At 39.1% G+C, this 131,280-nt stretch overlaps 5 protein-coding genes across 11 annotated transcripts in view; 3 read left to right on the top strand and 2 right to left on the bottom strand.

The window, feature by feature from the left end:
• The first annotated feature begins 30,030 nt into the window (after positions 1 to 30,030).
• LOC140277111 (zinc finger and BTB domain-containing protein 7C) lies at positions 30,031 to 56,695 on the top strand. Of its 3 annotated transcripts, XM_072372015.1 has the most exons (5): positions 38,036 to 38,173; positions 47,404 to 47,535; positions 53,001 to 53,730; positions 53,822 to 54,486; positions 54,913 to 56,695. In XM_072372015.1, exons 3-5 carry the CDS (start codon positions 53,017 to 53,019, stop codon positions 55,532 to 55,534), a joined length of 2,001 nt encoding a protein of 666 aa, XP_072228116.1. In that variant the 5' UTR covers positions 38,036 to 38,173; positions 47,404 to 47,535; positions 53,001 to 53,016; the 3' UTR covers positions 55,535 to 56,695. The 3 variants fall into 3 exon arrangements, with proteins under 3 accessions (XP_072228117.1, XP_072228116.1, XP_072228115.1); XM_072372016.1 differs by lacking the exons at positions 38,036 to 38,173; positions 47,404 to 47,535 and adding an exon at positions 30,031 to 30,052; XM_072372014.1 differs by lacking the exon at positions 47,404 to 47,535.
• Positions 56,696 to 67,910: 11,215 nt separating this feature from the next.
• Positions 67,911 to 70,051, top strand: LOC140276868 (sphingosine 1-phosphate receptor 3). Its single transcript, XM_072371706.1, has one exon. It carries the CDS (start codon positions 67,968 to 67,970, stop codon positions 69,102 to 69,104), a length of 1,137 nt encoding a protein of 378 aa, XP_072227807.1. The 5' UTR covers positions 67,911 to 67,967; the 3' UTR covers positions 69,105 to 70,051.
• A 2,014-nt stretch (positions 70,052 to 72,065) lies between these two features.
• shc3 (SHC (Src homology 2 domain containing) transforming protein 3) lies at positions 72,066 to 92,273 on the bottom strand. Its single transcript, XM_072372292.1, has 12 exons — positions 89,988 to 92,273; positions 85,847 to 85,917; positions 82,186 to 82,249; positions 79,739 to 79,858; positions 78,817 to 78,870; positions 78,577 to 78,628; positions 78,364 to 78,493; positions 77,461 to 77,602; positions 76,926 to 77,016; positions 76,641 to 76,832; positions 74,687 to 75,012; positions 72,066 to 74,533 (listed from the first exon to the last, which is right to left on the bottom strand). The coding sequence occupies exons 1-12, from the start codon at positions 90,618 to 90,620 to the stop codon at positions 74,405 to 74,407; spliced, it is 2,004 nt and encodes a 667-aa protein (XP_072228393.1). The 5' UTR covers positions 90,621 to 92,273; the 3' UTR covers positions 72,066 to 74,404.
• Positions 92,274 to 98,511: 6,238 nt separating this feature from the next.
• LOC140277064 (cyclin-dependent kinases regulatory subunit 1) lies at positions 98,512 to 99,684 on the top strand. Its single transcript, XM_072371951.1, has 3 exons — positions 98,512 to 98,591; positions 99,357 to 99,484; positions 99,641 to 99,684. Exons 1-3 carry the CDS (start codon positions 98,533 to 98,535, stop codon positions 99,682 to 99,684), a joined length of 231 nt encoding a protein of 76 aa, XP_072228052.1. The 5' UTR covers positions 98,512 to 98,532.
• Positions 99,685 to 101,667: 1,983 nt separating this feature from the next.
• The window catches only part of sema4d (sema domain, immunoglobulin domain (Ig), transmembrane domain (TM) and short cytoplasmic domain, (semaphorin) 4D), a 32,774-nt gene continuing 3,161 nt past the window's right edge, over positions 101,668 to 131,280 (bottom strand). For 2 of the 5 annotated variants that reach the window (XM_072372285.1, XM_072372284.1), the window contains exons 2-16: positions 130,831 to 130,947; positions 115,113 to 115,246; positions 113,372 to 113,517; positions 113,223 to 113,285; positions 113,020 to 113,118; positions 112,809 to 112,902; positions 112,553 to 112,669; positions 111,766 to 111,917; positions 110,677 to 110,852; positions 110,389 to 110,545; positions 110,006 to 110,228; positions 109,699 to 109,811; positions 108,312 to 108,484; positions 108,028 to 108,074; positions 105,654 to 107,729 (exon numbers count right to left, since the gene is read on the bottom strand). In XM_072372285.1, the coding sequence (XP_072228386.1) occupies positions 106,771 to 107,729; positions 108,028 to 108,074; positions 108,312 to 108,484; positions 109,699 to 109,811; positions 110,006 to 110,228; positions 110,389 to 110,545; positions 110,677 to 110,852; positions 111,766 to 111,917; positions 112,553 to 112,669; positions 112,809 to 112,902; positions 113,020 to 113,118; positions 113,223 to 113,285; positions 113,372 to 113,517; positions 115,113 to 115,246; positions 130,831 to 130,868 (2,691 nt within the window). In that variant the 5' untranslated portion in view covers positions 130,869 to 130,947 and the 3' untranslated portion in view covers positions 105,654 to 106,770. Of the gene's footprint in view, positions 102,505 to 103,338; positions 103,428 to 103,621; positions 103,835 to 105,653; positions 107,730 to 108,027; positions 108,075 to 108,311; positions 108,485 to 109,698; positions 109,812 to 110,005; positions 110,229 to 110,388; positions 110,546 to 110,676; positions 110,853 to 111,765; positions 111,918 to 112,552; positions 112,670 to 112,808; positions 112,903 to 113,019; positions 113,119 to 113,222; positions 113,286 to 113,371; positions 113,518 to 115,112; positions 115,247 to 124,996; positions 125,055 to 130,830; positions 130,948 to 131,280 lie in introns of those variants that run through there. The other 3 variants (XM_072372287.1, XM_072372288.1, XM_072372286.1) reach the window with 3 other exon arrangements.

The following is a 131,280-nucleotide window of genomic DNA, read 5'->3' as shown; positions in this document are numbered from 1 at the left end:
ATGATAGCAGGGGGAGGATGGAAGATGGGAGGGGGGAGAAACATTTTTCTGACCTTCAAAAACAGTTTGAATGTTGGTTGTGGACAAAAGATGTGACAGAAGTATTCTCACCACACCGTTACATCGCTGATTCAGTGTATATAAAGAAAAAAGTAAATAATATACTGCTGGTTTATATAATGAGAAACATTATAAAAAGATGCTGCCGAAAACAGTTGTAAAAACGCTTCTGTCTTGTTTTCTTTTCTGTCAACAGGACCATCTATCATGGGTTTATGAGGGATTTCCTGTGTGTGTCTGTAGCCAATGTGAACCCCGTCATTTTCACATTCAGTCATTATCATAAGATAAATTGCTGGCCAGTAAAAGATCCCCTCCAGACATGCTGTCAAAGAAAAGTAAATTCTTAAAGAATATGAATATGACAAAAACGTTTCCATTAAACAGTTCAAAATCTTTTAATTTCATAATCTGATGTAGCATTTTAATCCTTCCCCTCTCATATACCGATATAAAATTCCATTCTTGGTTTTACACATTTGAAAGCTGAATATTAAAACATGACCAAAAAATATATGCTATTTTGTAAAAAGAATAAAGAAAAAGAAAAAAAAGAAAAACAACACCAAAAACATGCTTTTAATTACACCAGTCAGTTGCAACATTAAAGCCACCTGCCTAATATTGTATACCAAAATAGCTCTGACCCGACAAAGAACGAGCTCGGGACCTCTGGCTGTGTCCTGCTGTGTCTGGCACCAGTACACTGGCAGCAGATTGAGTATGTTCCTCAGGCCTTTCCAGAGTTTTTACAGGGTGGAGGACGATGCAATCCACCACTGAGGTATCCACTCAATGAGGCACTATTGCCATGAGGATGGATGTGTGCAAATGATCTGTAACAATGCTCAAGTTTGAGGTAACTTCCAGGTAATGTTATTTGCTCCACCTGTTATTAGTTCTAATGTGGCTGAGCTGTGTGTATACTTTAAACTAAGATTATTACAAAGAAGCAGATGAATGCAGAAACTCCACACATGCATAAGTCTGCACAGAGAAACATTGAGTAAAGTAATAATAATGATTAAAACATTTATGAGTGAGTGTGTGTGTGTCGGGGCGGGGTGGGGGGGCACTCAACAGTCAGTTTCAAGTAAGAAAAAACATCTATAAAAACATCACAGACCTGTATTCTCACATAACCACTAATAAAATACAGACACAACCCAATACAATGTCATGTGTTTGCTCAAACTTATTAAACCAACTTCTTTGTCTGGACATTCATGACAGTTGCCGACTACACATTTCCTGCGTTGCTGAAAACATTTGCGTCAGGGATTTTTTTTCAAAGTAAATCGTAGCCCCCCCCCCCCATGTCAATGTTCTGGCACTTTATTCTATTCTAGTCTCTTATTTATGGGCTATGTAGTGGCATTATAGTGTCTGGGCATGAGCAAGTGCTGGAGTTATTGAAACAATTTTGGACAACAGGAAATTTACAGCCTTGGATCTAATTTTTGAAAGCATTTTTCAACCTTCAGCTTTTCCATATTGTTTATATAGTCAAAAACAGATCAGTGAAAACGTCTTCCCCCATGTCAGGTTTTTATTTATAGCTCTCAAAGTGTTCGTTTCTGCCGAACGACTTCTGCTACATATGTCTTATGTCCTGTTAAAAAAAAGATAACTTTTTGGCAGCAGCTTATTGTTTTACAGGAACTTGCTTTCCCATGCATATTTCTTTGCATGATGAAGCTACATTGTTTTTAATATTCACCCTTTCTCCTTCGTCTGTATGTGTGTGTGAGTGCTGAGTAGGATGACTCCAACTAGGGGTGTTAAATCAGACATCTCAGCCCACTTGATGACCTTGTCTGAACTGTACAGTGTACACAGTGAATGCACGGGGTTCCTTCAGGTCAAAGACGAGTGGTAAAATGATGAAACACAACATTTGTGTGTGCGTGCCTGTTTGTGTCTTGTCTGGAAGGGGAAAAATGGAGGGAGGGTGTCTGGTTGTGCCGTGTTCATGCCCAGCAAAGCTACATCCCACACGAGGCTGAGACACTGTGGTCTTTGAACCTTATTTTTCTTTAATTAAAACTTTTTCCTTTGCTCTGTTTGTGGGTGTGGGTGCCATGGTTGCAATCATATTTCCAATATGCTGCTCTTAGTTTTTACTAATGCTAAAATGTTTTGTTTTTTTTGTAACATGAGAATGTGATCTGTATTGTGGCTGTTACTGAAATAAAATATGTTCTTTTTTTTTAGAAATATAAATGAATACAGAAAGAAAATACAGAATAATACAATGATCATTAAAGAAGGGGTTGCCAGAGACTACAACATTAAACTGAACTCCACTGCAATTAAATAAAATATTTGAAAAAAATTAAAAGCATATGATATTACTTTGTAACTTCCAATGTTTGTTGTAATCTGTCATTGAAGCTGGAGCCTTCATCACACCATCTTTTGTCTCTCATTGTGCGAGCAGGTTAGAACTGTTTTCCAACAGCTGACACTTATTTCTCCTGTTTGCAAAAGAAAATGAAAGTTGCAGATCAGGTGGTTCACATGCACACTGAGGTCACTCAGGTGAGCAGTAAAAACAGAGTTGCTATGGTATTCATTTGCAAGTCTTTACTTTCTGATCTTACCGCTATTTTTAAAGCCATCCCTGCGTCACTGTAAGACATACGAGCTTGTGTGTGTCTTTAACTGGCTGTTTAAATCGAATAGCTATCAAGCAGTTTAAAGAAATACTGATACCTGGTAAAGTCTGACCTGCATAATGCTTTGCACACATACACAGTTTATGATAAATGTACCAAGCAAGGATGCCATAATGATGCTATGTGGACTACTGTTTAAAAGCCTCAGATTTATCCTCTTGACTCTAACTTTGATATTACAAGTGAGAGGAGGATCTGAGTGAGACTTGTGGAAACTAAAGACAGTATTTATTAACTTAAGAGCAAAGTCAATAATTTACAATAGAGTCTATTTACAATAGAATAAAGATTTAAACTTTACAGACATCAATGGAGAGTTCTGATGAAACTTTTAGGTTTTAAAAGGCTTTCAGAACAAACCAAACCAAAAAAAGCCTTAGATCTGACCTTTTTAATTATTGAAAATCAAGTTCCAAGGAACTACCACTGACACCCGTGTCAGATCGAAATGAGAGCAGCACCCAGCTCAAATGTTGACTGGCTAAATTTTGTAACGGTTCTTGTGTTGCTGCTGAGAAAAAAAAGACATAAAAGATGAAAATGTCTAAAATCAAATTAAATTCATCTCATATAAACAGTTGCTTCATGACCATATTAATATACACTTAATTCATCATGATTATTAGATTATTGTTTGCTTACTAATGTATTGTTTTGAAGTTCTCTGTAAGCCAGGAGCATTTGTGTGGTTCGCTGCAGTAGTCATGGTGAGGGGTGTTTGGTGGGGTTATACTGTAGTGGTGACTAAAGATGTGATATGATCACGAATACACAGTTTTGCTGTGTGTTTGTGTCTCGCACTTGCTTCAGTGAACCACCCCCATGCAGTGAGAACTGGTGCTCTATGGGTCTTGTGCGTTGCAGGAATAGGGTGTGGGTTTGTCTTTATCCTGAACAAACAATGCAACAGGGCACACAAAATGAAAGGATGAGGCAATATGTGTCCAAGTCTCACATTGATGCTTTTGAGAGAAGGAGGTACATATACACTGACACAATGTGCAAGCAAGCTGATTGTTGCTTATTGCCAATAATCGCTGGTTCCAATAATCTGGACATGTGTGTGTATGATTGTGACTCATGCTGGAACATGCCTGCGTTTCATAATTCTAACTTTTCTAGTCAGTCACGTTCAGTGTGTTGGCACAAAGAGGCAGTTTCAACATCATCACGAATGCACGCAAAAACATACTCACAGTCATCAGGTTTAAATGAGGCCGCAGATGAACTTTTCAAAGTTCACAGCGTTTATAAGATTGCATTTTACGTTTCGCATACATTGTGATTTACTCAGTCAGTTGAGAGTATTCCACATCTTCGCCATGAAAAGTGCTTTACCGGGTGCTTATAATTGTTGTCAGAGTTAGTAATAAAAAGTCACACCATGAGTGTTGAGGAAATTGACTCAACCTGTGCACACACGATGCTTTCTGCAAAGTGCCACGGGATGACATTTGTTGTGAAATGGTGCTATATACATAAACTCAGCTACGTTTTATTTGTGTAGCATTTTCTTGTGCAGAACAAAGTGCTTCACTGAACAAAGCAAAACAACAACAATAAAAAAAAGACACAAGGGTGAAATGAATGTTTCTTGACATTTCTTGAGTTCACATAACTTTGCTTCGTAATTTCAGTAGTATCAAAGCTTTTTTCAGGATGCCCAACAGTTGGAGAGATATTTGCTTTTTCAAGCTTCTTTCTGAGCTTCTACACTTGTAAGGACACCTCACCTAATGCTGACATCTTAGTCTGGCTGTTAACTTTTGTGCATGAGTTATAGCAAAAGAAGGCACTGCTGTAATAGACATATTTTGTGTTAAATAAGCATCCTTAAGCAGAAACAGCAAGAGAATTCTTTATTAGTGTTTACATTTTGAGGTTGAAGGGGTGATGAAAGAATAAAACTGACTAACAAACTTCATACAGATAAACAGAAATAAAAAAGGCCTGGGTTTAAGTCCTGTGTAGAGATAGGGTAAGACATTTTTATTACATTCTCTGGCAATGTCGGGCTATGGCATGCATTTTTCACAACCTGGATAGGGAAAACATGACAATGACTTAGAGTCCTGTCCGTCAGTTCTGTTTAAATCCTTTGGTTTGATGAATAGCTCCAGCATAAAACATGTCGCTTGTATCACATGTTATACATGTTATGCACCTTTAATTGATTACAAATAAACTATGGAAATTTGTACTATTTCTACATTGTGGAGCTTCACTTCTGAATAAGTGAAGGGCCTGAGCCCGAGCCCTTTCACACTCCGTCACGCCCTTGACAAAGGCAACCACAACTAACCAAAACATTAAGATTACGAGAAACAGTTACTGTAACAGATACAGTTCTATTGGCAGGGCATCTCCGAAAATTTGAAAAATGCATTCAGATTGCAAGTGACGCACTGAAATATTTGTATCACTCTGGCTTTGTGGGGATTGTTTTTAATAGCAGCTAACCGTGTGGCTGCAGGCCGAGTGGCTGCAGTGGTGAAAAAGGCAGCCGTCGGGAGTCCTTTTTCATGACCTGTTTGGGTGAGGAACTCTGCTGACACACCACCGACATTTGTGTGCCGACAAATACACTTGTGCTCAGACACGCCCATGATCTGTGTGCACAGACTGCATGGAGCACATATGGACACATCCGCACACACACACATCCGCACATGCGGACAGAAACATACAGACAATTTAATGTGTGCACCAACGTACACTATGAGGATAGGCATGCTCGCCAGCACCCCAACACACACCCACACCCACACAGTAGATGCACAGTATTTATTCTGAGTGTATCCCTCCCTGATGACTGGTTAGGGTGAGGAGTGCTGCTGGCAGAGCAGACCAATCCAAGTCATTCTACAGTTGATTTACTGCCCCACCACCAGTCCACTAGTGTGTAATTACCCCAACACACACACAAACACGTGCATAGTTACAAATACAGTTATACAGCACAGCAAGTATGCACCTTCTGTACATTCATATTTACACACATTACACTGGGGTAGATAAATAAACATAAATATAAGCCGTGTGTTAGAGTTGACTGACAGACTGACTGACACACTTTTAATGATGTCATCTTGTTGTCACTCTGTCTTCTGCTGAGGACAAGGAACATTTGCCATATGCAATCTTTTGCACACAAAGCCTAAACGGCAAACAGAAACATAGTTTTATATCATAATCCAATATTCAATTGGAAGTCAATGTTTATCATTCTTAATAAGGAGTATGTGTATAATAATTGACAGTCAATTCATTGACTGCTCATATTTGTTTGATACCTTTTCTCACAGACACATATTCACTTGGAGGTTTAATATCTATCCAATTTGACCTCGCTATGTCCTCGATGCAAAAACATCCAACAATGAAGTTGCATTCTGAGAATTAAACTTTTTTATTTATTTTTTGCTTTTTTATTTATTTTTTGCTTTAAATAAGAGAAAAAATATATATGATGAGAAAACTCATGGAAAACTGAAGCAACAAAAGGCTTTTATCATCTGAAATTTGACAGCAGCTGAATATTTAATTGTACAATTCAACATTCCGATACCGCTAAGTTTAAGCAGTGAAATATTTCATTTTGAAAGTTAGGTATATAAATTTGATTCAGACATATTACAAACAGTGTCTAAGCCACTTGTAACAGGACGCCAATCTGTTTTCTTGTGGGTATACATATTTAGGATTTATCATGTATTTTTTACATCTAACCCTAAGCAACTGTGACTGTGGAAAGTGAAAAGTGGAAAAGTCAAAAGTTCTCGAACAATATTGGGTTGCACTGGGCTCAAACTAGGTTCTCTGTTGTGAGTGTCCATGGTGTGACACTACCTTCGAAACCCTCCTACCTCTTTATAAGTCTAAACATGTAATAGTTGCAAAATGCAAAAAAGAGTAGTCACATTACAAATGCAAAGGAAATGCAGGTATGTTTTCATTTGGATATATTTCTGAAGACTTTTTAGCATTTTTTTGTAAAACTGCTTCATTTTGTGCTGTGGACCACTGTATCTATTCTAAGTTTTGCCATGAGATTGGGTTGTACACCAATCTCAGTCCACTCTTCTCACATTTGTGGTTCCACGATGGTGAGGGGAGCAACAAAATGCCATCAGAGCAGGGGTGTCCCTCTGTGGCTTCTATCTCTTCTGAGAACACCTATCAGAACTATCAAAGCACCTAACTTGCACTTACTTTGTACATCTTCAGCTAAAAGACTGTTAAATTATTCAATGTAGATGTAACTTATTTTCAACATCAATTGTAAGCTCACAATTGTTTGAAATATTCATTAAAAAAAACACATAATAACAATATGACATTAACAGTATTTTTTTGTCCGACTTGCTGGGAAATCATGACCAAAAAACTTCTATTTGCACCTATTTGTCCATAAAGGAAGGACTATAAATAAGATTTTAATCTACAATCGTCTTTTTTTTAAGCTTCATGAATAATTTGAAATTAGTTTTTACTACTTGTGCTGAACATTATCTTTTAAACTGGCGCAAACAACCATTTTTCGCCAAAGGGTTTTCCTCTCCTACTCATGTAATTTTGCCCTTGTCCTCTGCTGAGTCTGCCTGCCCCAGTCTGATTTGTCACTCTCAAACCTGCAATTGTATTCAAGGCCAAATATAGGGGTGGGAATGTTAGGGTGGGCTGTCTATGTCTCACACAACAAAGCTTCACATAAGGGTGTAGCCCTCTGCCTTACATCCTCCCACCTAACCGCCCAGCATGGCCAAGTTGTTTGCATGGAAACGCATATGTGTGTGTTTGGAGTTAGGTCCAAGTTCTCCCCACCTTCCTCTCCTCTGGTGAGGCAAAGATTACTCCCTCCTCCTGCTTTGCTGCTTTATTTCTCAGAGATGTGTCTTGTGTCACTCCTTCTGTCTACAGAACTGACCTTCACAGTCTTGGGTTTCTATCTGCTTTAGTCTTCTATCCTGTTCTTCCTCTTGATACGTCTTAATTTTATTGGAACAGATTTTTTATTTCTCCAATTAACCCTCTTTGATGAAAACACATTTTAGGAAAATCTCCCAGAATTCTGTTTAGCATTGTAACCAAATGAAGTAAACACCAACGGGGAAGCACCAACTTTTTGATGGGCATGTGATTTGTAAGTTACAAGCTGTTGTAAGGCAATAATTGGAAGTTCCCTATTATTACATGGTAGAAAAAACGAGTAGCCTTTAATGTTGAGACATGGAAAGGAAGATGATTATGGTTTATGTACGAGGGCATCCCGATTATATGACCACAAAAACCCATGCTGAGTCACATAGGTCAAGATAGGATGCGACTGAATGAGAGCAATGCACATAAAGACAAACACACACAGCTGGAGGGCTGAGGAAACCACTCTCAGAGAATATTTCTCCGTGAACATGTGAAATGTAGTTTCTCATGTCATTAATGCAATTTAGATTACAAATCATCTGAAGTTTTTCCTGTTGGCTCTGTACAACGAGGACTAATCCAAGGAAAAAAATCATTTCTACATAGGTAATGATTTTATGGAGCAACTTGTTGATTCATTTTGATGATATACTGGAGTTGAGGCTCTAGTGCGGTAGCAAATTTTGTCTAATGGAGGAACAGAAAGGCACATTTTCTTAATTTTTTACAACAAACCATTTCTCCCTGTTAGAGGTGCTGGGTCTTGGAACATAACAGTAAAACAGAGCATATTTCACCCCCAACTCAGCTATGCCAAAACAGAGGAAAACCAGAAACAAAGGACAGATAAGAACCCAACGTTCCCAACATCACCATCTGTCACCAGAACCACTCGTTTCTTTTCTTTTTTATATGCATTCACATCAGTCTCCTCACAAGGTTTCTGGTAACTGCGTTATCTCCCAGTTAACATGTGCATTGTAGCTTTATTAGTTTTATGTAAGTTGCCATGTGTCTGCACCCTTGTGCAGAACGATCGCTTGTCTATTTGCTTATCCGATTTTTGATCTGTTCGCAAAGTGGAAGATGATGGATGGATGGACTGATAGATCAAAATAATCATTCATTCACTTACCACTGCAGTGTTAAAACACTATTTCCAAAACTATGGCATCAAAATTCAAGTGTGGCTTTTTAGTTGTACAGCAAAAAAAGTGATGTTCAACATTAATTTTGCACAAAACCAGAGTAATGTAATCTCAACTAGACCATCAATTTATTTCATGATATGCTGATAAAAACTGCAGTATAATATGGAAATTTTCCAACAAATATTTGACTCCTATCCACAAAAGTTTGCATTCAAATATCTGAGCACTTATTTAAAATGTACTACAGTAGGGGATTTAAATTGGACAAAGACTGGTCTGTAAAGATGGCAACAGAATGATGATGTAACATTTTGCTTTTTTTTTTGTTTTAAAAAAGGGACAAATCCAAATGTGTATTATATGTATTATAATGTGTGGTAGGAGAGGTGAAAATCTTCAGTTTTATAAAATTACAAATCAAATTTCTTAAAAGAAAGTATTTTTTGCTACACAGAACCAGCTTAAAAGCTGGATTCCACATAACTATATTCCAACTGTCCCCTTACACACAAAGCAAAGACTTTTAAATGTAAGAGAGTGGCTGTGTTAAAAAAAATGCGGAGGGAAAATATTAAGTTGATAGATAAAAAGGTTAACAGGGTAAAACATCACTGTACATTGTGCATTGTTCCAAATTTTTGCACATGCTTTCAGTGGCATCCAGGTTTAAGTGTAACAGCTTTGATAATGCTCTCCTTTTTTGTCTATCTGGTGAGGTCAAGTTCTGGAATAAATTATTGCCATTCTCATCAGCCTTTACTTTGAGTGTAATGTCAGTTAGACAACATTAGCGTGCAACCATGTGCAATTAAAATGGTGAATATGGTGAGTGTTAAATTGTTAGCATGGTAACAAGACACTGCTGTGACCAAGTACAGTGTCACAGAGCTGCAGGTCTTGTTTATACATATATACAAACCTAGTGCATCATCTACTGTATGTCATTTAAAATTAGTACAAAAGTGTCAGGTACCATCTTTCCCTCTACAGTGCTTCCTCACAACACAATGACTGGGCCTAAACACACCTCACTGGCATATTTTTCATCTGCCTGTAAATACTGTCTGGCTGCAGACTGATCCTCTTCTTTTAGAGCACATAGGCGTGAGAACTATGAGCTTCTTTTGCACACTAGCCTGTCAGCTTACCGAACAGGTCTCTCTTCTTCCAGTCTACACTCCCTGCTCTACACAAAGAGACATCAGAGTAATTTGTCTGACGAGCAGGGAGGCACATGGTGCGGCCTTCGCTCAGGTGCCCCTCCACCCCATGATTATACTCCTCAAATATGCAGTATGCCTGACAGCAGCTACAACCGTGACTCACCTGCACATTTCCACACCCTGGAGATAACCCTCACCCACCGCTCTCTCCAAAATCTGGCCTGCACTCACACATACTGTACATTTACAGGCCACCGACACCAAAGAGGGCAAGGGAGGGAGGTTCAGCGAGGACTGAGGTGCAAGACGCCGCCCGCGTGCTTTAATTTTCACCTCCCCCACCATGATCCTCTGCAACTGGTGACACAAGTGGCCTTCTGCCGCACGTCTGCTTTCTCCTCACCCGTCTGCCCCGATTGATTCCTGTCTCTTCGATTTGCTTTCATCTCTGCCATGCTTTACTTTTAACAGATTTTACCGTGTTCTAATCAAGTGTGTAAACAAAACGAGACACAACAAGTCCTCAGTCAAACTGCAATGCATGTGACAAATGAACAGCAAACATTTACAACAAGAGAAGACACAATGGAGGGATCTTCATGTCTCTCTGCCTCTCCCTTCGTCTCCTGCTGGCAAATTACTACTGTAAACATGCAGATGGTTAGCTGTTTTTTTCATTTATAAACAGTGACTCAATGTAAAGCTGTGTGCATGTTTCCATACCTCTCATTACATTTTCAATTAAATTATATACATGTACTTGCATGCATATATGTTCAAGTATGCCCTTTCCTATAAGGGTGGATATTTTTGTGTGCTTCATAATAGTCATAAGGATCTTCAGCACAATGTGTATATGTATGTGTGTGTGTCTCATCAGCTGATGAGGTGTTTACTAGGTTCTGTCTTTAGCCTGGAGGGAGCCCAAGCACACTCGTGTCCCAGCCACCACATACTAGAGTAATTGGCCTTTTCACACCGCATAAGCTTCATTACCTGCACCCTTATTTGCATTGCGGAATGTAATGTGCCACAGTGTATGGACTGAATGCATAAACAGTTTTGGTTCAATTAATTTTCGCCAAGGTTTTGGGTGTGGGGCACATTATGAACGATTTAGGGGACCCGCTAACTGGGGCAGAATTTCCTATGTGAATTTGTAATTAAGTTTGTAGGCTTTCTAATGGTTTTGTTTAAAAATATTACGTAGGTCTTTGCCATATTTTACTTTCACAGAGTTAGAGTTAGAATGTTGTACAGCCACTGATTATAGAGGTGTTTCAACCATGAACTGCTATCCAAACCCAAATACAACTGCAATGCAAGAAAAATAAAATTAAACAGTGTCTTATCTAATTAGCAGTACAGTGGTTGAATGAACGTGAATAATAAGTGAAAACAGGAATGAACAAATGCTTCTTGATAAAATTAGACCTAACATATCATGCATAGAATGATCAAAACTTAAACATTACAAAGGGCAATAGTGTATAGGGCATTGTAGTGTAAAACAGCTGCACACCCGGGGGAGACTGATTGAAATTTTAAGTTTTTTAGTTCGTCAATTAGAGGCGACGGTATCAGCCTTGGAAATGTGTTGTAAAATATTTCATATTTCATACATAAAAAACAAAGACAGATTTAAGTTCAAAATAAGTCTGCAAGATCTGAAAAGACAACACATTTCACTACATATTTTTGAAGGGTGACAAAAATGAGTATCATCTGAGGTTTTGGTAATAAATGTCAGGGCAAAATTATGTACACACTTTAGAAGGCAAAAGCAGCAGTATGTGGTTCCTGCAATTCAAAGGGAAGCAGGATCTTTCAGGATCTTCACAGCGTTTTTTCCTTTTTGAGGTATCCTCAAAAGTGGCTATGGAAAATGAATGAATGTTTTGTTTGCAGGAATACTACATGCCTCAAAATCTGAGGAGACAATTTTTTCTTTTCAGTGAAATGATCAGGTCTCATAAAACTTGTACACTGTAGTCATACCCTGACAGAGAGAAATTGATAAATCTATTTAAAACACTGGCTATAACATGTTTTTTTTCCCTGAGACTTACCTCCTTTGCCATCTCGTCCCTGTTCTTTTCCTGTGTCACTTCATGACTTCATAACATCCTCCTCCTCTGCACTTATGTCAAACAGTCCTGCAGGGACGGAACAGCTGATCTCAGATGTGATGTCATTCCACTGTGCCAGTTCTAAAGATTTGTGACATTTTTTTACACACATCAACTTTTGCACAGTTTCTCAGAAGTACATAAGTACATATTACTTGTGGCTTATTCAGCCATTTCATCAATTCCATTAACAAAATTTCACATAGGAAACACAAACAGAATTCAATGCTAGAGACATGAGGGAATGTTCATATCAATAATTATATTGATTATATCAATAATAATATAATAATAATAAATTGTATTATGTTAACTCTGAGACATGTCATGTCTTTTGGGTTCCTGTTTGTTTTCAATGTGTTTCTACTGTTAACATAGTACAACCAACCCTCCTATAAAACAATGGCAGGGACAGTGGTGAGGGCATATCTGACTGCTAATAGGCAGAGGATGTGAAGGTGAGTGGTCAGTGCTATTTTAGTCTGAGCAGGGCTAACAGGCTGGACTGTAAGACAGCTGGAAACTGCAATGGACAGAGTCTCCTGGGGTCTGGGGGTGAGGTCAACACCACAAGGCCGAGCCTCTTTCTCAGGCGGGCAGGAAAGGCTCCGGAAGGGGAGGAGAGGATGGCGAAGTAGAAGGATGAGAACATGGAAACATAGAAGCAGAATTGGTGAGAGTACTGACTGCTGCACATTCACTGCACCTGCACAAAGACACACACGAGATGCTTTCTGTGACCACTTATTTGTCACCATGGCAATAACCCCAATCAGATCAGTTCTGTGCAAAACATGGCAACCATGAGATAACCAACATTTCAGAAAATCTTTATCAATATCTCCAAACGAAGACAAAATTTGAAATCTCTCAAACTACAGATAAACTGTTTTTTGGCAGCAATTGAATGTCTCTTCATTCACATTTAAGAATCGTGGTTAATGAGCTGGATTTTAATTGTAAAATAATTCAAATGAAACTTGGACCACCCAAAATGTAAATCAGAATGCCATGAGGCAGAGAATTTTGGGAGAACTTGAATGTAGTGAACAATATCACAGTGAAAAATAAATTAGAGCTGCAAAAACAAAGACTGAAATATGAAAAATTATTTTCTAATTTCTGTTTAAGAGAGAATTCGCACAGTTAACAAATTAATGAACGAGGAAGACGCTCACTCTATCACAGATAAAATGCATATAAGACTTTTCTTATCTAATAGAGTCATCGTATACACACACTCCTCATATTTGTCTTCAGTGTGGAACTATGATACCAAGAATACAGATCCTCCTCATAATGGTGTGATACGGTCTACCCACAACACTGACCCAGAAATTTCAGCCTTTTCACTTCCATCAACAAAAACTGAACAGATAGCAAATGTCACACTGGCTGATCTACCAATCTTCTCAGAAAAAGAAAGAAGCACTATCTCAGTTTAGTAAAAAAAAACAAAAAAACATCATAATCTGCTCGTGGTTATTGGACTTCCTGAAGAAAGCTTTGTGCAGGTTGGAAACCCGTGTCTCTGTATTCACCATGTTTTCGAATATCTTGTCACGTCTAAGGTCAATTATCAGGCGACAAAATCGGCCTCTAAAGTATCTAATTGCTAAAATCTGCTGATGTTACGGAGAATAATGAATGGAGGGTTTCCATGTCCCTTAAATAAGGAAGTCAAACTAATGAGGCCGGCCTCTTCTTATGAACTAAAAAAAAAAGCCTGTTTACAAAGAAATCCAATTTTTTTTTAATGAACACATATGTTTGATATGCGTTTACTTCCAAAAACCAGCAGTCTAACATTCATGTTCACTTGACGCTGAAATAATTTGTGCCGAGGTGAAAAGTCGTTCATATCAAGTCTTTTGTTTTGTTTCTAAAACACTTTGAATTATTTTGGTCTTCTCAGAGTCCCTAAATAAATCTCACACAGCCAGAATATGCTGTTGTTTTTTTTTTTTTAGAAAAAAACAACCAATTTGAGTTGTTAAAAAGTTGGCAGATTAAATAGGTAAAATTCAAATCACGAAAAGTGATTGATGACTAATTACTGAAACTGAAAATGTTTTAATGGAGTATTGCATTCAGTGTATGCCACCCCAAAATGTGTGTGTGTGTGTCAAAAAATGTTTGTGTGTGTGCGTGTGTGTGTGTGTCGTGTTTAATAGGGTAGCGAGAATCCCAGGAAGGATTCTGGTGGTCCCTGCGAGGCCTTTTGTGCCGTCGGCCAGAGACTGATGCCCAAGGAAGTAAGCTGATTAGGACTTTTTTTCACACTGCACAATACAGCACCGATGACCAGAGACGGCACAGAGAAAATGTGTGTTTCGGTGACGTGTGTGTGGAAAAAACTGGTGCAATGTTCAAAATACAAATAGTTACTTGGTGCTAACTTCTATTCTATTTGTTCATAATCTTTACATCCCTCCAGCATGTAGTGTCTGATTTTTCTTTTTTTTTTTAGGGTAATTTATGACCAGCTGAGGAAAATTTCCTCCCCTGCCACGCATGACATGTTAGCCGAGAGGGTAACAGAAGAAGAAGAAGGAAAAAAAGAGCATACGACTGCCGGAAAAAGCAACTGAAAGTAACAAAAACTGTAAGAAACATTTGTATGGTGTGTACAATGTAAAGCCACCTAAGAGATATGTAAGAGATAATGTATAACTTATTTTCTGAGTCTGTTTTTCTCACAGATGAAAATAAGCAAATAATAAAGTAAATAAACAGACACTGGAGTAAAGTGATCCCAGCCCTTTCCCATGATGCTCCTTACTTCCTTCCTTTGACCTCACCTCATCCTGTTCTGCTTTCTTCATTCATACAAGCACCCAAATAAAAGGCACCGGTGCTGTTCTCACTTATGCCTCATTCAAAATCGCTTTTCACAACTGGAGGTCTCATTTTTCAGTGATCTTGTGTAGTAACAACAGCGTCTTATTGCTTGGTGGATTGTTGGCGGACGGCTTCTTTATTTTATTCTTCACAAATTCCTCCCCTATAATACCTCAGTCTATTTTTCCTTTTGGATTTATATATTCAAAAAAAAATGTGGATAGTTAAATATGAAATTGTTTGAAGCTTCTGTTGTCATTAGTTATAGCTTTAAAGAAATAATACATTTCAGCTTAATGCCCCTTCTCTGTCAAAGTTAAGTGCTCTTAAAAGAACACAATAAAAGACAGCATTTGGGATTTTACAGCTTTACAGCTGAGGTTGGGCTAATTTCAGGAGCAAAAATGGCCACCGTTGTTGACATGTTGGCATTAATAACCAGTTAGTGTAAAGAACAGCTGTGGTCGTATGTTGTTTTTTAAACACGGAACAGGAAACAAACAGTGATCTTGTGCATTAAGAATAAAGTTTTGCTGAACACCCATTCACCCAAATCTCATTTTCATGTGGGCTTTGTCTCTCTACAATGAGTAATAGGATATATACCCACAGCAGTGGTGATGTACTTCCTGCAAAATAAATTTAGTCAGGTAGGTCACTTCCACTCTACGACTATTGTGGTTGTGTTTGTCTCGGAGAAAAATAAATGAACTTTCAACTGAGAACATGACAGTCAAATACTGCTATGTGCCTTTATGTCAAGCCTCAAGTTTTCATACATTTGCCTCAGATACTGAAGCCAAGTAAAAATGGATTATCGCTAATTTATCATTCTATTTCAGCAGCTTGGCTTTGAGTAGATGAGTACTATTTAGAGAATGTCATATTGAATATCTCTCGAGGCCTTTATCTGTCCAAGATTTACTATATCAATTCATATTGAGTGTTGTGGATGTCTGTTGTTGACAGCTGGTTCAGATACCTTTATGTAAGCCACAACAGTAACTGCAGAACAACTTTACCATCTGCTCAAATCCCCTGGAACTTCCTCCTTATGTCCTATTACATGGCACAAATTAACTGTTAGTACCACATTGACAAGAACGTCGGTATTAAATATGAAATGACTACAGATCACCTGATTATGAACCTATTTATAATTTATCTGTCAATCTCAACTCTTACGTTAATTCGATTAACAGAAACTTGAATTGATGAGCAGGAAGCTGTTACGTGAACTAGTCTGTACTGAACATGCAGGATTATTTTTCCTTGTGCTCAAACTCTGTATTGTTTGGCTACCACCGAACTGTGGTATTTAGAACTAACAACTAATCTTTAGAAGTTTTCTTGGAGCTGAGAGTGACAAGTGATGAGATACTTTGACTGATGCGAACACGGAACACAGCATACTAACTTTGTAAATGTGGATGTGGAGTCATACTCTGAAGCCCATCTCTGCATTCATCATCAATGTATGATAAGATTCTTGACTCATGCGACTAACATTGTGAACGGTAAGTTTGGCGAAGTCCTGAAAGTTAGAGAGTGAAAATGCCATAGCCATCTTTAGACAGCAGGTAGGTCTGGAAGTGATTGAGCTGGCTGACCGGGAGTGTGGCAAAGTGTGAATACAGGCTATACTTACAGCCTCTGTAGGGCTTTGGGAGGGAAATTACATTTCACTTGTATTGTATAGCTGCTTTGATTTACAAAGTTAACTGTAAGATTTCTCAATCTTAGAGTACATATTGTAAAATCAGATTTTTGAGAAGACAATACCCTGATCTGACGACACTCACTGAAGGAACTGGGTTTAAAAGACAAGTACCAGAAAACACGTCGCTCTCTTTTCCTCTGTCCTTCGCACAGGAGTCAGAGGAAATACTCTATCAGGAAATCAAATCACATCTTATTCAACTCTCACAACATGTGCATCTACAGTTTAGCTGACAGCAAAAATGACGTTATCTCAATTGTCCAAAACCACAGTCAGAAAAGACAGCATCAGTTACTCCTCGCTTTTTCAGGTTGTTGTTCAAGATTCATCTCCTTGATATGAACAAGTCTTAACCTCGGTTTCTATGGGGGAAGTATTGATTTTACTCTGACACTGCTTCTACGAAGTGTGAAGATGTCCTCATCTGATGTTTAGATTTTTGTTTGCAACATAGAGAATGTATCATATTTTTTTGGGTCAATGCCTCTCTGAGACTGATCATTCTTTTAGTAATAATGGCCATGGATGGAACTTTTACCTCTTTATTAAAGCAGAGTAATCCAATGAGTAACCCTGATAACAGTAATTAAGGCATTTATCAGCTTTTAAAGGCTACATGAATAAGCTCCACAAGTGCCATTAGTTTTTTAGTGTCCAGGATCTAAACCTTTATTATTAAAATTAAATTACATACAATGAATTACATGTTTTTATGGCAAATCTTTTTTTTTCTTTAGAGGTGGAATGAAATCATCTTTTTGTGGAGGTGTGACAGATATTGCATCAGATCGTCATCAGACATGGGCCACATTTGTGACAATCTCTTCTCTATTTACGTAGCCATCCACCTCAGGGTGCAACATCACCAAAGGTGCAGAAATTACTATGTCTATTTGCTGTCAAAACAGATGGTAACATAGCAATAGATGATAAATTATTCAAACTCTGGCTGAATCTTTTTTTCAAACTAAGTTCCCATAGTCCAAGTGGAATAAAAAAACTACATTCAGTTGCTAAACTACACTAGTGAGGCTTGTTTAACGCGGTTGCTTTAGCTGAAGGATGATCTCTGTAAACACTGAGCCACCCTGCGGAGTGTGAGTTTTGTGATAAGCAAGAGTGAAACACCATTACCATCTGTCCAACTGCCGAGCTACCTGACTGTGAGAGCGGACGTCTTCAGGCATCTCAGCTGAACAGTTTTAATGATTAATGAACATGCTTGTTTGAGGTCTATGATGGACTTTCTGCCTAATACATGCAAGAAAATCAACCTCCTTTTGACAATGAACAGGAAAATATGGAAAGCCAGCTCCTTTAGGTTCAGCTTATTAGAGAGTTGATTTAAAGTCGATGTTTGACTTTGCTCTGCTCTGTCAGAGCAAAAGCACTACTGATATTAGATCTATTCTGTTATTTACCAAAACAACGTATACATACATACAAATGCACAGAACATTGCACATTAAAGGGATACAGTAGATATCTTGCTCATTTATGATCAGTTTTTATGTTGTACTTTTCAAATATATTTATGCAACTTAGCATACATGTGAAGACAGAGCACATTTGAGTATATGATACATGGGAATTACTCTTTGACTGCATGGATGGATTTTATAAAAGATGACATTGCATAGTTACAAACTATCATAACCTTTCTATAAAGCAGACATTGGGCTGGATAATCTGTGAATAACATATACACAAAGTAATAAGCTCTAAGTTCTTCATAAATCAAGAAAGGAAAGTATGGCATGATTTGAATGCAGGTATGTGCTTTTTAGATTGTGTCAATCGTGTTAACCAGGGAGTTAGATTTGATAAAGTATGGCAAGCTGTAAGCGCATGTTCTCTCGTAAAAGCTACCAAGTAAAACTGATAACAAGCCCAGAAGGTGAGTAAACTGTTGAGTGTTCAAGAAGCACAACAACCATCTGTGATGCAGTTTCCTCTCCACCTCCCCCAGTTCACAGACATCTTGCAACACAACTGTAAAACAGTTGGTTTTCCTTCTGTACATGTGAAAATGAGGGCAATCGATTGAGCTGGAACTGAGTGCAGGGAGATGTCGATGGTGTGCGGCTGGGCCCTGAGTGAGTTGTTGGTAGGTCGTTGGGTCACACACCCACCCGCTCTTCATTTCCCATACTGCACTGCTGACATTGCAGAGCTCAAACCAGTGGTGGGCGGTGCTTTTTAAGGTGAGGTTTGGGGTTAAGCCTTGTCTTCATTATATAAATCTTAATGGTTTCATTTATGAAGTATATATACAAAACAATAAATAAACAGAGTATATATTAGTTCTGGTTCAAGTTAGAAAAGTGAAATGTGGAGGCAAAGCTTATATGGTAGTGTGTGTGTGTTTGTGTGTGCAAATTCAACACGCTTTCATATTTTGCACAGTAATTCTTGCAGCCCCCCTAACTTTTTTTTTCCTCTTTTACTTGCTCAGTTGCAATAAGGCATGTGGTGTGGGTTACAAACCAGGTTTGAAAATTACCTAACCACTAATGCTGTGCAATACAGACAACCAGCTACAAATATGTCATCCGACTATATGCACATGAGATATTTCACTCGTCTCAGCAGGAAAGCCCCTGATGTAATTATTGAGATTAATGACCACTCAGTTCCATTATGGCCTATTTGAAAAGATTAAAAACCCCTTTCAAAACATCTGACTTTGTTTCAAGTGGGATACAATATGTGTTCATATCAAAGTCAATGAGACTGCAGTAATCACGGGTATCTACAGGCTCCACGTCTAGCATCACATGCTTCGTTTCATAAAATCATCTGGAAAGTCCCCCCACAGAAACCATTTCAAAAAGGGCAGGCACAATCATTTATTTAACAGGTTATTAGATAAAGCATCTATCTATGGTTCACAAATGGGCAAAAAAGTTGGATTTGGGTCACTTTTGCCCGGCATTTGAATGTAGCCTGTGAACAGTGGCTGCCATCTTTGACTGTAGTCAAGTCTAAAATCAGCCTGTACATACCAGTATTAGACACTGATTAATCTGAAGTTCTATATGCCCACAAATGAATATGTTGGAGCCCTGCAAGAGGGATCATCTTGTGATTTTGATCTCACAAATGTCATAAGTATCTTGTCTTGCTGCTTTACAAGGAAAACAGCCATTCAGCAATGGCAGAAACATGATATCTGAAGGGACATGCTAACTCGCAGGGACATTTTATGAGCCATTATCAAACAATAATCGTTTGTCATGTCAATCACTTCCCTGACTCTTTGTCACCTCAAACAAAAATTCAATTCTAACATCTGAGCAACGCTTACCATTTACTGGGCATCAAGTTTAAGAAAACCCAAAGTCAAAAGGCCCAAATGTTTTTGAATGATTAAATGTTCACGTGTTCAAATGAACTTCATAAGTTTGACTTTAATTGACTACAAATCAAAAACTTTTACTTTAATTATGGTTTATGCAAAAGATTGATTAGTTTAGAAAGTTCAACCCTTTCTAAAATATCACATCTTGCAAACATTTTTGAAACAGAGTTGTTGCTGTTCCACATTTAGTAATTAGCTCCCTCTCCTTCCTGCAGATCCCAACAGGTTCTTCCTCGCCTTTTGGTCCAGAGCCAATTCAGTTTTATCGGAAAGTCTTCTTCATCATCCATATTTTGTATTGAGTTCCACAACTCCCATTAATTGCCATTTATTAATGACATTTCGGGCAGTGGAAATTGTTAGCTGGATGTGCTCTGACATCATTTTAAAGCCTTCCTCTGCTTTGAAGGGTTGGCTAAATTTCCAGGTCTTCAATCAGTTGTTTAAAGGAGCTCATGGCTGTTGAGGGTTACCACAAGATTTAAAGACACTTGATGAAGCCCTGTTGTTGTCCTCTGACAATTCTTAATTCCTCTGTAGTGTGTGTGTGTGTGCATGCATGTGTGCAGGTTGAAGAGGAGCAAGGCCTATTTTTAAATGATAAAAATTGCTTGAAGGGCACACAACAAAATTGGCGCCCAACACCATCACTTCAATTGTTCTTGCCATAGCCTAAAAAAGGAGCCAATTTTGTCAATTTTATCTGGCAGTTTCCGGAGGACAGCTGCTACACAACATAGACATTTATCATGGCGCTGACAATAAGTGCTGAAGCTGCACAGGCAAAATTTGGTTAGTTTGATAAAAGTGCTTGTAACTCTAACAGAAAGTTGTTTTTGTCAATGAACGACTGATGATGATAACTGAAGATGAACAGAGGACAAACGCTGAGTTCATTTTGAGCGCGAGCTGTTGTTGTGTGAGTCAGCTCCTCTGTTCTTGTGGGTGACTTTTTCTTTTTCATCGCTGAGTCATCTTTTCATACAAACGGCTGATGGATTATTTATACAGTAATTGAATGAACGAAAAAAAGCATTCAAACGAGAATAAAAGATAAACACAATTTCATGAAGAGTTGTGGTCAAGACACTGCAACATTTGGCTCTAATTAAAGCAGTGGTCTGCCTTAAACGCCGCTTTCTGACATGTTTAAAAGGACATGAAAAAGGACATAATTCATGTGCGAGTTATTCTTTTTATATTCAGACCTTAAACAGAGTTGAACTGTGTCCTGGTTCCAAAGTTTGAAATTACATGAAAAAGACTTCCCATTCGAAGGTGACTGCATGATCACATACTTTGAATGATGTGGGTAGAGAGAAACAATTGAGAGTATCAGGAAAATTAGACGTAGAAAATGGAGAATATAGGAAGATGGATGGATGGATAGATGGATGGATGAAGGAGGGAGAGAGTGATAGAGAGAAGCACAGAGAGAAAAAGAGAAGTGTGAGTTTGGCTCAGTGAGAGCAGCTGTATAGAGGACACTGTGGGTGGAAGTGGTAGAGTCGTGGGTGAGCTCAGAGTTTAACTGCCAACCCTCCCTGGTCTCTCAAACTATCCGTCACACACTTGCGCGAGCGCACACACACAGTCGCTTGCATACATACGTGGCCCCTTGCACATACATACACACTTAACATGCAGAGTTTCAACTTGACAACCTGGAAAACTTTCTATCATTTAATATATGTCAGACACGAGAGGAATCTATCCCTGTAATGAGATGTGTGCGTTCTGTCACTTTGCTCATACCAGGTGCTACATTGTTGGAGACAAGTGCATTATGAGAGTTAAGCAGATATGGGGCATGAGAATGGGGCAAATGCAATTGTATGCATGCATTGTTTGATCTCGTGGGCACAGTGTGTAGATGGCAGAATATGAGGCGTGGGTGGGAGGGCGTGGGTGAGGTGGGGGTTGTGCCGATGCATGTAGTCAATTGCAGGCTTCCTCTTCTTGCCGAAACTTCTACTATGATAAATAATGAGCGCAGCAGATCCTGAAATAGAGTACCCCCCCTTCCTTGTTCCTGTGGTCCGCTCTTGTGAAGCTCTCGTCCAGCCGTGACTTTTCCAAGCGATCCCCTCCCTTCTGCCTCCTCCGTTATGGTTAGCATGCCGGCTAAATATGTAGCCGTGCGTCTGTAATTAGGCTTCGCCTATGCTGGATTGAGTGCTACACACTGGCAGCTGGCAAGCCACACACACACACATGCACAGTGACACACATGAACGATTGCACACACTTTATCTCATGTAAAATAAGTGGATAGAGCCAGGACAGCAGAGTCTGACAGTTACAGCACAGGGGAAAGTGTGGGCATTAATGGGCAAATGGAAACTTTGCCTTCATCATCCTTTGTATCATCTTCATTATTGTGATTCTGTAAAACTACCAATTGCCTACTCTTATGATTCTGTTCTTTTGTCAGTTTGTCATTCAACCTTTTATTAGTCCTCTTCTTCTTACCCTCAACCCTTCCTGCCTCTTACTACCCTATTCTACCTCAAACCTCGTGCTTGCCATCGTTTTCCCTCCCAAAATCCTCTTTATGATTGCCACTTCTCTTCGCTCACCTCTCCCCCTGCAAAACCCTTCTCATCCTGGTGCTGTTGAGTGTAGAGTGGGCAGGTTGACCTGGCAACACTAAAAACCACAGTAGTTATGAGAGCTTTTTACTTCCAGCTATATATATTATGAAAAAAAGTAGAAAGAAATGTGTGATGTTACCTCAGCCTTGTTACCACCCAGTGAGGGGGCTCCTGCACAAAGGCAGCATGCACATGCAAAAGCACATGCTCACATACAAAGGCACAAACACATGCAGGTTTGCAGTGTGTGATCAATAGGTTAAAGGCTACAGGTGGTAGTTAAAGTGAGGTATATGAGCGAGATTACCTCTTGATCAGGCGCGGTGACTTCCTGTAACTCTTATGCCACATCATACTTTAAACTGAATACACTTCAGAAGGAGATACGTTTTCGTCACATTCACATATGATAAAATTATGAGATGTTAGCCCTTTAAAATCAAACTCTACTGTAATTCCACTCATACATTAAATATCTAATATCTTTAAATCAATAAAAACTTAATTGGGATACTTTTGCTTTGGCACTTTAGGTATCATTATGTTTAGCACACCTACATTAGACTGAGAAGATTCTTCTCACCTAACTCAGCAAATAATAATGTCAATCCACTCCTTTCAAAACAGCTCCCCTTCATAGAAAGCCAGAGCAAAGTCTTTTCCTTTAACAAACTACCATGAAGTTACTTAAATAAAATATTTCCTGTCCTTTCACCAGTGCATGTTTTCCCCCTTTCACTGGCATGGCTTGACACCCATAACTTGTGCTTTTGTGGCCTGTAACTGCGTGCTTGTTTCTGACAAGGGCCTCTGATTCCCTGACAAGATGAAAGGTATCCAAGCCAGTCATTTGTGTCAGCATGTGGTTTTCATCCCCTGTGCCAGGACACTCTTGAGCTTTGCCGGTCCCTGTAGTCACATGCCCCAGTAGCGGCATTGCTATTTTGACCGTTCTGAACTGCAAAACCCACAATCCTCCTCTGACCAGCACCCTCTCCTCTCTGCTGGCCATAATGACGATGTGGATATTGATAGACCAGGGGGATTATTATCCTTCACTGAATATACTTTTATATTATCCCGCATGTGAAGCTGGTTCTATCTGGAAAACAGTAAACAAGTTATCATGAAAAAGTGCGGCCTTTTCAGTCTGCCAAGCTGGCGTTGCCCCGCATTTTAGTTGAAGAGCATGTGGCTATGTTAGTGGCTAATCATTATCAACAAAATGCTCAAATCAAAGGAAAATTATGTAAAAAGAATGTGAAATGCATAAAAAAAACATTAATACACAATAGTGGCACAGCAAAATCTTTTGTTGGTTCATACTTTATCTGAGTTAGTAAAACCTGACCAAATTGGGTGTTCTAAGCATCTGTGGTCAACACGATGCACTTTTGTTTGGAGGGCAATAAAATAAACTCTTTTTTTTCATAAATTTTGATTGAGTGGTTAATGAGAGAACTATGGGCGAGAAACTGACTGTGGATGAACTAACTGTGAAATAGGAAGCTATTCTGTTGTCTGTTTTAATTCAATCCTACTTCTACATTGCATGGCTAATTTTCTGTTAAGGCACGCTATCTTGTTCTTTCAATAAGTTCTCATGCCAAAATGTGAAATGATGTTGTTTTTTAATTGATTAAAAAACAATAGTGTATATGACTGCCCGCAGAAATGGCAATAATGGAGTCTGGAGCCACGAGAGGTGGGGCATTGTGTGGGTGTAGTGAAATTGATAGACTGATGATGTATTATATGGAGCAACAATGTTTAAATGAAAAAGTGGGTGTGTGGCAGAAGTATGACTCAAACTCGAGACTTTACACAGGAGACTGAGGTATGTGCCTGTATCTGACCACCAAAAAAAGTTGAGATGCAGTCGTAAATGGGGGTGGGACAGAATGCAATCATTAGTAAATCTCATAAAGCAATATTTAATTCTCATTAGAATGTAGAAATCATATAAAATGCTGAATGTGAGACATTTCGCTATTTCATGAAAAATATGAGCTCACCTTCAATTTTATGACAGCAAAATATTTCAAAAAGTTGTAACTGGACTGCAAAAGGCTAGACAAATAAGTGGTATTAAAAATTCATGGCTGAAGAAACACATTTTTAAATAACAACAACTTAGTAACATGATTGGATGTAAAAACAAAAGCACCTTAGAGAAGCACGGGCTCTCAGACATAAAATCCATAAAAACAAATATAATCTTTCTCAATGTAACGTTTCATCATCTACTTGATATATCATCATCATGATATTCTGAGAATCTGGAAACATATCTGTGTACAAGGTGCAAATACTAAAAGTCTGTATTAAAAGCCTGTAATCTTCGGGCCCTCAAGTAGGACTGTTAAATTAAAAACAGATATGATTTTGTCATGAATATCAGTGCATGGACTCAAGAACACTTCCAGAAATCATTGACTTTGAACATAGTTTACAGTGTCATCAACCAATACAGATTAAATTTCTATCATGCAAAGAAGATGATCCAGAAACGCTGATGTTTCAAGTCTCAATGGGTTGAAGTGAATTTAAACTGGACTCGGGCAAAGTGGAATACTGTTCTGTGGTCAGTTGATTGGAAATTAGAAATAGTTTTGGAAATTAAGGACAACACATCCTGTGGACTAAAGAGGGGAGGGAACATCTGGCTTTTTATCAGCGCTCAGTTCAAAAGCCTGCTTCTCTGGTATGGTGGCCGATGGAACAAGCAACCTGCACATGTGCAAAAGCACAGTCAATGAGGTATGTAGTGATGCAATGACATTTTGTGCATCATGAAATGCAGGATTGTTGGCAACAAGGTCTGCGATACAAACATTTCTGACAAGTTGAGGAAAGGTTTGTGGCTTGGCTAGTCCAACTCACAAACCTCAAAAATACTTTTTGTGGTTATGTGAGTGAAGTGCACAACTGCCTGGGGCAGGGACTTGTCGCCCTGGTAACCAAGCAAATGGATTGATGGGTTGCTGCTTTTTGTGTTGCAAACATCTAATTCAGTTGTCACTTGTCTCCATCACCTGAGGCAATCGTAAAAAAGTTCATTTGTCATAATTCTGTTTGACCTTTAAAATTTTGGTAAAAACTGTGGCCCTAATTATGACTAAACATATATAATGCAATAAACATTGTTACCAACCACAGCTTGTGTTTAGTTCTAATTAGAAAATGTTACTATTCTGCATATGGAAAACTTAAGTCATAAACATTTCATACATAACAATATACTGAAAATGTTGCCATCTTTAAGCATGATTGTTTAAAGGCACAAACTCTGCTGTGCTTGAATTTGTGTTTTAAATGTGAGCAAAGAGCTGTAAATCAACAAATTCAGTAGTTACAAGGTGACATGATTCATTTAAAGACAGTCACAGCCAACCTGATGACTGTAACTCTAGAGTTTGCTCTAATTTGTTTCTAACTTTGTTCATCAATGCCCAAAGGTTTTCACTTTTGCCCTTTTATTTGCTATATGCTCTATATGTTCACAAGGTAGTTGCTACATATGTGTTATCTGCTGCTGAGCAGGTAGTGTGTGGGTTTCTACAGTTTTTGTTGTGTTCTAGATGATGTGGGATAAGATCAGTGTTTCACATAACTCGATTAGTCTTTATGACTCAATAGGAGAAACGCATAATGGTAGCTGTCTACTTTGTCTCTCATTCTCAGGAGTTGTCACATGTACAGCAGGGGAGAGGATCTGCTGAGACCCACAGATGGATGCTGTTGCTGTTTAAGAGCCCTACAGAGAGAACCACAACAGAAGGAAGGTATCAAGACCTGCTGATTACAAACGCCCTAACCTTTAAAGCTGTCGCTCTATGTGGAAAGGAATACGCCACATCCTGCAAGCCCCGCAACGCCACGACCTCGATCAGACTACTGCACTAAGAAGCAGAGTGAAAAAATATGGGTCAGCAGAAGGATACCTGGAAAATGAAAGTTTGCCTTTTTTTTTTGCCACATGAGTGAGGACTCACTTTCACATTTTTTTTCCTTTTAGCTTTTTATTGGAACAGTCACAATGCCTGTCACTTGGTGATGGCGTTACTGCCCAACCAAAGCTCTCCCACCTCCTCTCTTGGTGGGTCAGCTGGGCCCAAGATGTGTGGGATGTTGCTGTATGTTGAGGGAGAGGGAATCTGTGTGAAAACTGTGTAGGAGAGGCTAAGAAAAACATTACGGCATGGCAGCAGTGGTGTTGGGGAGTGGAGGATGAAGAGAACAGGGGGAGCAAGGAAAGACACTTGGGGGTGCATGGGTACGGAGGGGTATGACAGAAGGGAAGGTAGGAGTTTATGTTAGTATGTGTGTGTAAGGGGTGGGGGTGGCCGCTGAGGTAATATCTCCGGGAGTGTGGTTAGATCATATTCCTCTCCCTCCCGTCTTCTCATGCTGTGGGTGGGGCTTTGTGGTGGGGCTGGCTGGAAGAGAGGGAGGGGATGGAGTGTCAAAGAAAGAAAGAAAAAGGGAGAGGTAGTAAGGGACATGGAGAGAGACGGGCGGAGGGCGTTGAGAGAAAGCAGTGCCAGCAGTTCTCACTAAAGCAGCACCAGCGTTACACCCCTGAAGTGGCAAGACTGGTTCGCATGAGATCTTCTCCTCTTTTTTCTACTTGTCTTCCTTTGTCCTGCAGTGTTTTACTTCCTCACAGCTCGTAAGCTGTTACATGCCTTTTTTCAGTTTGACACCAGTTTGATCACTTAGATCTCACAATACCACAATAAAAAATAAAAATCTAAACATATAGTGGATGGTTTGACATATTATTTAGAACAGAGCATTTTTGTTTCCTGGTAATGAAACCTAACAACTTGATTCCTTGACTTTCAGCCAAGCCACCATGAAACTCATTGGTGGCTAAACTGACACACTGTCCATATGGTTTGTGACCAGAACTCTTCAAAACTAATGGTCAAAACTAAATGTATGCCCACCAACGAATGTATAAACACTAACACACCTAAGTAACATAGTGAATCTGGTAAGAACTGCCTGCAGGGCTTTACCACTATGTCGTGTTCAGACCAAACAAGAAATTAAAGCTCGCCTCGTTTTTGCAGCAAGATAATATTTGCCTTTTTACAAGGAGGGGTAGGTGTCACCTCCACAGATTCCAGGCATTATCTTTATTTGTACCATAAAGGAGTGAGATGACTTCTGTCAGTCTCCTAAACCTGTTGTTTTTTCTAGTCCTAACTTTCAGGTTTAAGGAAACTTGGTTTATGGATCCACCATATTTGTTACTGATTCTCTCAACACAGGAAGAATCTCAGTGCTGATAGGCTGTTTCAAATTGTTACACAAATTATTTGATTTGAGATGAAAGTTTGAAAAATGTGCCCGTGCACATCCCTCCATTTTTATTTTATATGCAATCACACCACCCACACAGTTCACTTTGCGTTTGGTCTGAACACACCGTGAGTGCTTGCTATCATGCTCACAGAGACTGTTACTATTGTATACTTAAGCACAAGCTCACAGAGTTTTTTGCGTGGAGAAAAGGTCTTAGGGCTCTTATTAAGAATCAGAAGAAACATAAAGCCATCTGCATTGTCCCCTCGTGTCTCCTGCATCTAGGCAAAAAATATAGCACTTGGAAACACAGAAAAGATGATACTTATTTCCCACAAGAGAACATAACTTTGCGGTGCATACGGGAGAAACATTCTATACATTTTTCTGTTTGATAAAAAAAGACTGCATTTCACTTTAAATTAACATAATATGTTTTGTACACTTATACTGTTAGTAAGCATTTAAGCTTGAGATGACACAGTTAATGTCACATTAACAAACAGAGCACAGTCACAACACTGATGAGCCAATCAGAATGATTCCCTCACTGACTCATTTCTGCCATAATTGAGAGAACATTTTGAATTGGCTGAAAACTAAAAACTCTGATCTGAGTTTAATCATTACACAGTCGTGCCAATTTATTGTAGACTTAGTCTTTATTCATAGGTGATTTACAGTAACTGCTTTCATGCCAGGGCGTACGTCTGTCAGGAATTCTTTGTTCCTTGGCCTCAGTGACATCATTCTGCCATGTTTACATATGAAAAGATGGCAAGGTCCTTGCTGTCTCGAGAAATAGGTTTAACATCAGTTTAGGACTACTGGTTGAATGTTTTTGTCTTTTCTTTTTTTCTTCTTCTTCACTTTTTTTTCTCACTGATTACGATTATGCACCAAAACCAGGATTAGGATCATGGTTTACTTTGAAAATGCATGAACTCGCAACATTAATGTAGAAGCAACTAATGCATTATCTTACTATATTTACATGGCACAGTGAAAACTAAAGACGCCCTGTGTTCATTTGTGACACTAAGGAGTGCTTTCAATGTGGCACCATGTGATGCTATTTGAATGAGGATGAGTCACAAAGATAAAAACATTAGGAGAGCTAAACACAGTGTTTGTAAATACAGTATGAACAACATATATGGAATATATTTATGTCTCAGTCTGAAGGAAGGAGAAAGCTACTGGTTGTTGGTATTGACTCTCTTGGTGGTCTTTGTCTTGAAGGTGGGAAGTACCTGGAAAGATCAGCATGAAGATTATGTCCTTCCTGTCGTACAGGTCAAACCAGAGTTGTGTCCCAAGTTGAACCCTACTGATCATTATAATGCACTGGATTTACAACAATTTCATTTGAGAATTGAAAATATGTTCATTTATTGTCTACCTTCTTCTGCAAGCTATTCCACAATGTTTCACGACTCATCACAATGACACAAAATGACAACGATTAGTACAGTAAGTATCTAAAGGGAGTAGTGAATGAGTAACCAAGGGGGTGATTTTGGACTCAGCCCAGCGCAGACAGAAAAGCTAATCCAGTGTCATCAAAACAATGTGACTCCATGGTGAGAGCCTCCATGCAGATTCCTTCTGGCACTACTGCTGTGATCCCTCCGGCTTCTTGGAAATGCATGTTGCACGCAGTGTACACTATTTGCTGAACATCACAATGCGACTGAGAACTCATTCCTTTGTACCTGTTATTTCATACATGTGTTGCCAAGTCTATTCTTTTATTCATCAATGGCTCTTAAACCATGACAATCTCAACCGAGCTTTTCCCTTTTTCCATCTTCACCCTCTTCCTTTCAGGTAATGTTGGCTTCTTCCCCATTTCTGTTACAGAAGGCACGTTAAACTGGTTTTAAGATGGGGACAGTGGCCCATTTATAATTTCATCTATGTACGGTTTCTTGGTCTGAATGACGAACAGAGGTGTGTTAGCCCCTAAATCAATGTATAACTGGCTTAGCAAATCCCACCTTGTCACGAACAATCACGCCTATAGGTGTGCCTGTTTATTGTATTTTTACTGTGTGCTCAAACCGAAAATGGGCACTTAATAATCAGGACTATGCAGCACCAAGGCATGCTCTGTCAGGTAAGGGTTACAGCAGCTTGATGAATCAGAATAAATGCCATAATTCGCTTACACACATCCCTTATTGCACATTGAAATTAGCCTCATGTTATTTACATTAAATGTCCCCTAGAAATTTCTTTAAACTATAATGGTACTCTGTGTGACTGAAAATGTCCAAATTTGTATGTGCAGTATTAAAATAACATTGCAGAGACTGGTCTGACACCTATAGGTTTATGACGAAATGAAAATACTCACAACTCATGTTCAGCTAATTATTCTATATCCTCAGTGTGAATATCCATAAGATATCGGTGAATCGGTCAATGTCATTAGATAAGCACATATGCAGGTTATTTCTAATTTAACAAATTAATATGGAGTAAAAGAGTATTGTGAATGCAAGTCTATCAGAATGAAAATATCTCAGCTCAGTAAACACTATCTTGCCATTTTGGGAGACTCAATCGATCAGTCCACTGATTTAGCATTGAAATGACTCACATTGGACAGTTTAAAAAAAGAAATGAAAAAAATCAATGCGGAACATCCAGAAATATAATCTTAAGTCCGTGTATGCTCCTGTCTTGTCAAAAACCTGAAACTGATAGCTCAACTTAGCATTCACGTATGATATATTAGTAGCCTTGAGCTTTTGTAAGTAGAGCTTCTTTTCTTAAGTAGAGCTAAAGGGCTACAGAGGTGTGGGGGTCTAACTCCACGTTTCTTTTTTTTTTTACATTTCCAAACCAAGTAATGTTGATACAAAAGAAGCAAGCTGAGAGCAAAATTGGGCTCCATCCAAAGCAATACCTTGCAAGTGGCACAAAGTTACAAATGTTTGGGCACTGGGAGGTACTGCACACTTTAACATGTTTTTAAGTTGTAATCAAAATGATATGACTGTACAGTTTTAGGGGTCTCTGGCAAGGAACAGTCCTCCACTTCAAACAGCTGCCTGAAGTAGGTGCCATGCCTTTATGCGCTTTTTTTTCTGGCCGGGGCACTGAGCAACTACAACAACTATATTACTAAATCCCTCTCAGCTGCTTGCCCACTTTTTAGAATCTCTCAAAGTCATGAAGTAGGTGGAAGCAGGCTCAGAGCTGGAGGTGGAGTTTTACTTTAAATCCTGGTGTAACCGACCAGAAAAGAGTTGCATTACATTTAATTAACTTATGTACATCGGCTAAAACAAAATGTCTAACTGCTTTCATTTGACATCATACTTGCTACTGTAGAAATGCATTTGCGCATATTCATATAGCAAATACATCTTTGCACTTATTTTTACAAATTATAGGACTGATTAATAAGAACAAATACAGTTTAAACCTGACCAATGTGGAAAGGACGGCCGAATAAAAGTCAGTGGACCCCAAGATAAGCAGAGAGTAACCATACACAGCAGGTTACTGACATCTCCCTAAATTTCTGTTTGGAATTCATTGCCATGCTGGGAATTGTTGCACCACAAGGAGAGACTTAACACCAACGATAACTTCATATTCTAACCCAAACATAGGTCGATAAGGAGGAGGAGGGAGGAAGGAGATGGGGGAGGAAGACAAATGGAAAGTACGTGATTGTAGCTTAAGCATCAGGTCATTTATATATGTGTATTTGAACCTTTGGAAGCAAACACCTGCTGAAAATATTGCAAACTGACACCTCCTACACACACCTACACACCTCTAACCCATGTTAGCTTCAAACCCATTTTAGCTTACTCTTTATAGGAGGATACCATTGAGACTTAATATCTGGCATGTAACAGGATGTAGAACATAGACAGAGCCTATGTATGTATATATTCATACATATAATTTCACAAATTGGACATGGGTCATATTTGTGGTGGGTGTTTAGATGTCCTTTGGTTGTCGTCTCACATTTTTCAGTATCTTTCAAAGTCATTCACCTTCATTATCAATAAAAACACAATTTATTTGTCAGTAACATATTTAAGACGTCACACAAACTGCTAACTCAGTTCTGCACAGCTATGATGAATTATGCAGAAAATATTTAAGATTAGAACTGCTTGGTTTGATGTAAGATGAGAAAAAAAAACACTTGACCTTTTGTTTGAGTGTGTAATACATATCGAATGTAATCTTTTAAAAATTCCTCAACACTAAAGATTTATTCACTTCTCAAATAACTGCGTAGTGATAGCCAACAGTAGAACAAAAAAAATGATAAAACAGATTCTACCTCCCAAAGCAAGGCCTGTAAGCAGAAACAGGTCTATCTGACAGATTTGGTGGATAGGATGGTGACACCCACTCCGCAGGTGGCAGGATGAAAGCAACAGCAGCCTGTGGGTGTAACTTAGAGTTGTTGTTTTATGTACTGTAAGCCTTTTTTCTTTGTTGTATTCAAGGGGGGAAGCTTTGTACCCTGGACCCCAGCCTCATGCACATAAAACAAGCTGGCATGTGCCTCAGCCAACCAGTCAATTGGCAGTTTATCCAAAAGGGGCTTTGTGAAATTTTGCTGTTCTGATTCTGTGTTCTGCTCTAAATCCACTGAGTAAGTGTGGATATTCATTGAGATTTAAAAAACTAAACATTCATAAAACTGTCATTTTCATTGCATGTGCTTACATGGTTCCCACAGAGTATCAGGCTATCGGTGCTAAAACATATTGTGTCACACTCATCCTAAACCCAGCCATTAAAGCAGATTTACACAACTACTACAGCTTCAAAGTAGTCAACCATGATTGACGTAATGGAAAGCTTGGAATTATGACACTTATGACAATTTTTCTTTTTTTTTCGCAGAACATTATGTTGAAGTTTGACCTTCTTGCCTTACATTTCATAAGTTCTCCATTTCATCCTATTAGTCATTTGTGTCTGAGTTTGTTATTACACAAATGTGAAGGATTTCACTCAAGGTGTTGCTGAGTTTTGTGACAGTAGAGCAGACAGATGGAGGAACAGAAAAAGTGATGCTTCTGTCCATATAGTTGTCACCAGAGCGGACGCATAAAAAGTTCTGATTTTAATCAGCTATGGAGGTGATATTTATTTATGCCTGCCATAGTCACGGACTTATGCACACAAAAAAACTGAACTCGCACAAGATTATTCACGTTTTCTTTGGCGAAAATATCTAAATTATCCTTGACGTGCCTCCTGTTTAGGTTTATTCGAAGGCCCAATGTGACGTATTATTGCCATGGTAACCTTACCAACAGATTTTTGATGATAAACTTGAACCATCCCATTGTGTTTGTTCGGAGCATGGAAAGAAATGTAAACATTTTTGATTGTGTATTTGCATTATTTTAGGTTATTATTTTTGGAGATTATGAACAATATGAGTTTATAATGCAGTTTAGATTTAATGCACATTCACTGTAACTAAAAGTAGGATTTGGCAGAATTGCCTAAATGAATAGTGGCAGAATTGTAACTGTGCTGTACAGCTGTCATCTATGGAAAAAACACATGAATTGCGACTGATCTGCTTTCAAAGTACTTTGAATACTCTAGACTTATTTAACTGGGTAAAAACACCCTCTGTGTATCATTTTGTACACGAGTTGTGAGAGATATAGTATGTGTTTGGGTCAGGCAGGATATTGGTTACAGCCTTTGAAAGTATGTAGTGTATCAGGTTGTGGACTTGGATAATAATGTAAGCTACTGAATGAACAATGTGCAGATAAACTTTTGTAATAGCTCATAAAAAAGATGTGCATCAATGTCAACATTTTCTTGCGAAAGATAAAAACACGTTTATGCGATTTGTTTATGTGTACATATACATTTCTATCTGTGTGTGTAGTTGGGTTCTGGACATGAGCTTTTGCTTTTTTAGAAGTCAAAATCCAACTTTAATTTAAAAGGGACACAGTAATTTGGCCAAAACATATTTTCAGTGTAACTTGAACATGTCTGTTTTGTTTATACATGTCAATAACTGACATTATTCAAAAAGCTTCTGGATTGGCAGTACTTTTTTTCCTTTTTCTCTTTTTTTTTCTTAAGCTCAAACATTTTCAGCTTTTCCAATTCAGTTTCCATCACTGCGACCAGAACAATTTCAATCCTTTCCTCTGCAGACTGAGAAGCACAATGTCGCCTGCACTACACTGCTTCTCTGTCCTTTTGCAGCCTTGTGTGACTGTTCATATAATATTCTGACTGAGCAAATTTACTCAAGCCATTTTTTTTTTGTAAGCCACAAAAGAAAGCAAATAATGGACCCCTCCTTCAACAGGACACCGGACTGGACTCAAACTGATCAGACCTTTGCTGGGAGTGTTCATCTGTAAACAAAGGCTGTGCTCGAAGATCCTGCAAAAGCCAAACTCAGAAACGAGGGCAGAGCTATTGTAATCTTTACTCATTTCGGTATGACCCAAGGGCTAAACGTGGTTGGTTCAAATCCTAATCTAGTTACTCAATGCTTGGCAGACTTGCAGTTTGACTGAATGCTTCTTATAAAATCATTGTTTTCAGTACAAATTACAGATAACAAACATTTTCCCTCCAATGCCAGGTCACAAGTCAATGAGTTTTCACAGTAGCTGACCTGTGACCTTGTCCCTGGTTCTTCCTGTAAGAAGCCTTGATCTTCTCATTATGTTTCCGTAGTTTTCCTCCGACATACAGCTCAGAAAGTTTTCGACACTGGTTTCAACGATTTTTTGGACCATCATTTGAGACTGTATGGTGATTCTGTAACAGTAACTGCAGAGTTAGTTGTTAGATAATATGTAACCACATTAATACTTCAATAAATATGTATACACAAGTCAAGTGCTTTAAAAGTTTATAGCTATACTTGTTCTGATGTACTTTCACATGAATCTGATTTAATTTTCTTGTTTGGTGATGTAAGTGTGCTTTTGTGGACACCTTTTTCTTCAAGTTGAATTGCTTGTTACCAGCTGAAGAAATTAACCTAAGCTGGTTCTTTTTCAGTGACAAAGCGGATCAAAACAAAACTGATCATCACAAGGATATGCTAAACAAAAGAAAAGCTGTTTCCAAAGAGGAAGCACAGCTGCAGTCAGCTCATCTTATAAAAGGTACCTTTTATAAGTGTACACATCATTTACGTGTTTACCTCCCAGTGTCAGCGAAGAGAGGGGCAGTGTTCAAGGCTTGGCTGGAGGTCGCAGAGCATTATATAGAGCAAACATATTGGAGTAGGCAATGTTTAAGACCAGTATTATCTTTGTTAAATAGCTGGAACTGCATTAAAGTTTGTCTGTTTATTTTTTTCTGTCACTTTCACAACCCTGAGATGGCAACTTCTCAAGAACTGCATTAGTATGAAATTGAACTTTATTTGAGACTGAGTGGCAGGAGAAACAAAATAGGGTTTCCCAGATGTCCTTCTCCCCAGCCATGCTTTTAGCTCCTCAGGGAGGATCCTGATGCGTTCCCAAGCCACATGAGATATGAAATCCCTTCAGCAAAGTCTGTCGCTATGTTCATAAACTGTTTTTAGAGCCTGTGTCTCCACACTGTTGTAGCCTGCTTGCAAGTATTTGAAACGCAAGCTGCAATACAACTTACCCATAAAAGATTTTCCGTTTAGACTGATAAATATTATTCAAATATGGTAAATATATTGTATTACTAATGTTTTTTTACTGTAATAATACTCACTGGACGTTCTCAAAGATTAAGAAAATAACAATAATGAGTTGCTTCAGCTAGAGGTCACACACTCTATCTACTCCTTGCTCATCTGTTTACTGCATCATTTTCTTTTTTTTGACAGATGTTGCTTTTTTACATTACTTTTACTAATAAAAATGCCATCTGAGTTTATTGTGAACTAGATAGTAAATCGAAAATTTCAGTTGAAATTCCAAACAACACGACGAGATGGCTGACTTACGACATAGAAGATAGATGAACTATTCAAACATAGCCTTTGTCTGGCCCGGGCCTACTCTCGGATGGGTATTTCTTTTCTTTTCTTTTGGAAAAAAAGTGTCATGCGAGAAGGGAATGATGAGTCGGGACAAATAATGACTGACAGATCCAGTTTCCACTTGGTATATTCTCATCATGCACCAGAATAAAGTGTGGATAAAATAAATGTTTCGCAATATAACATGATGAATGAATAAAGTTTTCCTAACAATTAGTGTAGATATCAATGTCAGGTATCAGATTACAGTATCAGAAAATGTGTGTAATTTAAGCAACACCATACCTACAAAATCAGTTTTTGTTTTCTTCTGTGTTGTTTATGTGGTTACCATGGTTACACCACGAGCCCTCTGTCATCCTATGTGGAGTCGTTATGAACTTTGAGCATGCATGTTCACTCCCTCTCGCTTTCATTGCTCCTCTCTACTCCTTCCATGAGTATACTTGCATTAGTTTTGGGAACTCATCCTTTTCTGAGAGCAGCTTTCATCTTATATTCTGTCGTTAATCATCTTGTGGCCCTTTATGAAATCTATGGCATCATGGCTAAGAACCACTGGATCAGAGTCTGTCCTCCTGCTAATGGACTGCAGACATATCAAATGGGCTTTCAAACATTCCAGATCATGTACTGTGGGAACAGTTCCAAAGGTCAATGAAGGTTCTCTTAATGACAAAAAAAAAACAAAAAAACTGAACAATAACACTTCAAACTGTCTCAATGGATATTCTTTTATCTGAGATGACTGGGTTGAAACTACATTATAAATAAGATGTGGACTAATCATGAGAAAAGTATACCTTTTTTTTTTTTTTTTTACAAACTTTCACCTGAAAAAGATCTTTAGATTTTGTATAACAGCTCCACAACTGTAAGCCAATCTGAACAACCTTGAGCTCTATGGAGTCAGAGTCAGTCTTAGTTGGTCAGTCAGAGTTAGAGTCAGTTATTTTCCTTATCACCTGGAAAGATACAGACTTTAAAAAAATCCATTAATTCTTTATTTTTGCCTACACAAAAAGAATTGGAGTAATTAAAAGCTTTGTAACAATGAGACAATGGTACTGATAATATGCAATTAGTTCCAAAAGATTTCAGCAGATCTAAAAAAAATGGTCACAAAAAATCAAAAGAGCTAAAAATAAGTTTGAAAAATGGAAAAATACTGAGTACACAGCACAGGGGGTTCCAGAGAAATTTAACAACTGTTTTGTTTTTCACAAGCCTCCATTTTCTATGAGGCAGAAAATATGGAAAAACTTTGCTGACAATGCTCAAGTGTGTCTCATTGCCTTAATGTGGCAAAATCAGACTTTCTCACTGGAATTTATATTTGACAGTGATTACACTTTGACAGAATTTACAACCCTGATTGCACCCTCTTATTATGTTCCCATTATGCAGCATTATGGGCTTCAGAGCGGCACAATGGTTCCTACAACCTGCCAGGTACAAGCTGGCACACTAAATACCACACCCAAATGCACTTTCTTTTACACCACCTCTCCTCCAGTGCTCTCTTTTCTCCACTGATATGTCTTTGTTTGATACCTGATATAAACCCCTATTACTCCCAGGCAAAGACCCATGCACTGGTTTGATTATGCTGCAACCACCTTTCTCATTTTTTCACCTTACCCTGCTAGAACTCTCAGTGTTGTTCTGCTGCAAATAAGCCTAAATATGACCAGTTTCAGTCTCACTGCTTTAATTTTCTAAAACTTGCTCCTGGCTTGGCCTTTTCCCTTTCTTTCCAGGATCAATACTAGCCTCAAACCAGTAGCCCCTCAGTCTTCTCTGTCTTCAAGCCTTAGCACCAGGGCACAGCTCTGTCTATCCACAGTCATAACCATGCAATCCAGTCTAAGTTTGCAAGCAGGTTTTGAAGCTTGGCCCTTGAGTGTTACTGTGTGTCACTCCCCTCCCCTAAGCACAGGTGGACTTGAAGGGAGCGCTGCCAAATACTTTTGGTTTAAAGGAGGGAGGGGTGTTGGCTGAGGCTGGTGGGTGTAGCAGTTTTTGTTTTGTTGTGTTTCTTAGATAACCGTTTCGTGAAACGGTACTTTTTCACTCCCCCAAATCACTGACACACCTTCAGAGCAAATTTCAGTCTCTATCTTGCCCGCTCTCACTTTCACAAGTCTGCCAGGGCTGAGACAGTGTTGAGTTTCCTGACAAGGAGTGAGTGCACAAGAGAGGAACTGAAATCAAAACTTCTCCTCTTAAAAGGTCAGTAACATCTTGCTGTCTCTTTCACTCTTTTCTGTTTTTCTCTGTAGGGTTAGCATTTCCCATCATCAAAAAAAAATCATAACGAGGCTTATAATTTCTCTCCATTGTCGAAAAAAGAACTTAGAGCATGCAAGGGCTACCCACAGAGCACCAGAATCATACTGAAGGATGGCTGACCTTTCGTAGTTTCGGGATTCCCTGCGGTCCCATTTTAAGCTACAGATTACTCCGTGCCGCACAATTTTTAAAAGAGGACACAATAAACAAAAGAGATATATCCAGCACTTCTTTCCAGAAACTTTCTTGTGCGTATCTTGCAACAGATGTGCAAGATGTGCAGTGAAAACCTTCCCTTTTGCATAGGGCACACGGAGGAGGAAGCAAGTGAAAGCATGACATAGCTGGAACAGACTGAAAGAAAGATCTTATTTTGATTTATCTGGTTATTTAGGCAGCGGCTTGTAAGACTATGATTTACTGCTCATGACTTCTTAGTCTACATATTTTTTCTTGGCATCTGAGTTTCAGATGTTGAAAGGACGTGTGTGTGCTTGAAAGACTAAACTTAGCTCGTCTGATTATATGACGTGTCTAACAGATAAGGTAGTAACAAGCTATCTGACACATCTGTCCTGCAGGAATTTATTTTTGCAGTTAGCTGTGATACACCCACATTTAATTTTGATCTTTACTTCAGATATTTTACTGAAGCAGATGAGGGGGCACAGGTGTGAAAGTTAAGATTATTCTGCTCTTCTTGTGATTCATCATCAAACAGCATGAATAACTGTTAACCTTTAAGAGGTGATAACACTTTGTACCAAGTGCACCGATCTGTCAACTTCACATGTGCATCTCAAAATTCAAATGTAATAATCCAACAATTAGTTGAACAACTGTAATATCACCAGTGGGTGCATTATTTTCATGTTAGTACGGCTGGTTTTGTCCTTAGTAACAAAGCTGTTTATTTATTTCAAACCAGCTTAAATCATTATACATTCAGGACTTCCCAGAATAGATAAAAAACAATCAGTTGTGGTTTAATGCAGTTTCATAGAATGTGAACCACAATATATCAACTTCTTTATTCAAGCAACCTAACTGTTTCCGTTAACAAAAACATGATGACATGAAAAAATATAAAGATCTTCATGTTTTCAACAAAGTGAAGCATAAACAGGCCTATCCATGGTTGTGAGGTAATTGACGTATATAATGCGCAATACATGCATAATTGAAACATTTCTTTTTACAAAAACTACTCAAAAACTGTAGCTTGAAACCTTATCAGCCTTCATCATTAATGGAACAAAAAAAAAAAACTGAACCTGTCGAGGTGTCTTCCTGTTGCAGTGAGGGTTAGATGGGGATAAAATCAAGTAGACACTACCACACCTATTTTCATCACACACCCTGACTACAGCCCTGTCTCTGCCCCTTTCTCCCTGCAGGATTATCTGAATTGAACCTGATCTTTGCGAGTGTTTTGTTACAGGGCCCCTCTCTTACACTGGTGTGTTTAGCAAACATTACCTAAGGCAGATTGCATTCATGTTTGTACAATCACACCTATAATGTACTGTACAGTTTATGATAAGCCAATATTGGAGTCGCTTAGTAAAGGAAGTGACTGAACAAGTGTTTAAATGAGAGAACCCAACAGCACTTGACTAAGAGACTTAAGTGTTGTGGATGAATGTGTTAAATGAATGAGTGTGTGGCTTCATAATTGCAAAATTATGCAATGTGTTCATTATGAGATTAACAGAGTGAATGAGTCCACACGCCTTCTTCCCACCTGACAGTGTGTGGGCATATCCATGTAACAGCATTCACATTGGGCTACAGAAGTTGATCTTAACCATCATGATAGTTGTCAAAATCAGAGTCAGTAAGAACAAATCAAATCTCTGCCACAATGTATCGCCCAATCAGTGGGGTGTTTGCCCTCAAAAACCCTGCATGTGTCAGGTTAATGCACGTGTGTATGTGTTTGTATGTCTGCAATGACTGAGTAGCTGTTTTTTTGTGCATGTGTGCGTGTCCGCCCTCCTCCGTAGGATCGAGGTCCAGGTTTTGTTGTGTGGAGTTGGGCTGGGTGAGTAAGCCGCCCCTCACAGATGAATAGAGGATGGGAGGAGGCTTGAAGAGGCTGCCGTGGGTGGGAGGCCCGAGCCCTGCCAAAAAAGCTCCTTCTGTGGGATTTGTGTACTTTTGTGTACTCACGAAACACAGCGCCTGGCTCCAACGACAAACCAGCTAGGGAGGCGGGCACTTGCACTCACAGAGAGCGCCCCTGCACCCTTTTAGGCTATACACGTTCTCTCCATTTGTAATTTCAACCACTCTTTTCCCCTCTGCTATTGCTACTCCTCTTAGACACAGTTCAGTGCTTTTCTTTAAATAAAAAGACTGATTATGTTTACATACTTTAACAACTTTGACGCCTGGAGACACTTCTTGCCCAACACTAACTCTTTACCTCCATTCTTGACACAAAACAAACAAATAGGTTACACTCAAGTAATTTGTTGCTTTAGAAACTTGGTCATAACTGATTTGTATGACAATCTGCAAGAATTACTTTCACACACACACACCCACATGTATATATATATATATATATACATACATATATATATATATATATATATATATAGGTGAGTGTGTGTAAAAATATTTTAGGTATGTTTTAAGTCTTGCCAAAATGCTAAACAAAATCAGTTAGATAAATTATTATTTATAAATGGTGTGATTGACCCTTTCATGAATTCTTTATAATACTAAAGCACTTGTTTTAGATTCATTTTACAATATCAAAGCAAGAAAGGGTCTTGTGGTGGTTTTTGGATTTCTCAACAAAGTCAAAGTCATCACAGAAATATCCTTAGGTCATAGGTTTCAACTTAGAGAAATGTCAGTGATACCAGCAATTCATAATGTGGTTGTGCAGCAAAGCATTTTACATACAAATTGTGGGTGTTTCCTGAATGTTACCTAGATAATAAAAAATAGGTCTCTGTAACCACTGGCAACCCACCTAGTTTTAGCTTAAAGACAAGTACAGAGAGACAAGATTCTCAGCTTGGCAGTCTTGCAAAGTGATCACCCTGTAAATTAAGAAATTAAAGCTCTGCTGCAAAGGCGTTACAAGAAACTTATAGAGTTGAGTGTCATTCAGCATCAGGGAGTTTGATGAAGGAAACAAGAAAGAGAGAAAAAAAAAAAGAGCGTGATTTCATAATGTCTAAAAGAAAGATCTGGGTTGAATAAGTGGGTCCACCCACCTGTGTGTAAGAGGCAGTGAGAGAAAAAGCAGGGCTGCATGGCAGTTTTAGAGGCATGAGTGTGTGGGTTAGGCTAGCTGGCCTGCTTATGCTATCTAATCACTGGGAGAGAAAGGAGAGCAGCGTGCCTTGATCCACCCACCCACCCCAGACAAACAGCAGTTAGCCCGCTAAGTACTATATGTGGTCGCCTGCAGCTCTGGGTTGTACATGTGGGAATGGAGATAAAATGTGACAGAATATGCAGGTAACAGACATACAGCACAATTATGTCTCATTGTGCGGTGGGGAGAAAGACAGATGTGTCAATCTGGAAGCCAACATGGGTCATGATTGCTTATGAGGGAGTGTGTGAGTGTAAAGCCACACTTGTTGTGCTGTCATTTGTGAACACATTTTAATTAATCCAGGGGGGGGTCAGATTAAACTGATGAGAGTTCATTGGCTGTTTATATATCAGATTAGCCAAATTTGTTTAACCTCAGGTGAACTGTTGAATGAAAGTCACAAATCAAATAACGAAGCTAACATAAATACAAAAAAAAAAACGTCATAGACATTCCATTTTCTTCATTTTAGAATATCAGGAACCATATTCATGATTTAGCTGCTCCTCTTTTGTCATCTGGGTCAAAAACAGATTAGCTACCTGTGTGATACCTGAGTGGGTGGGATGCAATTGGCTTCGCATCCAAAAATAGCTGACCTACGCATCACGATTGTGTATTTGTGAGTGTGCATGTGGTTCAACGTGGTCGGCCATCTCATGCATGTGTGTGTATGTGTGTGTGTGCCATGACAGGCATCTGTCTCCCCTGCCCTGCAGCCTGACTGGTTTTAATTAGGAGGTGCCAGAGTGCCCGAGGGCTCTCCTGCTGATACACACACGTACACAAGCATACACACACGCACACACTACCTGAGGGCAGACAGAGGCTGTCCCACCAAGGCTGGCCTCCCGCTCGTTATCACCATAAGGAGTTGTCCTCATTCACCTGACGACCCTCACAACACATACACACACAAATACTCACACCAAGCCAATCAAATGAACACAACACTGAAATGCATTGTGAAGCTGCATCTTTCTGGTTGTGGTAAGGAGATTTGACTCCTCTAACATTTCGTTTGCAGTTTCAAGTCCAAAATAGATTCCCATATTTCACGAGATTAGACAAAAAAGGCAACCTGAAACTTTATCAATGGTAATTTTTGCTTTGAGAAAGTAGTGCAAACACACGGCGGTGGGGATTGTACAACACTTTTCAGCCACCTGTATGATACAGTAACTGTGTCTCTTTCAGTACTCGCAGTTCTCGACACACAGCTTGTGTACTTTACCTCCCTTCTGGCAAAGCTTCCAATACTGATTAGGGAGTTTGGAGAGAAGACAGAACAGGAGAAAGTTAAAGCACAAACAGACAGGTCAGCAGAAAGGAAACGCCCTGGTTTCACTCATCTGAATGGCATGCTCATAGGTGAGTTTTAATACTCTCAGTGCATTGGCAGATGGGTGTGTGTCAGTAACTGAGTGAGGCAGAGAATACAGTAGGTTTGCACACCTCCCTTTGTGTTTAGGCAACATTTAATCTGAGACTGGGTCTCTGTCCTTGGACTTTTGGAGGCAGGGGGTGCTGATGCGATGCCCTATCTCTGGACTGTCTGTTTGTGGGGAGGTGCCTCCCTTTCCTGCTTCTCTCCCACAGCAGGCCACACCTGGCCTCAGAAACAGCAGGGTAAAGGGCACAAGCCGGGCTGGTTGTGCTGTTCTGCCTCCACAGTCATTAAGCCAGGAAAAGTCTGCCATGAACTTCCTTAAACTCTTTTTCCACAGTATTTGGCCTTGATGCATTACATCTGAACCTGTTTATATAGCATTGGCCTGAGTGTAGGTTTAAGCTGTTCATTTATTTCTGCAAAAGTAACAAGTTGAATGGCTGAAACCTTTTAGTAGTTTTGCGGCTAATAATTTCAGCGACTTTCTGAAACAGGATATCTGAGTTTAATATGAGTCAAATATCTGAGTCAAATTAGATCAACTTGGGGTTGATATTCCAACAAGTACTCATTAGCAGTTTAGAAAAAAAAATACAATGTTTGTACCTTCAAGAATGATATGGGAGACCTTTTTTGCACTGATACACTAGTGGAGCAGCTGAATCACGATCACAAACAAAAAATCTTGCCAAGTTCCCAGACATGTGTTTGTGACCATGGGAAGTTGTGTACTGGCATCTATGGCAGAGTTTTGATCTACGGTGGTGAACCTTAAAGAGGTTAGCTCATAATAGTTATATTGGGACTATCATAGGTATAACTTCACTGAAAGAAGGGCAAAGAACAACATCATCTAAGGAAAAAAAATATATATCAAATCTTCCTCCAACTGGGTTTGGAGATAGTTTGATTTCACCTACAGGTTCCAGTCATTGATTGTTTGAAATCATAAAGTGCAGCTTTCTTTTTTTACCACCATGATACCTGCTGACAGGAAAACCCACCTAACAAACAGAGTCTCCTGGTATATGTGATGGTGGTGTTACGAGCTTTGGGAGAAGAACCCCAAAGAGAGGCTGACTGTGATAGAAAGTTGGCTGTCAAACAGGCTGGACACCTGATGTCGTTCTGCTTGTCTGTGCTGCCGTTGCCTCACTTTGGTGGCAAGCAGGCAAACAAATCTGCTCTTTTGTTATCGTTGTAGTGTAAAATAGCTGTGTTTTATAAAACCACAAAGACCCTCATTATAAGTACTAAGCAGTGCAGGAGCAAAAACACTTTCACACGCTGCTTTTTCAGCTCTTGTTGCAGATAACATTCGTTCTCCGATCATCCATTTGAGCATTCAGAAGTTTGAATGGATATTTTCATTACTAATAAAAAGCGTTGTCTCTATTTTGATAACGTTCTTGTTTTGCTTATAATTATCTTACACTTAGAAGGATATATTCTCTAAAACATAAGCATATTATGCTGTTTCCCAAAGTGGCTGAACAACAGTTACTTCTGCCCAAGCATGCCCCCTTCAATCAATATGGTAAAGCTTGGTGTATGCTGACTTAAAAGTACCGAAAATTTTGTTATGATAAAACGTATTGCTGAGATCTTTGGGTCATGGAATCATATGGATGTTATTTTGAGAAGCATAAGCTGTAGCCTACAAATATTTGTGCAGACCATAAGAGCATAGAAGTGACCTTCTAAAATAGTAAAAAAAAAAAGTGTCAGACAAGTAGGTTTTTCCCTTCAAGGAACAGAATAGAGAGTGTGTTTCCTTTGTTCATCTGTCACATGCAAATTGCTGCTTGGTGATTTGTGGCTGCAGGACTTTGATATGGTCTAATAGATTTTTTTCAAAGATACAGAAAGAGACCCTTTTTGTCGAATTCAGATCTAACCTATTTTGTCAGAAATGTGCTTTTTGTGTTTCTAATACAGTGAAGTAAGTCAAGCTAAGAACAGCCTCAAAGTCTTCATGACTTTATGTAAAGCTGCTTCACACCCCATCCCTCCTCCAAAGTGCCAATCTGGTGCTGTGGTACGTGTATCTTGCTGGGAGCAGCAGGTGGCAGTAAACAGGTACGCTGAGAGGCCAGTCAGACAGATAGACAGGCAAAACAGATGACTCTTACTCAGACCCTTAAATCCTCATGTCTTGTGACTCTGAGCACACAGACTGAGCAGCAAGACTCACTGTGGACTTGAGGGGAGATCAGTATTTACACTGACCATTTTAGCACAGAAATCTAAAACACTGAAACCCAGATGAATTCAATGAGTTAGAGTTGTGTATGACAGTAAATTGGATAAACCAGCTCAATGTGAATCTGTTAATTGGCCTTGCTACAAAGCAAACCGCTGCCAACTAAGCGGCACAATAAATCAGTGTAATTACAAAATGTATGTCAGTGCCATTATATGACAGGTCTCTGTCAGTTCTGGTCATTCATGGCAGTTTGCAGCACAAAAGCCAGTTTAGAACAAAGCAGTCCTCACAGGTACCACTTAGTGTGTTGCTATGGTGGCTGCAACGTGTTTAGAAGAGATAGCTGATCTTATAGGATGTAAGATACTGTTTTTCTGGCCGTCTGGCCAGCCTGCTAGCAGTTAGTGGCTAACCCTGTTTATATATACTAGATGCCAATGGGAGCTGGCCTCAACTCTCACCCTGTACAAAACAGTGTAAACCACCATGGGCCTGGGCTGCACTGTGCTTTGGTCCTTGTTTTCCTCGTGGGGAAGTGGGCATAGCTGTCTGATACACACTCTTATATGTGGAGGTTTACTTGACAGAATCCAACTACTTTTTACATTGTGATCGCTTGTTGTGATAAGTGGATGGTTTAAAATATTCTAGAAGATTTGAAGATCTAGTAACCACAAAGAAAACAACGGTTTACAGTATAATCTACCTTTAAAAAAAAAGCCTTCTCAAAACATATCATTCAGTTTGATTTTATTGCCTTTTTAGACAAAGTACTTGTCCTGTTTCTGTGCAGCATATATCACCTAAATGACCAAAAATAAAGTATTACAAAGGGTGTGGTTTCATGATGTCATACAGGAAAGCCAAATGGCTGTTTCAGATTTTGTGAATGTGTCATGTCACGACACTTGGGTTGCCTGTGAAACAAAGGAAACACTTTTTAATACTCCCCAAATTTCTCTGTGTCAAATTTCTTTATATTCTTCAAGTTTTGTTGCCAATAACACATTTTATTGATGTTCAGTATATCCTCGAAAAACACCTTTCTACATAAACTTCCTCCTTCTCTCTACAGACTGGAGGTGGTGGTGTGCTCACCAACTGTTGTTCTGCTTCTGCGCTTTCTGACTCAAAACAGGAATCCAGAGTTCTGCTCTTCTCAAGCTAGCTCTTGAAACGTTGGTTTAAACAACGGTTTAACACAGAGGCAAGCATGTCTGCACTGTTGCTTGTGGTATTTGTCAGCTTTTGTGGTTTATTTGTATCTTAGCTTTTAAGTAATATTTCCATTCAAATTAACACCACTGACTGAATCAGCCAATTTGATAGAGTAGGGTGCCACATGCCGGAGTGGGTTGATTTATTGTGATGTTTTTCAGTAATTAGTCTGTCATGACTATTTATGGAGCCCACAGTGCACCTCGTCGACTGTTTCTGAACTTAAAGTGCTTAAAAAACATGCCCAGAGGTCTCAGTTACTTGTTAAATGCTGGTTTTATGATAAACAATAAAAACATTTGGGTTTTTAAAAGAGAAGAGTGAACAGCAGGACACCATATAAAGCAGGTGTAAAACTGAGAGTAACTTGCTTTGAGTTGTAGTTGTGCTTCTGTGTATGCACATCTCTTCTTCTCAGTCCAAAACCAACCGACAGAGGTGCACAAAACGCTTTCCAACTTTTCTCTCCTTCTTTCTCCTTTCCATTTTTACCCTCCCTCAGTCTCCCCAAACAACCCCTTCGAGCTTCTTTGCCCCGGTCCCTTTATACCCAAATCCATTCTAACACAACTAAAAATTCATTTTGTCTGACCTAAATCAGAGGGTGTCTGCGCCATGGGCTTATTACACACTGCGCTTAAACTTGTGTTGTGGAGGAGGATGGGGTATTATTATCTTCCAGCTACCCACCCTGCTATAAAAACTAGTGGTGCGACATCTCCACAGCGCAGTGCTGCTGCCCTCCCTCCCTTCCTCTCACTCCCTCGCTCTCGTCCTACATGAGCCACACACAACCGTGAGCCTGATTCTAAACTCCACTCTGCTACACAGACAGACTCAAGACTCACACTCTGCTCTCCTCTGTTGTGCTGCTTTGCTTCTCTCCACTGGATATTCCTCCCAGGGTGCTTTTTTTTCCTTTAACTTTTACATTTTTTTTTTATGAATGGGCATCTGTGCCCAGTGCGAGGAGCTTGTGAATGGACTGACTGCTTGTCTGACTGACTGACTGACAGGCAGGTGAAGAGAGCGGCAGCTGTGCTTCAATTAATGAGAGCGATGCTGAGAGGTCAAGTGAGGAGCAGCGGAGCGTCTTAGTAGTCTGGAGATACAAAGACACGTGAGGGGAATCGAGAAGCTGTCGGAAGGTAGGTGATCGCTGCTGAAAGCTGTGGAATGCTAAGGAACGTATCAAGACATGTGTGAATTTATGTGGATGCCAGACTTTTGGAGCTTGTACAGGAGTGTGTGTCTGTGCGTATATGTCTGTAATAATTGGTCAAAATGTTACAGTACATGTACGTGTGAGAACAAGCTCACACTTGTGTTATGTTACCGTGTGCACATGTGGCTCACGTACAGTTTATATGAGAGCTGTAGCCCTCTGTTTTACACTATAAAAGCCTGACAAGGTGCTAACAAGTCAATAAAATTACTTAACAAGTCATGTCATTATTCATCCGGCAGTGTAAATATTGTGTGGTAAAAACCACGACTCATCTTGGAAATGCCAAACATTGTAGTTTCAGTGAACTATAGTGCATGTGTGTCTTCAATCCCTTGGAGTAATTACACCTTTCAGTTTCCATATTCATGCAACATTCTCTATTAAATCTAAAACAGATACCCAGGTAATTCATAAAAGTTAAAGCAGGATGTTTGTAAGTGTGGACAGAACAAAAAAACATGTTGTGAATTTGAGGCTGAGCTGCAAATGACTGTTTACAACCTGTCATCTTAATACACCCCTTACGTCATGTCACAAAATGCAATGGCAAGTATTACCTTTAAAACTTTCTGTTTGTCATGTCTAAATTTGTCGATAATATTATGCACAGAAAACTGCAGAGAAAAACACTAGATAAGAGTACACCACAAGTAATTACACACCTACTCAACAGGCTCACAAAGCGTGACAAGAAATTTACAATAACACAGATCACTGTCATAACAATGACCCGTGCTTAACCACCTATTGTACCTCTGATATCACATTAGCTTCACTGCGTTTTTAACCTACCCTTTATAGCATGTAATGAAGGCATTAAATCAAGAATGTGTTTTGGTTTTTTTGGGTTGTTTTTTTTATGGAATGCTTATAAATTCTGGCTAATTCTAAGCACTCCTTTAAATGAAAGAAAAGTACAGATAAAGACAATCACAATAAGGATACAAGTGTAATAGCATTCCTACTTACAAAATCATGATTTTGTTTTATTTTCTGATTTTATTTTCCAACTTTCAGACTTGTGCTATATCCTTTTGTTCATATATGGTGGATTCATTAATTCATGTGAAATAGATTAAAAAAAAAAAAAAGATTTCTGGTGATTAGTGACTAAAAATAAGTGAACCAATAGTGCGCTTTTGTTTTAATCTTGGTCTACAGATATAATGGTGTGTTGCTGTGGGCCCCCCTGAAGGCTTCAGCAATGACCATGAAAATTAATCAGACCTTGGACCAACCCCAGTGTTTTCTTCAAATTAATTTCTTTGATCCAACATATATTCAATACAAATTCCACTTAAATTAAAGGTTTAATTTGTAAATAATTTACCAACATATTTAAGTGAATAATGAAACATACAGTTGTGCAAATGTTAAAACTGAGCGCAGTTTTTTTTTCAATTTAAACCTGAATTAATTTTGAAAATGTCTATTAGTACAAAATATACTTGTTTTGCCTTTGTTCCAAGCAATCCTCAATTTCTGCAAAATAACTTGCAGTGAAATGCTTAAATTAGACCCTGGTGTGTCTTCGTTATGATGCAACTGTCGTTACGTACCTTCCACACCTGCTGTAATTGACAGCACTTAAGATGAAATGTAAAAACTCTCCCCAAGTAGCAGAAAAGTTAGAAACAGCTGACACTTAAAACATAGAGCAAAAAGTGTCTCCTCAAGTAACAGGTGGACTGTTTGCAGGTAATAATGGACCGGCTTATAGAGTGGGTCAAAAGAATGTTCTCTACTAATAAGAGGGGGAATTTTGACTGTCAATATTAGAAATTATTGGCTGTACAATTGTCTGTCCGGGACAGTTGTTTAGCAGGCGTTTGATTTGGGCAGTTGGTGACAGGGGTAAATTCTGGCTGCTGATTTAGCTTGTGGGTCAGGTGTATGCACTGTCCTGACAGGGATAAACTGGGCCTACAGGCCAAATGAGGCTGCTTTTGACAAGGGTTGAGATGGACATTAGCTGCTGATTTGTGGCCTGAGCGGTCAAGGTTGGGGACAAGTTAGCCGCTCTACTCTGAGCATAATGATGATACAGCTGCAACATGGACAGAGAGAGGAAGAGGTGGAGGTGAGGAGGAAGGAGAATGATTGGAAGAAGGAGGTGGTGGTCAGCGCCCGGAAAGCAGAGGAAGTTTTCTGAGAAAGACACTGAATGGAGGTGACAAATAAATTGAGGTGGGAGTGCTGAACAGAAAGCGTTAGTGACTAAGTGAGGCTTGAGAGGAGATATGGCCGATACAGGAGGGCGGAAAGAGAGATAGACAGAAAGGCCTTTATTTGCGGTTACTTTGAAAATGAGTTGATACTAAGCTATGAAACTGAAACTGATGTGACACATGATGCATGTGACAAAGTGCTACAGATTAATTTTGTAACAAGAGCTGACATTTAAGTTATACGCTCAAATATCTTATCACCATATAATGACGGTTTGGTCAAAGTCTTTCTTTATCATTGACAGGTCTAACTTAGCTTTAAGAGGTGATGGAATACGAGTCATATTACTTAAATAGTAATTATCAGCACCCTTTCTCAAGGCGTCCCCACCCTGGCTGCTCACATGGGTGGGTGGTGCATGTGTGTGTATGTGTAAAGGGTTAAGACTGTTTGGCTGATGAAATGTCGCTCCAGGACCTTGCGGTGGGAAAGCTGTGCCCTCCTCCCCTCCCTGTCTATGTGGCACATCCTCCTTAGATCCTCTCCACACTGTAATTAGGGGCCGGCCACTAAGAACTAGCACTAGCTAGTGGCAGGCAAACAGTGGGAACGGAGGGGAGTGGTGCTCACTGGGGCACCAGCCGAGCAAACAGCAACAGCAGCACGTGTCCCATAGTTCCAAGAGTGGGTGGGATGGATCGAGAGCAAACGAATGACAGTGGGTTCGCCAAGCCCTCCCAGTCAGACTCTTTTTCTTTCCCTCTTATCCACTCTGTGTTGTTCCAAGCTCTGCACTATTGTTTGCCTTGGCAGGCTGTTACAGGGAGGGGCCCCTCTGCTGGTGTTTGTGCAACCTGTTAGGGAACTTTTAGGGCCATCCGATCTCTCACTTACTCTCAAACTAAGGATACTTGCACCTTTTTACTTTACACTATAATCCAGCAAGTTTGAGTCTGAGTATGTCTTTCAAGTTTAAAGCACACAGTTTGCTCTTGCTTGTATTACTTATTTTCAACATTTTCTTTAATTGTTTTTAGCATACATTTTAAATATATCCTTTGTTCTGGTTTTCTCTCCACACTGTGAAGTTCTGTGTCCCTCTTTTTGTCTTGTGTCCTCAGCGAGGCAATGTAATGGTCTGTGGCCTTATATGCTACACTACCACCCCCTCCATAGACATTTTAATTATGTCCACATTGTATCAATGGCATGAACATAGCCTCAGTTACCTAGCAACAAGATCGACAAGAATAAACTACAAGTAAGATTGGTATCCAAGTTGTATACCTGCTGGTGAACTTGGGGATTTTCTCATTTTTAATTTTTCTTTGACTTCTGCATTGTGACTCAAAGGAGCACTGACAAGAAAGCAAAGGACTCCTCTGCATTTGGTTGTGTGTGTGCGTGTGTGTGTGTTTGTGTGTGAGTTTATGTGGCAGTCAACAATGCAGCTGTGGTGTTCGGGCCGCTTCAAAGTATTTATCTACACATGCTTTCAGTGACCACCAAGTGTGGATGGCTAAGTTTAAGGTCTATTCATAGATGTGAATGAGTGAGCACCCTGCCAGTGGAAGTTTTATCACTGTAACTGTAAACAACAGCGCAGTGAATCAACAGGTAGGAACTCAGGCAGATGTGGAAATGTTAGGAAAACAACTGAGTAAGTGGAGGTTTGTCTGTGCATGGAAACTGCTTTGTCAGGTTGGTAAGTTACTGTGCTTCAAACGAGTGAAGACAGACTGCAAGTTAGCAATTTGACAGGATACAGTATCTTGAGTACAATCTGACCTTATTTGTCATTCTCTCTTCACTTCTTACCACATCCAAATTGCACACTGTATTGTTCAGATGAAGGTCTCAGTTTACTCAGTGCTCATATCTGTTAGAGACAATCAAGAGGGATAGACATGATCACACCTCGTAAAGCGTCGAACTGAATTTTTAAAAAATGTATTTTTTTTTAATTAATATGGCTTTCCCAAACACACAGTTGCTACACAAGACTTGTAATGAATTCAAGAAAAAATATTACCCAACGTGATGTTTGCTCAAAATGAGACATGCTGTATTTACCACTTGTTGCTTGTGCTGCACAGATGGCACACAAACAAGCATGGCTCCAGTGAATAAAGCTTGACTCTCACTCATTGCTTCGACAGTATCAGCTTCAATTAGGAACCTCCCCTTAATCAAGTATGAACGCTTTGAAAATAATGCAGTAATGAATGGATGCTGCTTGTCATCAGTAACACTTCATTTCAATCTGAGATGCAGATTGTTTTATTTTTTGAACCCTCATTATCTCCTGGGAAGAGCATTGTACTTCAAAATCAAATGTTACTCTCTCAGGGTAAAGTCAAGTTCATGAAGCAGGCCCTTTAGTTGCAAGAAACCAACTATGTGGATTTAAGATAATTATTATTCACCACTTTTATTCATTGTGACAGGAAATGTGGCCTAAAAACAATCATTGCTGAACGAGAAATCAGACATGGAGATATTAATCTGTTTAATGCATCAGAAAAAAAAATCCCTGTGGCTTTCAACAAACATTTTGACCCATTTTTAAGATGTGAAAAGAAGACTTTTCTTTCCATGTGGAATAAAATATATTCTACTCAGTTAAAAAGAGTTTTGAGTCATAGTTGATGGAGGGCACTTTTTCACTTGAATCTCATTTAGTTCTGTGGTTTGGTGATAACAGTGTACTTTTGTGGATTCAATTCAATCAACTTGAAATTTACACTTTGCCCTTTTGGAAATGCTTAATTCATGTGCTTGTTACCAAGTGAAGCAATTTGTTTTTCTTCTTTTTTTTGTAATTGTATCCATTGTCCAATAAAAAAAAAAGTTTATTAAAGCATAGCTTGATGTGAACATGTACAAACATAAAAAAAAATATTTAAAAAATTTCACAGTAAAAATAAAAACTGTTTCCAACTGTATTAGTTTCTAGAAATATTTGATCAATTGTATGTTGTAAATTTCTTACAAAGAAGCACATTCACTTCTTTGAAGCAACAGGAAATGTGCAACTTGGAAAAGTCCTATTTACATTTCCTATTTATGAGCATATATATATATATATATATACATCTAGAAATGTGTGTATCACTGTAAATATTCCTGACCACAAAGAGACCCACTGCCAGCTTTGACCTTTTCATTTAAGTGCCACTAAACTGATTTATTATGCTCTGTCTCCATAACAAACAGAAACAGAGAGAGGAGAATGGTTCATCACAGAGAGGAAGATCTTATTGGGATCCCCTTCCCAAATCACAGCAGCGACGTCCTCTGCAGCCTAAATGAGCAGCGGCGTGAAGGGCTTCTCTGCGATGTCATCCTCATCGTCCGTGACCAGGAGTACCGCACCCATCGCTCTGTTCTGGCCGCATGCAGTCAGTACTTCAAGAAGCTCTTCACAGTCGCCACCACTGATGGCGGGGACCCCCACCATGCCGCAGCCGTGTATGAAATTGACTTTGTCGCTCCAGAGTCTCTAACAGCCATCCTGGAGTTTGCCTACACTTCGACTCTCACGGTGACAGCGTCCAACGTGAAAGAGATCTTGAACGCAGCCCAGATGCTTGAGATCCCCTGCATCATCAACGTTTGTCTGGAGATCATGGATAGTGGCGGTGAAGGTGGTGGAGGAGGTAGAGAGGAGGAAGGAGAAGAAGATGAAGAAGAGGAGGAAGAAGATGAGGAGGAGGAAGAAGAGGAGGAGGATGAAGAGGAGGATGTGGGATCAAGAAAAGATGAGCATGAGGAGGAGGACAATGTTAGTGAGAGGTCGCTGCAGTCGTTGGAGAGCAGGGGAGAGCAGACGCCTCTGGGGACGGAGGATTCACCGCCTCCGAGCACCTCCACTTACCACAGAGAATATGACCAGCGCAGAGGGTCATCCCAGTCCAAGTCACCAGACGCCATGTCAGGCAAACAGGTAGAGTTTATCGCATATTCGGTTACTGTTATCTCTAATTTGACTATTTCATGTGAGTAAGAAAGTCTGATGTTATTTTCATGTGCTTCAGGAGAGTATGGAGAGTCGGGCTCTGAAAGATTTTTCCATTGAGTCTCTCCTTCAAGAAGGGCTGTATCCTCGCATGTCAGCACTGGACAGGAGGGCCAACTTCTCTCCTCTCATCCCAGGCTTCTACCCCTCTGTGTGGGCTGCTGAATTCCCAGCCTTCCCCCAGCAGCTCCTGAATCCCACACATCCCCACCCAGGTGCCTCAACACAAGCCAGGCTCCATCACACCTTCCCTGCCACTACACCACATGAGCCCTCAAGACCCCTTGATTTAGCTGTGAAAAGAGAGATAATAAAGGAGGAGATGAAAGAGGAAGTACCACCCAGTCTGCTCCAAGGTGACTTCCTCAAGGAGTTTGTCAGCTCAGGCTTGAGCAGCACTGTGAATGCTGGGACAGTGGCTTCGGAGGGTCCTTCACTGGCTCCAGTTAAAGATGAAGCAGACTTCAGGTCATACCTGAGCTTCCTGAGCTCAGCATCCCACCTGGGTGCACTGTTCCCTCCTTGGCAGCTGGAGGAGGAAAGGAAGATGAAGCCCAAAGCCTCGCAGCAGTGCCCAATCTGCAACAAAGTCATCCAAGGAGCCGGGAAACTGCCACGACACATGAGGACGCATACAGGAGAGAAACCTTATATGTGCACTATCTGTGAAGTGCGATTCACAAGGTATGAGAAAAACAAACCACATAGAGGCTGTGTTAAGATATTCATCTGTGTTATTTGCCTACAAAGCATCAGGTTATGTGAAACAGCAGGGTTAACGGAAAAGTACCCCATGCTCTTTTGTCTGAGGTTAATCTGCTGTCACTTCATCTAAATATCAAAGAGTTCAAAGTGGAAAGCCCCCTCCGCTGGTTTCTTTGCATTAGTGGTATCTTGACTAGCTACATCCTCCTACTTTGTTACATTTTCCACATGTATTTTAGAGCATAATAAACTCTAATAAACAATAAGAGCACAAAAACATATTTACTGGCTTTTAAGTCATCGTATGACTGAAGATACAAAAGGGTAAAGAGGAGCAATTATAATGATTTTGTTTTCTACCGACGTCAAATTTCATGTGAGCATGTGGTTTTGTTCTTTTCTCAGGCAAGACAAACTCAAGATCCACATGAGGAAGCACACAGGTGAGCGCCCCTACATCTGCCTCCACTGCAACTCCAAATTTGTACACAACTACGACTTGAAGAACCACCTGCGCATTCACACGGGCGTCCGTCCTTACCAGTGCGAGCACTGCTACAAAAGTTTCACACGGTCCGACCACCTACATCGACACATTAAGAGGCAGAGCTGCCGTATCTCCCGCCCCAGGAGAGGACGAAAGCCAGCTGCTTGGCGGTCCACACCTGCCAACAGTTTCTTGTGCCCTCCTGCTGTTGCAGCAAACCAGTTGGAGGAAAACGGGTTAAACCCTGCATACCATGGGGGAAAAAGTCAGGGACTTGGGGAATTGCTTGGGCTCAGCGGCAGGGGTCTGGGATTTAAGAGTGTGGACGGGTCAGGCAGGGACACCAGGGATGAACGGCAAGCAGAGGGGAAACACGTCACAGAGGAGCAGAGGGCAGGGCCAGGGAGGCAGAGGGGAGTGTTTGCCTTCGCCCTAGCTGGAGAAGAAGTGCTTACCCATTCTCCGTTCTATGCTCCGAACTCTGACCCTTGGATCATGAGACTGGAGCGTGCTCCACCCATCTCTGAGCCGGCCAAATGAACTGTGTCATCAGTGACATCAACGAACCTTCTCAAGCCTGCTGATGTGGCAATGATAAAACACATTTTTTGAACAAGTGGTCCAATCAAATGATAGTTTCTGCCTAGTTATTGTTTACACATACTTTCATAGTGTGTGAGAAGAGACTAAACAATTTAAGAATGCTGAGAAAGACATCAAAGAGAGAGAAATGAGAAAAACACGGTGGAATGCTGTTTTATTATAAAATCTGCATTATTTTTGTCTACAGGGCTGTAAAATGGGATCCATTCAAAAACCACAGAACTCCCATGGAATTCCTCTGGAGCTAGTAAAAGCTATACCCCTATTGAGCTATTAAAAGAAAGAAATATCTATATGCAAGAAAATGTTAAAATGAACAGTTACATGATAAAAACTGCTCAGTAATATAAAGGATGTGTATTAAACACTGAAAATAAAACAACACAAACACTTTTGAATGGCTGAATTTAAGTGTTGAAAATAACATGTGCTAAAAAAAAAAAAAAGGATACATTTTAAGGATACTTTCAAATATTTTCGAAAACAAAGGGAACCCACTGGAAGTCTAAATCAGGAAATTTGATAATGTGTTATTATCTTTCCACTGCCTTGTCCTGATTTAAGCTCTTCATCTGCACTATTGTACATAACTTTTGGCCGTGGTGATGTTAATTACGGTTACGTTGCTGATTATGTAATATGTATAAATATATATCTATATATAGATATATATGTATATATAAATGCATATATGTGTATACATATATATGTGTATATGTATGTATATATGTGTGTGTGTGTATATACCTTGAGAAATCCATCCAAAGATGAGTACTTTGATATTTCACTGACTTGAAGAAGATTAAGACTTTGTTTTAATGTTTATGAATATGTGTCTTCAGAGGATGTACAAATCTAACTAATCAACTGCCGCTTTAGCTACACAATATGCTTGTGTTTATTCTGGTGCAACAAATAGAGAGGGGTTCAGTCCCATTTTTCACATAGCGTTCATCTCTGATTTGTGTATAAAATAGCACAAAAAGTATCTGAATTGAAATGGGAAAGTATTTTCTTGCTATTTATGTGTATTTAAATGAATGAGCCTTGGCTATATTTTGCAAATCTGTTTTATAAAGACACTAAATGTTGACCTTTGCTCTTGTCTGGGCGTTTCATTTTTGGCACATTTTACAAACTGTGTGTATGTGTCTAACTTTGGTCACATATAGCAAGACCGCTTTAAATTTTAGACTGTGAGAGTGAGGGCATCTTTCTCAAAAACCTCATTACAACTGGGTTTAAGTTACAGAGGAGCGCAGGTCAGTGGCTTCCAAGAAATTCCACATTAAATACATGCTTGCATTTGAAGAAAAGGTTGGTCAAATCTATTTCCTTTATCTCTAGTGTTTTGTTATCTCCTATGTGCATTTTAGAATAGTGGCCACTTTACTCTCTATTATTCACACCCACATTAACACACAACCCCTCAGATGGAGGCTTAAGTTGAATCACACAACAGCTGATATTCCTGCTGAGATCAACCACGAAATTGTGCCTTAAAGATAATATATGAAATACATATTTGAAATGAATGGGAATGAGTTTTGATTCAGTGCAGCACAACGATATAGGGTAACAAAAAAAGAGGAGTTCGATAGAAAAATGCACTAGAATTCAAACTACAAAAAACTCTTGTCTAAAATAATAAATAAAGTTTTTGTCTGTCAGTATCATTTTATGATGGAAGGGAAACTTTGTGTATGTGTTTTATATATCAGCTGTAATTAAACAATGACAATGCACGGATTATTGATAGTATGGAGATGTAAAGAGGTGCATCAATGAATCAGTTAACTACTTGAAATTATTGTTTATGCTGCAGACTTCCTCTCTCCTCTCTGACCTGTGCATTTTACAGCTGTCCATTAAGAAGATGGAGTGACTTTACACAAATAGAGAGAATGTGCATTCCCCATATTCAACTACTTCCTCCCCAAAAGCCTTTTCATGACTTCAAGTTCTATTCACAGAGAACGTGTTTCATACTCATCTCTGTTCTGTTACTCTTCACTGACCTCTGGTGGACACCAAAAGATACTGCTATTGAATCTATTTGTATTTTCTTTTATTGAGAGAAAAACCTAAGTGTGGAATCATTTATGGAAATGGTGCAATATATCATAATTGTCTTCCTGATATTGGTGATGTTTATACATATTACATAATCAGCAACGTAACTGTAATTAACATCACATTTACTGTAAATAAATGAAGAAAGAAAGAAAGAGAGAGAGAAAGAAAGAAAGAAAGAAAGAAAGAAAGAAAGAAAGAAAGAAAGAAAGAAAGAAAGAAAGAAAGAAAGAAAGAAAGAAAGAAAGAAAGAAAGAAAGAAAGAAAGAAAGAAAGAAAGAAAGAAAGAAAGAAAGAAAGAAAGAAAGAAAGAAAGAAAGAAAGAAAGAAAGAAAGAAAGAAAGAAAGAAAGAAAAGGCTTGTACAGATTAATGTCACCAGAGGGCGCTTAAGGTTTAGGTTCATTTCAGAGTGTCAGTTTTGATGTACTGGATGGTTGGTAGAAATTTCACAAATAAAAACATCTTCTTACAAATATGAGTCATATGTAAATGAGAAGAAATAATATCTTGCATAAGAAGTATTGTTACTTTTTTTTTTTTTTTTAAAGAACAGAGAAATAATAAAGTGAAACGAACTGCATAAAATAAGGAGGTGACAAAGCTTTCTCGGATACACAACCACAATTTCTGTTGTGTGGGGGTGGTCAGAGCCTCATGCAGCAACTTCCTGATTGTTTGACCTATAAAGATATACAGGTTTTATCTAAGTTAATAAAGATTTTTTTTGATAATCAGTGAATCTAAAGAAGCCATCACTCGTGTAATGTTACAGGAAGCAATGGATCAAAAGAAAAGAAATATTGGAGTCTACAAAGTTACCATTAAGATAAATGAAAGGTCTAGCCTTTCATTCGGAGAATGATTAGCTCACTTGTTTATATATAACAAATTTAGTCATCTTTCTTCTTTTTAAGTTCCAGTTCTTCATTTCTTTATCACTTGCTGCTGTGAAAATAATTTGAATGTTAAGTGAACTAATTATTGCTGAGGAGGAAAAAAAAAAAGACCTATATCAAATATATCATATAACCCAATTTTTTTTTCTCAGCATATCTGAAAGGTGAGGCTGTGCAGGTCTCATTTTGTTCATTAAAAAGAAAGAAGAAAAATAGGGTCATGAAAATGAAAGCACTTCACATAGCAAGTGGTTATTGCAGCCCAGTACAGCAGCACACGCGTCAACATTTTCACACCAAGAACAAGTCGGTGGACGTGTGAGATATGACAGACAGACACTGTACTGTAACCATTCAGCCAGTTTCAGTTCCACTGAGCTTTTTTAGCAGACTTCACAGCAAATGTCTTTTCACTGATATTTCACATATCACAAAAAGAAAATAGTGTGTAAAAAAGTGTAATAATAGATCTATTCTTTTGTTTTTAAAGCCTAAAACATCCCAGTTCTGTTCATGCTTCCTGTTAACAGATGTTAAAATAAAATTGTCAGATATTTCTCTGTTGGAAACCAAAGCAAGAGGTAAGGCAAGAGGAAATATGGACTTCATGTTGGCTGAAATGTGACTCCAAATGATTGTTAATGCTGCTTCATGCGTGCTGGATGTGTACTCAGACAAGAATGTAGTAGTAAAGATAGTCTAATCAGTTTTCTACTATGATAATACACTACGTTGTCAGTTTAAAGGCACAAAAAGGTGTTTCTCTTAATCAGTTCACAGTTAATTACACTGTATAAATGGGATGGAGCAAATGCAGTTTTAACCAAAACTGAATATGGGAGACTTGACTGAGTGTAGTTAGATTTTAAAGTAAGGTGAAAGACAAAAATTACAGTATTTACATATGAATATTACAAGTGTAAGCTTTAATTTGAGGGTTTTCTCATCACAGAATCAATTTCAGGGGCTCAAATGTAATTGAAAAATTCGAGTCGACAGCCTTTTAATTAACAGGTTTGGGCTATTAGTTTTCATGTTTTTCTTAATATAGATTAATAAAAGATCTTTAGTTCAACTGTGGCATTTGTAAAAGTTGGGTGATGGTGTGAGCAAGGAGCCGTCAAAATAAATTACACAGCACATCTTTAGGCTGCAAAAAGAAATGCAATCTATTAAAAAAGAAAACAAAGCGAGAACATTGTGGCTAATTTTTTTTAAAATTCATTTTGGGTGGCCAAATTAATAGCTAGTTGGATTATCTGTAAAATGATACAAAATGAAATAAAGAAAAATACACTGCTGAACTTACCAACATAAAGACGCCTGGACATTCAGTTTTTGAAGGTAAAGATGTGGCAGAGTTCTGCAGTGGGGGAGTACATAACATGATCTGAGAAGAATATTTATTTAAAAAGTTTTGTTGCCACTGCAAACATTAAAGGTGGAAAGTGCCGCAAAGTATGAAACCCATTTTTTCCAGACTTCCAGGCAGTTATTGCCTGCAAATGATTCTCAACAAAATATGAAAAGTTAACATTCTCTTATAATACTACTTTGTCCGATTACATTTACTTTACCATTTTTACCTTGATGTATCTTATATATATAAATATATATATATCTTATATATATAAATATATAAGATACACCAAACTTTTGGAAGGTCAAGCTGACTGTAGGTAATCCAAAATGTATTCCAGGACTGTTAAAATAACAAAAGCTCTGTTCCCTTCAGGTATCCCAGTAATATACTACAGGAAGACATGAGCCAGCATGTACCAACACTCTGAAACTATAATTAATTTGTTGTTTCCATCTGATGTTAAAGAGACACCTTAAATTTTCAGAATAATACTAAAATAAGTTGTAGTGTGACTCACTGAAAGACAGCAGTGGAAATGTATAACCACAAGATAAAGTCTGAAATTCTGTATGTGTGTGTATGACTTCCTGTGCCCAAACCCTCCTCAGGTGTGATTTCCTCGCTAAGTAACCCACAGTGGCCACTAAGCCTCGCTCTCTTTTTTGCTTAGTCCCCACCCTGAAAATCGTTAGACGCCTGTGTTAGAATACACAGTGGTTCTTGCTGTGTCTGTGTATGTGTGCCTGCACATAGAAAGCATTTCTGACGGGACATCCTCTGAGGAAACAATGTGACAATGCCGCAGCACAATGCAGCTACATGTGAGCTCACAGGAACTGCTAATGGTAACACAGTTTGATGTTCTCTGAGGGGTTTCTAAGAGGCCACTGAGGAAACTTTATAACAAAGAACCTTGAAAAAGAAACAGGAATTTTTTTCTTCTCAAATACAGGGAACAATGCGTTATGGAGTGTGCATGTATCATGTACATAATTAGAAAGTGGTTCAGTGTCTATCCACATTAGTGGCTGCAAAATGATTAAATGTTTCATATAGTGTGGTGCCAAGAGATTATTTTTGGCAAAGTTGTATAATGATTGCAATGGTGGTGAATAGTAGTGATTCATAACTTAAAAGCACTGGTGCTTGGTTATTTCCTAAAACAATTGTTTTGTGTGAGGCTGGGGCAAATGTTTTAGAAGAGGCTAAACATACACATTTCACTTATCAAAGTCCCATTTAAAAAAAAAAAAAACTTCAAAAGACAAAAATCCACCTTGGAATCAGCATTATTGTTACCATTAAGTGACTGCATGAGTCATTCAATTGACTGAGTTAAGCTGGAACATATGATGCAAATGAAACTACTGCACGTTGCCACAGCAACAAAGTTACAAAGTTTAAACCACTGGGTGTTAGAAATAACCAGAGAAACCACGAAGATCAGTCTTAAACAAATAACAGAACAAGTAAGCATTAACTAACTCTACATTAAGAACAGAGGGGAACTGGTTTCATTCAAACTCTTCCCCTTTCAGGGACACATAAACAGACAACAGTTTATACAGTAGTTATTAACTGAATTATCAAAATATTGAGTATGTTTCAGGAGCTGAATTTGCTCATAAACCGGTTAATCCTTCAGCTGAAGGCACTGAGCTCAACCTCATATTATTTTTGATGAAGTTATCTACTAATTAAAATTCCAAAGTTATTGTTAATTATTCATTTGGTTTTATGAGTCTAACCAGATTACCCTGGTGCATTTGCGTTTTCTTTCTATATGTTATGTTACGTAATGTTAGGTACTTTCATAATAGTGACTTTATGACAAGCTATATGTCATTTTACACATATATATCAATTACTTAAAGACTGATAGGAAAGTGCATGAGCTTAATTATTTGGTAACTGACGTCAATCAATCAAACTAATCAAATCAGTATACTGTTATTGCTTATTACTACATTTGCTATCATCAAGTATTTGTCAAAAAACACACTAGCAAAAGGAAGCAGAGAGTTTTGGTTCCTATGTAACAGGATGCTCTTTAATTAAATAAATATTACAAATCATTTCCCCTCTATAAAAGATATTTACCTCACTTAATACATCTACCATCTTGCAAGAGCTGCTTAGCTGCAGACATCTGTTAGGTGCCCTTTCAGACTTTTATTGACTGACTCCAAGACAGTCCTTCCTTCTACAGTCATCTATGCCAGTGTGTGTGTATCCTAAGAGGGCCAGGGTCAGGAAGGCATCTGTCACGTGACCTCTGATTAAATATGTATACAGCAACACTAAACAGTAGTGAACAGTGAGGGCAAGTCCCTCTCTGATGTCTAACTTACTACAAAGCCTGTTGCCAATGAATACAATATGTAGAATGTTTTTCACTTGCTTTTTTCTTAATGTCAGCAGTAGCTATACATTCTAATCAATAACTGCTTCAAAGTCTGAGGATATATAAGATACATATACTAGCATGCGTGTTGCATACACCGATAACCTGAACGCACATAAGCTTTTTGTGGTCTAATGCAGGCTTACACCTATGTTTAATCAGAAAACCTATAATGGTTTCCTGTACACTTACTGTGCATCCAGGGTTGTGTACAGCTTCTTAGACAGTGCTTGTATTGATTCAATTGGCAGGAAGCTGCGCAAATGATTCTTTTGAAAAAAAATAAATAAATACCAATACATTTCACTTGAAAAGATAAATGGGTTATATTCAGTGTATGAACATTATGAGATATGAGCGCGGACATGGGCACGGAAGGATGTAAACAAAATGGTGCACAACATTGCTCACAGTATTGCTCAACAATACTAGTAAGTAGCTACAACACCTTCTTGTAGTTTTCTGATGAGAGCAAATGGATAATGAGCATTGATCCAAAGGAACATTTACCTAGAATAATCTCATTGTTGGAAAACTAAAAATTATATATAGATGCTGTCTGAGGCTTCAAGTAGAACATTTCTGACATAAATGGTTTTAGATATGCTCTTAGTGTTATGGCTCTTAGGTTATTAGAAATTAATAAATATAAACAGTTCTACATATAAACTTTTCTGCCTGTGAGTTCAAAATTCCTTTCAGGTTAATGCAGCAGTCATCCATTCACTAGTAAGTCAGTGACTGAACAATTACTACTGGGCATCAATACAACATGCTCAGAGTACTGTAGATCTAATGGACCTGAGGGACAAAAGCACTGTTCAACTTGAGCTAAATGGACTCTAGCTGTACACTCAACAGTACATTCATCATAAAAAATGACAGGAAGTAGTCTTGCTTGCTACCTAATGCAGATGAAGCACAGTAACATCACTGAAAACTTATCAGGGCCAAAATATAGTCTGAACATAAGGTGAAGACTTTGTTAAATGAATAGCAGAGGCTGCAATTATAATTCAACACACAGTTGATAAGAAGAATGTCTGAAAATCACAAAAGAAGTTACAAAACTAAAGTATTTACCCACTAACCCATGGACAAAGAAAGGGTGGGTGGGAGGGAACAGAAGTCATGCATGATGAAAATAATTCTGACCACTTCCCTTGTCCCAAGTACGTAATTTGAAAGTATCAGTATGTCACATAGAGTTCAGAGCTGCAATACAGTATTCAGTTAAACAAAATGTTTAAGAAATGATGGATTTAAATGAGGTGGTGTTACAAAGTGTTGCATTGCATTACATTATATTTCCTTCCTTATACATTTACATGGAGATGGGTAAAACTTTCAATGCAGAGCAGACAAGGACCTTGGCTGGGAAACACGCAATTATCACAGAAGCCTTCAAAATGAGTCGGCAACACAAAATCTGCAGCTTTTGTTTTTTTTCCAAGTTCAGTGTCAAATAATGTCAGTCCATTAAATTTATGCTTGTATTTATGCTGTATCCGGTTCGGCACTATTACATGTTAAATATTGTAACAAAAATAAATAAATAAGCAGTTGATGGGCATCAAGGGGAGCTCTACATTCATAAAGCTTCCCTTGGCAAAGCAAATCTGTTTGGCATAAAAGGTATTCAGATCACAATTATTCTGCCATAATGCTGGACAGGACAAGGGGGACAAAATGTATGCTTGTAAGGTAATGTTAGCCTGTCTGACACCGGATAGTCCATTGAGGACAGTGTGGTAACACTAATGTCAGAGCCATAGGCAGAATCTCATGAAAAAGAAAGAAAAAGAAATCTGAATAATCTGCACTAACTAAAACTCCCTGCAGTCAAAGGAAATGGCGGATCTATTTCTGTTTGTGTGGCCCTCTAAAGTTGGCAAATCCTGTGCCCCAGCTGAAATTATGCCCTATGCAGAAACATCTCCAAGGCCTGGTTCTGTTAAGCTGCATGCAAGAGACCGCGGTGCCTTGAAATACCTCCACCACAAAGCCACAGGGCAGGAGGGGATGGTCCGCCTCAGATTTGAAGCCCAGACTCACGGGGTGTGTTTATGCCTCAAAATGGTGAGGGTGAAATTAAAGGCAGCATATTCATGTAATTGCACATGGACGTACCCACCGCTCACGAACCTGAGCCCAGTTCTTGCGCTCTAATGAAGGGCTGAGAGCTTGAACGAGGCAAACTCTGGCAAAGTGATGACTACAGCCATACTGCCCAACCTGACTTTGTAATACACCTTTAGTACTAACACTCAGGGCCCTTATCTTAGTTTCATCCGGTCAGCCTCATTTAACCATGAGTTCTCTTCTTTGAAAGAGAGGCTATCAAGATACAAATCACATAAACTCCATTATAATCAATTATGAATGTCCTTAAAATACCTCATATGAATAAACATTGGAAGAGCCCTTTGTTTTCATGCTGCATCGAATCAATAATAGATGTCTTGAAATGTTTAAGACCCGATTCAAGAGCTGTTGTTTAAATGCTTTTTTATTAACCGTATCTACTGACAGCTACTTGAATGTGCTCAAATCTAAATTTTTCTTGAAAAAGTTACATTCTTTTCTGTTTCATCTTCAACTGAATTATCTTGTTTTATATAACCCCAATCAGGATAATCAGGATCAACATTTTCAACACAAGATCAGTAATATCATAAAGATTTTTATGTAATCAGCTGTAATCAGACTGCTGCTTTTACTTTATTGTCTGAGCACTATTAATTAAATCATATACAATTACATGCCCAAACAGAGGCCACCGGATTGCTTGATGATGACTTTTAGCTTTAATTTTTACTTTAGGTATATTTGGTTAAAGATCTTCATATTCATATAACTGAAATGCATGTAGGTGTTGCTAAGTTTACCAAATAAAAAGATCTAAATATTTACTGACATATATACAAAGAATATCACATAAAATTGTCTACAGTCAAATGTCTGGAACTGGCTGTGGCTTAGCAGTGGAAACTTTCTCTAAGCAATGGTTTTACCATCTGTAAGACTATACGGTACAGTCCCTGCAAATGAAGGGTTGAAGTTTGAAGGCTGTACTTAAATAATATAGCATTATAATGGCAGGAAATCACACATATGTTGCGTTGATGATTTAGGAGAGTCTTACAACATCTCATGCTGAAAAATGGCAGCTACAGAGGACTTTAATTACTGTCCTGCCGACAAAGATGACAGGCAAACTCAGCCTTAAACCAGAGAAGAGGCTTCCTACAAAGTAACATTTTAGTGAGGGTGGTCCAGCAGAAGTGAAAACCCCCCACCCATGCACTTCTTCAGGGGTCTATGAATACTCGTAGACTCATTCTGACCACATATTATGGGTTAGTACTTGCCGATGGTTTCATATTTGGCCCAAAGTTTATGTAAATGCAGATGTGAGCCCCACATCACTGCAGTTTACTGAAAAACCCAAGGATTTTCCAACCATGTTGCCAGTCTGTTAATCTAGCTGCCCTTACGTGGACCCACTCTGTGATTGGTCCCAGATTCGCTGTGGGTCCAGAGTAACTATTTAGCTTTTTCACTGAAATTTTCCCATTGCTGCAGACATAGTGCGACCAGCAGGAAATGACTGAGAATTGTGACTGTAACAATGCTAATGGACCGATGCCAGACCGCAGCTGTTTACTCGACCGCACAAAACATTCCTATGGGTTAATAACCACATATACTGGAGGAGATCCACTGTTTTAATGATTTGGTCTGGGAGACCGTACACTATGTGCTTTGTTTGAGGAAAATTGCAAGCAGCTCAATGTGTGGCACCATATAAAGTAAAGCAATGGGATTTTGTACAGTTGAGCTAGTGAGTCACTTATTCTCACCTCAGGCTCTGGATTTAGTTTTGAAATGTTGTGTATTAGTTTGACTTGGGTCATTTCATACCAATTTTGCTCAGGGAAGTCTTAAAACCTCTGCAGAGTGTTATTTCCACTCGTCACATCTGTTTTAAAGAGTCATCATCTGTCGTTTTGCCTCTCAGGCTTCTTGCTGCCAGCCCTGCCCATCCTTCCTGGATATGAGGTCACAGCAGAAGAACCAGAACAAAGGATGGGCTCAATCATCTTACCCTAAACTGTAACGGCATACTGAATGCTCTATTTTTATTTATTTTTTTTGTTGTTGTCATTTTTGTCCTAGTAAAGTACACGTGGAGGATGCAAACTGTTCAATCAAGCACTGGATATTATAGGCTTTAGTTAGGATCAGAAAATATCTGAGGGTTGTGAGATGACTACTGGGAGAGGGATGAAGAAAAAAATCTGAATTACAACCCTCTTCTTAGTTTTGAAGGTTTTTACTTGATATTTTATTTGTATTTTGACCAGATCTCAGACTGTTTGTAAGTATCTTGAAATAAAGGACTGTCAGGTGTAAAAATAAGAATTTGACACATCTGAAATGTGACCCAACAAACTATTTTGTGTGAGACCTCAGAGGCCAAAAAGGCTGGAAATTACTGACTTCATCTTAAACAATTAGTTGCAGTATCGCAATGTTGTTTTTAATTGTTTTTACTGTTTTACTTTGTTTTTATTTTCGCTGCTGTAAATCACAATTTCCTCAATATTTGCCCTATTTGATGAATGTTAAATTAAAATAGCTATATCAGTCATTTTAAACAGTTGACATTTGCCTGTCTTGAAGTCTTTCTTTTCTTGTACTTGCAGAGAAGTAATGGAAGGTAGCTGTTAGGTATCTGAAATTTGGTTATTTAAAGTTATAAGTTAATTACCTTGACGTCCCAGTTTGACCTCTGGTATGGTTGTCTGAAAAGAAAAGCAATTACTCTTATGTATACGTAGAATGTATACGTATACACGAATGTGGGAGAAAATACTGATGATTATTCATAGCGACATATGAGAATCTTGACGTAGCTCCTGGCTCTGACACCTGGTGAAGTTGAAGTGACCCCTGAGCAGACTCCCTGTCTGGGCTGAAGGAGGGAGGATGGGTGGGACTGACTTCCAGCCCACCGTCGACGAACTCCGGAGTTGAGACAGATCAGACAAAGATGAGATGCTGATCCCTTCTATGACCGGGTGACGAGAAGTACGGATAAATGTAGGAAACGTGGATAAGCAACTTTACAGAAATTAAATGTGCGTTCCCCGGAAAGCGTTTAACTTTCAACTATCTGCGTGCGTCCAGCGGTGAGTTATGCTCAGACTATCATCTGGAAAAATATAATGTAGACCTCTTGTGTCGCTCTAAACTGCGCTGCATGTGAAGAAAAGTCTGTATACTTCGTTTCTGTGGCAAAATTATTCTAATTTCATTTCGGTAAAGTCGAGAAAAAAATTATTTATAGTTTGAAATTAGCCTCGCAGTTTATTTAAACGCTATTCTTGATTCTCGGATGTTTTTGAAGTATTTGATTTCTCATTTTCGTGGTAAAATATTTACTGTTGCAAGCAATGAAACACAACTATTAACTGTAGTATTTTGATAAGATAATGAACACGATCACTTATAATGTAAATTGGCTACTCTTGGAAATAACACACACATCCTCTGCTGCAGCTGAACACTGAACCCTGGACCCTCTGCTCAAGTCTGACATCCAGTGTCAGCATCTGGTGTTTCAAAGATGAACAAGATGAACTTGATACTACTCCTCCACTACAACTACACAGGGAAACTGGACCACCGGCAAAATGGAAACCCAAGTATTGTGGACACCAAAACCATCGTGTTCCTCATCATTTGCAGCTTCATTGTCCTGGAGAACCTCACTGTCCTGGTGGCCATATGGAGGAACCACAGGTTCCACAACCGCATGTATTTCTTCATTGGGAACCTGGCACTGTGCGACCTGCTGGCCGGAGTCGCCTACCTGGTGAACTTACTCCTGTCTGGAGAAAAGACCCTGCAGCTCTCACCTGCTCTCTGGTTTGTCAGAGAGGGCAGCATGTTTGTAGCACTTGGTGCCTCCATATTCAGTCTCCTGGCTATTGCTATAGAGAGACACCTGACCATGATCAAAATGAGGCCTTATGATGCCAACAAGAACTACAGAGTGTTTCTGCTTATAGGGGCCTGCTGGCTGATTGCTATATCTCTTGGAGCTTTGCCCATCTTAGGCTGGAACTGCCTGGACAACCTTCCAGACTGCTCCACAGTCCTTCCACTTTACAGCAAGAAATATGTAGCTTTCTGCATCACAGTTTTTATGGTTTTGCTCTTAGCCATGTCAGTTCTTTATGCTCGCATCTATATTGTGGTTAAGTCCAGCAGTCGAAAGGTGAGTAAGCACAGCAATTCTGAACATGCAATGGCCCTTCTGCGCACCGTCATCATTGTAGTTGGGGTCTTCATTGCCTGCTGGACACCCATCTTTGTCCTGCTCCTGGTGGATGTGGCGTGCGTGCAGAGCTGCCCCATCCTCTACAAAGCTGACTGGTTCATCGCAGTGGCTGTGCTCAACTCTGCAATGAACCCAGTCATCTACACTCTGGCCAGCCGCGAGATGAGACGGGCCTTCCTGGGTCTGGTTTGTGGCATTTGCTACAGGGCGAAGACTTCTGTGAATGACAGCGGGAACAAGCAGTCCTTGGAGCCCAGCCGGAGCAGAAGCAAGTCGTGGAGCAGCCAGAACAACCCAAACCAGAACCAGCAGAGCCCTAATCAAGCAGAGAGAGAGGAGAGGAGGCAGGAGATGGACACAGGCCATGGAAAGGTTTCTGTGGTGGTGGGAGCACACCCTGCTCAGGAAGAGAGCAAGTAATCTATTAATCTGAGGACAAGGGAGGCAATAAAAAACATTAAGGTTTTGTCAGGGGGCTGCACAGTGGTTTGTTGGTTAGCACCGTTGTTTCACAGCAAGAGGGTTCCTGGTTCAACTCCCAGCTCAGGCCTATCTGTGTGGAGTTTGCATGTTCTCCCTGTGTAAGCATGGGTTCTCTCCAGGTACTCTGGCTTCCTCCCACTGTCCAAAAACATGCATGTTAGGTTAATTGGTCAATTTCTACCAAATTGTCCTTAGGAGCGTGTGTGTGGTCGTTTGTCTCTGTGTGGCCCTGTGATGGACTGGCAACCTGTCCAGGGTGTCCCCCGCCTCTCACCAGATGACCCCCCCGCGACCCGACCGACGGATTAACGGGGTATAGAAAATAGATGGATGGATGAATGAAGTATTTGTCATACGATGGGTCGACATGAGGCAGCTTGGTTTCACCTATATCCTGAACATTGATATGTTGTCAGCATCTATAACTGGGAGGCTCATTTAAATGTCCTCACTTGACACAAACAGATGAAAATGCGAGTGTTTCAGTCAGTTTTGCCTCTTTTTCAAATCCATTGAGAACCAAGCTAACTAGTTTCTCTTTGGAAAGAAAATAAGCACATCGAAATGTGTTGATGAGGTGCATTGTGACAAAGCTGAAACAGATTGCTCAAGACAAGGTTGACATTTTGTCGATAGATGGTTTTCACAGGTTGGCGATGATATGTGTAAATAGATAGCTTTATTATATTGATAAAAGATAGCCATGACCATCTAAGAAGTCAAAGTCCACCTGCAAATATTAAAAAGTGCAATTACAGTACTGCAAAAAAAATGTAATGAAGAATGTAGACAGTTGTTATTGTGTTGAGTCAGCTAAAAATATTTATTGCAATGTATTCTGTATTCTTCTGTATACTTGAGGTAACTGAGATACATATGAAAAATTCATGATGAAAATGAAGGACCTGCATTTTTTAAAGCTGTACTACAGTCAGTCTGATGCAGTTGGAGTTTAAATTACACCAGAGCTCCATCTACTGGATATATTCAGCACTGCTGCATGTTTAGTACACGATACTCCTCTTGAGTGAAAAATTTTGCAGCAGCTTTAAAAGCATGAAGTTGGTAAAATGAAGATTAGAGAGGCATGTGAACACAGCATGTGAAATAGAGGTTTTAAAAGGTATTTCATTCATTATATATGATGCAAAATTATAAGCTTTGACACTACAAAGTAAAAAAAAAAAAAAAAGAATTACATCACTTTAAGATGCTTTATCTGGATCTCCTCATGGGGGAAGCAAAGTGAAGATCTCAACTTTGTAAAGAGAACACATCATTTTGTCCGAAAAGTATCAAATCAGTACCAGTTGTTTGTCATGTTGATCAAAATGTATATTCCTCCGTTGAAAGTCATTACATAGAAAAAAAGGATGAGCTAGCCGTTACAACCTCACACCTTCTTTTGTGCACATGGCTATTAGACTTGTTTTGCAAATCCGACTGATTCATCGTTCTCAGTTGTATCTTTACATCCACCAGAATAGGGGAATGTCCAAAGCAGGCGATCAACCTTGCTATCAGTCAAGCATACATAACAACTCCTCGGTCATTCAAACGTGTGTCCACAAGGCACTGCAGAAACACCAGAAGTGTAAATGTGAAGCCTGTCGTTCTTTTGCATTTGAAAAAAATGGCAGCCTCGTTGATTTTCAGTCATTACTGTTTACATGAGAAAATACACTTTTAAAAACAATGACTTGTCATTCTGGTGGCATTGACATCTTCTGTGATTTAAAGAGAGAAAAGGATTTTTGAGTAAATTACAAGCTTTTACAGGTAATCCACTGTCTGGTACTGTTTGTATGAGTTGCCTTGAGAATGTACTTAATGCTTAGGATTATTCAAGAAATGTACCAAAGTGACTGAATAAAGCTATAAAAGGTCTGCTCACTAAGACTGTCACAGTTATTTTTGTTAATTATAAATTTGAATGAAAACAATTGTGATTATGTAAATGTCTTTCTATTGTCTTTCATTTGTGTGGCACCGTCATAGTGTAAGCTAAGTAATAATTTACTAATTCACTTTAGATGAACAATCAAAGTAATTTATTGGAAATTAATTCAGGTTGTGAATTTAAAAAGCATATTCTTGCTTGGCTTATGGACTTTTTAGGTAAAAATGCACATTGTAGAAGCTGTGTCCAGAGCAGAAGACTGAGGAGCAACATTATGACATCCTTAAAAGTACATCAGCTTTAAAAGTTAGTCATTGGTGGAGAACACTGTGGAGATGAGATATTTCTTTTAGATTTATCGAGCTGTTTTGACACAGTTAAAAACATTCCCTGCATAATCATCTTAAATATGGCAGATAATTTAACACCGATTATATTTTCTATAATTGCAGTTTTATGGTCAACTGTTAGAAGCAGATTGTTTATCAAAATAACAAATAAACTTTTTTATCACTTGTTTAGTGTCATGTAGTGAAGCGCTTTGAGTGGTCAGCTAGACTAGAAAAGCGCTATACAAGTACAAGTCCATTTACCATTTACCATTTAGTGTAATATTGAAGAACTGCGCTGATGTTTTTTATTTTGGATGACAAAGTGAACAAAGCGATCTGCTTCTTTGGTTTGTAAAGCCATTCCTAAAACACAATGGGAATGGGAAGATTACCTTGTGTTACTGTGGGTAATTAGCAGATCTTAAAGTTTTCGGTTTTATGAGAACTATTCTTATATATATTTCTTCCACTGGCAGTTGTCTTAAAAGCATGATCTGTGGATGTTGTCAACAGAGATGTTGCGTCTTTTGTTTGAACCAACAGTTCAGTTCACTTTGTGATCGGGAAGGAAAAGATATTTCAATGACAGCCATAACAGAAACTGTGGTGATGGTAATGATTGTATAAAAAGAATTAGAAAAAAGATTACTACATCGTTGACAGAAATTCTACACATTCACAATTTTATTGCCAACAGTCATACAGAATAATGATAAACCCATACAACCAAAAGATTAAATCTGTAAACATCATTTGGACTTGTTTTTAGTTCCTTTTTTTTTTTTTTTTCCGCTTTACCTGTCCCAAAATAGTGAGTTTCTGTGTGATTCCCTCTGACAAAGATTTATATTTAGAATCTGGAAATGATACATATATAATACATAGTAGCTAGGGAGGGAGGGAGGGAAAGAGACAAAGATATAGAGAGAAAACAGTAGTCTCAAGCAGCAACACGCAGCAGGGCAAAACATAACCTCTAGTGAACAGGCATGCCCCATTGAAGATCAGCTATTGCACTTTGAAGGGGAAAAGAAAGAAAAAAAGTAAACCACCATTTGTACAAATAAAAGGCACATTTTCATCAACAGAAATCTGGAAAGACGCCATGTTGTTCGTGGTGTTCCAGCGTGTTTGGTTGTGTAATTTCTTTACGTCACAAAGCTAATCATTATTAGACAGATTCAAGTATGGAGTCTTTTTTCGCTATTTTTGCTTTGTTCAAAACTTTGCACACTTTGCTAAAGTGATTCTACAAATTCAGTCTTAATAAATAAAGACTCAACAGTACTCTTCAAATTGATACAGAGCTTTATAAAAATTTACCGCATTAGTCCTTCCTGCTAGTAATTAGATTTGATGAAATTATGTCACAAACACTGCAAAAGTAAGAGATGGGTAAGTGTTCTAGATATAGTCCAATAATCCATTTTGGCCAAACGTGTTGTAGTGAGATGCATGTGCTGTACACACCCTCTTGCAGCAAAACACAGGCACGTTAAATTACATTGCATCTGTCTTGTCAAACTCATTGAACACATGCTGATTTGGGTTCAACTGAAGTGGTCCAGTGCATATCAAATACAATGCCCCATTCATTTGGTATCCATCAAAGTTCCGACAATAGTGAGGATGAGAGTATTTAAAAAAGGCTGAATCCAGAACTGCAGTGGACGGGTTCCATATACCACATCAAAATTTGGGTTCAAAAACAGCTAGTATGATCTAAACACTAAACTGTTTAGAGGAACAAATGTGTACACATTACTGCAAAATGAAAATTTAACCCGACCTACCATGAAAGAAAGCTAAGAAATGTGTTCGTTGTGTTGAGAAAGCTGAGGTGACTGACAGACAAACCAGTAGTGCTCTGATGACACCTAGTGGCTAGAGAGCCGTCATGCCATAAGATATCAACACAATGCAAGAAAAAAAAAAAAATCAGTAAATGCAAGTGAACTTTCTGTACTGTGTGAATACAACATTTGTCTAATTAGGTCTCAACACGGTGGTAATCCATCTTGTGTACAACTGCCACGGGTGATCCAACTTTTTGATTGTGCTATTTATTTGCGATCGTTGAAATGAATAATATCAAACTTTTAAAAGTTCAACAAAAAGCTGAAAATGGTAATTAAGAATGTGAGGATATCCACTGCATGACTCAAGCACCAAAACTAATCACCGACTACACACCTAAAATAATTAATAGGAAACCAATTCAGAAATAATCACTGGTTTAAAAGCATAAATATTTTACAGTGTCAGCATACACAAGCACCTCTTTCAAATAAAGGGGTATCAAGGTCTACGAACATGGCCACAAGAACAGTTGATTTTAAGTCATGCGACTGCAGTGACACGAGAAATTACTTCATAAAAAAGTTGATTTTTAAAGCCATTGACAGCACTATGAAGGGTGTCTGCACCCTGACACTTTGTGACGACTGCAAAGCAAAACACATTCAGTTCTAATCTCCAATAAAAGCAGGTTTCATATAGTGACTAATTTAGTAAGCTCTCACACTAACGGTGAGTTTAAAGGACATTTTCCTTCATGTAACTCATTTCGGTTTCTTCAGCCTCTTAGTCAAGAGTTCCTGTAGAAATATGCTTGTGCTTGACAGACAAAACTAAAATTTTAGATTTTTTCTTTTCTTCTAAAATATTTTTGTTAAAACCTCTTTGAGGTTTGATTTGCACTTCATCTAAACTACAAGAACAACTGGGCTATTTTTATATTTTCAAACACCAAATCAAGATATTATGTCCAAATGCACCTATTTCTTCTCAAAAATATAGCATTTCAGTCATCACAACAAAATAATAACAGTTCTATAAATATTCTTTTCATCTTAAACAAATCTTGCGTCTTCCAGTGACTCCAGTAAAGTGGGTCAGTTTTGAGCACATAGAGCCTTTAGGCATCTTCTTCTCATGTTTAAAACTTCAGTTCCATAACGAGAGACTGTTTAAAGCTTCCTGTTTCCCATCAGGCATTCCAAGCATCACTGTTTCCTTACAACAGGCTGTAGGAGACACAGTTCACTCCCAGCTGACACGATCGGCAGATTGTTGTCACGGTGATGGCCAATAAGGTGGCTAATGCTGTCAAATACATGATCTTTTGTCCGTACCTTTGAACAGAAGAAAATAAATATTAAAAATCAGGTTTTTTTTTATCTGAAAAGGGTTCAGTCTTTTTATTTCTCACTGACACTTTTACGGATCAGACATTTGGATCTAGAGTTTTGCTGTGAAACACTTAACATGTCCTACTCTTTTCTTACCGTGCCCTCAGGGTCCACCAGCAGCAGGTGTTTAGCAAGTCCATTGTGCATGCCTGTCAGTACGTAGGACCCTGGATTGGTAGTGCTCTTACGAACGAGAAAGTCCCCGTCATCTTTCAGTAATTTTTCAGCATCTCGCCGGCTCATTTTGCCATGATACCATGTCTGACCCTCCAACTCCTCCTGTGCGCGGAAGGCCACAGATCGCACAAGAAGGGGGCTCGAGTTGTCTACGGACGCTGCCTTATGAAGATTGGACACCTGGGACTGGGACTGCCCCTGAGATTGTGGTTGGGACTGGGACTGAATGGCATCCTCGAAGGGCTCTGGTATGGAAGAGGGCAATGCCAAAATGAAGAGTTAATGGAGCAAATTAAAATCATCTATAAAAGCAATATATAATGGTTGGTTATCAATACTTTAGCAGAAGAAAGATGAATTTGTCTTTTTAGACACATAACATATTGTCCTAATTAAGCGGTGGTACTAATACCAGCACAGGGTTGAGTTCAATTATGAATTATTTACAAACCAGCACAGAGCCACACAATCAGTGCTATACTGTATATGTGATAATGATAATTTAGTTTCCCTGCAACAGTAGTGTCAAGCATAGCAACAGCTTTATTGAAAAATTGTCTTTCCTCCCTTTTTATTAGGCAGACTAAGTGTTACACTGGTTCTAATTTTTATAAAGTAACTTTGAAGGTACAATATAAAGTTTTTAATGTAGCTCCCAGTTACTTTCAAGACACCCTCATATTGTCTGGTCTGAAATCATCTACAACTTACTAAATCCTAGACATAGTGGAGCTCTCTAATCAGTTTTCTTAATTCTATGGTTATTAAAATGGAAAGATCTAGTTTGATGTTTGAGCAAAGGATCTTGGACTGCAATGGTTGAAAAGCGACAACAATGAAGCCACAGTGTTATGTTCAGACTATCCTGTGTTCCATTTGCTGCTGTGGCTCAGTACCATTTTGCATTCAGCATTTCTTTAATTGGTTCTAGAGTCAAAGGGAGGACTGGCACCTCATATTCTCACATGTTTGTCAAAACTTCCTGTGCATACTTCAAACTTGATTTGTGCTTCTGCATTTGATCAGCGTAGAGCCTACAAAACTGGCCTTATTTGTCATGAGCATTCATACAGCACTTGTATCAGTGTTGCTCTGCATTTACTCTGATAAAATGCTAATGCTTAACGGGGTTTCTATGCCATAGGGATTTTTTTGTGTACTCCAAACAATGATGATTTATAAAAGAAGACCTTGGAGCTAATAGTCACTCACACTGAAATTTGTGCAAGGCAGAAAAAAGGAAGGAAGCCTGAGCCTCGACTTGTGTCCTGTTCTAAGACCGGCACCGTCTTTCAAAGAAAGGCCATCTGTTTTGCAAAATATTCAGCAAATAAATCATTTTCTGCATTGGTTGGTTGAAGTATAGCAAAGTCAAAGTACTATTCTACTCATATTAAAATGTCCCTTTAGAGTTGAACAATAGGAGTAGAGAATAACACAAGGAAATTATTTTTCTAAAATAAAAAATGACTTTTAAATTGTATAGTTCGTTGCTCACGTGCAATTTGGAGTCTCCACACTTCCGTTTGTTAGACATATCATTATAATACTGATCTATGTATAATAATAGCAAAGCAAATGGGGGAGTTTAAAGGCATAAAGTGACAGTAACAGTGTGCTCTTCTTGGCTTTGTGCTGACATGATATAATTATAAAGACACACTGAAGTAGAAACAACAAAAGCTGGGAAAACCCTATAATTAAGAGCTCTAATTTTAAAGTGTTATAACAAAGGCAAGGTACAGATTCTATTAAAATAATTTGATTCAAACATGACTTGTGATATTTCAAAACTATGACGATATCCAAATCCTCTATTCAAAGCAATTTCCATTATAAACTGAAAATTGAATATAAGCTAATTAAGTCTTACTCATGTCAAACAAGTCCTTCTGTGGGCTCTCTTTGGCTGCAGCTGCCATGCCCTTTGTCACATTTTCTGCTTCAGCCTGGAGTGCTGCGAGCACCTGGGCATCAATCTGCTGGGTGTTCACATACGTGGGCATCTCTCCTGTTTTTGGTGCCGGACCTTTACTCTCTGGCAGACTGCTTATGTCAAATGACCCTAAAAATTTGGAGAAACAATCAAAATCGCGGTTGATTAGATCAAAAATGCAGCAGAATTAAACATCTCATATTGTGGACCACCTGTTCTTACCCTGTTGCAGGAAGATTGGCTTTCTTTCATCTGCCCAGTTTTCACAATGTCGCCCCTGGTAATATGTCGGATCCACTGAGCCTGGACCCATCTGATGACATGCAGAAACACAGTAAATAAAAATAAAAAATACAGGTAATGAGACATTAAGTTTCATGCAGACATTGACATGAAGGGTAAAATATTTTACATTTCTGTCTGAAATATAATGTAGCCATGTGTGTCATCTATGTATACATTTACCCAATTGGTTGCCACAGTAACACTTGTACCCATCAGCATGCGAGAGGACTGTCAAATCATTTTATAAACTGTGGTGTTATGAACTTCATCAATAACCTGATAATCTTAGTGTTAATTATACGTCTATCTCACTACTTCAGTAGTCCTGTTTGCAGTATGTTAAACCAGTAAAATGTTTGTTTGAGGTCTCTTCACAAACACTATAAAATGTATTATACACTAAAAATGCATTGATCATCGATTTATTGTTGTTTTTTCTGTGCACATCCATCCATTTTAAACTGAATCGTACCTGGCATCCATCTGATGCGGTCAGTCTGGTGTCAATGAAGCCTCCAGATGGTGGCATTTTGCCAGGGATGTTGTTGTAGTAAGGGTGCTCTGCTGACTCTTCTTCTTCCTCTGTCCATGGCAACTCCTCCATGTTTAATACCCTGAGAAGAGAACTAGGTTTTAATGATGAAACTAAACCTTGATACCATCAAAAATGTTTGTGCTTATTTTGAATTTGAACATTTTTTAAATAACCTGAAATGGGCAATGATCAGCTTGGAAAATTATAACTAATTACTGTATGTAAGTTGGCAACAGGAGAGTAAAAACAAGAAGGATGGGTTTTCCAGAAGGAAATATGTAGAAGTAGCTGCACTGCAACGGTTAAAAGGTTCTCAGTGTAAAATATCCCCCAATAAATATTGCCATCTAAAGAACATCATAGATGTGTCATTATTGGATTTAAAAAATCAATGTGCAAAAAAGCCAAAAAACAACATTTAATCCCCATGATCTTCTTGCTGTCCACCTGCACTGTTTTAAGGATAGAGATGATGACAAATGCAAGTTAAAATCTTTCAATAACAACCTGAACTTCTTTTTTGGAATTCATGGATGATAAAAACCATCCAGCTTGTTAACAATGCACAGCTCAGAAACCAGCACAAATGAGGGTATGATCATTTATTTGTGTATTTTCAGGGGCGGCCTTGATTAATCCAGTAAGGTAATGTCAAACCACAGTCTGCACATAAAACGCCAGCATGGCTCAGTAGTACAAGACTCCAGCCAATAAAATACCTTGAACTTAGACAAGACATTGGAATCGAAATCAAACCGAGCACACATTTTTAAACAACTTATAACATTTCATTTCCAATATTTCTTAGAAACTAGAATGAATGTATCATGAGCAGCTCACCTGTCGTGTGTGGAGGAGAGCTTGCTTGAGGGACACTCCAGGTACTGCTGGAAACGAAGGTCAAAAGCCTGGCCGATGGTACTGATGACGTCCTGGGCCAGTCCATCAGAGCACTCAAGGATGTGACATGCTGATGAGTTTTCGAGCAGAACATATCAATGCGCATGTTGCATATCAGATATTCCATTAAAGATTAAGGGAAATCATTCTCACCTCTTCTGTTGACAGGGTCCTTTGCTACATAGGCAACATAATCTGTTGTGTCCTGCAATAAAAGACAACTTGTAAAATATAATGAAATCACTCAAATATTCTAAGAGGTATAAAGATCTTTAGGTGATCAGCATACATCAGACAGGGTAACTTCATTTTCATTAACTGATATGATGCAACTTTTTCACTCTTTTATACTTGAAAACATATGTGTGCCGGGGAAGTGTTACTAATACTTACAGGATCTCCGCCTGATGCAAAGGAGATGGACTGCATGTGATGGTTGGCTATGATCTGTCAGCAAGAAAACCATAAAAACTGATGCTTTGTATACACACAAATTAACTCATGCAGTCAGTACACAACACACATGCTATAGACATTACACAACAATAAAACTGATGCAACATACCTATTTAGCATCAGGTCTTAAGAAATTCAAATTTGAGTATCAGTATTTTCCCTTCATGGTTGAAAATTGCACACTGTTTAACCAATTGAAAATACTTTAAGCAGCCTGGTTTACCAGATGACTTACATTTCACATGAAAAACGCTAGAGTTTAAGGGAAGTTGCAACACACGGCTTCTCAAAAATCGGTTGCAAAGTGTTTCAACTGTACTGCAGTTTCTCAGATCAAAATTATTTGGAATTCAACAGGAAGTGACGCATGCTGCGATTTCACACAGTCCGAGTGCTTTAAATTTGCAATTTTTCTCCTGCACCAAGATGCATAAGTATTTGGCTCTATGTTAATCTGCGAGCACTATTAATCAAATTGATTGAGTTACATCTCAGACTGCAGGGGCTTGCCAGCATTTAAGGCAAACTGCGTCAAGTTTGTAGCATATTCAGGATGACAGAACCCCCAGAAACAGTGGGACCACTGAAATCTAATATGCACTCTGCTCAAATAAGCAATAATTCTGTTTTAGGGGATTAGCTCAGTAAAAAATTGATTGATTTTTGGTGACTGTAAGATTCATCTCTAAACACACTCTTTTGACATCATTTTATTGTATCGCTGCATAGTTGACAGTCGTGTGACACCTTCTAAAGTCCTACTATTATTATTTTCTTCAATGTTTGTCTCAAGTGTATCATTGGTGTCATGCATTACTATACTATGCTCCATAACTGTTTAGAAAGGTTGCACACTGACCTGTTTGCAGTCAGGGGTCATCAGGTTGAGGCTAGTGGTGGAGATATTCAAGTTGATTGACATGCCAGCAAACTGTAGATTGCTCTTCCCCAGAATACTGGACAGAGCCTTGGATGGTGGCTGAAAGGAGCAGAGAAAGAAACAGTAAGACACAGGTTTTGGGATTAAGACTTGAAACTTGAATTTTTTTCCATATAAAAGTAACTAAATCTGTATACCAATAAGCCCACAAACAGAAATGCATCGACATGTAACGCTTATTCACTGAGGTGAACAACAGTACTTCAGGGTAAAAAAGTAGTAGTGCTAGACTAAGCCATGCTAACCAGAGTCAGGCTGCAACCTCGCCTTTTCAGAACAAGTCTACTGTTCAAATTCTCAAACTGTTTTGACTATGTCAACAGCATTTTCACATGGGGTAAAGAGGCTAGATGCAAAGCCTTGAAATTATTCTATAAAAGAAGAAAGCACAGGGACATATTTACATTTCTTTTAATAAATACCATTTGTCTTTGGCAGCACAAAGCCCAGGATGTGCAAAAAAGCCTTTGCAAAATATTGTTGGAAGGTGTTTGCTTCTCAAGGCCTTAATGTTAGGTTTTCAAAGTTGCATGTGTACTCGGGGTAGGTCTTATGTGAACGTCTGATATTCAGACAGAAATTGCCATCCAAAGTAAAATGGCTCCTAACGCTAGAAAGTGGTATGTGTTGAGAAAATACAAGTAGCCGGTCAAGGGCAGTGGGTGACCACGGCAGGTTCTGCATGTGCCAATACAGCAAGAGCATAATACCATTGACCACTTTTTTTTAAATCTCAGCATCTCTCTAAAATGTGATTGTCATGGACCACTTATTGGATTATTAGTCCAATCAGATTCAAAACACCTTGGGAAAAACCCTCAACGTGTTCTTATTGTGCACGCTTAAACCAGGGGGGTTTAAGGGTTTAAAGGGTTAAAAAAAAAATAGCAGCAACAAAACTGGTCTGCGATGGACACTTATTTTTAGGAGAAATGAATAGTACATCACAGATAATAACAGAAAAATTTAAAAAAACTTTGCATTCAACTTTTCATATGCATTCAACTTTATCACCAAAGTTTCTGCATTCGCGTCTTCTTCAAAACCAGTCAGACTTTTGAAGCATTCAATTTAGTTGAACACCTTTTTGATGGCATTTTATTATTGATTGGTAAAGCCAGAAAGGACAACTCCCTCCCACTGGTCTTTGTCTCGAACTTTGTTCACAGGTTCATGAGCTTCGGCAAAAGAAGGAGCACTAAGTGAACTGAGCTTTCATTTTCCATCCATCTGTATCCATCTTGCTTGTCGCAGTCTTTTGAAGGAGTAAAATTTCATAAAAAAAACTTGGAATAAATCGTCAATATATTTCACGCAGATTAGGCACAAAGCGGTAGGCCCACTTTGATTTAGCATGTGTACACAAAATTCAGACCTATATAATAGTGACCACACTGTTATGTTTGAATCTCTAATCAGATTGATTTCAATCAGATTAAACCATGTAACCATAGCTTGTGACAAGTAGTGGATGAATACAGTGTTAACATTATTATTCAGTGAGCGAAACACGTTTGCTTCTCCTGTACCGACACTCTGCCATAAAAAAAGCTCTATCGAAAAAGCAAAGCAAGAATTTGCTTTGAACTTTTTTTAAAAGTGGAATCACCTGACGTGATGATGTGTCATCTTGTGCTTTTATTAGCAATCAAGAGGCTGACAATAACACAAATGATAGTTTAGACCAATGCAGATTTAAAACACTATTGATGAAAAGAGGACTCAGGAGGCCAAATAAAAATAGCCAAACCAATTTAACATTCCCCGTATGAAGCTGATGTCACCACAGCGCGTTTGTGTCACAGTCAAAATAACATAATCTCAAATCCTACATCCATTCAGAAAAACTAAGTAGCGCTGCTTTTGTGTTTTATACTTTTCCCTGACATTTAAATAAGCTCTGCAGAACAGAGTAATGTTTCATTTCACACCCTCACATGTTGTGGGTGAATACACAAGCAGAATACATGTGCTCAATCACACATGCATGTATGCACACACACGCACACACACACACACCAGCTCAGCATCCTGATCACAGATATTGTGAACTACATGAGTCACTAAGCACCGTGTGCGGTGTGCAATGCATCGTGGGCTGGAACTACACCCACGCACATACAGAACCATACCTCTTCATCTCTCTCCTCTGCCCCTCTTTTTACATACAGAAAGAGGGAAGGAAAAACATTGAGAGGGGATGCTAAATATAGAACATGGAAGGATAAATTAATATCTAATGCTGTGTCCTTTTTCGAAACCAACTGTACATTTACACATTTCTCCAGTGATCACTTATCCTTCACTTGCTATCCATTCCATCCCTCCTGTTTTTTTTTTGTTTTTTTTTCTTTCTGTACATGTACCTTTCTCTTCCGAAGTGCTCCTTTGGTCCCAGGAACAGCTTCACATACCAGACTGATGGCTTCTCTAGAGGAAGGGTGAAAGGATGGTGCCACAGAATCACAGTTATTTCAACATTAGGTTGGACTGTACTTGTATTTTGTCATCTGGGAAAGAGCAAGACGAAGATATTACATACAGGCTTAAGTCAGCTACTCAATGCAAAGTACAAGGCGGTTTTAACAATTGCTCATGTAATCCTATGGATAACAGGAAACATAATCTCAGGCGAATGTTTCTGGATTATTTTAGAATATAAAAAATAAATCGTACTTTAAATAATACATTAAAACACAAAATTCTGCGTTTTATTTTGGTTTTCAAAGATAGCCTGTAAACCCTTTTGCAATTAAGAACATCTTAAGCAAAACATGAACATCTTAAGCAAAACATGCTTAATGGGATGAAATGCAAACAAAAAAAGACAGTGGGGAACTAACCAAAATTACACTGGGGAACTTTATGGCAACAGGAGGCTGCAAAAATAACATAATTACTATGAACTGAAAAAAAATGAAAAATGATAATAGAAACAAAAATGAAAAAATAACAAAATTGCATATTTCAGGCATTTATAATCAGGACTTACAGTATTACCAACTATTAATAACCAGAATGTCAACATTTAATTTCAAATTTCTAATAACTAATATTTCAACAGAAAATTCCTGGTCGTAAGAAGATGACGGCTGCTGCCTCCAAAGCGCTGCCAGAATTAAATCGACAAGTTTAGACAACCCTGAAATTTGGATACAAACAAACATTCATGGTGTCCAGAGGATATTCCCAATGTGTTTGCTTGTCAACAAGTCCTTCCCATCGGGCCATCGCAGTGTTTTTAAGCATTCCAACATGCTAAACTAAACTTGTGAACATAAACAAGATTCTGAGATTTTGCTGCAGCATGACTAAAGATTAAATATTGCCAACATACTCGTAAATGCATATTCTAAACTTGGAATGTGAAGCCATCTTGTTTTTGTAAGCCTTTTTGTAATTTGGAATAGTTAATTTTATGTAAGCTGGACATGTTTTGAGTAAAACAGAACTGATTAATATCAGACATACTGAATAATACTACAAACTGTCTTCAGTTTGTGTCTTAAGCACATTGTCCTGTGAGACAAAACACACTATTTTATGCTTCATCTTTGCATTTCATTAAATGATGAGTCATTAAGTTTTGTGGAAGTTGTGAAAATTTGTGAAAAACTTTTGTGAAATGAGGGATGTGGTTTTTGGCCTTATTGTGTTTTTTTCTTTCCCTTCTTCGGTTTTGCAACTCAACTCATTTATGAAAGTTGCTACAGATATACTTAAAACATGACAGGTGGTTACATAAAATGAGAGGTCCATTCAATATTCAGTGTGCCAACACTGTAGGGTATTTGTGTTGTGCAACACAGAGTAATAGAAATGCCTTTTGAAAGCATGCCATTGCATACATAGTAGTATAAAGCACAGAGTGAAAAACTGCCTCTAAGATGTAAACTATTTTCAGATATCATCATGTTATGATTTTTTAAAGTAATAGAAGAAAAGTGTGTCTTAAATGGTGGCTTAAGAAAGTGCTGCTTTGAAGGGGAAAAAAGGCTAATTCCCCTCTGAGACAAATCAGATCCTGGTTTCATGTCAGAAATGTTACTTTCTGCATCCTATTAAATTTTTAAACAGGCAAATTCTCACTACAGTGTCTCTTTTTCATCATCTCTCTCTGAACTAGAGAAAAACTTAAAACACACACAACAGTGAGAAAGAGCGAGCGCATCCTGCTGTATAGCTTTGCTAGCTAATGATACCAACTTCAGGAAGTCAAGCAGAAAAGTGAACATGACACAAAATGATTCACTGCTGGCATTTGCCTCATTGCACATCAGTCAATGGTTTCAGAGATACTTTTTGAGTCACAGAAAATTCCATGCAAACACGTGAAAAATGCACTATACTATGCATATACTCATGCATCATCAAAGGAATCTCTTTAAAATGTATTTTTGTGGAATAGTAAGTTTATATGTGCTGGATGTGGCATGAAGAGATTATTAGTAAAACAGTGTTTTAGAACATAAAATCAAGATAAGTTATCTTGATAATAAAAATTACAATATAATATTACACTCAAAACACAATTCAGCAACTATTTTCCATATTAAACTGTTCGTAACATCAATGATTTTCACTGAACTGAAATGACTAACTAGTGCAATGCATAATAATAGAGTCAATTAAACTTGCCTCTAATATCTGCTTTATTTTATCATTGTAAATTTTTCTGTCTACTCCTTTTTGGGGGTGCTCTTCTGGACTCTATTCTTACACAATGCAGTCACTGAGTCATTGTCAAACGCTGAGTCACTTTAATCATTGTGTGTCATTGCTGCAATACACAACAAGATGTACGGGCAGAGACAAAGGTGGCTGCACTGGCAGCATGGCAGAGCTTAGCATCGCAAAATGTTAAGTAATGTGCCAGCGTAACAACCTAACAAGTGTCCAAGGTCTCTATCTACATGTTTAAGGTTCAACATTAAAATCTATCATGATATTTGGATTAGGCTAATTCATTATGTGTTCCTAATACTGACAGTAGCTCTTGTTATCAGATGATAGCATGAACTATACTATTAACATCAACTCTATGGCTACTCATCGAACATACCAGGCATTCACTTCATTTGTAAATGTTCACTTAAAACATGCATTTGTCGCAGATTTCTATTTTCAGTGATGTGATATTTGTGAAGTTGCAGCTCCAAAAAGGTTTGAACACACATCTATTCTGCTTAAACTTACCCTCACTAGCTCTTAGTAAGACAAAGAGTCTGCCTGCAAAAGCCATAAAATGGCTTTGCTCCCTCCCAGGTTGTTCTGATCACAGGACAGATTCTTTAGGTCATCAGGCAAAGGTGAATACATTTAAAATCAGCTTATGATGCCTTCAGTCATTGTTGTCCTCCTTTCTGGAATTCTCTACCATATGAGCAGAAGTCTGCTACAACAGCAGACTAAAAACACATCTACCTGCTTTTTGTTTTAAAAATGTGGTTAACAGGTTTTCACTGTTGCCGTTTATCTTGAGATGACCTTCTTATCTTATTCCCTTTCTACTCTTGTATCTTCTTTCTTACACTTTTCTGATGTTTCTAATTTTAATTTAAAACTGTTATAAATTCGTATTCGGTCTTACATTAAGCTTTTCTGTATGATGTATGATCTTCGATTTTTTTTTTTCATTTCAAGATGACATTGAGTCTAACCTTCATTGTCAATTGAAACTGCAGCTGTATCTTTGCTCTATGATAATGAAAACACATATTTTCATGTGATTGCACATTCATAAAAACATAAAAATTCATAAAAAAAATATCTCATTTCTGACAATAGATGATCCACAAATGTTGCACACTTGCACTTTAAAAGGGATGAATTTTTTGTGAAAACATAGATGAAACAATGGCAACAAAACTGAAAACAAATGATCTTAAATGGCAAATAATCAAACAGATCTTTCTTGAATGTCACTGTATCATCTCAAATGACATAAACAACAGAAGACTGGACTTTAATTTATCATTCACAGTTAGCCAGGACTGGTATTTGTGCTTCTAACGCATATTAGCATACCTTGTTATTTGAGACCTTGTGGTGAAATCCAGGGATCTCATCGATCGCAGGACCTCGATGCAGCCCAGATACTACAAAACAACAATGAGAAGCCTCTGTTAAACAAAGACTAGCGTGCCATTTTGTGCATGTAAAATGAAAATTTAAATAACTCCAGTCTTCCTGTAGATACCAAATCAATACACACAAAGTTAACTTAATATTGGACACCGGGGGCTTGCTGTAGAAAGGATGAAAAAAAAAAACTAGACTCATGGTGTTCCATCTGCCATGACACACCTGCAGGGTGAAATAAAAACGTTACCAAGTTAACTGCAGTTCATCAGTTTTGACAGTTTCAACCTGTAACTTATTTGTTAGGCTAAATATAAAAATATCTAGCGCATTTGTTGATGCTGAAAATGTTACAGTTCACATTTATTGAGTGTTTCTTCTGAGCTATGATCTGTGTTTTCCTTAAATTAATTAATATCATAGTAATATCATTAAAACCTGACTTAACTGTGGGAATGCCATGTTGAGTTTGAACTTGTTTATCATCTGCACTTGTGTTGAACAATATCCAGAAGGTTCAAGACAAATAATGCATTCCTACCAGTGAAATTGGTTTACTTTAGTCATCTGGGTTCTAGGATGTTTTATTGTGTGGGTCAGTGTTAAGCGTTTTGAGGAGAAGAATTTTTATTTTATTAATTTGATCATTCAGTTATTAGTGTTTTACCCCAACTGCACCTGAATAATGGTGGGCATAATGGTGTTGTATGCCAGTACTAACATTTTTGTGAACTTGCTGACATTATGTACTTTTTTTTAGTTCTTAGTTTTAAAAAAGACACTTTCAGTTATACAGAGTGGCTATAGTCTGACAGAAAAGAAAAAAAAGACTAGGAAAATGTTTCCTAACTGCAACATTTTTTAGTGTTATTTTGTCAGACAAGTCCTCCCTGTGCCATAAATTCATCTTCACGACCAGCGAGCTACTCGTACTACAGCCGTCTACTGTTTTCTGATTAATATTGCACAGACCAGGAACATTATGTGCTGACAAGTTCCTATCGTTAGCTGAATTACATTCATAATCTGGCTGTAAACCAAACAAGCATCCAGACACTCTAATGTCTCCACTCTTTTTCCACAAACAGAACCAACATATTAGAATCATATATTTCACATTATGACTTCTTGTCTCTCCAGTAGGAATTTTTCAGCCTCTAGCAAACAAATGGATTTTTTGTCAATGTGACGCTTGGAGATTTTCAAAGTTACATATTTTTAGAACCATAAATGTGAAGAGCTCAATCCAGCAGGGACAAGACTATATCAAATGATTCTAAAATTGGTATTGGAGGAGACTACTCTGAGCAACAAATCAAGACTTTTCTTCTATCGTGCCGAAAAACAAATGAACACAAACGGCTAAACATGTCAGTTACTGCACCAACAGCCACAAGAAATAACAAATCCTGTATCACAGTTTACATCTTTTGGATGCTGAGGGACTAAAAAAAAAAAGATTATTTTATTGTGTTCAATTTCTACATAGTCCAGTTCTTTGCAGTCTAGTCATGATAGGACATGTAAAAGGAATAAAACACACATCAAAAAATAAATGATTATCAAATCAACAGAAAATCTATTGCCAAAAGTTATCCACCTTTGACAACATGAAGATATAATAAAGCGCTATTAAATTAAAGGGTACATCGTATTGAAGAAAAATTTGATTAAGTACACTTTTCTTTCTGTGCTTGAGCTTATATTTGGTAGAAGTACTAACCAACATCACTTTACAAGGTTATATGGTGTCCTCTTTTGTTATCGCAGCCAAGCTTCATCTTCAAATGATGCTTCTGACAAGGAGCTCTGACTTCTAATTGGCTTTTTTCTATTTTTTTTACCAATTTGAAAGATAGAAATTCCTATATCCCATATGTCATTGAATGTACGATCACTGCAGCAACAGTAACTGCTCATACAAAAACAAACAATGATGAGATATTACCCATATAATTAATCTTTTTTAATGTTAGATGCTAAAAGCTTGAAACACAAAGGAACGGAACGATGGGGAATCCCTGACTTTATAGACAGATATGAGAGGAATTCCGAGTGTTGAGTTGTCAGTGGTGTCATCAACCAGCCAGCAGCCATTATGTTTTGCAACACATGACTCACAATGAGACTGTACCTAAAAGAGGAATCAGCAACCTACCTGCTGTTAATTGTCCAAGTGCAGTTGAGGGCAAATGTAAGTATTTGAGAATAAAATTGGTAGTCAGGTATATTTCTGTCAGTTTAGTGTGATGTCTGAGCTCTCAGGCTACTTACTGTATGTTCTCTCCACCATACCATAATATATTTACCATAATAAAGTGCTCCATGGGTGATTGAGTACCACAGATCTCAAATGAGGCAGACCCAGAGATAGAGAGGGGTGGAGTGGAGTGGGTCACTCCACGCCCAAAAATTATCTGCTTGAGTAGAGGTGTAAATTACATTAAGACCTGAAACTGTCAACTTGTGAAAAAATGCACAAAATAAGTCTATTTTAATATTAAACAGAGATAGTTTACTTATGATGAGATGGCAAAAAACAAAGCAAATTAAGTCCAGGCTAATGTAGATATCGGCTGGACCTGTAAACCAACAACTGTTTGCTCACAAGTTTAGCACAACATAAAATTATGTCAACTTTTCACCACCTCAAAATAAATGTTAAAAAGTCATTTACAGTAACAAGTTTAGAAAACTACTGCACAATCAATTCCTTTTACACACGAACAAATGCCATGTGTGCTTTTTGTCACTCACTGCCACTCCCGATAGCCTGGAGGAATAGTGGATTGCAAAATGACCACTTCCATCATTTGAACAAAGAAATAATGTGCCAGAGAAAACCCAGAGAATTGCTCCTATAAAAGTGCAAAAAAAAATATGATTTCAGTGTTCTGGGTTTGTTTTCTTTAAATTAACACAGTGACAAAGGATTAAAAGTGTGAGCGTAAACAATGTCACTGTCCGTCGATGTCCCTTTAGAGTAATGGTGCATGATGTGTGGGGAGTGACGCTAATTAAAAGTGCTGTGAGCAGAAACACAGCGTTGAACTCAATACATGCAGGACATAAACCACAGGAAAAGCCTGGGGTGGGGGAGAGCAGACTGGACCCATTTTCCCTTTCACAGTTTGGATGCTTTCAGCAGCATTGACTGGACAAATAAGCGCTCTCTGCCTTAATGCAGTTAATGGAATGTCATGCTGGTCACACATACTGCAGACTTTATTCAGGCAAGTAGTAGTAGGTGTCATATGATGGCAATCATTCTGTGTAACTTGATTTAGAATATAACACGTTTCAACTCGTGATGCTGCTCTGCATGTCCATTCTTATCCTTGAACTAAATCAAGCTTTTGGTTCAATGAGTTTAATAAAATAAAATGAAAAAAGCCCAAAATTGTATTCATTCAAACAAAGTAACACTGTTACTTTATGGTTTCTGTGAAAATGGTTTCTTCCCCCCACACATTTAACACCTTGAAGAGCCAGGGCTCAGCATCATCACTCCCTATGCTAGTGACTCATTGCTGGCATGATGACATTCACATCTCTTTTAGTTGTGCACCAACTTAAATGATGTATGATGGCTGAACCACATTAAGAAGAGATACAGCAGTGATGAGACAAACATGCACTGCTCGTCTTTTCTCATTCAAGCATTTCAGGGAGCCAGCACAGTCATAGAGCTCAGAGAGGTGCACAATGTACAGAAATAACACATCACCATGGTTACAAAAGCAAAACGCTGTAGCTCTACATACACAAGCCAGAAATACCATAAAAACTGAAATGTTTACTGAACATTTTGAAATCTGCTTTTTATGTTGCCGTCATAGGCTTTGTCTCTACTTTTCCCTATCGTTGACCTTCTTCATTTCCTGAATTATTCAATGTCTGTGTTCTGGTTGCTGTTATTTCACTCAACCTTCTGTTCTAACCAGCCTACATACACCCACTCAAGGGCATGTTGTGATGCATGAGTGAAACTACATTATCCCCTTGCAGGTAACTAAACTCTGGACAATGAAAGAAAACTGAAAATTCTTGATGTCTGGAAAAAAAAAACAAGAGTGAGTCCACCAACCTTCACAATGTATGTGACTCCTGGACCAGAAATCTTGTCATTGGAGTGTAGCCATCCCCGTGAGGGTTTGCTCACCGGTCCACCACCTCCACCTGGATTCCAGTCCTCTCCACTAGGCTGGTGTTCATCCAGCCTGCTCTTCTTGTTCATGCTGACAGCTGGCTCCAGCTGCGAGCAGGGGGTTAAATGGGAGACTGAGCTGCACAGAGAGCCTCCCACACCAGAGGCTGCTGCTGCTGTCGCCGTATTGGGGCTCGTGCCACTGGAGCTGCTTGAGCCTGATCCCCCACCCCCTTGCAGCTTAGACACAGCCAGGTCCTTGACAGCCGAGGGCAGACCCTTGATGCCGAGCAAGCTGCCTGAGTTGCTGAATTTCAGGCTGGACACCTTGTTGATAAGGGTGCAGAGGGTGGTGCCTCCATCTTCCAGGTGGTCAGAGCCGTGGCTGGTGGAGGTACTGGAAGGAGCAGTGGTGGAGGAGAGCTGAACCTCAGTCGGGGGTGTATAAGATGTCTCGGCTGCAGACTGGGGGGTGGCCGAGACCTTGGGGTTCATGGACAGGCCGTGGAGAAGCTCATCGACGGAGGTTACTGACTCATTCCTGAAGCGGTTGTACTTGGTACGGTGAAGCATACCCTTCTCTCTCTTGCTCTCTCCCCTCTCTCCACCAACCAATATGCACAGCCAGCCTCCTTCACAAGCGTGCTGGCAGACGAGGCTGAGCCGCGCTGATTGCCCTCTCCTGTAACATAGCAGCAACGGCACAGGCAGCAAACACCTTTCAGCAACCACAAGCCACCTGACTGTAATTTTCTCTATTGAGGTTACAGTGGTGGTTGTGCTGAGCTTGTGCTGCTTCTGTCACCGATGTCCAATTTGCTCTCAGTGAAATCCGGAGCTGCAATCCAATCCGTCAGAGAGAAATATACAGACACAATCCATGGAAACCCAACACTGAAGCAGAGGAAGAGGAGGATATAAGGCTGCCAATGTTGTGCAGTTTTTCCAGTGGCAATGCTGCTGCTCCTGCTTATGATTTCTTGCCACAAAATCCGAAAAGTAAAAGAGCAGAAAAAGATCTATGTTGCTGATGATCACGGACACTGCAAGGGAAGAGCAAATACTCTCCGATGACTGCTGCCTGCCGGCTCAGAGCTAAAGCATGACTCACTGATCTGAGAAAACCTTCTCAACAAAAGGCTTGCTGAACACTGCAAATCACTTCCTGTTGGAGGGAGAGGGAAAAAAAAAAACCTCCCACTTACAGCACTCTAGAACCAATCAATTTTTAAATTCCCCAGTCTCATATTTATTCTCCATAACCCTTTCCCCCTTATTTGCTTTTCTGTGAAAGGAAATGAAAAATGAGAGTAAGGTTTATAATTTAACTCATAATTTAACTAATAATTTGTTTGAGTATTTTGTCTTAATTCACGTCTTAAAACAATTAATGTCATGAAATTGATGATGTCGCACCATAAGTGATCACAGAGATGAAAATAGATGAAGTCAAATCAATACTGTAGGCTATCACCCACTTAAATAGTAGCTACATAAACAGACTGGCAGCTAAAATATTCTGGAAAAAAAGAAAAATAAATACATACATAAATTAATAAAAATTTCTATTCAAACTGACATTAAAAATTTACGTTTAAAGGCTTTAAATAAATCATCTAATGGAACAACACAGTAAAAATCTGGCATGACTGGAAATAGCTTTTAATATATTGCCCATGTTATTTTATAACAGCAGTACACATCAGCCCTGAAACACAGGTTTGTACTATCCAAGATCTACAACTGCTTAATGCACATGCCGTTTCACCACCATATTTTTAATCAGGTATTAATACTAGTAAATAAGCCTCTCAATCCAACATAAAATCGTGTTTTGACACAATCCGACTAATGTGTCACGCAAAAAATTCTACTGGTATTTACAACAAAAGACTTTGAAAAGAATTCCATCTTACTACTAAAAAGCAGAAACAGATTCACAGCAATAACCAGCAAATACTGGTCCTGGTTGAACTGCATGAATAATGTCAATGATGTAAACGAAAATAAATTAATTAATAAACACAGGAAACAACATGTTTCTCAGGCAGGTAAGTCAATGAAACAACCACAAGGACAGCAAAATCAGCCCGAGAATCATCCTTAAAACCAGCAGCAACGCAGCATCATTGTCTCCCCAGTAGCAGAAAGCACGCATTCATGTAAAATGTCCACAGGAGCAACTAGCAACGCAGAAAGACTGACACTCATTCATAAGCAGCTTCCGCTCTCACTGTGCTGCAGATTTCGCACTGCAGTCCCTCCCAATATCTCTCTTTCCTGCCTGGCAAGAGAGAGAAAAAAAAAAAAAAAACAGACAGCACGTCTGCCTTTTCTCCTCAGAAACAAAGGCAAATACAAAGACAGGGATGACGACGCAGGCCCTTGTAAATCAGGAGAGATGACAAAAAAAAACAAAGATGAAAATGAAAAGAAGACCAAAAAAAAAAAAAAAAAACATGCAATGTTTAGTCTTTTATGTGAATGAAATAGCAGGCTGGTATACCAGTGTTTCTGTGAATGGAAGCAAGGCCTTTCTGCCTCTGCAAGGCAATCCCTCGGGATGGCATGGTCTTGTCCAATGAGGAGCCGGCAGGATGACTCATTCAGGGGAGGTTTGCAGAATAGTGGAAGAGACCATTTCAGACGCAGGTGTGCATTTAGTTTTCTCTTCACTGCACTTTTAAAATGCTGTAGGTATTATTGGGTATGAAATGTTTGTGTAATATAATTACATGATGTTCTGCTGACAAAATAAGAAGCATGAAAATGATGCAAAACATTGAGTAGAAGGAATACTGCTACCCCCGTGATTTTTGTTGTCGCCATCATTGCTATTTTCCCCTCCACATTCATGTGAACAGTTACCATCTACACATTTAATTAGTAATTTACCATAATATGTTTGAGGGCAGATAGCACCAATGCATTAGAACAACAAGCTAACAGAAATGTGGATACTGAACATTTGCCATCTAATGAAATAACAATAGTAACCATCACATTACATACTATTTGGGTCTTGATTTTCATTATTAGAATGGCAATACACAGTTTATCAGAATATTTTTATTGTTTAGTTTGTAAGTTTAATCATACTGTAAAAGTACAAACTACAGCTTTTTTAATTCAAGAATGTACCAAAACAAAACATCTGCATGTGATACACTGAATAAATAATTATCAAACATTATTGGAAGACCATAAACACTTGTTATCTTAGTTTATAGCTCAGTGCTTTATTAGGAAAAATATATAATATAAAGAAATAAAATGATCAACCCTCCTGTTTTAAGCCCCAACCCAACAGATGTTCTGTCTTAATGTTCCATTCGCCAATTTGTATTTGTCAGCTTTCTAAAATAAAAAAAAATAAGCCACGATTGCCTCAATAATAGTGAATTATGAAAGCTGAGTCAGTGGGTATGGAAGTTCAAGGATGCCAATATTAAAATCAAATCACTTTATCAAATTCATCTTAAACTTGCTGCTATTCCACTTCATTTCCTAAATGTATTGAAATGTGACCAATGCCAAATTAAAATATGTCAAATGACAAATTCTTAATCAAAATCAAGTAAATAAAACAAAAATCTAATGGAAAAGGGTTTCACGGTAGTGTGGTGGTCTAGAAAGCTCATATTGTGAATTGTCCCTTATTAAAAGCCAGATAAGTTGTCAAATCATTTTGACATCTGAAGAAAAAAAAAAATCCTCCCGCTATCAGGTATTAGCCAATAATTTTTCAGGAACAGCAGTTAGGCAAGGCCAGGCAGGGCATTATGGCCAGTTTCAGAGTAACATTTTCTTTCTTTCCCTTTTTTTAAGCAACTAGCACAAAATTCTTGCATGTTTTCTGAAAAAACTTAGCTACTTTACATGGATGTGTATGTTGACATTTAGCAATAATTAGCAGCTTTTTGACTTTTTGTTTTTATTTTTATTCAAGCAGACTTCAGCTTAATTTATTAGAAATAGTTGTCAACGCTGACTCCTATCACAAGCTTATCATTCAATTTTGGCAGTCAAATAAAATGGATAGAAAAGCTGTCAAAAGCATTATTTTTTTGCAACACTTCCCGTCTTAAATGCCCCCTTTTAGCTCCTCACTTGAAGCCAACCCTCCTAAGAGGTGCAGTTTGCTACGACTGGTCAGATGAGTGGTCACAAATGAAGATGGCGACCTTTATTTAGCCATGCCAAACTAGCCACTAGACAAGCATGTTGTAGATATGTTACATCATGATGTAAACAAGTAAGGAAAGAAACTGTCGGTTTCAGGCAACACGCTTTGGTGGGGCTTTCCTAACTGCGTTTGTTTTAGAAACACAAAAGCTGTGCAACACACTAAAGGAAAGTTTACATCTTGCAAAAAAAATACATTTTGGGATGCAGACACATGAATTAAAAAAAGAACTGTCATGGAGACCAAAGTGAAAGTATTAAACTAAATTTTAAGATTTTCCCCATAACGCAGCGTTTTTGAAGATTTGTTTGTAAGACTGTGAGAAGAACGTCTCTATCTCCACCATCCAGCATTCCACAAAACCTATTAGGACACGCATGACACAACAAACACAGTAGGAATTATATCATCTCATACACAAAAACAGTTGTAAGAAATTGACAAAATTAAGAGTTTGTTTGTTTTAGCTTTAAGTTTAACTGCATCACAAGTGAGGAAATGCATTGGCAGAAATTCAATGTAATCATAACTATGTTGTCACTGGTGTAGAATAGTAACAGGAAATAATAAATGAAAAACATTGTGTTTTCATTACCTTAAGGGAACCCTTTTATAGCTACACATTATTAGATCCTCACAATCTCTGTCCACCATGTTGTACTGCCATTCTTCGATAGTAGCCCAGAATGAACAACATGAACACTGTTGGCCCCTCAAAGTGTTTGTGGTCCCAGTAGTTTATCCTCCATGCATGGAAAGGGAGGAAGAGTTGAGGGCTACTCATGAGGTAGTTTGCTACTTCACCACAAGATGTCACCTTATTCTACTCACTAGACTTTCAGTATATGAATACTGGAGTTCAAGGCCAACTAAGTCACAACCTACAGCTATAAATTCATTTAAAAACAAACAAAAAAAACATGTATGGTCGAGGAACCATTGTTACTGGAATGTACTGATGACCGCTTTGAATTGTTTCTTATCCAGTGACTGACACTCAGCAGGAGTGGTTGGTGCAGTACGGCACATAGGCCAGAGTGTGGTGCTTCTTGTATGCTCTAACTGGGATTAATCTGTGAACTGATCACAGAACAGCTACAAATTACATATAGCAGTAACTCCCCTGCTTATGAGAAAGATTGAAAAGGTTATTTTGGTAAACTTCCTAATTGGTGACATGTACGACCCTAACGACCCACAGCAGGCGAGTAACTGGTAAACTTCACTGGTAAAAAGTTCAGCAACGTCGACAGAAATGTACAGTATGCATGTGCAGCAATAATTTTAACAAACTCATTTGTTATTGAGTATCTTACGTTGACTTTAGATAAACATTAAGGGCAAATTAGAAAGGAGAAAAGAAGAAAAAAAGCCTCCAGTGGCAGAGTAAGCAGCAGACTTTTCCACTTGACTATTGTTGCTTAGTTACCAAAAACATAAAAAAAAGCAAGGTTATTTTCAGACTAGCAAAAATAAGAAGTAATATGGAAAGAGAAAACACATTGATAACACGTGATCGCTCTTTGTGAGATATTGATAATAAAACATGAACGTTTTGCAGCTGAGGTCCAAAATGTGTAAGGACAACCTAAGTCTCCACAGTTTAAAACATGTGAACAGAATATGATGCAAACATAACATTCTGATGACACGATACTCATTCTCTCACACCTGCATAGATGATAAACAAGCGGACCTCATGTATAACAGTCCTCTCACCAGCTGCACATTAGAGTTGGCTATATTACCTGCAAACAGTGAGAAGAATAATCCAAACTTTTATTAATACATTTTATTTGGAGGCGCCTTTCAAGTCACCCAAGGTCACCGAATTATACAACAATAATGCGGTTAGGACATCAAGTTACTTGTTGACAATGAGTCCTTTGTAATCCATTGTGTTGATTCCATCCTGCTATGATTTTTCATGTAAAAAATATTTTCAGTGCAAGAGTCATCTCCCCATCAGAACATCTATTTCAATCTAGATTATATGGACCAAGGACTCTTCATTTAAAGAAACGTTATTCAACATCTCATTGCCATTGTGTCCAGACTGAATGAAATTTCAATGTGTCAATTTTTATACCATTCATCTGCAGCCTAACATTGGGCCTATTTGTGACCATCAATAACACGGTTGCCTGTGGTTATGCAAGCCTGTATCCTGCCTCTTGTGATTTCATTGACACACACAATACAGTGAATGGCAGATGGAAACAGTGTTGATGGTCTGCTTGAAGAGACTGATGTAAGAATTCACCGTGTAGACAATAACTTCCTCAGCCTTGAGAGCTGATGTCCATAACTGTGTCTGATGCATCAATTGAGCTTTTTGTGAATGGCTCTTTTCAAAGCAGCAGAAGCACAAGACGATTGCTCAGCCTGTGTGTGCAGGTGTACAGACCCTCTAACACGCATGCAGTATATACCAAACAAGCCAAGTCTGTAAATCAACTGAGCAAATTATGTTAATAGAAGCACCTGTCATAGATATCCAAATCTATTAAGTATATAGGAAATAATAATACAAGGTGTTATGTCATCAAGCAGAGATAAGAAAAACAACAATTTCATTGCAATATAGAAGCATAAATATGACACTGAAAAAGCCATTTGAAAACTGAACATTTACTAGTCTGGATAAGTGATCATAAATGATAAACTGACTGATATTTGATAACACCTTGCAGGCGTATTTACAAAATCTGTAGTTTAATCATGGCCTGATGCTTCAGAGTGTTTCTCTAACAATAGTTTGGATGAAGTATTCGTCTATGAAAAGGCACGAGTGGACTTCAACAAGTCAAATGAACCATGTAAAATAACAAAGAAGTGAATAAGAGCCACCATTGCTATATGTTCACATCTAAAACCTGCCAATAGCTACCAGCAAAAGACACTGATTGGTTCAAACTTTTGTCTTTCTATCCAAACTTTAGTGTTTTAGCCACAAACCTGGCAAGATGGTTTCTCTCACGATTGTGATCTTTCAAATCTTGTGAGAGTCGAGCTGCTTCACAACTCTAATCTTCTTCTTCTACAATTGTACTTTTTGTGCACTTTGTGGAACACACTGAGAAATGACTCGGGCTGAACAGAGCCTCCCTTTGCAACAGCAACTTCCATCAGGTGTTTCCTGTATCTGCTTTTGAAACACTGAGGGGGATTTTTAGGCCACTGGTCTCAACAAGACAGTTTCAGTTTGTCAACATTTCTGGGACTATTTGATTAAAACGCCCTCTTCAAATTCATGCCACGGCATTGCATCTTAATTGGATTAACTGAGTCAGAACACTGACAATTTTTCTTCTGCTGTTCCGCTGTAGATTTTCTTATGTCCTCTAGGTCAATCTAGTTTATGTACTGCTGTTCTGTAACAGTCCTTTAAAATGCCATGATACAATTTTGAATCACTTACCTGAATGTCTAGTAGCCAGCATACAACGTAGAAAAGCACCGCCAAATGATGATACTCACTCCACAATGCTCTATAGTTGGGAAAAGGTTTTTTTTTTACTTTTAAAGTACTTTTAAAAGCATAATTAATGAAGTTGTTGTTGATTGGTTCTCTATCTTTATTTGACGCAGCCCATATTCACTGTTGTGGCTTTAGTAACTGGATATGTACTCAGATTATCCCCAAGTCATCTATTATTAATCTAAAATAAGATAAATAAATAAATCGTTTTATGGTAAGAGCTCCAAAACTTCATTATAAGCTGTATTCAACCCATCAGCAGTTCTTGACTCTCCCAACACAAAATACCCTTTTAAAACCTGACATTTTGACTTGTCTGAGCTGGGGAGGCAGTTTTTCAAGGGATAATTGAATTCCATGTCTAAATAAGCCATAATAGTGCGGATCCTTCAACTCAGCTCACCTATATTTAGCACAGTCGTGGTAATATTGTTAGATGAGCATTCCGTTTTCCTGCTATGACAAATCACGATGTGCTCTGTGAATAAGCTTAGTGCAAATACGCCAAAAAATATCACTCAGCACATACATTAAATGTTGCTGATTTCTGATAAACTGTACCGCTTTAAATCTGCCGTAACATATCTCTTAAAACTATCTTCGAAAATAAACCTCACCTGTGTCTTGTTGATGGGTGGGGAAAAAAAAAAAAAATATATATATATATATATATATATATTTGGGTCACATGGTCTTCATCATCCAATCAGAGCCTTCGCTCAATTAACAAGCAAAATGCTAAATGTGAATTGTGTTGTTAATCTGTAACGCTCATTTGCTTTGAAGCTTTCTTAATTTGTAGAGTTTTAACCGGAAATATGTCTCGCAAGCAGATTTACTACTCTGACAGATACAGTGACGACCAATATGAGTACAGGTGAGCAGTCTTGTGTCGTTTAGTTACTGGCTATCTGTCAACGTATTTTAACTTGTACTTTAATTAACCCGTATTGCGTCACCAAGTTCGAATCCCTACAAAACTTGTATTAATATTCATGTTTAAAAAAAAACCAAAAAAAACAAACTACTATCTCTTAAGACATAAGCCTCACCTTTGTGTCGCTTGTCGAAGATGTTAAGATGCTTGCTTAATGAACCAGCCCACAGTTTTTCAGTATGCACAGCTGCATCAAATCAATCAAATTGCGCAGTCCTCATATGCATTAAAAAATAATAATAAAAAACGTTTTTGACTTTTTTGTATAAAATTTGGATTATTATTTTTTGGGGGGTACATTTTCCTGTTTACCTCGTGGTTTAATGTGCCTGATGTGTATGTATCTGCGTGCCACGAGTTAAAAGTAATTGTTTACTTCACTCTACTGCGTTTCAGAAATAAATCACCTATGAGATACACGAATGCAAAGTCAGTTGATCTTTCCAGTACTATGGTAAAAAGAGTGTAGACCTATTTACAACCTTTGTAAAGACAAAAACATCTACATATTTACTAGAGTAACAATATATCACAAAGATAGATCCAAGTAGCCTTTAATACATAGTTTTGCTTGGCTGCTAATATGCACTATTTCACTGAGGACCTAGTTGTACTGGAACGCTTTTATGTTTCCGTATTAGTACTTTGACTTAAGTTAAATATCTGAGTTCTTCCTCTTAGAATAATCATCTGTCATCTCTCTAGACGTGTTGTTCTGCCACAGGAAATGGCTAAATACGTCCCAAGATCCCACTTGATGTCCGAAGAGGAGTGGAGACAGCTGGGAGTGCAGCAGTCCCAAGGTTGGATCCACTACATGATACATGAACCAGGTACAATGTGAAACCACTTCACCATGTTGCTGACCTGCATTAGTGCTGCAAAAACCTCAAGTGCAGGAATTAAGGCCATGTAATCACATACTCTGAGAACAATGATAAGCTTGTGCTGGTCATTTGTTTGTATCATTTAATTTGTTGTCCTTTCAGAGCCCCACATCCTTCTCTTTAGAAGACATTTACCTAAACATTGACACTATCAAGGATCTTGAAGATTCCTCCTGTGAATTTTATTTGACAATTAATATTATTATTATTTTGTTGATATTCATTGAATCATCTCTGGATATTACTTTTTATTTACTGTGCATACACTGTAGTTTGTTAGCCAAAGAGCTAGGTTTCTGTGACGATATGCTGGTTACTTGTGGCTGCATAAGGAATTATCAACTTGTTGGAGAGATTTCTGTTTTTGATTGTCTTATATTTCAGTGACAGTTCCTCCTGACTGATTTCATGCAGTCAGGAGGAAGAGACCTGCCATGTCACTTTATGAAATGATATGAGTCAACAGAAAACCTACTTGCAATTGAGAGTATTTACGTAACTTTAATCTTTAAGTCTATCCAACAATACATATATGCTTGATCCTCTTTTGTTTGTTTTCTGGTTCTGGTTTTTGCTTTCTATTCCATTATTTTGGCACAAGAGGGTGCTGTGGCTTAAATTGTGGTGGTTAGCACCAGGAAAACAAATAAATCATTAGTGTCTCACTGCAATACTGAACTCTGGCCAATGAGTATTTATTTTTCTCATACAATAAACTTCAAATATGTAACACAATTAAAGGATACCACATTTAGTATTCTTCATGGTCTTGTTATGTAGTAGTCATTGGTAAATTTGCAGTACATTGGAGTCTTGGATATAATCTATATTTGTGTTAGGAATTAGTTTCCAGTCAAGGAATATGTTGTGAGTGTTATCTGGAAATGTTGTAACTGACTTCCAAGAAGAAATGCTTGGTTAGTAAATAACATGGGAGAAGATGTTTCTGTGTAAAATGCTGGTGTGGCACATTAGCTTGATCCAGCACAGTCCTAACTTGCAGAGGTTGAGGATGCATTCAGATTAGTACAACTACACCAATGTAAAACTGCACTATTACAAGACAAGTGTCTTTACATATTTAAAAAATGTAGCAATACATAAGTAGCAAAATGCCAATGCATAAGCAACAATACATACCTATAAGCAGCAAGATGTAATTAAAATACTATATATATATATATATATATATATATATATATGTCATGATATATTTGAAATTAGATTTTTTTTTTCCCCTTAGATTTCTCGTGAAAATTTTAAGATTAAAATTATCAGATTAAAACTATGAGAAGTTTAGAATGAAAAGTTTTTGGTAAAACTATATAGTATATCTGAAACGTGATTCCCATCAAACACTGCTTCTCGTAAGAAGTCATCCACCAAAAAAACTTTTTTTTTTTTTTAAATACCCAAAGAAATATAATATATATGCCATATAAATGATTATTTTTGTAGATATGAAATAGAAATTAGTTGAGAAACTTCCAAAGTGAAAGCGTAGCAGAGAGCGAGAGGTGTGGTTGAGATATTCAGATCATTATGAATGGTTAGGATGGTGTTGTTTTTTGTAGCCTGGCAACAACTTAGCTGATGATGTCACGCATAGCATTTGGAAGTAGCACAAGTGAACTCTCAAAAGACAACATTGATAAAGATTCATAACCAGCAGTACATTTCCATAGATGCTCCTTCTTAGTCACATGATCAGAACAGCATGTGCTATTAAACACTGCAATACCTTCGCCTTTACTGTTAACTCCCTGTCTGCAGTCTCGGTCTACCCGTAGAGTCTTAAAACAGTCAGAAAGATGTTATACGTTTCCTGCTGTGTCCTCATAAGGGCTCCAAGTTTGTCCTATTTATCTGCCAGAGATCTCACATTTTCCATGACGTCCAAAGAAATAAATGGTTCAAAATTCCTCCTCCTTTCTCTCCGTTTTGTTCCTGCTCTGCATCTTAGACGTCTCCTCTTCAACCTGGGTTGTGTTCCAGGCATTACTTGGGATTTGAAACCTCAATCAGCTTCTCCCACACACAACTTTCCCGTTTGCAAAAAAAAAAAAAAAGCCAGAATTATCAGTGGATAGCTGTGTGTTAGCAAAGCTAATTCAATCTCACAAAGATGCAACATATCCAGAGCTACCGCAGCAGAGTGCAAAGTCTTCATCTACGTTTTACTATGACAAGAATGCGATGTATTCATGAAAGCAACAGATAAAACAAAGTGTTTATTTCTGCATCAGTCAGGTATGTTGTCACATTTTAAATGTAAAGAATTTAATGGCTTAAAATAAACAGAAATCAACCTTTCAGTGCATTACATGATTAGATTCATTTACATTTTTACGGTGCTCATTTAATCAATCATCAAACATAAAAAGTATGCTTTGGACGAAAAGAAAGCTAACCTCAGAGGCTCCATTTCTTATTTCAAAAAGCAAGCTTGAAGGAAAAGAGTCCATTGAATGGAAAATAAAACAGGTGGCTATGAAGAATCAAAGAGCAGGTTTTTAAGGAGGTGACAGTTCAAACATAGCAAAATAAATCACTGAGTAGGTCTGCCACTTCCTCACTTACAGAAACTGGTCAGCAAACTTTATATAGAGACATTTTTATTGTTCCATACAAGCGCTGCTGTCAGAACATTTGTTTTTATAAATACAAATCGCAACAAATGCAGCCCAAACGATATCGGACTGAGGTAACCAATGAGCTTCATTCCCTGGTATAGTTTAGAAGGAGCATGAAATCATCATCGCAACCAGGTGAATCCCGCAGGAGGCAGGAGCTGTGAAATCTTTACAGCATGGTCCATAGAACCCCTGTGTATGAAGTGACACCGAGACTTTTCCCACCTGTTTAGGAAACTTTCAGTGTCATGGGTGTGGTCCACCTGGACTGGGGACAAGTTCACATCCAGGTCAAGTAAGTCCTCACAGGGTTTTGTGGCCATCACAGCTTTCCTGCAGAGGGAAAAACAGAGCTGTACTATGCAAGTAGTTAAGGATAGATACAGAAGGGAAATGCTGCAGGCCCTGAAGATGCTTGTAAACTTGTAGAAATCATCACCAATAGTTTAAAATGTAATTAATAATTATATAAACTCAAGTCTTTCTGTAAGACTTTTTCCTTTTTCTCACTAAAACGTCATGCATGCGTGTAGCACTTCCAAGCTATTCAAGGCAAGCGCCGTAGTTGTTCGTTTAAGGCGAAGTGAAAGGTGTGGGAGAAAGACATGCAAAGAACCCGTGACTTGCTACAAGAAGAAATCCAAAAGCTTTAGTTAAAACATCACAAGACAAGTAATCCTTTTAAAGGAACATTTAAGTATTTAGTTACAACTCAGTTAGGTGAATGTGGTTAATCATCATGTGCTACAGAGAATTTGGTTAACTGTAATGGAGTCAAAAACAGAAAAAAGATGCAGGGACAGCTGGTGAGGCATTTATCAGAATTAATTAACTTCAAAGTTTCCTGATCACTGTTTGCAACCTCCTTTTTCAGCCTGTGGAAACCACTGTGGGGAAAAAAATAAATCAGCTGCAGAAACACCAAAGCTGTTTATTTCATAATTGAGGCAACGGCCTCAATAAATCTGGACTTTGCACCTCTTTAGTGCTCCTGAAGGGAAAGGAAAAACTAACTGGCAAAGAGGTTCAAACACTCGTCAATAGCCAAACATGCAGGGCAGGTTACGACTAGTGCACACGATGCAAGTCAATCCAAGCAAATGCACAATTATGTTTAAGAAATTCTGAAGAGAGAAAAAAAAAAACACTTTAAGAACATACACCTACCAAGGCCTTTTCCCATCTTTTAAGCAGTTGCTCGTGTTCTGTGAGTGCACCTCTCCACTGGTTTAAATCCCTGGATGGAATGCTCTCATCTGCCAAACATCATTTATGGATATAAACCATTTTATTTTTTCCATCTCTTTAGCAGTAGAACTGGCAACCAATCCCAGGCAATCTACTTTGTTACAACTCTGCATGTGTTACTGCTTAACTACGTAATAGTCGCTGTACCATAAACTTTTCCACATTGGATGTGTCACAGCCATGCAAAACCTGGTCCAGATACCTCCAATAGTGAGCCTGAGGTCGACCTCAGACATGTCAGTTCCTGTGCTGGCCTCAGCAACACAGTGGTAACGTGCATCTTTGATCAGTGGCCTCTCTTGGAGCCAGCTGCTCACTAGCATCTCCTTATGACCCAGCTGCAGGCGGTGCTCCCTAACGGGGGTGTCCAGGATGTGCCCGTTTATCAGCCAGTGAATGTGGACATCACTGGGACCTGCGGGACAGAATTGGACCTTGTGTTTACCCCTGATTGTCGAGACGCTCTCTTAGAAACGGGAATACTTTTTGGTAGGTCTGCCTGTGGAAATCCGTGTCAGTGAGCATTTCCAAGGACTTGGATATACATGCAAAGATACAGCTGTGTCTGATACAAATTTTGTAATTAGAGTGACATGCAAATATCTTAGCACCCTCGTACAGAATTTATTTTGTTATTTATTTTTTTTTTAAAACAGAATTGTAATTGTTTTAAGGGAGATAAAGATCTTCAATATTTTAAGACTTTCTTTTTACTTTATTTCTTTTACACTTGAAGCAAAACTGTGGGCACCTCGCATGACACTTTTAACAACCCCCAACGTTGGTAAGAGCACACCTGTTGAGGTTTATCCAGAGATTTTCAGTGATGTTTTAGGTAATTTGGGGGGGGGGTCCTTTGTAGGATCTGGATCTGCTTATTTTAATGACCGATATTAAATGAGATTTGTCGTTACCTCAACCTTATCACCAACTAGATCAGTGCATCACCTCTCCAGAGTCTGACCTGCCTTCCTGAAGGTCTTTAGCAGTCAATTGGGTTTAATTAGTATACCCACAAGAACTTGTTTTTCATGGTCCTCCAGACCCTAACTTGACAAATATCATTCCTATTAACTGCCATCTCCTATATGATGCATTGAATAAACTTGAAAATTTCTTGTCTCAACCAGCTTTGTGTACAATTATTCTAGTTGTAAGGCGGCAGCTGCTTAGAAGGGCTAATGATCAGTGGGGCAAGGTTTGAGATAAACAAGCAACTGCACCAACAGGCCAATTGGGGAACAGGGATCTTAAAAGTTAGGAAACCTCCAATGTCTTTGGGTGTCAAACCTCTGACTGGTGCTCCTTTTCATTTGTAAATAAATTAATTATTCTTTCTTCAACTTGGACTTCGTATGCCATTGTATATTCTAAAAGTCCAAACAAACACCGATATCTTTTTTTTTTTTTTACTATAAATGAGAAAAACATAAAGCAGAGTTGAAAACATTCGATAAGGTTTATTTCACCTCTCTACCAAGAACCACAGCCCAGAATGTGTCCCCTTGATTTATGTACATCTTCAAAAAAAAAGGTATTTTTCCATATATACAAATATATTTACAAATGTTTACAGTCACAAAATAAAAATGGCTGACAGTTCAGGAGACTTTAGTTTGGATATATGGAACGATTATCAACACCTCGAATAAGAAGCATTCATATCTAAATTTTACAAGTTTCCCCATCATTGTGGTTACACAAATAGTTCACAAAAAAGGAAAAAAGGAAAAAAAAAAGATACCTTTTGTTGAGAGAACGAGAGGTTTACATTTTAACAACAAACACTGATTCAACATGTTGGCATTTAGTTGTCCACAAGTCAAACACCTGAAAGCAACGGTCTGACTTGTTACAAATAAATCCAAGAACGCAAATGTGCTCCCTCTTGGTTAGTTTGTGTTTGGGTAAGTGGAAACATGCAAGTAAGAAAGAGGAGGGAACGAGTGACAAACGATGGGTCTAATAAGTGAGGGGGGAAAGATTTCCAAACAGAGCATTTGTCTCTGAAGGAGGGGAGGTTTGAGGTGTGAGCTGAGTCAAAGTCACAGGCACCACTCACCCAGGGCGAGGCAGAAGAGCAGGAAGGACTCCTGGGCATGAATTCCCCAGGCCTGGTCCTTCAGCAGGGGAGGCAACAGTCTCACCTCTGCCTCCCGAGCCTCCACATTGTGGGGCTTGGTGGAAGAGGATGAGGTGGAAGAAGAAGAAGAGGAGGAGGATGAGGAAGGGAGGGCAGAGCTACTTCCAGAGGAGAGCGGGGAGGATGAAGTGTCGATAGAAGAAGAGGCTGTGAGAAGGGGTGGTGAAAAGAGGAGAGGAAAATCTCAACAAGGAATGACATGCAAAGGAGACATAAGGGAGACTAACAAGTGATCAAAAAGTGAGAGCTGTTGCAATAAATAAGAAGATCACAACTGTTTATGTATTAGACAAAAAATGGTATTACCACAGATCTGTTATCTTAAATAATATAATCTGAGAATGTTGTAAAATTTAAGGTTTAATAAAACCACAATAACAAAAAAAATAAAACTTCAGATTTTTTCCAGGGCTCTGTTATCAAGTTTCAGTTCATACTGTACATTTTCACTTCATTTACAGACCATAGAAGGGAAGATGGTTTATGAAGGTTAATACACGGGATCAACAGGAATGCTGCCTTCACAAACGGGAATAAAAGTCAAATACAAGAGTGCAGCACTGCCACTCCTCACAAGAAGTGGTTTGATACATTCCAGCATTCTTCTATCAAACTAGCTGTCACATGTCCACTTGTTTTCTTCTTTTCTGGCCTTGAAAATCCTGCAGCCTCATATACCGGATGCAGCAGATGACAAAGCTGTGCGACAAGTCTAGCCTTCTACATACAGAGCAACTCCTCCCTGAGACATAACTAGAATGTTGAAGCTTTAATCGTCAATTAGATCGAAAAACAAAAGAAAGCAGACCCTTCAAGAGATTATTTTGCACTCAGGCTGCACAGAAATATGACTCCAATTTGGAAAACATCACTGCAACTTACCAATTTGGTAAACAATGTTTCCATTTTGGAATGTAAGAAATAGCTTCTCTTGCTGGACTAAGCTGAAAGGGTGTCGTTTCTTTGAGTACAGGTTTTTGTTCGATCGTCACCCTAAAATCTGATTTCTGGTGTTAAAGCTCCACAACCAGACACGGCGCTCGACTTGAGCCTTGCGATGGTAAAACGGCGTTAGATGCTGTACACTGGACACACTTTCATATACACACTTAGCCTGTATGCTGTGCAGACACAGAAAGAGTGTGACCTCCCTTACAGTTTTAACACAGAGAACGAAAAGCAGAACAGGCGCTTGGCTAGCAGAGAGGTTAATCTGCATCTGCAAACTGGATGGACTGAGAGTCACAGTCCACATCGAAAGGTTTCTCCTGTGAGGGGACCTGGCCGTTGCCACACTCTGGTTCAGTCTCGTACCCCGTGTCGCGGAGCGCCCGCAGGTTTTGAGTGGTTTGGCTCCCATTCTGGGTTGGTTGCTCAGTCATGTTAATTTTGGTAGCAGCAGCTGGTTCCATCAAACCTGCTTCACAGGCACTGTACTCAGGCTGATGGGGGCTCTTGTGACTGCCCAGCAGAGCGGCTCGCAGCCTCAGGCAGGAAGCAGGGAGGTACTGCATGTAGCAGTTGTACACCACTGCAGCTAAGAAGAGGAGGAAAAACAGGAGGAAGAGGAAGAGGAGAGCCATGCTGTTGCTGTGCTGCAAATACTCAGCTGCGGGGTCCTGGCTGTCTGGATGAGATATGACGGAGTTCAAAGGGACTTGCTGCTTTGGCTGGAACTTGAGTGTGCTGCTGGGCGGCGGGGTTAGTGATGAGTCAGTTTGGGGTGGGGAGGTGAGGAGGACTGTAGCTGTGAAGCTGGCCGAAGTTAGTGGGGCTCTATCTGTTTTAACATTACCTTCAGCTGCATCTGTGCTACTTGTCTCCTGGCTACCAATGGTGGTGACCACAGGGCTCGCCTGGTGTGGGGGTCTGGGTGGAAGATCCAGAGTCAGGATGTATCCAGCCATGAGGCGGCTGAAGTTTTTCCCAGCAGCAGCGGCCCATTCCACAGACCAGCACTCATAATAACCTTGATCCTCGGGTGCCACGCTGTAAATGAGGAGCCCGTTTTCAGCTATGAAGTGGAAGCGAGACGCCTCGGTGAGAACGGAGCCGTTAGATTTCCAGATCAACTGCGCCAGGTTGGAGTTTACCAGGCATGGCAGCTCAGCAGAGCTCCCTGGTTTCACCGTCACATGTTGGTAGTCCTTCTGAGACACAGCCGGCACTAAGAGGCAAGCAATGAGAAAATGATCACTTTTGGATCTTTAAATTCTGATCCAGAAATAGTAAGATCCAGAAGTAGGAGACTTTCAAACTGAGGTCAAAAACTACAAAAAATATGGTTAAAAAGTGATCGTGTTTTATCCAATTCAAGGCATGGGGGGGTAAAAACTGATATTACCCACTTTCTACTATCACTATTCATGTTCAAAAGCTTTTTATTTATCATCCATTTAATCATTCTATCTTTATTCATGAACTTTTTTTAAAAATCAGGCTAAGTGGAAGCAACTGCAGCCTACCTGAAGGACACTTGTTCGCATCACCATCCAGACTCTGGATTAGCCTCCTGAAACACAAGCATCGTTTTAAAAGTGCGTGAACTATGCACACACTCTGATATGACATCCAGCGTGACACAGTGAAGCAGGTCAAACTGGAAGTGGTATCGGTGCAGCTGTTTCTTAATGCGGGTTTTGGTTACACTGACAAGTACAAAAATGCTCGAGTGGAGTACTAGTACACACAAAGATGATAAAAGTGATTAAGGGTGAAAGTAGTACATTTTCGACTGAAGGAGAGCTACCTGTGCTGCTGACGGGGAGCGATGATGATATTGACACAGGCGGCAGTGTTGGGATCCCAGGCGCAGTAGGGGTCTCGTGAGAGGATGCAGTCATCGCAGGACGAATACTTGCTACAGAAAGCAGTGGGTGACTGCACTACACCCGAGTCTGAACCAGCGTATAGGGACTGTGTCTGTGGAAGCAATCAGCTTGTTCACGTAAACAGGAAAAGGAAAGCATGGACAAACTTTTTATTAATAAGCAAGATAGCACTTAACTAGGTTTAAATGTGCAAAAGATGAGCCGTAAACATAAACAAGACAAAACTTGATCCTAGTTACAGTTTTGTTTGACAATGTGGCTGGGAAAAAAAGTCCTTGAATAAATATGGTTCCTTAGCCAGTTTTAAAAGAGTGGTTATCCCAGAGGAGTCCTAAGAAGAAGCTGAAAGCATTTCAGCATTTCATTTACAGAAACTGCTAATTTTGCTTTTAAAATTTCTTGCCATAAGCTTCCTCACAAAGGCTAAATTGCAAGACGTGCACACATTTATGACTGTGAGGACACTCACTGACATACAGCAATACATTCCATATGTCTAACTAAGAATCATAACAAAGGGCTTTCAGCCTCAACTACATCAAATTCTTAGCTTCCTCTAAAACAAAGTCTTACCCCTCAAACAGTCCTTTAAAAGAAAAGGACATATCAAGAACAAAGATGCAACACATGGTTCATTACCGGGGTTAACCTTTCTCTGGTCGAAGTCAGTCTCTCATTTATTTCTCTCTTATTCTTCTGAATACTCCCATCAACACAAAAAGATAAGGCCAAAAAAAGGCCACATGCATGATAATTTGCACTTAATTCTCAACATTCATACAGAATTTTGCATAGCCATTCCAAATTGTGTAAACGTCTAGCAGTAACACACCACAAAAATGTAGCCCTGCAAGTACTGGAAGGTACAAATACATTAAAGCTAGCCATCCCTTTATGTCCGAGGCTGTAATCGTGAAAAGAAAAAAAGGTTGCCTCCGATTAGAAGAAGTAACAACTCTGCACTGAAAGAGATTATACCCTTGAAACCATAAGAAACCAAAATAAATGCATCTTTCCAGCTATCCTTTCTATCAGACACTTAAAGCAACAATCTGAGTGTTTCCTGTAAACAACAAATACTTTTACTCTGCAGCCTTTAATTGCTACTTGGCGTTTATCTGTTGCCGCTCACTATCACTCAGTGCGGAGTGATCTCGCCAGCAAACTCTTGTGCTCTATAAAGTCTTCGCCCAAATGCAAGCAGAAATTGGGAGCAGGTTGATTAAGCACTTAATTTTCCTTTAAGGTGGTGGTGGTTTCTGCACTTCCCTGTACAGCCAAGCTAAAAATAAAAAAGTCACTGACCTCCGAGGACAGCAGTAGGTTTTTGATGGGTTCAGAGTTCTTCAGGAGCTGTATCTCCTCCACAATATGAACCTCTTCTTCAAAAACCACCGACTTGTGCAGGACACCTTTATCTAGAGACATTAATGGCAAAACATTAGTTATTTTGTCAAGATAAAACCAGAAATGAGTTATGAACATATGGTCCTGAAATATGGCTACAGACTACTTCTGAACCAAATATTGAAAATTCCCTGACAGAGATGAGCAAAATGGGCCAATAAATCGGATAATGCAGATTTTGTGGGTTTAACTGCTGTTTTATTACCTGTTCCAGTGAAGATAACGTCATAAATGTTCTTGTCCAGGGCTTGAACCCTTTCTACGACAATCTGAGTGTAATTGACGTCTTTGGTGATGAGGCGAGGCCTATTGCCGATGGGCTGGACGGGATCCTCCAGCAGGGGGTGGTCCTTAACAAACTGAAGGGTTTTGTCTGGCAAATGGAGTGAGCTGGTGATGTTCTGCTGTCGCATCAGGCTGTTAATACACTGGTGTTGAAGACAGAAAAGGATTTTTTAGTTAAACAGGGCATGTCGACAGTCTTTGGGATAAGAAGTGCAATTATCCAATCAAATATTGCCTTGCCCTGGACTGGGTGAACAAATAACACAAAGCTAAAGTGAGGATCAAGCTGTCTTTGTCACTTACTGCACCAGGACGTGGAGAAGGCATCATGCCATTGTACCGCACCCACTTGGTGTGGGACTGTTCCACAGTTGCCTTCTGCATATACTTTCCCTTGGCGAAGACTTCCTCCACAGCAGTCATGTTGTAGGCACACACAGCTGACAAACCCACATTTCCCCTGCAGAAGGAAGGGCAGGAGGTAAAAATACAGAGGTGAGGGACTGCATTAAGTGGAATGCATTGTAATGCATGCTGCTGGTCTAGTTTCTTGTCCTGACTCCAAGCTGACGATCTTTAAAAATCACTTACCACTGAGAGGTGAAGACACCGTAGAAGACGGTGTCCCTTATTTTTTCCCCCTTCAGGATAAAGACATCGTGCACCACATTGAAAACGAAGTTGAGCTCAGGCATGGAGCACACCAGCTTAGCTTTCAGAAAGGATGTCCATTTCTTCTGCAGAGTGCGCTGGCCTCCGAGGTCACCCTGGGAGCAGATATTGCAGATGTTAGGGCAGGGAGTTTAAAAAGGTGTTTAAAAAGTTATTAAAGTTAAAAAGTGGAAGGTGCAGGAGTTTGTGGAAGATGATCATTTCCACTAGGGTGACAAGTCGTCTCACTTTTCAAAAGCTTGTTCAGGGTCTCCTTTTGCTTCGATAATCTCTGGTTAATTACCGTTGCACTCTGATGTTTTCAGACACAATGTTGTTGTGCCTTGAAACCCAATTATCCCCAAAGGTTTGAGCTGCTCCATGACAGCTTGAATATCAATGTGGTTGATGGAAATGAAAGATCCAAGCAAGAACAAAAATACTAGAAAAGTTGATATTGTGTGTGCGTTTAAAGCCCTTCAATCATTTTAAAACTATTTGTTTTGTATTAAGACTGTGAGAGGAAAGCAGTTGTCTAGTCATGTTATTGTTATGCGATATTTATTAACATAGCCCAGATTTGTTGAGCATTCCTTCTTCTGGTCACTACAGTCTACATGTCTTTGTCATCTTGCATTAATGACAAAAAGGAAGTCTCTTCATACCTTTTATACCTACTTAAAGGCTGTAATACCTTATTTAAAAAAATATTGTTCTACCATTATGGAAAGCACAACCCCAGTATCATTATAAGATTTTTAAGTTAGATTATAGCACATCTTATTTGCTAAATCTTGAAATTCTTCTGTTTGTAATGTGAAACTATATGTCGGCAGTTAGGTTCTCGTCTAGATGTCACCATCTTTTGTACATCCGTGAAAAAAAGACTTCTTCTTAGATTATAAAACAAGAGAAGTAAAGGGAAGGAGGGAGGAAAAGGAGAAAGACACGCACCCAAAGACAACAGGGAGACGGGTGCTAAAGAGGGATGCTGCTGGTATGTGCAGATGGTGCACGGCATGTACTGACCTTACAGACGCGAGCCACCCTGGGGATGAGCAGCTTGCCAAAGAATTCATACTCCACCGACACCTCAGTGAAGAAGTAATAGATTTTGTCATCTTCGCCATCTGCTCTGTTTTTCCCTTCTCTGATCACGTCAGCGAAGACAAAACTGGGCTCTGCGATGAGTGCAGAGATGGGAGCGAGACAAAGGTATAGGTAAAAGGGTGCAGGACAGACAAATAACTTTGAAATCTTCAATTCAAGATTTCAAATGCATGTGTGCCCCTGAAGGGGCAATGGTTTTAAAAAAAAAAAATAAATCATGTAAAAAAAAAAAAAATCTTTTTAACCCCCACAACTGGACAGCAGGGAAGATTTGGGTCCCTTTAATACTGGATATGCAATGATTGTAAAAGTTGATGTATCTGATCCATGTTCTGATCCAAACTTCTGCTTATTAAATGGGAAATCAGGTGTTTTACACCTGATTTTCCCGTTTCATTTTTGGCCTTCCCTTAATTCACTGCCATCAGTGACGCTGTCACTTTAACAGTTGAAGGGACGATCACTGCTGAGTGAAAATGAAACACTGCAAGTTGGATGCTTCTGCTTACAGCACCGAGGAAGGAGAAACCTTTTTCATGCCGTACTGTACATTCTGCACTTCCAGTTCAGTGCTGCAACTTTAAGTGGGATAAATTGTAAAGTAAATTGATTTTATACAGAACCGTTACTGTATGTAAGCCCCGATGACAACAGAATTTTTCATTTGATTGGAGCTGAACATCTCTCACATGTTGTCCGAACTCACCATTTAACCACGATGTGGAGTACTCTGTCCTCAGCAGAGAGTGGGATGGCGAGTATCTGGAAATAATGGGTTCACTTCCTAAGAAGTTATAAGCTGTCCCAGAGTACAGCTCTCCATCTGATGGAAAAGTAAACAACAGAGTTATGCCACTCTCACACAAAACAGATTACCAGAGATTATTTTGCATTTTACTGCAGGGCTGACGACAAAGAGAGCTCTTTGTGAAATGAGATAAAAAAAACTGGCCTCAACTCACCAACCATGACAGTGGTAAAACTTTGCGAGGGGTCAAAGGAGCATTTCCCTCTGCCATCCTCAGGTCTACCCTCAAAAGAGAAGTCAGCAAGATTCTGAAAGGGGAGTTAAAATATTAGTTTAAGGTGGTACCGCTGATTAGCAAGTCCGAACAAGTGTTTATTTGTGTAGTGTCGTGTTCCCAGTTGAGGTGGGATAGAGCATTAACCTACCAAGTAATCACACTGGGGTTGAAAAGCATGTGTGCCACAGACATAAAGCCTCTGATCGTCCACAACTTGAAGTACTCGAATGTAGTTTAGACAATCTCTCTGAAATGCCACAAAATTGATTAATTCAAGACTAGAATAAATGCAGTTTGGCTTGTTCTGAATTAAGAGATAAAAATCTTTACATACTAAATAAATGATCAAACCTCTTTTGATTTTCCTTTGAGTGTGCACATCGTCATGGAGTCGTCTGCAACTGTCCACTGAACCTTAAAACAGCAAAAATCAAAATAAAATGAATCCAAACTTTCTTATTTTCCTCCCGTTATCGCAAATGTTCCTGCTCCTTTATTACCTTGTTGTTTCTGATAGTCACATTCTTCTTGCTGAGCTCAAAGATGGCCTCCCTTGCTCCCACATACAGCGCGTCTCTTTCCTCACTCAGCAGTAGGGTCGAATAGTTGAAGATGCCAGGCTCCGAAAACTCCATCAGATCCAAGTCTGAGCATAAAAAAAAACAAAAAAAAACACTTGATTTTCATCATATGTGCTTCAGAAACAGTTGTCATCAAACATTGTGTTTTATATGGAGGACTAAAACTGTTTCAGTCCATCAGTTTACAGTCAATATTCTACATCAAATAAAGTTTAATTTAAACCACCATATTTAATATTATCACTGTATAAAATGAATATGTGCAACATGAAATAAGCCAAAGCAACTTAGAGGTTGCTTAATGCTGTCAGATTGAAGTCATGTTGTTATATTGGGATTTCCTGCTCTGCAGATTGGGTCACTGAGTCCATGCTGGGAAACAGACCAGCACCTGTCACAAAGCAGATTCAAAAGTCTCAATCTGCTGAAGTTAAAGTAAGTTGGTGGAGTCAATGGGATCATAAGATAACAGACTGTTTGGGGGAAAAAAAAAAAATATTTCAGCACTCAACCTGTCATTCATTGCGGAAAGTCCCATCTTCAAAGATTCCCAAACTTTCAAAAAGTACCCCAGTTGCTACATACAGAGAAACTGTGAGGCAAGAAATACAGTTCAACTGAATGGTAATGTTGCTCTGAGTTTGCTGGGCAGCAGCATAGACATCTTTCTCATAAGAAGTTCAAACTTTTATAAGCTAATGATATCAGTACTGTGGTTACAGTGTGTTCCTGCTGAAGAAAGTGGCAAAAAGCTGTTAATACCAACAATTTCTGCCACTTTAATAAACACAGCTTACATAAAAACATCAAAGACATGACGGTGCCTGCACTCTCTGCTCGTTACACCAATACAACTTCACCCTGAAAGCAACAGTTTGCTAATGCTACTCTTCAGCCTCTTACACTGCTTGCTGGGCTTGATGGCAAGTTTGTGTTTGGGTGGTACTGGCTGTGCCAGGTGCAAATGGGTTCAGGTTGCAGATGCAGGTCATAAACACCACAATGATGAAAGCAAACACAGCGAGAGTTAAACTTATTAAAAGGATGAGCTGCACTCGTTCTCACACAGAGACAGAGTTACTTGAGCTATTTCTGTAAACAGCGGAGAGAGCGTCCACCTCACAGAACACTGAGTCTAATTTGAGAGTGAGAGTCTTTTCTCAAGATAAAATTAGGTAAAAGGTGAACCAAAGTATTCTATTGTGAACTTGAGACATTGACATGCGAGAGCTTTGATATATATATAAAGATCTAAACCGTGTGAAGGTTCTGTTCCTCCTGTACTGCCAGAAGAGTGAGCATACTTTACTTTAGCGTCTCACATTTCTTGTGCTGATATCATGCAAGCTACCCATTCATACTGACAAGCACTACTTCCCACAGTGAGGGTTTATAGACGAGTGTGTGTGTGTGTGTTATAGACAGGTGTGCTCTTACAGTTTTTATTTAAATTAGTATTCGGGCTTATGAAAAACGTAAAACCAATATGGTTTAGGAGGAAGACTTAAAGTAATAGTTAATAAGTAACAAGTTAAAACTATTACCATTATTCAGTTTTCATCTTAATATCAGCTCACTTTATATAATCTCATTCACACCCACAACAAATGATCAGTTTTTCTGTTATAAAAGCCAGAATTATAACTGCAAGAGTCCTTACCCTGCTGCTTCCAGGAAGTTCGAGGAACACCGTGGGGGCCATGGGTGGAGACCTCCAGGAGAAGCCCCAGAAACACTCCCAGCACGCCAAATCCCATATTCGAGTCCGATAGCTTTGAAACTGTGAAGTTTCCCCTGCAGGAAGACACAAAGACAAATCTAAAGTGGCACGCTCAAAGCGACACTAACAAAGCCTTTCACAGTAATGCAGACTTCCTCTTGTTCTGATGTTATCACGCAGCACAGACAAAAGAGGTGCGAAGCATCTAATCAAGTTCCCTTATACTGGAAGCTGCTAGGATTTAGTAAAAACTAAAAAATAACAAACATACAGCGGGTCACATGGTTTGGATAAACCCTTCATCTATAAAATATGTGCTGGAAGAAAAACACACCTGCAACTATCAAAGCATGTCGTTAAAATCAAAGCTTTCACAAGTATAACGGACAAATCTGTCATCTACGAGCTGAAAAAGTTGTGTTTTATCTATAAATCATTCTCATCTTTATTTTTTGGGAAATATGGCAGGTGCAATATTTTCAGCAAGCGTTTGTCAGAAAAAAAAAGTTTGCAAGCTCAGGCTTTAAAGTAAGGTGGGAGGCAAATGACAATTCTGCTGAGCTGTAAATGAGTGGCTGCTTCAGGGGCGAAAAATGGGGTTAAATAAAACAGGAAACAGATGGATGCACAGTTTCACTTTTATAAAATATCAGAGGGGAGACAGAAGGACTGTCGCGGCACATGATGACATCCAGACCCAGAAGTGATAGAAAACCGTCTCCTCTTGTTTGTAATGTGCACAAAGGTACGTCCGTCCCACCCGCAGGACAGCCAAGCAGGTGAATTATTGCCCTTGTTTAGTGTAGCATCTGTTCACCCCTAGTCATGGTGAAAATCCACCTTTTATTACATTACGTCATTGTCAAAACATTAAAATAGACTAATCCGCTTGCCTCAGGTGATGACGACAACGATGATAGATTTCCTGGTAGCCATAAGCTCTTATCAGACGGCGGTGCCCTTTTCCATTTGTCAATTTATGAAGCATTCTGCTCACCATCAGCTTCAGTCTGTTGCAATCACCTCAGGATGAGTCTGATAAAGACCCCATTAGGCTGCTTTGTGCCATTTATGCAAGTGATTAGTTTATCCAGACACACTTGAATTGGTTGATGTCTTATTCAATAAAACTATATGCATCATATTTAAAATTTTTTTAAAAAAGCCGACTTTTTTCAGCTTCAGATGAAACTGATAAAATTAAGTTTTCTCATATTGCTGTGGAAGTCAAATTTGCTGAAACACTGACTGTTGGCTAAAAAAACGATGAGTAATATTTCTAAGCTGCATCTCTTTGTAAGGACTCCGATTTTAAAAATATAAAGTGGTTAACATCTCTCCCAGGAACAATCCATGCATCTATTTGGTAGTTTTAGGTCAGCAGGAAAGCTGGGATGAAAAGCACAAGCTTTAAAGCTCGAGTAAAATATTACAATAAATCTCCAAATCTGTTCCAATCCTGCCTGCAAAACATGCAGCCAAATTTACTGCGACGCTGGAGGATACACATCAAATGATCTTGGCGAATTTTCATGCCACTCCGACGGAGGACTGGCTATCTTTTTTAGCTTTGTTAATAAAACTGAAAAGGCGTCTTTTACAACTTCCAACCTCGCTCGTCTTTTCATTTGATTTAAACACAGAGGAAGCTGGCCTTAACAGAACTATGAGTCCCCTGTGCGCTGCATTCACTTAAGGTTAATGTTGTTATTAGCAGAAGGCAGGTGGGTCTGGCTGGGCAGGTGGTTTGTGTGAACTTTTCCTCTGAGCATGTAAACGGATCTGACATGAAGCAGGTTATTCTGGTTTTTAATCACAACATACTCAGAGGAAGCTGAAGTACCTGCATGACACCTCCAGAAAAATTGGTGGCCAAGTCATGTGAACAATGGCATTAAAGGTTCTCAAATGTCTTGTAAGATGAACCCTGAATCAAGAAACTGAACGTAAAACCTAATGAGGAAGAAAATCCCACGATACTATCTGACAAGGAAATGACGAGCCAGTTTGCTGCTTTATTATTTGCCCTCGTGATTTTTTTTTTTCTTTTAAAATCCAAAATTACAGAACAAATGGAACACAGAACAGATATATCACTGTCAGTTACATTTTAATGACCACATGGCCCCATTGTGGCTAATTCCACTCAAATATAGGTCGGTAATCAGTCACCAATGGGGGGGGATGTATCATATGGCACAGCACGGACAATCAATGGGGCCCTCTGTTGCTAGAGAAAAAGAAGGGTAATCATAATTAAATATCGATTTGGTTGTAAATGAGAACAAGTGGCCTCAGACGAGATGACCCCTCTGTATTTATTTATGCATCTATTTATCAATTATTGTGAATTATTTCAAAAACAAAATCTTGCAAAGTTGGAATTCCATTCCAGCTTTAGGCCTAACCACTCTGCTAAAATGGGGGGAGGGATGAGGGGGGGTCAAATACACAATGACCTGTTGTTTAGGGAGGACGAGGGTAGCCTCCACTCGACTCCATTCCACCCCCCTTTCACATCCACGTCATCACTGCAGGGCAGTCAACAATGCATAGAGAGCGAGGGAACGGCTTCGCTTCTCCCTCTCCTCCCGTTCTTCCACAGTCTTGCCAACTTAAATGCCAGGGCAGCTTAGCATGAGGAAAGCCCGGAGCCAAGCGGGTCTTTTCAAAGATCACACAAGCCCATGAGATCTGGATACACCCCATAAAGGAAACATAAACTGTCAAATGACAGGAACAGAAACTTTCATTGTCAAAGAAGACAGAAAGGGACTGAAATAGCAACAGTGTGAATGGATAACAACGCAAAAACTATGACGAAGGCCTCCAGGCGGTCAAAATTCGTCTTTTTTTGTCCTTGGTAAAAGTTCCCTTTTGTGCCAGGTCCTATGACTAACTGCCTTCAACCCTCCATCTGTACACTTCAGATGCCCTTTATCAGTCTTACCATTCCCAGCCCCATTTAGGGTAAAGCCCAGGTTTCAAAATCCTTTCAGAGTCAGTATCACGGTAGCAGAAAGAGCTTAGTTTCAGCTACCCAATGCTGCTGAGAGATTTAGAGGAGTGGCCGTACTGGCCTGAGATATTTAAGACGGTTACCATGCTGGCAAGTTTCTTTGAGCTCTTTGTGTTCCCCTCTCAGCTTCTTTTGCCGGGCAGGGAGTCGACACCTGCTTAGGGCCTTGGGGTTCCCAGCACTTTGCTGTTAACTGGACGCAGATATTGGCAGAATGCCGACTGAAGACAGGGGATAGAGAAGGGGAAACTGGAGCTCAACTCATCAGTGATAGAGGAACTTGAATATCTTGCAGAGTTTGAAAAAGAGGAAAACTAAATTTCACATCTTTATGCTGTCGTTGTCCTTTCTGCTCATTTTAAGTCAGTGTCAGTTTTGGAGCCATGGCTGCCTTTAACCATCACCCACTTTCAGCAAATCTGCAGCAAAATAACAATATTACACATTTAAATTTTTTGTTAGTTTCATCCATCTTTTTTTATTGAATGAATATCATTCAAATGATTACACTGATCAGACAGCTATGTACTACTACTACATTTCACTACTATATGTAAGGCAAATCATGTGACTTTTATTTAAGCTATTGATGATGAACACTCAAAAAAGACTGAACATATATACATGATAGTAAAAGCTCTGCAGTTGCATATTTGCATTACTACAATGACTGCTGCATTATCAAAGTAGACTTCCCTTATTTTTGTTCAAATAAAATTTTTAAAAAAAATCAAAAATTAGATTTCATCAAAGTGTGTTTGTAAGTTACTTAAATTAGCACAAAGATCCTCAAAATGACAATTTAATAGGGCAAAGAGAGCACAGACCTCTTAAAAAAAACCTTTCAGAGTTCAGCAGCATATCTGTGGGTAGAAAATAGCATTTGCTCTGACAGGTGCAGATATAAACCACAGTAAAGAAAACCTCAGGGCGTGATATAGTATTCTGCAAGCAAGTAAGAACTGTGGTGAAGACAAGTCTGGATGAACAGTGTAGCAAAAACCCCAGCACCACTGCTCTCTCTGCTGTAGTTAAAAGAAAGAAAAAAAAAAAAACATTTGTCAAAATTCCCTCCCCTGAATAATCACTGTGAGGCAAACTTATGATCTGAACGCCTGATCACCTCCTCAGCAGAGTCTTACAGATCCTGCTTCATTATCAGTTCGGATGAACTGCATCCCATCCAAGTCCTTTATGAAATGGAAGGCTGGCGTGTTATGAAGTGCCACATGGCGGCTTCACCACTTGTCACTTAATTTCCACTGCAGACAAGAAGCTCAGCATCCTGTCAGCAGAAAGCGTGGAGGGGATCCAAAGCGGAATGGAGGGTGATGTGAGGAAGTTGGACATTCAGTGCCTGCCAACTCCAACGCCGCAATGGCTGCATTTTCCATGTACTCCCTTATTATCAGCATCAGTGCACAGAGATGTTTCTCTTCCTTCTACTGCAGCGCGCCAAGAAAGTGAAAACCTTTTTTTTTTTTTGTCTGTCTATTGATATAATAACCTATGTATATAACCACGCACAAACAGATTCTATGTAATGGGAAAGCTACAAGAAATAGTTTATTTTGTAGAAAGAATGTCTTGCTTGGCACTTACTTGACTTACTGCATTGCACACAGGCTTTGCTCAGTTTTTCCCCATTTCCTTCTTATTTTGTATAAAGTGCTCACGAAGAAATTGAATACTTTGGAGGCTTACCGGAAGAAGCACCACCAGTTACTCCACAAACTACATACCACACAGTCTTATGATGACTGACGTTTATCAGTGGTGCCATCTGTACAGTACCCACCCAACTGTGGGAATGGGGATGATAATGCACCAACAGCTCACGATTGTCACGCTGCTTTACAAAGTTTTCTATCCGACCTATCGTTTTAGGTCACAGACAGTAAAGAGGCATCAATCGTGTGATTGTTAGTAGATGTGGCTGCATAGATTAAAGGTCCCAGAGTAAACATGCAGTGCATTATGAAAACAATGTTGCTCATTTTATGATCAAGAACAACAGTTATCATATACACACACATATATACATATATATATATATATATATATACATATATATATGTATATATACATATATATGTATATATACATATATATATATATATATATATATATATATAAATTTAAAAAAATTTTTTTAAAAAGAGCTACCCAAATATAATCCCATTATCTTTATATGCAGTTTCCTGACGGGTTAAAAATCACTCAATCCAAACATACAGGTAATAAATGTGGAAAGTGATTAATGCACTGTGCAATATTATTGTTAGAAACAGTAAAAATTAACTCCAAGAGTCCAGCATCACAGATAAAAACATTTAAAAGACACATTCACCAATTTACATGTGTACGTATTTTGAAAAAAAAAAGAAAAATATGACCAGCCCCATCTGTTGCTGATAATAAGTTCTTTATGACTCTGGCTATATATCTGTGGTCGTTATCGTGCAACTGAGAGTCACTTGAAACAAAATACTGAGACCGGAGAGGATGACACACTGATGGGGACAGATGTCTGGTCCAGTGTCATTAACAGATTAATGGAGTTTGGCTATAGATGTGGCAGAGACCAGAGCTAGCTCACATATACACATGATAATGCCAACTGTGAGCATCAAATCCCTCTTATGAGACCTGACAGGGACCACGGTCTATTCTAAAATACTGGCAGCTGCATCCGAGTTTTGAGTTGCATTTGCTGACAGGCTGAACTGTTTTCTGAGCATGGACGGCCAAGCTTTTGCGGTCTCAGTAATGGCTAAGCCACTGGTATAAAAGCTTCAGCTGATTATGTTCCATCTCCATTTTTGCAAATTTCATGCAAAATCCCAAAAGTACTCGGCATTAACAACAAGTTAAAACAAAAGTCATTAAAAATGCAGCGGAACCAGAGGAGTCTGTTTTTTTTCCCCATTTCAAACATTTTATTTATTTATTTTTTATTTTGCCAGAATAATAGCGCCAGAACAGCTGATAGTAAGTGAGTGATTTGAGTGTGTTACGCCAATAGCCACTAATATAGCCTTGAGCTGCCAACCTTAAGCAGAGCTAAAGTAACATGACTTTAGACAATTCATCTCCATCTGGAGCCACTTCCGCCTCATACAAACATAACAGCACTCTGAAACACCTGCAAATAGACATGTGTAAAAGGTTCAAGAGCCCAGTTGAGTGCGAGGGGATTTGCTCAGCTTTTTGGCATTCAGAGGATAGACATCAGCTTTCAACTGAGATGTGCAAAGCCACCGAGACAAAGCTCCATCGTGTTAAGGTCGGCTGAGAGCCAGTGGCCAGCGGTACGACCTCAACTCCACAGCTGACTATTGCTCATAAAAACTGCAACAGATGATGCAGCAGTCATTGCAAATTATGCACGGTGAGCTCACTGCATGACAGACGGGAGGAAAAGTTCATCTTTTAAAAAGCCAGATCAATGATTAACGGCATGACCTGCCACATCAAAAAGGTCGAATGATAGAGCTAGAGGGGTAGGATGGGTAGGATAGAGAGGTGGGATGAAACTACAGGTAAAGCATCAATGACAACCCAGATGGCTAAACTAAGGAGAATAGCCTGTGAGCAGGCAACACTATACAGGGGATATAAAATGGAAACCCTCCTATGTAATTACTAGTTGTTGGGCCCCTGCTGAGCAAGCATGTCGACTTGAAGTGGCCACAGCAAAGGCAAATGAGGGGTCAGGTCCAGTAAAGGGTATATTTAGTCAGCCGATGGCACGATTTTTTAAAAACAACACGCCCTTTCCCTTAGTCACATGCTGGATGATTTGAAAAACTTCCCTATAAAACATGTACACGAGCGAAGTAAGCTAAAGGATTACTGTGTGGTGCTCCCTGTCCGAGCATTGAATGCGCCTGCCTCCAAAGTCCAACATGAAAACATAATCAGCAGCCTCTTTTTCTCTTAATTACAGGGGGGGGGGGGGGGGGGGGGGAGTGGGAAAGTTTTACTACTGACATCTGCAAAGGCAAAAATAAGAGGACACCATGTTTTAAGGGATCGCCTTTCAAAGCCATTTTCCAATCTGACAGGTTTTCGTTTTGTCATTGTTCACATATGTTTGTATCGTATTCCAAGTAGTTTTTAAGCTGCAGAATGCTGATATTATCAATGCACACACAGTGGGATTTAAACACACACAAAAAAAAACAACAACCACTAACACATCAGTTCGGGTCTTTCCCCATGTGAATAATGCTAATCCACAATACAGCCTTGTGTCACATGGAAACCACCACTTACCATTAAGTCATAAATCTTGGATTTGATGTTTTTTCCTTGAGGCTACCGTGATGCCCGCTTGGCCTTGGGGCATATAATGTGGGCCTATTTTGGGAGGTTGCAAAAACCCAGCTGAAGGTTCTGCGGTTCCCAGCTGAAGGTCTTGTGGTCCCAGGGTGGGGAATGGTAGACTCATTGGAGGTAGTTTTCATTCATTCCGTTTTATTTATTCATTTTTTAAATGGCAGCAGCTAAGGACAGGTGACTTCAGTTTTGTGAGTGGAACTTGACTGTGGTTTGGGTTTAAAAAAAAAAAAACAATCATCATGCAATCAACGTCTACAAGACCGCAAACATTTCACAGATTTCTCTTCCTCTGTGGTAAACAAATATGATGATTAAATTAAATCGACTGTCTTTCAAGTGACAGTTTGATGTTCCCACCAGTCAGGGAACATTTGCAGGAGCAGTAAACCTCGCTACAAGCCTGCTATATTTTCTCCTACCCTTTCTGCCTTTCAACAAGACTCTTTTCTCTTCTCTCCTTCTCTCAATGCAGTCTTCAGCAGGCACCAATTTCATGGTGGTAATTTTGGCCGGCAGAGACACGGACCTCCTTTGGAGTGCTGTGTGAAAACTCACCCCATCACCCACAGGCTACCACAACACAAACAGTGTGTCCTCCTGAACTTGGCATACCAGCACACACCGCACTAATTTCACAGTTTCTTTCAGAGCACAGGGGGATAAACAACACAAAGCAGAGTGTAAAACTCTAAACACCTCACCAATTTCTGGTGATCTGGCTAAGAGATTTAGGTCAAGCATTCTCTTCTCTTGCACAGCACACACTGTATGCAATTTACTATAATAGGAGGTGATTAACTATTCCTTCTTTAAAAGCTGAGTTTTGTCTGATTTCTCAGAAGAAAAAACAGCCGACTTTCTATATTCTATGAGCTGAAGCTAACCAATAAAAACTAAGTCAGGGATGGCAGAAGACTATTGTCAAGAATCTCCATATTTCGTGTATGAATATCTATATACAATATAAATCAATGCATTGAAATGTTTATCAAAATTGTGCAACCATAGACCATCCTCCACAATATTTAATTGTAATCATAATCATATTACTTTAGATAAAAATATGCAAATAAAGTATTTGTATTTAAAACTGAACAATCAGGATCCCTCTCCTGTGATTCTGCTGTCACACGCGCCGTTAGGAGGAACTATTCTCCACAAGTTCGTCAAAAGCTGCTGAACAAAGATACCATGTGTGAATGTGAGATGTGCGAGTGGAAAAGTTGCAAAGCAAACATCAAACATCGACTGCTGTTCATTCGAAGAGAGAAACATTTTCCACACGCAGTGCTTCACGCTGCACACCGACGGCAGAATTAGACATTAGCGGCACAAAAATTTGGGGCACTTCTAAAACACAGCTACGGAGGAAGAAAGACAACTTATAAGTGTTTATAAGGAGGGAAAAAAAAAAAAACATTCAACAGGTGTTCAAAATCTCTGGTTGTGATCATGTGTGACTGAGCGACATCCATTAATGATTGTTCAATGACAGCAGCTGTCTACTGCATGCTGCACAAACATTATTGGCTGCCTGCAAAAAACTTGTTGGTGACGATTAAAAACCTTTTAGGATATTCTGAAAAAATTCAAGGCAATCTTTCGTAACAGATTGTTCAGTTGTTTGAGTTTAAAGTTACCTCAGCACAAAATCAAGTCTTGCAAAAGAAACATTTAGATAAAGTGGGAAAGTGCTGCTCTCCAACAAGCCTTTTTGTAACATAACCCAAGAGATTCCAGCTCATAATACACTCCTTGGCTTTGACAACAGTGGTAACCCAGACAAGCTAACATTTGCAACTCTCATTAGAGCAGACAAACAACGATTCTCCCCCCGCCGCTCACATTTTGGCTTAATAGTTTTACTTTCAGAAATGTGGTGGAGACACTCCAAAACTCCTCGGATGCCAGGTTTCGCTCTTACTGCAGCCACATGGACACAACTGTGGCATTTGGAGAAAAGCTTCACAGACCAACCGTGCCTAGTTACAGTCGCTAAGCCATAACTGCACAATCACTGTCAGGGGGGAGGCGCTTAGCAATTTTAGAGCAAAGCCAAAGAGCAGTGCTTGTTGTCCAAAAGGCCACTGGAAGGCAGCTGTGAATGTGTACCAAATGGTTTTTCATTATAAATGCCATCAGAACCATACAGATTAGGCTTGCTGCTGAGCAAACAAAGAAGAGCTTCATAAATCAAAGAGGAAAGGAACACCAAATTTAAAAAAAAGAGGCATAGTAAATGGTGAAAAAGGAAAGCAATCATTACAAAATAAAAGCAGAGTTGGGTTGCCCAAGTGTGGTCATGCAGGGATAGCGGGATAAAAACAAGCAAAGCCCCAAGGTTGTTACAGATGGGGTTTGGACAAGCATGCAGCATTCGTGTTGGAGCTTGCAGGCCCCTGAGCAGCTCAGTATCACTGCACAGCAAACAGGGAGGAGGGAGAGGAGTAGAGTTTCTGACCTGTGGCTGCTAAAAGATGCGGCGCTCTTCCTCTGGAGAGAATTATAATATCCTCAGGCTAGGGAGGGGGGGGAAGAAGACAGAAAGATCAGACAAGACAGTTATGTGGTTTGTCAGTTAAGTTTGCGCCTAGACGGAAAAGAAGATTGTACATGTGTGGTTAGTTGTCAGACCATGAATGATGAACCATTGAAAACATACATTGCACATGAGAAAAATAACGCCATAAAACAACAACATTGAAAAATATCACCTAGTCATTTACACACACACACAGGCGCAGGAGATAATCATTCAGATGCACCGACTTCAAACAAACAAGACAAATAAATGGTGTGCAGCCAAATGATAAACGTAATCTTGAGACCTTAATGGCTGCAACAACTATACTGCTTTACTGTCTAACTTCCTGGTCAATTACAAAGGACTGGCTGTTTGTGTGAGAACTAATAAAACTGTGGTTACCCACATCTTTGGCACAGGAGATGTTATAAAGTTTAAGTATTAGCTTCTTAACAACTAAATCTCATTTGTATGTGCTAATCCAGAGGTCAGCCACAACCAAACCTTGAATATACACGTCCTTTCTGAGAGCAGTTCAGACAATGTACCGGATCAGTGATCATTGGCAGCCTTTGGTTATTTGCTTTTACTCTTGTAATATTTTCTTGTGCGCGTGTGCTTCACTCATTGCTAAATCCTAAATCACCCTCCGAGGTACACTGCATTTATTCCAAACTCTTTGAACCAGATTCATTTTGGTGCATCTCTACATGGCAACAAGACAAATGAAAGCCGATTAGATTGTTTCGATTGACAGTGTTGACACGAGCAGATCATGCGTTTGCATGATCGAAAGCACCACATTTCATGTTGCTTGCACCAAATGTCCTGCCTCTGAAGCCTCAGGAAATTACAGTTAAACTCAGTGTGACCCTGGAGGATGAAGACAGGATGCACTGCCCTGTAATTGTAAAAAAAAAAGAAAAAGAAAAGATAAACAGGCTTTTGGTTGAGGATTCTGACAAGAATTCTTCTGTTCTGGAGCCTTCGGTCACTGGTCTGTACCTGTTGACCCAAATTCAAATTTGCTCTTTGTGCAAGTTTGTGATTTGAACTGAAGATGACTATTTGGAGTCAGATAGTGGCACATTTTGAAATCAGATAAATGACATTTCAGTTAGAAATAATAGAACTGTTCAAATTTGATCAGAAGTTTCTGGTCAAATCTGGGAACATATGAGGGGGGGGGACTAAAGCTGATGGAGCAAAGAGACTTTATGGGTCTGCAAGTGTTTTCAGTATCAGTGCCAGTGCTGTGCATCACTAACTAAACTGAAAGAGAACAAATTCTTCAGGAAATAAAGCGGGACAGTAGAAATCTTCTTATTGCCATTGTGACAGATGGTTGGGCCTCCATTCACAACACTTTGCACTCTGTTCCTTTAGACTTGCTTCCCTGAGCAAAATGAAAACCCTTACAGCAACGCTGAATACACTCTCCCTGCTCATGTATACCAGCTTTATTCCCACAGTCCTCTCCAATCCAACACTGTTTGAGAAGAAAACACGGGCTTACAAAAGTATTTTGCCTTGACTTTAGCTCAGTTTCTCATGGCCTTCACTTGGTTTAAAAAGAGAATCGATTCTTGATTAACAGTTCACTGACTCCAAGTTATCTTTCAATGTGTAACAAGCTAAAAGTCCTAGAAACTAGGATGGGTGATGCTGGCAAAGCAAATACAAATAAACAAATACAATGGGAAAAAATGTCCCTAAACAAGAGCATACATCTCCCAGACAATGAAATCCAGGTCACCCAAATCAACCCAAACGTGCCGATTCATTAGTATTTGCTTAGTGGGGTAAAGCAGATGCCCTGCTTTATAAAATGCTGTATAAAAGAACAATCTGATTATGTAAAGCAGTGTTGATACACACCAGACTGACCACAGGGTATTTTACTAAATACCACAAAAAAATATATAAATAAATAAAAAAAATCATAAATAAGTGGCTCAATCTGAGCTGTGGGCTGCTGTTAGTTGTGTTAGCACCACTGTTGGTCCTTTAGCTTTCCTCTGCTGTGGAACAAACAGAAGTCAGAGCAGACAAAGAACTGCTTTATGATGAAGAAAGTGTTAAGACAATGAAGACTGACCAGTGCAGCTGTTGTCTGTTTTTTTTTTTCCACTCGTTCACCTTTTTTTTGCTTTTTGGCCCTTCTTGCTCTTTGTTATGAAATCGGTTGTGGTTGTGGACACTCCCAGCTCCAGCTGGCTCACGCGAACATTCAGTGATGATGTGGACCGATACCTCTGTGAAAACTTTTTATTTCATTACAAGTATAGTTTTCAGTCAAAGAATTAATGATGGCATATAGCTTCAGATCAGTTTCTGATTCTAAGCGCCTCAGATGACACCTATTCAAAAGAATCGAGGTCAAGAGCCATACATGCCAATTGGTCCAGTAGTGCAGTGCTGCACTTTGCAGGATCCCACCCCCCCCCCCCCCCCCCCCCCCCCATCATCATCACTTTCCAATCCTTCTCTCACTCATTTACTCAGATGCTAACAAGAACATGTATGCCCAACAAGCACAAATAACACAAAGCATCAAATCTCCACCTCTCACCGGCCTCTGACAGCATCAACGGTGGACTTGGAAGTAGGTGACAGTTGTATTAGATTGATGAGCCCGAGGCCAAAGGGTGCGTCCCCTTCGACATCTTCAGGAAGCACTTTGACTTCAGGAAGCACTTTGAATCTAATGCAGAGTTTTTAACTATGAATCCTAATGAAACCACGCCTTCACATCTCATTCAGGACGTGCGGAGGGGGCATTGAGCATGTGTGTGAGATGAGCAGTGCCCCTCAAACTCTGCCCTTGGTGACACGGCGGTCCGGAGAGGTGATGGAGAGGAAATGGAGATGTCACGGGTGTAGGTTTTTTTTTTTTTTTAAATTGATGAATGGACTTGAATGAGGACCAGGCAAAGCAAGTCATCTGAAGAGTCTTCAACCCAGAACAAATGTATTAATGACCCTCCTTCAGAAACTCGGCCAGCGGTAAACATAATGACAGGAAGCGCCATTGACCTAAGTCCACTGTGACACCCGATTTTCTCCAGAGTCGATAAAAGAAAGGAAAAAAAAAAAAAGTAAATTAACTGATAAAGCTAGCGAATCTTTTCCATCCAGAAGTCAAGACAATTTAAAGCAACTTCTGTCAATAGCACATCCGGCTTGTTCCCATTAAGTGGTCTGGAATAAAAAATTTTTAAAAAAAACTAGGAAACAAACTAAAGTCTCCAGTAAGTGGTTCATGTCGAATATTGCTCATGTTAACTGTCCTGAAGCGGAAACTGTTGTTTATTATTCATGCGATCAGGAGCAGTTTTCTATTAGGGAAAATGTTCCATATTTCATGTCGGAAAAATGCTCAACAGACAAATTTTTTTACAAGCTCGATCCCCACTCACACCGAGACTGACATGAACACAAATTCAAGACCTTGGCTGATACAGACGGGAAAAGCAGACATAGACTGTGCTGGGGAGGCACTCATCTCGATGACATGTGGTCTTTCCAGTAAAAAACCCCACAGCCCCTCATCATCCTTACTGCAAATCTATCAACATCCCAAGTCTCTGACAGGACTGTCAGCAAAATGGAAAGGACAGAAGAAGAGAGAGAAAACCAGCTTTGATATGATAGAAGATATTCTTGTGGGCAAATTCAAACAAAGGTTATAAAGAAAGGGCACAGCCACGAATGAGGAGAAATGAGTAGGTGGAGAATTCTCCTTATGGAAAAGAAGCAGTAAAGAAACATGATAATGTGGTTTGAGGGCTTATGGAACAATACATTTTTCCCATCTTTCTTTGCTTTTGAGCGTGCGTGTCCCCCCCCAAAGATATAACAGCGACCCAGATGGTGATGAGGAAACCCAAAATAAGAGTTTTTACTGGTAAAGTGACATTTTCAACAGATTTTCAAATATGCCATGGAGGATGGATGGGCTTTAACTCAAAAACGTACACATTCACACACAAAAGCAGTGCATTGAAGATTTAAAAAGAATCCTCGTCAACAAGCACTACGGAGCTAAACTTTCCCTCAGAGCAGAATGCGTATTTCTGAGGATATTTGTAGATAGATAATCAGTTTCTGCACTACAAGGCCATTTTAAAGGATAAATATAACTGTGACTGTGCTCGTAAGAGTCAGATGAACTACTTCATCCTAAGAGAGGTGTCGACAGGCCAGCTTGTATCTGGGAATACCAAATGGAATGCACATATCTGCTGGAATGTCCACTGATACCCTGCTAAGTGTAAATGTTTACTCATGAGTGAGCCAGAGAAAAATAAAGGGGGGCATTTGTGTGCGTGTGTGTTGAAGAGAAAATAAGTAGCCCTCTTCTTCTGCTTTTATGAATCTTAAGTAGTCCCATGTTGAGGGAGGCTTTGTTCCCGGTCACCGTCGGGGGGCACGTCCTCCAACTTTTCCCCTCACTTCCTTTTAGCATAACATTTATCATTCTTCCCAGTCAAGCAATCATCCCACAACATGGACAAGTATCTAGCAACACAATAAGTCAGCCCTCCCCACGACCACCACCACTTTCCTGTTGCTCGGATACCTTTTCATCCAGAATGACAGCTTGTCAACAAAATCATCTCTTACTTAGAAAACTCCCAACATTCAGCCTGATGGATTAGGTCAAATATCTGCTGCTTCTTGTTTTCTGAAAGTCTGGTTCTAAAAATAAAAAAACAAACTGCAATGAACTCTTCATGGAACAGCCAAAGTGGCACAACTGTCTAATTTGTGGGGAAATTCATCTCTGGCCAAATATAGCATCACCCCGCATTCGCAATCATTTTTACTGTCATAGCATGCAAGTGTTAGTTGGGAAGCTGCCCAAGGCCAGGGTGACTCAAAAGTCCCACTTCCCCTCCTCCTTTCTCTTGCACTCTCAAATGGATGAACAGGTGCATTAGTAATAAGTGCAGAGATGATGGAGCTCAACTAAGTGCACACAAACACTGAATTAGCCTAATTTCAACAATATATTGGGAACTTTGCTCTGTCCATATATGCATCTTCGGTCTCTTCAATGATTACTTTGTGAAAGTATTCCGTTTCTTATGTATGAACTTATTTAAACTACCCCTTTCACTTTTCTGTAACAAACACACACAATAGTCCTGGCTTTGTTTGGGCCGATCCCTTTCAGCTGATTGGCCTGTGCCACTTATTCCGCTTATTATGAACGCTGACAGCAGATTATTTTGCTTACTGCCCCCAAATTCTGTCCTCCATAGATCCAAATCCAAAAAAACGCTGGACGTAGGGACAAAGACAAAGTTGACAAAAGAGACAAAAGCAAGAAGAGATAGGGAGCAGAAAATAAGAGATCTGGTGCACGCTGCAAAGGGGGAGGGGAGAAGATGAAGAGGGAACCTACAAAAAAAGAAGACAAAAATAGGGGAAGAATACAAAGAAGAGGTAGTACGGCAAAGGCTCAAAACCCTTTAAATGACTGTTTTGTCAGGGAAATAAAGACCAGCTAACAGCAACATACCAGCACAGTGAGCCAGAATGCAAATTAGCCCCGATGCAAATGTCATACGTCTTCAGGGCAGTGCAGACCACAGACTGTCTTTATACCAACCCCCCATCACAACACACTGACCATGACACAATCACATGCAGAGTTCAACAACAGACAGTGTCTTATTACTTCACACTCAAACAGAAGGCCAGCACGGATTGGGCTCTATGCACTCTTACACACAAGCACACCTTGAGGAAAATAAACCACTCACTTGTCAGTCATGGCGTCGGCGAGAGAATATTGATTCATTAAATCTTCTTTTCACTTTTCCTCAAACAGCTGGAAATGGCTGAAGGAGCAGCTCCAGAGCAGGTGTTGCAACACAAGTCTACAAGAGAGGGAAAGATGCTAGTTTAGACCAAATCACTCACTCAGTCCTACAGTGAGCGTACAAGACAAAAGAAAACACCCCACAGAAAATGAGTTTAAGGAGGAACCTGACAAAGACTTTTACTGCTTTTTTTTTTTAACAAAAGATGAAAAAAAAATAAACATATTTGAGGAACAGTGACATACCCAAGAAAGATATACAGGACAACAAATGTCATTAGAAGATGCGAATGAGAAAAAGTTGAATGCAAACCATTTAAAAAGAAAAATGCAGTCAAAACAAAAAAAAAAAGGGATAGATTTGCTTGAGGTGGTTTTCACCTGTTGTGAG

This window comes from Leuresthes tenuis, unplaced genomic scaffold (genome assembly GCF_036924035.1).
Source record: "Leuresthes tenuis unplaced genomic scaffold, fLeuTen1.0.hap1 SCAF_19, whole genome shotgun sequence".
NCBI lineage: Eukaryota > Metazoa > Chordata > Actinopteri > Atheriniformes > Atherinopsidae > Leuresthes > Leuresthes tenuis.
This window is presented reverse-complemented; position numbering and strand designations above follow the sequence as displayed.

Bases quoted from the DNA above. Each gene is read 5' to 3' on its own strand.
- LOC140277111 (XM_072372016.1), top strand. From the start codon at position 53,017: ATGGTTCATCACAGAGAGGAAGATCTTATTGGGATCCCCTTCCCAAAT. The intron at 53,731-53,821 runs GTAGAGTTTATC...CATGTGCTTCAG, and splicing joins ACGCCATGTCAGGCAAACAG to GAGAGTATGGAGAGTCGGGC. The intron at 54,487-54,912 runs GTATGAGAAAAA...TTCTTTTCTCAG, and splicing joins TGTGAAGTGCGATTCACAAG to GCAAGACAAACTCAAGATCC.
- LOC140276868 (XM_072371706.1), top strand. From the start codon at position 67,968: ATGAACAAGATGAACTTGATACTACTCCTCCACTACAACTACACAGGG.
- shc3 (XM_072372292.1), bottom strand. From the start codon at position 90,620: ATGCTTCACCGTACCAAGTACAACCGCTTCAGGAATGAGTCAGTAACC. The intron at 78,629-78,816 runs GTAAGTATTAGT...CTTTTATTGCAG, and splicing joins TTGCATCAGGCGGAGATCCT to GACACAACAGATTATGTTGC. The intron at 77,603-78,363 runs GTGAGCTGCTCA...TTCTCTTCTCAG, and splicing joins CTCTCCTCCACACACGACAG to GGTATTAAACATGGAGGAGT.
- LOC140277064 (XM_072371951.1), top strand. From the start codon at position 98,533: ATGTCTCGCAAGCAGATTTACTACTCTGACAGATACAGTGACGACCAA. The intron at 98,592-99,356 runs GTGAGCAGTCTT...TCATCTCTCTAG, and splicing joins GACGACCAATATGAGTACAG to ACGTGTTGTTCTGCCACAGG. The intron at 99,485-99,640 runs GTACAATGTGAA...TTGTCCTTTCAG, and splicing joins CTACATGATACATGAACCAG to AGCCCCACATCCTTCTCTTT.